The 144,179-nt window shown below is 39.8% G+C and overlaps 7 protein-coding genes across 13 annotated transcripts in view; 6 read left to right on the top strand and 1 right to left on the bottom strand.

Annotated features, from left to right (window-relative positions):
• Nucleotides 1-18,472, top strand: part of tpm2 (tropomyosin 2 (beta)) — a 20,900-nt gene extending 2,428 nt beyond the window's left edge. The window contains exons 2-9 of one of the 2 annotated variants that reach the window (XM_088281511.1): nucleotides 427-552; nucleotides 4,772-4,905; nucleotides 5,247-5,364; nucleotides 5,625-5,695; nucleotides 7,248-7,323; nucleotides 9,034-9,096; nucleotides 9,220-9,289; nucleotides 18,218-18,472. In XM_088281511.1, the coding sequence (XP_088137637.1) occupies nucleotides 427-552; nucleotides 4,772-4,905; nucleotides 5,247-5,364; nucleotides 5,625-5,695; nucleotides 7,248-7,323; nucleotides 9,034-9,096; nucleotides 9,220-9,289; nucleotides 18,218-18,300 (741 nt within the window). In that variant the 3' untranslated portion in view covers nucleotides 18,301-18,472. Of the gene's footprint in view, nucleotides 1-426; nucleotides 553-4,771; nucleotides 4,906-5,246; nucleotides 5,365-5,624; nucleotides 5,696-7,247; nucleotides 7,324-9,033; nucleotides 9,097-9,219; nucleotides 9,290-10,496; nucleotides 10,863-18,217 lie in introns of those variants that run through there. The other variant, XM_088281510.1, reaches the window with a different exon arrangement.
• Nucleotides 18,473-21,432: 2,960 nt separating this feature from the next.
• On the top strand, nucleotides 21,433-44,172 carry il6st (interleukin 6 cytokine family signal transduce). Its single transcript, XM_088281465.1, has 16 exons — nucleotides 21,433-21,642; nucleotides 21,950-22,034; nucleotides 24,660-24,962; nucleotides 26,003-26,150; nucleotides 27,044-27,201; nucleotides 28,012-28,166; nucleotides 28,264-28,426; nucleotides 28,807-28,889; nucleotides 29,221-29,482; nucleotides 31,037-31,207; nucleotides 32,517-32,618; nucleotides 34,452-34,595; nucleotides 37,590-37,733; nucleotides 39,083-39,179; nucleotides 39,725-39,806; nucleotides 40,727-44,172. Exons 2-16 carry the CDS (start codon nucleotides 21,956-21,958, stop codon nucleotides 41,333-41,335), a joined length of 2,700 nt encoding a protein of 899 aa, XP_088137591.1. The 5' UTR covers nucleotides 21,433-21,642; nucleotides 21,950-21,955; the 3' UTR covers nucleotides 41,336-44,172.
• Nucleotides 44,173-45,470: 1,298 nt separating this feature from the next.
• On the top strand, nucleotides 45,471-47,409 carry purg (purine-rich element binding protein G). Its single transcript, XM_088281242.1, has one exon. The coding sequence runs from the start codon at nucleotides 45,795-45,797 to the stop codon at nucleotides 46,821-46,823; it is 1,029 nt and encodes a 342-aa protein (XP_088137368.1). The 5' UTR covers nucleotides 45,471-45,794; the 3' UTR covers nucleotides 46,824-47,409.
• Nucleotides 47,410-56,240: 8,831 nt separating this feature from the next.
• On the top strand, nucleotides 56,241-86,351 carry slc38a9 (solute carrier family 38 member 9). Its single transcript, XM_088281961.1, has 16 exons — nucleotides 56,241-56,552; nucleotides 57,124-57,403; nucleotides 60,022-60,165; nucleotides 68,673-68,802; nucleotides 69,304-69,422; nucleotides 69,502-69,565; nucleotides 69,674-69,767; nucleotides 74,789-74,959; nucleotides 75,214-75,273; nucleotides 79,446-79,655; nucleotides 79,962-80,069; nucleotides 81,934-82,040; nucleotides 82,204-82,317; nucleotides 82,541-82,689; nucleotides 85,258-85,347; nucleotides 85,466-86,351. The coding sequence occupies exons 3-16, from the start codon at nucleotides 60,068-60,070 to the stop codon at nucleotides 85,629-85,631; spliced, it is 1,680 nt and encodes a 559-aa protein (XP_088138087.1). The 5' UTR covers nucleotides 56,241-56,552; nucleotides 57,124-57,403; nucleotides 60,022-60,067; the 3' UTR covers nucleotides 85,632-86,351.
• A 2,012-nt stretch (nucleotides 86,352-88,363) lies between these two features.
• Nucleotides 88,364-122,940, top strand: nrg1 (neuregulin 1). 3 transcript variants are annotated; one of them, XM_088281348.1, is made up of 8 exons: nucleotides 88,364-88,806; nucleotides 88,900-89,850; nucleotides 107,662-107,800; nucleotides 110,485-110,552; nucleotides 112,765-112,864; nucleotides 113,252-113,378; nucleotides 113,471-113,592; nucleotides 121,372-122,940. In XM_088281348.1, exons 2-8 carry the CDS (start codon nucleotides 89,151-89,153, stop codon nucleotides 122,009-122,011), a joined length of 1,896 nt encoding a protein of 631 aa, XP_088137474.1. In that variant the 5' UTR covers nucleotides 88,364-88,806; nucleotides 88,900-89,150; the 3' UTR covers nucleotides 122,012-122,940. The 3 variants fall into 3 exon arrangements, with proteins under 3 accessions (XP_088137474.1, XP_088137473.1, XP_088137475.1); XM_088281347.1 differs by having other exon boundaries at nucleotides 112,762-112,864; XM_088281349.1 differs by lacking the exon at nucleotides 110,485-110,552 and adding an exon at nucleotides 111,306-111,364 and having other exon boundaries at nucleotides 88,365-88,806; nucleotides 112,762-112,864.
• Nucleotides 122,941-124,175: 1,235 nt separating this feature from the next.
• macir (macrophage immunometabolism regulator) lies at nucleotides 124,176-130,832 on the top strand. 3 transcript variants are annotated; one of them, XM_088281350.1, is made up of 2 exons: nucleotides 124,176-124,310; nucleotides 127,710-130,832. In XM_088281350.1, the coding sequence occupies exon 2, from the start codon at nucleotides 127,725-127,727 to the stop codon at nucleotides 128,364-128,366; it is 642 nt and encodes a 213-aa protein (XP_088137476.1). In that variant the 5' UTR covers nucleotides 124,176-124,310; nucleotides 127,710-127,724; the 3' UTR covers nucleotides 128,367-130,832. The 3 variants fall into 3 exon arrangements, with proteins under 3 accessions (XP_088137476.1, XP_088137478.1, XP_088137477.1); XM_088281352.1 differs by having other exon boundaries at nucleotides 124,222-124,310; nucleotides 127,715-130,832; XM_088281351.1 differs by lacking the exon at nucleotides 124,176-124,310 and adding an exon at nucleotides 127,020-127,391.
• A 1,109-nt stretch (nucleotides 130,833-131,941) lies between these two features.
• pdzph1 (PDZ and pleckstrin homology domains 1) overlaps nucleotides 131,942-144,179 on the bottom strand; it is a 56,634-nt gene continuing 44,396 nt past the window's right edge. Inside the window, exons 4-14 of one of the 2 annotated variants that reach the window (XM_088281341.1) lie at nucleotides 140,374-142,305; nucleotides 140,120-140,281; nucleotides 138,281-138,442; nucleotides 137,762-137,863; nucleotides 136,035-136,166; nucleotides 135,755-135,933; nucleotides 135,522-135,679; nucleotides 135,408-135,450; nucleotides 134,418-134,604; nucleotides 133,266-133,401; nucleotides 131,942-132,563 (exon numbers count right to left, since the gene is read on the bottom strand). In XM_088281341.1, the coding sequence (XP_088137467.1) occupies nucleotides 132,464-132,563; nucleotides 133,266-133,401; nucleotides 134,418-134,604; nucleotides 135,408-135,450; nucleotides 135,522-135,679; nucleotides 135,755-135,933; nucleotides 136,035-136,166; nucleotides 137,762-137,863; nucleotides 138,281-138,442; nucleotides 140,120-140,281; nucleotides 140,374-142,305 (3,293 nt within the window). In that variant the 3' untranslated portion in view covers nucleotides 131,942-132,463. The remainder of the gene's footprint in view (nucleotides 132,564-133,265; nucleotides 133,402-134,417; nucleotides 134,605-135,407; nucleotides 135,451-135,521; nucleotides 135,680-135,754; nucleotides 135,934-136,034; nucleotides 136,167-137,761; nucleotides 137,864-138,280; nucleotides 138,443-140,119; nucleotides 140,282-140,373; nucleotides 142,306-144,179) is intronic. The other variant, XM_088281342.1, reaches the window with a different exon arrangement.

Genomic DNA, 144,179 nt, shown 5'->3' with positions numbered 1-144,179 from the left:
CCTCAAGAGCAATGGGTAAAACTAAATTAATGTACAATATTGTACAAATCCGGCAATGTTAAAAAAAAAAGATTTACCTTTCATGTCACAATGGACATTAATCATGCCCAAAATTCTAAAAAGGAACTTCCAGCTGTCGCTTTCTGTAGGATTAAAAAGCAGGATTAAAGAGGACATTAAATAATCTTCATCAAAGACTACGCTGAGCTCAAGGTACTTCCTGTTTTTGTTCTTCTCTTAAAATTCACACTGCCCCCCCTTGGTGACCGATATAAAAATCATGATTTAGTCATGTCATACCTCAAGTCATGCTTAGACTGCTGTAGCATTGAAACGGTTGAAAATGTCTTAACATACTATTACTATGTTGTCTCTCTCATTCTTCACACATTTACTTTACTCTGACATGTGCGTTGTGCTCTGTAGCTGGAGGAGGAGCTGCTGGGTCTGCAGAAGAAGCTGAAAGGGGTGGAAGATGAACTCGACAAATACTCAGAATCACTGAAGGATGCCCAGGAGAAATTGGAACAGGCCGAGAAAAAGGCAACAGATGTAAGTGGTGACGGAGAGGAAAACGCACTTAATGCACCTGACTTTAAATATACACTACCCAAATTTAATACCAGACCTCATGCATTCGTGAAAATGATAGACGGTCTATTTGACCTTCAAGCGTACCCTATTAAAAAGCCTGTGCCAAATCAACCATCATCAGTTCCAGTGTAAAGTTGCTAACCCATAGCAGCTAACAGCTGCAGCTTAACTGTTATTAAAACTGTCAGTATCAGGTTCTAGTAACAACCGGTCACCGTTTCAGACAACACAAAGTGTAAAACCGAGCAATATTGCAAAACTTGCCTCTCTGCGGTGACATAGACAGCTGAGATGGAAAAAAATCAGCTGCGCTCCAAAAGGGGGCCTGCCAATTTGTCGGAAATCTCATCGCAAAAAAGCCATTAAATCACTACCGTGTCTTTTAAGGGGGAGGATTTTAGTATTGATGTATTTTGTGCATGCATACCTATTATATAAATGTGAACGTTCAGGCCAATCAAGTGTCCCTTTGAACAAAAATACTTCTTTGTTGAGATGGCAGGAAGATGTAAGTCGTCCATGGTGTATTGAAGAATATTGTGGAGACTTCTTTCCCCTGTTGGTTAACTGTAAGCATACAAAAAATACATTATTTAAGTCATAAATTATATATCCTTTTTCGGAATATGAACAATTAAATATTTTTGGGGCTACATTTGGTCTCATTTAACACTGAACATGCAAGTGCTTCCCATATTTAAGTTTGTCATACTACATTTGGGTGTTATTGATATCATTGCATTTAGTTTAAAACATATTTTAATCCAATCTGTGCATGTCCAGATGTTAATTATTCATTCACGAAATGGAATACTTTCTTGAAACTAGATTTATTAATATATTATTTATGCAAAGACCCTGCCCTCACTAGATAGTACATCAATGTCATCGCCATATTGGATACAGAAAAGTGTTTTGCTGCTTCGACATACAGGCGTTAAAAGCAATTTACATTAAAAGCCAGATCTGATGGCATTAGGAATGAACAATGAATTTTGATTTTATGTAGTCCTTTAAACATAATTTTGCTAACACAATTTGCTGATGAGGTAGCTGATTCTACATTAGATGTGCATAGTAATGTTAGGTGAATTCTTGCGGTAAACAAGTCCAAAGAAGTCTCCCGTATTCTAAATTTATGGTAGATTGTTGTTCGTTGACAACTAATTGTTGTTAATTGTTCAAAGTTGACTATAGCAGGACTTTTGGGGACAACAGGTCCACTAACCTTCTCCTAATTGGTACTTTTCTACTCTTTCTTATAGGCTTGTAATTACTCAAAATGTAATTGTGATTTAACTTACTATACGAACTAACGTTGTATTGCATCATAATATGCGTCAAATGTCGCCCAATCGGCATCCATTGCAGCCTGATCATCCTGGAAGGGAAATCCCCCCCTTTGTGGGGCCTTCTCAGGGTTTCTCACTTTTGCCCAGATGGGGCTTTGAGGTTTTTGTTGCCTTCCTGGGAGTTAGTATCATGGGATGTTGACTGGGGGCATGTGAAACGCTTTTGAGACTATCTTATGATTAAGAGCTATACAAATACATTTGACTTGACTTGATTTCAATTTTGGATTCTCGTGATTAAAAAAAACAACAAAAAAAAACAAATAAAAAAAACAATTAATGTGGCGAACATCACGGGGTGGTGAAAGTTCCCGTGTTGTGAAAGCACCCTGAATGCACCGTGAGGCAAGCATGTGTCACCCCAGTGAGAGTTTACTGTTAAACTAAACACACAACAAAAAGAATCACATAGACAATTATAACAAATTATAAAAAAAATCATAGAAAATTAGCGTCAAGTTTCTGGGTGACATTCCTTCAAATAAACACCCAATCATAACTTTATTTTTCTTCAATTGTCATAATCTAAGTGTGTACACTACTCGATATATGCGTGGCACTACACTGCCCTTAGGCGGCCAAGGCATGCACAACAGGAACAGCCGGTATTTATTTGAATTTCTTGATTTTATTGCAATTATTTTTAATATGTTATTGTTTAAATTTGTAACAAATTTATTTTGTGGTTTTTATTTCAATTTATATATAAAATTGAGTTTAAGTAATTGACAAACACAAGTGTTGAATCATGTTTATTAATAATCCACGATTCAATAATATAGATAATATAGCAAAGATAATTGTTATTGTTTTTATTATTTCTCTTTTCGCCCAGCCCTTTTTTGTTTTGGTTTAATTAAAAAACGGTTTGCGTGATATGTATATATATACATATATATATTATATATATACATATATATATTATATATATATATATATATATATATATATATATATATATATATATATATATATATATATATATATTTAAGAAGCGTATTATTTTTTGTTTTTTGAGTGCGTCTTCAACGACAGCCTGTTTACCAGCGCTCCGTAATTTCTTTACACCCTCCACTCTTTTTGCATTCTGCTGGGCCGTGGTATTTTTCTGAGCGGAGCTTCTATGGGCGAATTTCTTCGGGCTCGGGTCAGAGCTGACACAACAAATATGGCAAACAGGCAGACGAAGCGCAGCAACCGGCTAAACCCTTCATAGGCGGGATCTACTCAAGCCTGTATTGTCAACTGACGCTGTTGCCACGGTAACGAACACCAGTAGAACGCTGGGTCGAGTTCAAGCACTATGGCGACTTTCACATCGATAGACGCGGTGAGACGAAAAATACAAACGTTGCAACAAGTCGCCTTTGAAGCGGAGGACCGAGCCGAGCTGCTGCTCCGAGAGGCAGACCTTGAGAGACAGGCGAGAAAGGCGGTAATCACTGAAAACGGATACATGTGGTTTTTACGAATAGTTCTCACATCTAATGAAAGATAAGATATAAAGTAAGTCACGTACGATAAGCCAAAATACAAACACCATGACGCTTGAAGGCTAACGTTAACTGATGGATATATGGATGAATTTTGGCTGAATTTTGCCGGAAGCAAACCATGTTTCTTTTTACCAAAGACATAAATTATACATGGATTCCGTTTTAACTAGTGATATGATACGTGACCACGTTTGCCATATTTGACGTGGCAAATCAGCCAGTAAACTAATGCAGGACGATGAATCTTAAATCACCTTCCTACAAAAAGTACAAAAACGCAATGCCTCGTTTTCATCCACACACAAATGCAAATATATTTTTGAAAAATTACGAGTATACACTTTTTGAACATTTCTATATTCATCACTACAGTCAAATCGTAAAGTCTACTGGTAGTTGGAAACACTCGTGCAAGATTAAAAAACTGCATACGATTGTTCCCAAATACACAGATTCATTAGTATGCTTGGAAAAGACAGTTATCAAAACAAAGTATTCATTTAAATCTGATGAGAATAAATATAGTCCATACTGGAAGCAGTAGCACCAAACCAACATGCATTTTCCTGATGTGTTCACGATTGTTCAATAAAACAATGCACCTAAAATTATTACTGTGATGATGATGATTATGATTATGATGATGGTATTAAAATATCCCACATTTTGATTTCGAGATATGAGGCCTGTGAATATTCTCATTCATCCAAGTCATTTCATTCTCAGAGCATTGAATCAGTCACAACTGGACTCATATTATAAGACATCTTTCATCCAAACAGGATTCGTGAACTTGTACACATAGGCTAGAGAGGACAGCTCCCATTTGGTAGATTTTATTAATTTTTTAATGAAGATCACTTGCAATAACATTTAACAGATTTTGATGCATAATTTTTATATCCAGTTATTTCTATTAAATTTAATAATCTTACCGATGATGATGACTGAAGACTGATGGGCAGAAACCCGCTCTCTACTGACAGCTGTTTCCCAGTGCTTTCTCAGTCCTTTATATTTGGGGAAAACAACATAGTGCAAGGTTTTGTAAGAAAGGTTTTACACTGTGATCAACTGGCAACAATTAGAGTCACAGAGGTTGCTCCTGGGCAATTTAGTTTTATAGGATTTTCATGTATCCATCCTTCCATTCATGTTTGTTTACAAAAACCTCCAGTTTTGTCTCATCTACCCGAAGGACATTTTCCCAGCTTCCAGGTTTTATGTCATTTTATCAAATTAAATAATGACTTAATTAATTTCAAAATATTTTATTTTATTCTTGTAAAATATTGATAAATATAATATTTGTTTGTTGTGTCTCGGCAGGCTGAAGCCGAGGTGGCATCTCTAAACAGGCGTATCCAGCTGGTGGAAGAGGAGTTGGACCGAGCTCAGGAGAGACTTGCTACTGCTCTGCAGAAACTCGAGGAAGCTGAAAAAGCAGCTGATGAGAGTGAAAGGTGAAATACTCACCCATCAACATTTCTTACTCTTCTTATTGCCCCTGGTTCTTATCAAAAGCGTATCTATTACAGCAAACAAAATGTTGCACAAATGCACATGAAGTTTCTTGCTTGGTTATGATTTGTTAATTAATGCTTAGTTGCATTCATGTAATTAATAAATAGCAGTAACACACAATACAATACACAATTAAACCCCCACGAAGGAATCAAGAGATTATTGGTAATTGAAAGTGGAAAGATCAACTTACAATTATTGTAGCAACAAATTGATGCCTGATGATTTGCTTACATTATACAGTTCGACTAAAAAAACGTTTGTCATCATTAACCTTTAGAGGAATGAAGGTCATAGAGAACAGGGCAAGCAAGGACGGGGAGAAAATGGAGATCCAGGAGATGCAGCTAAAAGAGGCCAAACATATTGCTGAAGAAGCTGATCGCAAATATGAAGAGGTGAGACATTTACGACATCCTGCCCGTCGCCATTGTTTGTCATATGCACTCCTCACATTAGGGAATGATACATATTAAGTTTATGAGCTGAAGTTAATATGGAACTTGAGGCAAGACTTTACACTTTTAACTAAACTAGCATCTATGGTTATTCTCACATTTCGACCCAAAACAATGCATCCGAATTCTACATTCTTTCTTTAGTTTTTAGTTAGGAATCATGTTGTGACTCATCTCGTGTGTGCTGGACATGTGTGCAGGTCGCACGTAAACTTGTGATTCTTGAGGGCGATCTGGAGCGTTCAGAGGAGCGTGCTGAGGTGGCTGAGGCGTAAGTCAACTCTTGTGCCATGAAAACTGACATGAGAACCGTCATACATTATTCATATTGTCATAGTACAGATCATGTGATCACTACAATGATTAAATGGGACTAGTGAAAGCTACGGACAACGTTCATCTCCAACTAAATGTTCGTTTGTATTTGTTACGTTAGAACATATGAAAATGCCGTAAACTAAAAGGGCTCTTTTTTTTTGGAACGTGCGGCCCAAATGTTGGCAGATTAGATGTGCAAGTGAGCCACTGTGCGTGTTTGCCAATTTGGCAAAGTGTTCTGCACCCGCAGATTCGCCCGACTGCATTCATCCACAAAATTTGTTACAGTATCAATACTGACGCACAGTTGCGTCACCTGTCGTACCAGATTTATGCCATTCCCAAAAACAGGGCCCGAAGTGAAGTGAAGCAACCCATTTTTTAAAATAGTTACGCATGTGGAGTATTGAATTGCACTTTCATTTGTATCATTTCATGAGCTGATTATTGACGCAATCATTTAATTTGCAGCATCACTGCATGTGCATTCTCTGTGCTGCAGCCTTTTTACAGATATGCAATTTACATGTTGCAAAAAATAACACACACATTAATGACATGGAGACGTAAATATTTCTTTGAGCTTCTTTGTGTATTTCTATGCAATGCATGCATCAATTCACCACCACCACCGTCTGTATTGGATGTTTTGCTTCCCCTCACCCTCTACCAAATCACCTGGCTATGGACTAACCCCTGCAGGCGAGTGAGGGAGATGGAGGAGGAGTTCGGGTTAATGGACCAGAATTTGAAATCCATGATGTGCGGAGAGGAAGAGGTATTTATTGTCCTACCTCTGCCATGGGTTCATCCTGACCTGTTGCCTGCCGCTCCTAAGACCTGCCATCTCAACACTTTTGTTCTCATTTCTCCATCTAACCTGCACGCATGATCACATCTGAAATTTTGGATGGGTGGTTTTTTGATATAAAGATATGTACAACATTTAATGAATTAAATTGATTTTATACAATATATGAGCAAAAGGCAAAATATTTATTCCATTGATGGCTAATTGACATATTCACAAAGTATCAGTTTATAATTGAAGTGAGTGATCAAAACCAAAAAGACAAAAAATAAGAAACGATACACTGATACACTGATTTTATTAGTATGAATTTGTATTATTTCTCCATCAATTTTGTTTTCATCAAACAATAGTATGGTTCTACGCACGTGACATCTGACAGAAACCTCCACGGGAAAATGAGAAATGCGATTATAACAAGGAGACCTTACTATTTAGAATTTCATATCAATTATATATTTAATATTTTCTAGTATCAAACCTGTCATCATTTACTTAAACCAACCACCTGACTACCTAACTGAGTTTTATAGTAATTTACCCTCAAAAAGTAAGGCAGACATAAAATTTGAAGCAGGGTGTTAAGTGATCATTAGATTAGTTTGGATCAATCTTTGTTCTCCTTTCCTGTCCTACTTTTCCAATTACTCTTTTTTTTCTCTGCTCTTCTTTTCCTCTCCTCGTCATTGCTCAGTAAATCAGGTGATCTTGAGGAAGAATTGAAAAATGTCACCAACAACTTGAAGTCACTGGAGGCTCAGGCCGAAAAGGTACAAAAGATTCTTGGGGTGCATTTATGACTTAAATATTCATATTAAGATGGGTGATTTTAAAATCTGAAATGCACCGTAATTGCTATTTTTCCCCCTCATGTATTTTTTTTAGCAAACTATAAACTATATGGGTTTTATCATATAGATAAATGTTTTGCTTTTATAGGTTAGGTTTGCGCTAAAATAAATGCAAATGAACCATGAATTAATGTGAAAGAGTTTATTTAGTTATTTCAATTATTATTGTCAACTTACAAAAAACTTGCGGCCTCTTAAACGTTAAACTTTACAAATATTTTGGCATCAACTTCATATTACAACAATAATAAACATGTTTCATGAAACAATGTAATGCACTAAAATCGTTTATTCTGAAGTGTAGGATGGGCTCAAAATTCATTGGCCTCCCTCAGAAAGATAGTTTTATCGTTTGGGAGATTTTAAAGTTATTAAAACCCATCTTTACTTTCTGTTGTTTTATTATTAGTAAAACTACATTTCTATTATTCATTCAACCGTTGCTATGTCAAATTTGAAGACTATATAAAATTGGCTAAATTCTAAATAGCAATTTTTCAACAATGTGTCTTTGTGAGACAATAGTTGTGATGTTAGTCATGCAGTCCCCCCCACATGTATAGGAATGGGGAGGTGAGGTTTGTTCTTTAAGTTTTTCTGTTCTTTAAGTTTTTCTGTAGTCTGCAAACATTTACATTTGACCTTGAAATATAAGTTGTAAGATCAACGGTTCCACTTTTATGTCCAGGTTTTTGTAACAAAACGGCAACCTTTTAGGTCAGCAAAAGTATTGGAACAGATTTCAAATTGATTGAACTGGATAAGACCAAAGTGTTTTTAGTTTCCATAATTGCATCAAGCCAGTGAGCCAGTAAGTTGGCAAATGTTGGCATTCTTCTTGGGTTGTGACTTTCCAGGCCTTCATAGCACCTTCTTTGAGTTGTTGTTGCAGCCCGTGACTTGACGACACGCTAAGTGGCTCCTTGATTAAATTTCATCCCTGATGAACATTTCGGGGCTAATTTTTTTGTTTGGTTTTTTTTGGGGTGCAGGAAATTATAAACAGTTTCCTCTAATACACTGAACCCCTGCATATCCACGGATTCACTTATTTGCTGATTTCTTAGTTTTTTTTTCTTCAATATTCCTTTATTTTTTTGTTTGTTTTTGTGTTTTTTTGGGGGGGTTTAATGTGAAAAATGTATAGTGGGAGTTTATCAGCAGTTTTTGAATAATTTTTCAGACCGCGTCACTCTTCGCTGTATAGTTTTGAGTTGTAATATCACCTTCGCCACTAGATGGCAGATGTGACTTAACGGCCCTTAGCTGTCCTTATCCTGCCCTACACTGCAACCCTAATATATTTTCTTCTCCGTTGTTTGTTAGATCGATCCATATATAACCTGGAAATAAAGGTTGTATTGACCTCTTATGGTCATCTTTTGATATTTAATACAAAGTTCCAGTCATAACGATAAAATAATTGGCCTTGTGGTTCCAATATTTTCTGGAGTGTAAGTGAAAGTTTGGATTATAATGAGACCAAATGCATGAAGATGAGTGGAGAGAATCAGTGTATAAAGGAGAAAAAGAAATTCTGTCCAATGATTGATAGTTACTTTTGTCACTGTCTCACACATTCTTTTGATTGTAATCTTTAATCACAAAAATTATTTCGGGGGGGTTTAGTATTCACAGAAGGAGGACAAATATGAAGAAGAAATAAAACTTCTCACTGACAAACTTAAAGAGGTAAGATTCTTGATTCATGTTTGATTGTGTGATTCTCTTTCTGCTAACTCCAATTCATTTGAAAAAATGAAGACTGTAATATATGTCAGACATCAGAAACATTAGTATTGGTGTGCGTTTCAGGCTGAGACCCGAGCAGAGTTTGCAGAGCGATCTGTGGCCAAGCTGGAGAAGACCATTGATGATCTGGAAGGTATTCAGTTACCTATTGTCGCTATACTATCATTAATGCAGCCACTAAGTACTCTACATAGCATAACGTTACAGCAACAAAAAACAGAGAGTATCCCCCACAGCCTGATTTTCATGTTAATGAGGTTTTGCTCAACTCTGAGGAATCATTTAGACTGAGCATTTAGATCTTTACATACAATAGTCATTATTATGAATACCACAATTTGATGGGAATTAATTATTCTGTCAACCGTTTTTATAAATGTATTGATATCACAAAACAAATACAGTAAATGTTCTCAAACAGATTTTCTTACCGCCGAGAACATTTTAACATGCTCAAAATGTATTTCTATCAATATCCAATTAAAGTGCGGCTTAGTGCTCGAATGATGCATGTTGCTGTGAGGGAATACTAAAAATGAAAAAGAAAATGCTTGATGTATGATTGGCTATGCCAATCCATTTATGTTGTTAAGAGATGAAAAACACAAAAGATAGACAGAGAAAACACTTACAGGGACGGATGAGGCACTGTATAGCAAAGACAGTAAAAAACGTGTATGCTTCCAGCGGCACACCTGAATACAATTAGGCGCTTCAATTCTACCCAATGTGGCAAAGCCAGTCCCAGAGCGCCCTCTGCTGTAATTGGCTCTAACCCTAAAATGTGTTTAAAAATATCTTGGGGACTTGTTCACCAGCGAGGGGAGGATGGCGCAGGAGATCAACAGAGGGATTGGTGCATATTGTGCCGGACTTTGTATTAGTCTGTTGTGGTGAAGAAGGAGCTGAGCTAAAAGGCAAAGCTTTCAATTTATCGGTCGATTAACTTTGCTGCCCTCACCTGTGGTCACATGTTGTTGGCCGTGGCTGTAAAAACTAGATCCTAGATACCAGCGGCTGAAATAGGAAATATAACAACTCTGCACTGATTGTGACTGTATCAGACGAATAACACATTGAGAAAGATAACACTTTGCAACCACTCCACAGTTTTAGGTTCTTCAGTGTTTGGTTTGTTACATACTGATACTAAATGTTGCAGGCTGTATCTACAATAATAACAGTGCATAATCAGTGCATATGAGTGCATTTAATCTCCAGATAACAGTGGCTTCTTTGGTTATGAATCCATTTTCGCTAAATTTCTCTCTATCCTGTCTGGCATTGTGCGTGTGTTTGTGTATGTGTTTGTGTGTGTGTGTCTGTGTGTCCTCCTGCAGATGAAGTGTATGCTCAGAAGCTGAAGGGCAAGGCTCTCAGTGAGGAGCTGGACCTAGCCCTCAATGATATGACTACACTGTAGAAGCTGTCAATTCTTCTCCTTCCTGTTTCAACTCTTCTCTGCCTGCTTGCTGCTGTTTTACTGCCTTCTACTGTGGTATTATCAGCTGGAAAAATATTCTTGAAATGTAATGTTCAACCATCATTGCGCTGTTGGGTCAGGCCCTACAGAGCATTGGTCTCTTGAAAGTTCACTCAGTCAGTGCAAAGCGTTTTGCTGAGGTCGCACTACTCCCACTCATTTCCTCAGTTGAAATTGCGAAACACTTGCAACCCCGCATTGTAATAAATGTATTTAAACTCTCTTCATTCTCTGTTTGTGTCCCTCCAGTCTGTTTTCTTTTCCTTTCTTCCCCGTCTTTCAAAGCTCCCTGTCTGCATTTTTTCAGCAAATATCTTAACACGACAACATTGAAGTTTCTTAAACTAAACAATACTTTCCTCCGATACAACCTGATTTTTATTTTTGGTGCCCTGCATGACACGCTTCCTTTCCTCCTTTTATAAAAACCCCAATTTCAATGAAGTTGGGACGTTGTGTAAAACCGTGGTCCCCAACCGCTGGGCCACGGTCCGGTACTGGTCCACGGGCCACTTCGGACTTGGCCGCCTGGATGAAAGAAAAATAAAACCTTGCATTTGATTTGAAGTACTGTTAAAACTGTGACACCTAAATGTGACGTAATTGGACAGCCCCTTTTCACTGAGGCGCAACCAGAAATGTTTCAGCGGGGTGGCGAGGGTGATGAACACCCTCAGTAAGAGATGGCCAGGGGTGGCTTTACGTGTGTCATCATGCTACCATCCAGTCAGGTTTCATGAAATAAATTTCACATCCAAAACAATACCCATCACACTTGTATTCAAACAGGAGAAAATACAAGTAAAAAAAGAAAAGCAGCCTTTTGCTCATCTTAATTTACTAGATTATGCCATTCATTCAAATGTTATCTAAACAGCACAATGACACAAAAATATCTTAATTCTTCACAATTCTTAATGTTACTTTTACTTATGTTTGTTCCTTATTTTATTATGAGTATGCGTGCAAGATTGGTATATGTGTGCATTTTAATTCATGAAACTGACTGTGGATTGTATGATAAACAATCACTTCTTGATCATGTTATTTGCTTGCTGTGGTAAGAAAAAGCCCTTAGTATAGTATCAAGGGATCGAAGAATACTGCATGGCAAAAAAGTCACAGATATCAAAATTTTCCCTAAGGCATGGTGGTGGTCAGCATGTCGCGGTTCTATGAACCGTGTGGGAAGGAAGGAGGACCCGAAAGCGACAGGTGAGTGGGAAACAGGGTTTATTGAAGGCTGGAGTGGGGATGCGAGCTGGAGAGAGTCCACCGCAAGGCAGGCGTCGTCCAGGACAGCGTCGAAGGAAGCCGACGGGCCAGTGCCGGGTGGCGCGGACGAGGGTGCGGTCGAGCGAGACGTGTTGGGAGGCGAAGTCGGGCTGGCGTGGTAGCGCGAAGCACGGCGGAGCGGAGAGCGCTGGCGGGATGTTTGCCGGGCGGGATCTCGGAGGCGCTGGCGTGCGGAGCGGGACCAGACGGGTTCAGGTCGGCTAGAGGGGGGAGACGGCAGAGCAGGGGTCAAGCAAGCACGAGAGCAAGGCGAGTCAGGCGAACGGGAAACAAGACGAGACATGAGCCAGTACCACGTGAGGTGACAAGATAATCCGGCGTCGGACTCCTGGCGTGGCTGGTTCTTAAGCCGGCGCTGATTGCCGGCAACGAGCTGCAGGTGCGCCGGAGCCGACGCCCACTTTCTCCGGAGGAGAGCCTGGCTGGGTGGATCGTGAACCTGTAACAAACAGAACTGCCACGCCCTCCTCCCCGACCCGAACCGTCACAGTACCCCCCCCCTAACGGACGCCTCCTGGCGTCCTACCCGGCTTGTCCGGGTGAAGTGCGTAAAACTCCCTGATGGGGGCGTCGGTCAGAAACAGTTTTCGGGAGATCCAGGAGCGCTCCTCCGGACCGTAACCCTCCCAGTCCACCAGGTACTGGTAGCCCCGGCCCCGGCGCCGAACGTCCAGGACTTTTGCCACCGTGTAAGCCGGGTGGTCGTCTATTATCATGGGGGGTGGGGGGGGTGCCGCCGGAGGGCTCAGAGGGCTGGAGGATACCGGTTTGAGGAGGGAGACATGGAATGTGGGGTGAATCTTCAGGGAGTCGGGAAGTTTGAGTCGAACAGAGCATGGGTTGATGATTCTTTCGACGGGAAAGGGACCGATAAAGCGAGGAGCCAGCTTACGAGACTCGACTTGTAGGGGAAGATCGCGTGAGGAGAGCCACACCATTTGGCCAGGCACGTAGTCCGGGGCTGGGGACCGACGGCGATCAGCCAGTCGCTTGGTCCTCTGGGCTGTTCGGATGAGGGCGGCCCTCGCTTCGGCCCACACCCCCCGGATCCGGCGGAGGTGCTCCTCCACGGAAGGAATGGCCACGGTATGCTCCTGGTCCTTGAAGAGAGGTGGTTGGTAACCGAAACAGACCATGAAGGGAGACATACCTGTGGCCGTGGTGGAGAGGGAGTTATGGGCGTACTCGACCCAGGGTAGTGCGTCGCTCCAGGAGTCCGGGTTGCGGGCCACCACGCATCGGAGGGCGGCTTCCAGGTCCTGGTTGGCCCGCTCCGTCTGGCCGTTGGATTGGGGGTGGTAGCCCGAGGAGAGACTGGCGGTGGCCCCGACTGCCTTGCAGAATTCCTGCCAAACTTGTGAAGCGAACTGGGGGCCCCGGTCGGACACGATGTCCTCCGGGATGCCGTGGGGTCGGAAAACGTGTTGGGTGACGAGTTTGGCGGTCTCAAGCGCGGTGGGCAGCTTGGGCAGGGGGACGTAGTGGACGCTTTTGGAAAACCTGTCGACCAGGGTGAGGATGACTGTGTGTCCGTTGGACGGAGGGAGACCGGTAACAAAGTCCAGGGCGATGTGCGACCATGGACGGCTTGGAATCGGCAGGGGCTGGAGGAGGCCGGCGGGGACCGCGTGGGAGGCCTTTCCGCGGGCGCAGACGGAGCAGGCTCGCACGAATTCCCGGGTATCCTTAGCCATCCGGGGCCACCAGAAACGCTGCTGGAGGAAGCGGAGAGTGCGTGCCACCCCCGGGTGGCAGGTGAGTGTGGATGAGTGCCCCCATTGCAGTACCTGTGACCGCACGGTGTCGGGAACGAACAAGCGGTCGGAAGGGACTGGGCGCGGGTCTGGTTGCTGCTCCTGAGCGTTGCGGACGACCTGCTCGATGTCCCAGGTGGCCGCCCCCAGTAGACAGGCCGAGGGAAGAATGGGCTCCGGAGCGTCAGGGCTGGCAGGGGGCGAGAACTGACGTGAGAGGGCGTCCGCCTTCCCATTGTTCGAGCCGGGGCGGAAGGAGAGGGTAAAATTGAAACGGCTCAAGAACAAGTTCCAGCGTGCCTGGCGGGGGTTGAGTCTCTTGGCGGACTGCAGGTATGCCAGGTTTTTGTGGTCGGTCCAGACCAAAAAAGGGGTCGAGGTGCCCTCGAGCCAGTGCCGCCACTCCTGGAGAGCCCATACCACCGCGAGGAGTTCTCGATTGCCCACGTCGTAGTTTCGCTCGGCGGGGGATAGGCGCCTGGAAAAGAAGGCACACGGATGGACTACCTGGGTGCCGGAATCCCGCTGGGAGAGGACGGCCCCCGCCCCGGTGTCGGAGGCGTCCACCTCCACGATGAACTGGAGGGCGGGGTCTGGGTGCCGGAGTACGGGGGCGCTGGTGAAGGCCTTCTTCAGGTGGGTGAAGGCCTGGGCGGCCGCCGGGGTCCACTGGAATGTGGTGGCTGTGGACGTAAGCGCGGTGAGTGGACTGGCGACCTTACTGTAGTCCCGGATGAAACGGCGGTAGAAATTTGCGAATCCGAGAAAACGTTGCAGCTCCTTCCGGGTGGTGGGCTGGGGCCACTCCGCCACGGCCTGGATCTTGGCCGGGTCGGGGCGAAGTTGCCCCCTGGCGATGATATAGCCAAGGAAGGGCACCGAAGGGACGTGGAACTCGCATTTCTCGGGCTTCACGTAGAGGCGGTTCTCCAGGAGGCGCTGGAGGACCAGTCGAACATGCCGGCGGTGATCTGCGAGAGAGCGGGAGAATATGAGGATGTCGTCGAGGTATATGAATACGAACCGGTTGAGCATGTCGCGGAAAACGTCCGTCATGAGGGTCTGGAAGACGGCGGGGGCGTTGGTAAGTCCGAAAGGCATCACCAGATACTCGAAGTGCCCCAATGGTGTGTTGAATGCCGTCTTCCACTCGTCCCAGTGTGGACCCAGCAGCCGGGCGGAGATGGACATCCGGGAAGAAGAGCCAGAAGCGGAGACCAGCAGGCTCGGCGTTGGGCTCTCCCTCAACGACGAGCCTGCTCTTTTGGGTTACTGGGACAGTGGATCAAGACGTGGCCGGGGAGGCCGCAATACAGGCAGAGCTGATGGGACCGACGGCGCTGGCGCTCCAGAGGGTCCAGAGTAGTTCTTCCTACCTGCATCGGTTCCTCCGCGCCGGTGGATAGCTGAACCGGCGATGGCGAGCGAACCTCGGGTCGGGGAATGGCTGCCCGGGCGGCGACTCTGGCGGGGCGTCGGAAACGATCAGCCTGCCGGTCCCGCAACCGATGGTCCACCTTGATGGCCAGGGCGATTAGTTCTTCGAGCGTCGTGGTTTCGTCTCGGATCGCCAGCTCGTCCTTGAGGGCGTCGGTCAACCCGTTGAGAAACGCCTCGCGGAGAGCCGGCTCGTTCCAACGGCTCTCGTGGGCCAGGATGCGGAATTCCACCGAGAAATCGGCCGCGGAGCGGGAACCCTGTCGGAGGGAGAGGAGCCGGCGGGACGCCTCGCGCCCCTGCACCGGGTGGTCGAAGACACGGCGTAACTCCTGGCTGAAATCCGCGTAAGTAGACATCGCAGGAGACGCCGCCTCCCACAATGCGGTTGCCCACTTGGCGGCGCGGCCGCGAAGCAAGTTGATGGTATAAGCGATCCTGGCCCGTTCGGTAGCGTAACTGTGGGGCTGGAGGTCGAAAACCAGGGAAGTGCTGAGTAAGAATTGGCTACACGAGCCCAAGTCCCCGGAGTAGGGTTCGGGAGTAGGAACGTGGGGCTCTCGACCGCCCGCATAATGCAATGCGGCGGCCGGGGGGGCCAGGGTCGCGTCCCTGGGGAGGTTGGAGGGGGGAGCGAGTGAACCCACCTGGTTAGAGAGGTGCGAGAGCTGGTGTTGGATGGCCTGGAGGGAGCCCGGAACTTCCTGCAGCATTCGATCATGGCGCTCGAGCACGCTGCCCTGGTGGGCAAGCGCTTCGCCCAGGGGGTCCGTGGTCGCGGGGTCCATTAACTTGGCCGGATTATTCTGTCGCGGTTCTATGAACCGTGTGGGAAGGAAGGAGGACCCGAAAGCGACAGGTGAGTGGGAAACAGGGTTTATTGAAGGCTGGAGTGGGGATGCGAGCTGGAGAGAGTCCACCGCAAGGCAGGCGTCGTCCAGGACAGCGTCGAAGGAAGCCGACGGGCCAGTGCCGGGTGGCGCGGACGAGGGTGCGGTCGAGCGAGACGTGTTGGGAGGCGAAGTCGGGCTGGCGTGGTAGCGCGAAGCACGGCGGAGCGGAGAGCGCTGGCGGGATGTTTGCCGGGCGGGATCTCGGAGGCGCTGGCGTGCGGAGCGGGACCAGACGGGTTCAGGTCGGCTAGAGGGGGGAGACGGCAGAGCAGGGGTCAAGCAAGCACGAGAGCAAGGCGAGTCAGGCGAACGGGAAACAAGACGAGACATGAGCCAGTACCACGTGAGGTGACAAGATAATCCGGCGTCGGACTCCTGGCGTGGCTGGTTCTTAAGCCGGCGCTGATTGCCGGCAACGAGCTGCAGGTGCGCCGGAGCCGACGCCCACTTTCTCCGGAGGAGAGCCTGGCTGGGTGGATCGTGAACCTGTAACAAACAGAACTGCCACGCCCTCCTCCCCGACCCGAACCGTCACACAGCACCCTGTAAATGGGGTGTCTCTTGTATAATGCTTTTGTACCTATCATCTATCTTGCATTGTGCTCAAAGCACTTCACACTTTTACCTCATCTACCCACTGATGACATACCATCAGGAACAACTGGGGGTTCAGAATCTTGCTCAAGGATACTTAGACATGGTCACAATGGCCATGGCTCGAACCCACAACCTCTAAGTTGGGAAACAACCACTCTGCCACTGAGCCACGCTGCCCCTGCCTTCCATTAGTGTTTTGGACTCAGCGATTTTTTTGAAGTACTTTTCCGAGAACAAGAACATTTTTAGACACTGCCACTCTCCCCCAAATTGACAATTGTGTTTTAGCCAAGCAATTTAAACCTTTGTGTTTGCAACTCAAAAAGATTTGCCCAAGCTTATACAACAGATAGTTATTTGTTGACGATTAAAAAAAGCCTGTGAAATGAAATAACCCTTAAGCACCGAACCTTCTGTATTTCCAGAATACCTGTTGTGCGACATGCGAAATTTCGGTCCTTTAATGCACTTTATATTATTTCCAAGTACACAATTATGCTATCAGAAACATTAGGAATGAAAAATGATTCCTTTTATCAAGACTGGTAACAACTTTCAGGGTCAATTTGAGCCCAGGAAAAAAAATAAGCTCCGTCAGAATATAGTTGTGCTTTCTGAGTACAACTAAAACCGCCTGTGGTCAAATTGACTCCAAAGAACACTTGTGCATTAAATTTATGTTTACCAAAATGTCCCCATTCAATTAAGAGTAAAAACAAGCTGAAGCTGGTTACCATTTTGCAGTTGGGTATTGAAAATATTAGTGGCAGGTGGACGACTCAGTGGGTAACACACCAAGCACACTTGGGACATGGGGATCAAATCATGGTCAGTATGAATTGGGAGCCATCCCTGGCATCGAGCGTTCAAACTCTGTCGAGACAAACAATGCAAACGCCTGACGGGAAAGTAACTGTTTCCCCACTGGTCACTTTGTACATATTCTCGAACTTTTGTTGCTCATGATCAGGCAACCAAATAATTATTTTAACAGAATACAGTTCATGTTTGTAACATTTGCCGTCTTGTAAATAGTAATCTTTCTTAGAATAATTAAAAAGGATTTAAATATAAAACGTGCATAAAGTACAGTATTTTCCGGACTATAAGCCACTACTTTTTTCCTAGATTTTGAACCGTGCGGCTAATACCACAGTGCAGCTTTTATGTGGATTTTTCTTTCACTGGTAGGGGCGCTCTATTGTTCAGAAAACACGCTGAATAAATCTAGATTTTTTTCCTCTTGGGTTTGTTCTGTTTTAATTAGCAAAGTTGTTGCCGTGTTAAAAGGCACTGTTTTAACAATCTGTTTATGTACCTTTATGTGCATTCACAGTACAAAATCGTTCTGTACATACGGTAAACAACACATGTTTTTCAACATAGAAAACTGCAGCTTATCGCCTGGCTTGTATATTGTGTTTTTTTTTTTTTTTTTTTCAAAAGAGCTGTTGCGGTTTATATGCGGGTGCACTTTATAGTCTGGAAATTACGGTAACTTGATTGCCGTATGTGACTGCATACAATGGATTTTGTATGGTATGTACTGTGGTATGTAACCCGATTTAGTTCTACAATTAATGTGTCTTTGTTACTTGCAGAAAAACTGGCCCACGCCAAAGAAGAAAACCTGGACATGCATCAGGTGTTGGACCAAACCCTTCTGGAGCTTAACAATCTATAATATTTTCCCAGCCACAACACCCAGTGTACACTCTGTACAATGGAATGTCACTTAAATCAACATACTTGCAAGTATTGTCAAGAAGGAAGATGCAAATCAATTTGAGGAGATCATGAAGTGCTGATTCCTAAAAAACATAAAATAATTGTGCTCAATAAAATGTAACATTCCGTCACTGTTAAAGGTTGATTTTAAGAAATGTTTATTTCTATCAATGGCACTACCAGAGTTGGGCAGTCCATCGGGGGCAGAACGGTCCGGCCCTCTGGCCCGGCCTGACACCAATTTTGGGGGTGGGGGGGTGACAAATTTTAAAAAAGGGAGTGACTAAGCAAGGCCAGAGGTAGATTTCAGTCTGGCCTACTAATTGGCCTGCCTGCATGTGATGTGGTTGCGAGGTGGCCAAAAGTTCATCTCAACCTACTCGGCCAATTAAGCAGACGATAAAAATTGCCTTCAAACGTGTCGAAAGCACAAAAGTGGGGATGAGAATGAGACAAAGAAGAAGGAGACGAAGTAGAAAAAGAATCCGTTAACCCACTTTGGTTTAATGAAACACCACCATTATAAGCCCATAATAAGGTAAGCGAATTAGAATCGTAAATTAGCCAGGGAATTTTTATTTTTTTTATTTTTAATTTTTTTTACTATTTTCATTAACTAGCAAATTCAAAGATACACACCATTGTACAACAACCTTTTTCAATTTAATCCCAACAAAGGAGAAAAGTCCAACTACAGCTCCATGAAACAAACCGACCCTACAACGGAAAGATCTCTCTATTGCTCAAATACCCCAATAAATAAATAAATTAAATAAATAAAAATGAAATTAAATTTAAAAAAAAAAGACTAAACATTACACTAAACATGAACCCCAGTAAATTAAACAATATATTCAGAGATATACATACGGGCACATTCAAACTAAACCCCCCAGGAGTAAAATAAAATGGAACAATAACAATATTCATAATGAAATGGGGAAATCAATAAATTAAAATTAAAACATAAATGAATAAGTAAAACAAATATTATGCTAGAGCCTATCCCAGCGGTCTTCGGGCAGTAGGGGGTACACCCTGAACTGGTTGCAAGCCAATCGCAGGGCACACACAGAAGAACAACCATTTGCGCTCACACTCATACCTAGGGGCAATTTAGAGTGGCCAATCAACCGGGCCAAACCGGCAAGAATCGAACCCACGACCTCTGCACTGTGAGGCCATCGTGCTAACCAGTTGTCCACCGTGCCACCCCCATATATATATATATATATATATATATATATCTGTAGATATATATATATATATATATGTGTGTGTGCGGGCGGGGTCAGTTTAGTAGGGGCTAGGGGGGACGTCATTAAGGGGGGACGGGCCACGTTAGGGAAGATGGCTAGGGCAGTTAGACTATAAATGTGGAGTGTGGGGCGTGAGTTGTGGCCATCAGTAGCTCCCATGTAAATGTGTATTTTGTTTTGTTTTTTTTTGCTGTCGCTTTGTTTATTACTGTAGTGTATTTTCACAAGGTCTAACATGTGCAACCCATTTTATGGCCATGACGAGATTGTTGCTGTTAGGAATACCAACTCTTGGGTTGAACCTCCCTAACACTTAAGATACAGCCTTGAGTTAGGAAGGGTCAGGGATTTGAACAGGGGTCATCGACGCCCCAAGGAAGGTGTTTACAGAAGAGGGGTCTGGCGCCAAGAAGTCGCATCTGCAAAGGGGATCTGTGCCTCGCACCCATAGGAGGTTTTGAAAAGTTCAGTTAAGGGGCAGCCGGATAAAAATGCATATGCAATAAGGGACAATTAGATATTCATGTCTTTTGTTTGCCTTCCCTATAAGAAGGGAAGGCTCGAGAGGGGAAGGGCCCTTTTTTTCTTTTAGGAACTTCTGACATCAGCTGAGATCAATAAACTCTTTTTCCAACCACCGGTGTGTGTCAGAAGTTTTTTCCATCACCAAACCAACCTTGCCCGGCGACCTGTCCGGAGGGGAGCTGAGCCAGACCCGCACATCAACAACGAAATTTACCACAATTACAAACAAACATTTGCATTAGCGACTGTGTGCATACTTGATCATAAGATGGGCATTACAATATTATCCAAAGAATGAACACAAAATATCTATTAAAAACTATTGTGGACTCACAACAACAAAGTAACAGCTGAAAAGGCAGAGAAATACATGTGACTTCAAAAAATTAACGATATGTAAGATTGTGTTCCAATTTCCCGCAAATTTATATTACTCCATATGGAAAGTGCTTTGTTACAGCTCCAGCTCCAGTGAAATATACTATATAAATAAAGTTGTATGTATGTTGTATGGTATTGTATTGTATTGTATTGTAAAGTGATTAGGCTGGACAGCACGGCAGGATGAAGACGCAACAACGGGGCAAACCACATTGTTGACATCCAAGATCTCCCGGCACATAACAAGAAGAGAAGCAGGTTAAAATAGTCAACCATCGAATTGAGCAAACTTGGCTCAGGTGTGAGTGTGTGAGTCTCCTCCTCGCATTTGTCCCCGCCTCCTGCCACGCTCCCAGAACTGCAGGAAGGGAGAGGAGAGCAGAGCAGGACTGGGAGAAGCAGGGGTAGGCGGAGCAAACAAGAAACGGGACCATGACATGATGAACGTTACTCAACCTTTTTCATTAAATAATATTGTATCAATTACTTTGATAGAATTTCACAAAACAATGAATATAATTTTATTCACGAAATGAACGATTTATTTTTGCGCACATTTTAAACTTTATTTAGAGATAAAAATCACGAAATTATACCCACTCGGTGTATCAGATAAAACATTGTAAACTATGTATGAATGGAAAGTCACTAATAGCAGGAGGGAAATTCATTGCGAGGGAATGTAATGTCATGGATGATAAATCACACTCATACTCTGGATTGATTGTTTTGCTGCCATTTCCTTTTCTGTGGGAACACGAGGCGGAGACTTACTGGAAAACATACGATGGAAAGGAAGGCAAGTAAAATCTTGAATATGTGATTGGTCAAATATACTTGACAGACAGTGTTATTGACGAATCAGCAAGTACGGCTGTCGTCATTCGAACCGATCCACACAGTACCGGAGACAGGGCGATCAAATGCAGTTTGTCCATCCGTGTTTTCTGAAATCTGCATGGCTATTTCGACACAAGCGTTCTTACGGGAAATGGGTGGTCCTAACACCGACATTCTTAAAAGACTTGGACCCCAAGATGGAACGTACAGGACTTGTTTTGACAAATATTTCGACTCAAATGACGTTAATGGTATATTAAGATTGTACATGGACTAATTCTGACACAATTTAGGTAAGTAAACAACATTTTCCTGTCAGACAGTGGAAACAATATGGCGTAATCGGGGCGTTAGGATTAGTTGATTACACGAATTTAACACTTCTTTGTCCATTTGCTCGCATTGATCGTTAAGAAACATATTTGTTAGTAATACCTAAGAACCCATAACATTACGAGATTGTGAAAATGTCACGACAGAAGTGTTCGCATTACGACTCGATGCACATCAGTGTACGTAGTCAGAATAATAATTTCGGTCAGGCTGGAAGACGTCGTAAACATTTTGTGAATTGTTCTGACAATTATTATTTTTTGACAGCCCATTATGACCATGACCATGTTGTCGACGAGAAGGCTCCAGCTATTTGCCCTGGCATTTTTGGCTTCTGCTTCGTTCTCAGCAGGTCTGTACGGTTCAATATTTTAATGTGCTGTTTACGTCACACTTGCTGTTTTAACTGTGTGGTCCACCTTATTGCCTTAAAATACAATTCTCTTTTTTTTTACCCTTCAAAAATCCCTTTTCCGATTTATATTATTTTCACAGTTCAATAAAAAAAAACAGCATAAATGGCAAAGACATGATTCAAAACTTGGAGAAAGTGACCTTTTAACCCTAACGCTAAATTGCATCAAAATTTAAAGTGTGTGACAATTGCAAAAAAAATAAAGAACTATTTAAGTCAAATATTCCCTTTGAGATTAATATGCAACAAGCAATCATATAAAATGACTAAACGGTTGCTTCCAAACAAAATGTACCTTTTTAGATTAGAATTAGAAATCCCTTTATTGTCATTGTACTCAAGTGTGCAACAAGATTAGAGAGATTACGTATACAAACAAAATCTTACATGCATTGCATAGCACATAAAGCCCAAGTGTGAGGTAAGTTTTACCCATCATATTTTGAGTAACAAATCTATTTTAAGAATACTCACTTTATTTTAACGCAAATGTCCGAGATTCATTGTTAGACCCATAGCAACGCCCTAGCACCGAAAATGCTTTAGTTCGGCAATCTCCGGTATTCTTCAGGAATCATACGACGAGTCGCCTGTTGCGTTGTTGATTATCCGGTGAGCTGATTAACAGACATTGTTGTTGCATTATTCTGCTAAATGCCTTGGCACTGTGCAGCGATGCATTGTTCGCATGATGGGAAGCATCTGTTTGAGTGGCCAAAACATAAAAAATAGGACATGTAGATGGACTAATTTCGTTCTTGCAAAAAGAGGGAATTTCAAGCTTGTATCAGACGAGTGCCACAAGCACTTGGAAGATCTCTGCTTTCTCAACCGTTTTGCTAATGATAAAGGGTTCAACGAACATAATTCCAACAAGCTCCTCTTCCTTTTCTTCTTCTTCTTTTCCTTTCGGCTTTTCCCTTCAGGGGTCGCAACAGTGAATCGGTTGCCTCCATCTAACCCTGTCCTCTGCATCCTCTGCTCTCACCCCAACTACTTTCATGTCCTCTTTAACTCCATCCATAAACCTCCTCTTTAGTCTTCCTCTAAGACCTCTTTCCTGGCACTTGGAAACTCAGCATCCTTCTGCCAATATACTCACTATCTCTTCAATGGACATGTCCAAACCATCTCAGTCTGGCCTCTCTGACTTTATCTCCAAAGCCCCTAACGTGCTGTCCCTCTGATGTACTCATTCCTGATCCTATCCATTTTGGTCACTCCCAAAGAGAACCTCAGGCGTCTTCATCCCTGCCACGTCCATGTTCCTCTTCCTCCAACCCTTCAAGTACCTGGATCCCATCAAATATGTTTGATATTTCACTTTCTGAGTCAATTTCTGACTGTCTTGATACTCTTTCTACTTTGTGCTAGCCATAGTTGCCTTGAAATGACGTCACACTTTCGGCTTTGTCGCACGGGGAAAACCTGCTAACTTCACACAGGCAGGCCAGAGCCCAGATATGAACCCATGACCTCTGAACTGTGAGGTTGAACTAGTTGGCTACCATGGCTTCCGCAATCTTTCAACAAACTTTGCAAACTGCTTGTTGCTTTTTGTTTGAAGCTGCAAACACGAATGAATTCCTAAGAGTGTCGAAACGGTGATACGTTCTGTAAAATTGTATTGTTACTTACGGAAACTATCTCAAGCATGCAGTCGCGGGCTACGGCACCTATCAATTCGAATTTCTTCCACAGATTGCTTCCCTCATCTGGATCCCCAGTACCTTGCCATGTCTCCACACTGTTACTTATTATTATATTATATAGTTATTATTTTGAAGAACAAATATCTACACAGGATAGGAAGTTAATATTATGGTCTCCAATATAATACAAAATATTGCAGGAATTTTTAAAGTTTTTTTGTTTTTTTTACTGCCTCTATCCGTCTTTCCCACTCCCCACAGCTCATTGCCACATTAAATAAGGGGTAAATAATGATAAAACAACCATAACCCAGTTAATTACAACACACTGTATTTGTTACATTGCTTAAAAAATTAAAACAAACAACAGCAAAAACGCTCCTTCTAATTTTAAGTTTCGTTTTTGTCAGTTTCAGGGTTCATACCACATTTTGATTTTGTTGATCAATGTAATGCTTTTAAATTATACATACTAGTGAAGCAAAACAAAACTTTTTGAATAAATAAAGGTTACTTTGTTGTTGAATCCAACACTGGTGTGTAGGAAGAAGAGTGTAGCGGCTCATGTCTCTGACTTTCATAAGGACTAATTATTATATGGAAATTTGAAAGCTACTTTTTGTTGTTTTTTTTTTTACAAAAAATTTGATTATCGGTTTGTGTGCATTGAGGAAGAAGGTACCTCGTAGTTACAAAAGTCACTGGGTGCTAAATTAAGTATTTGTACTGCGTTCATTTACAAGACTGTTCACAGTAATCCAACCGTCTCCTAATCATTGTTACAGTGCCACAACCACCGGTTCAGTGGTGAATTACTTTTTCACATAGGGGCAGATAGGTCAGTTGTTGGTAGTTTTCTGCTGAGTGACAAAATTAATGGCTCAAAATCACCATCTAATTTTTATTTCAGCAACTGCAAGCCATTTGGTGATAACACCACAGTCTCCAGTGCTCCAGATTGGGACTAACTTCACAGCTACGTGTGTGATCATTGACACAACTGAAGCCACAGCAGATGACCTGTACTGGAATCTTTCCCAGATCCTTATCCCAAGCAATCAGTACACTAAAATCAACGAATCAGCACTTAGTGTCACGATTCCTGTCGACAATGAAGTGTCAGAGTGGTTATTTTGCCACCGCAGGAAAGAGCCAAACCATGTTTTCCTCAACGAGGGCAAATTTATTCATGGAATCCGCCTAACAAAAGCCTGTAAGTTACCTGTCATTTTTTTTTAACTCTTATGATATTCACCGACCGTATACGATATAGTGGTGCCATAAAATTCTACCTGCACGGTTGTAATACTAGTTTTGCTTGCTGACGATTAACTTGTTGAAGAGGCGTAATGATTGCTCCTCCTGGCCACAAAATTATCCCGGTTTTCTTTAGAACTAGGAATTGGCCTTTGATTAAAATTCCCCAAACAACTAAAGATGGGCACTTTATCCTATTTTGATGGTCCGTCCTGCGTCCTTTGTATGCAACCTGGGTCGCCATCCGTTCCCGTCAGCCTTCATCCTTTTAAAGCGCTTTTCGTACCGTTCAGCAATCGCCCCCTACCGAACGTTCTTTTCAGTGAGGGTGTGATTGGCTGTTGCAGATAAGACACGCCATCAATCAAAAAAATTACCGTGTTTTTTTATATTGTTAATGTCTATAGATCTTCTGTGTCAATTATATTTCTTCTTTTTTCAACAACTATGGTTCGTGATGAGTTGTTTTTTTATCAAAAAACACAGTATTGAATTTGAGAATCTCTCTGAATGGAATGAGATAATGCCAGATGGCTGGAACAAAATAATGCTGCTAGAAGTTTCCGTACAATTCATATAACGCAACTTCCTATAGCTCCAGTATATGTTCTTGCTTGCAACACAAACAAGTTGAGATTTCTTGAACAGCGCTTTTGCTGGTTTGGCAAGGACGTTTTGTCGCATTTTCTTCAACATTGGCGTTATCAACCAACATACAATCAACAGAATTCTTATTGATAAATTCACTCATCTTGCCTTTCCCTACTGCTCAGAAACACATCATGCCTTACTCTTTTGTATATTGTGACCTCACAATAGATTTTTCTCGTATTAACTTGAAGTGACTTTCTGGGTCCTCATGTTTGACAAAGATGAAATGTTTCATTTGACTTCCAATTTCAGCTCTTTTCAAAGTATTGCAGGTCGTTGTTCAATTTTTCACTTTGAAATATGGCCCCTTATCTTTGACTTGTTTTTTGTCTATGCTACTTTTAGATGCTCCAGAGAAACCTGAGAATCTGACCTGTATCGCAATTCAGGAGGTACACTATATGTCAAAAGACTTCAAGTGCTCATGGGAACCAACAAAACACAACACCAAGGAAATGCCAACAATATATACGTTACATGTTGAAGTCGTTCAGTGAGTATAAAACATCCCATATTCCGAGTCCCTGTCAAGTTACTTTTTCTGAAATGTCTTCTAAATTTGACCCACCACATAAGAGTGTTGATAACCCACTCTTCCAAATTTGAATGAAGAAAATAATCACATAAATGCATAAAGGCATCAAATGTGAATGCAATTGAATTTGAATGCGCTGAAAACATACCACGCTCAACTGTCAATCAATATATATCAGTTCGCTGATATAGAAACCCACCATTTACCCGTGTAAAAGAAAGTTCTTTCACCGGTTTTGTCAAATGCCAAAGTTGGTTGCGCATCTTCTCACCTGTATCTCACACGGACAAACCAGACACTAGAGCTGAGCAATTACACAGCACCTTCCGAAATGATTGGCATTCCTGGTTAAGATGTTTTTTTTTTTTTGTTTGTTTTTTTTTGTTTTGTTTTTTTTAGCTTCTAATAATTTTTTTTCTAAATAATACAGGACCATAATGTGTGTTAGCTATGCCTGTATTGTCTGCAGTGCATTAGCAATAAGAAAGTGACAGTTGTGCAGGGCGCTGAGTACTTATATAGTGCGGGAGGAGCGATTCATGCTTTTCTTTTGTTGCATCAATTCGCCTCCGTTTAAGCCCCACTCCAAAATTAGGACTGCGAGAGTGAAAAATTGTTTGACACTGTATTTCACCAATTCTGTTGTACAGTATTAGAGTTCACATGTAAGTCTCAATTAAACACTGGCAGCAATACAATACAATATAATTTTATACACATTTCACAACAGATGGAGCTGTAACAAAGCACTTTCCATATGGTGTAATATAAATTAGCAGAGGTAATGAGTTTGAAGTTTTAAGCTTGTGATGTTTTAAGACTGGAACCTGCGTGTGTGTGTGTATTTTCAGGAACAATCTGGCCTACAATGTGTCAACACAAGATAATACTGCTACAGTGACAATGGAATCGTTCCCATTTCACTTGGACCTGGAGATTTGGGTAGTGGCTCACAATCAACTGGGAACTGTGCAGTCTGAACGTCTGAAACAAGAAGCGAACTGGTTTGGTAAGGCCTTGAATACAGTAATTATGGCTCTGCTTGAGCATTAGAGTTGACAAATGTTTTGAATTTGTATTTGAGACACATTATTCAACGTGCTTCATTTTTTTCAAATCTAGTTTTATTCATTTAGCACTTTTCATACATAAAATGCAGCTAAAAGTGCTGTACAATAAGAACAACCCAATTACAATAAGAAAAAAAGAAAAGCCACCCCCCCTTCCACCCAACATTCACCTCCACACGCACGCCTGAAATCCCATACACGCAAAATGATACGCATTCTCACAACCTGATGAACGGTTTTAACAGACAATTATACATGGCATTCCCCATTTTGTGTTACATTCTTATTCTAAATTGGATTACTTTTTTAAAACTAAAAACTCATTATTCCAAGATGAAAAGTGTTTTTTTTTTTGTTTTTTTTTAAATCCAACTTTATTGAAAATAACCACCCCAAAAAATAATTTTGACAAAATTATTCACAACTCCAAATGTATGTGTATCCTCTTTACGCTGATTCTCTTTTTGAAAATTTCTATAGCTTAATTGGGGGTCCACATGTGGTAAATTCAGTTGATTGAACAAGATTTAGATTTTCACACACCCACACTCATGCTCACACGTTTGCACAGAATAAGGCCTCACAGTTGAAGCATGAAGTCAAAGGTCAAGTCAAATCAGTTAAGATGTGAAGAAAAAAACGTTTGTAGTCAAATAATAGTGCATCTGATGATCATTTACATCTCACGCTTTGAAGACAATGTTGTTGAGGATGACTAGATTGCATAATAACTGTTTCTTTTCTTGCAGCTCAAACAAACCCTCCATCAGGTGTTGAAGTCTTTTCAGAGAAGGCATTTCCCACATCCCTTCTCATAAGCTGGAGACATCCAATTCCTAAACAAAAGATAGCATTAAAATACCAAATCAGGTATTGCCCAAGTGGATCACACAGTTGGATTAGTGTAAGTATGTGTTTCATTTCTAGACAATCCAAAAATCATTGTTAGGGATAAATATAATGAAATGAAAGTTATTTCTTATCTTTGCTTTGTCATGTAGGTACCTGTTGTTGATATTGCCAAAGACACAGAGTCATTTAGACTCCAAAACCTACAACCAGACACAGTTTATACAACTCAAGTGCGCTGTAAACATGTCAACAAGGGATATGGCTATTGGAGCAATTGGAGTGCCAACGTTACCAAGCAAACACACGAATTCAGTGAGTATCATGGGTTCATTGTTTACAACAGGGGTGTCATTGGATAGGTGGCAACGGGATTGTTGGTAACTCTCATGGCATTAACTCCATCCCTGCCAGCCCTCCCAGTTTTATGCTATTGGTATAATTTGCAGTAGCTGCTTGTTAACGGTTGTGAATGAGATAATAAAAGAGAATAGAAGAGTATGTTTTACTCATTTGTTGCCAAAAAAAATTACTGTACAGACAGAAGTGCTTTATTTAATTACGAAGGAATTGATTACCTTGATTAAATAAAGCAAAGCCGATTGTTATTTGATTGCAAGCGAATTTTTCAGTTAATCTAGAATTTAATGAGATCCTGCTGCAACAGTTTTGTTTTCTCTTCTCCTTTGGTATAGGACCAACAAGTAAACCAGATTTATGGAAGATAATTACACAAGGTGAACACATTCAAGAGCGTCACGTGAAGTTTATTTCTAAGGTAAGTTCCGTAATGTCATGCAACTACAACCTTGCCATTAAGGTCCTATAACATCTTATTTAAAAGGCAAATATTGTTCGAAGAATGTAAGTGATGAAGGAATGGAAACATTTTGGATACTGTTTATTGCTAGATGTTCTGGCATTATTTTTTTTTAAATAGATGAATGCAGAATGCATGGTTGTAGAAATTATTAAACCAAAATTGTGTTGAAATTCCCCCAAATGATGCTTTGACATAGACTACTTAACTGTGAAATGAGTCCCTCTTCTCTGCAGCAGTTATTGGGATTCACCTGAAATTGTTCTTGTGTGTTACTTTGCCATGACAGAATCCTGTGTTTTCAAACGGAAAGATAACGAGCTTCAAGATAAAGATTCAAACCCGAAAAGAAGACATGATGAATAGAAATATTGCGTGGGAAAGTATTCCTGTCAACGGATCAGAGGGCAACGGCTTCCCTCACCAGAACTTTACCGTCTTAAAACAGATTACATTGCCGGACAACATGACTACTCGAGTGTTTGTCACTGCCTTTAATTCTGTGGGGGAGTCTCCTCAGGCATCACTTGGTATCCCAGAGAGAGCGCTTGGTAAGTGGCTCTGTTAAATTGAAGTGGAATGAAGGCATCAGCAATAGATAGTTGTAATATTGTTCTATATTGTAGTCTGTCAACTAAATAGTACTCAGTATGGTTGTTTGTACTGCTACCTGCTATGAGAATTGTACTTTATTTCAAATCAGTTTGCATTCATCTTGTGTCTGTTGGCAATAGGAAGACTTATTCTATAGCAGGCATCACCAAATGGCGGACCGCGGTCCGCATCCGGACCGACGGATGGTTCGGACCGGACCTATGACAGATTCCCCAAAACAAACGAGGCGCCTTGTCATGCAACACACCTATTCTATAGAGCAGGCATCACCAAATGGCGGACCGCGCGATGATTCGGACCGGACCCATGACCGATCTATGATGAATTTTTTTCAGGGCGCATTCGCAAACGTTGGCGCTGCAATTCTAGTTAATACGGAAAAGGCGTCACTGATTTGAGCCAATCAGATCTTTTGTTTACGATCCACTGCCAATTGCGTAGCAGACCGGAAGAGAGTGCTGCTGACAGTATGCCTTGCTAAAAAGTTAGCAAGGTCGATGCGTGTTGTTTTAAATGAATGGATGGAGAAATTTAGTTTTGTTCTGGCTGCAGCCGATTTAAAACCAGTGTGCATCATATGCTCCAAAACTGTCGCAACATTGTGAAGCGCCACTACGAAACAAAGCACCGCCCTTTTTTGCAAAGTTATCCGCTGAAATTTGAGGTGAGCGCACGCAAAAACATCGAACTTCGAGTGCAGTATAACAGATTTTTACATTTTCGTTTACAGCCCAGCGGCATGCAAACAAATGTTCACTAAAAGTATCATGGAATTTGGGGAAACAAAAAACATTCAGTGATGGGGTAGTTGTGAAGGAGTGCTTAAATGCGGTTGCACAAACATTATTTAAAGGAAAACACAAAACCCAGATGTGTGAAATAATCTACCAAATCCCAATGGCCCTGACTCCTTAAATCACTGTCAGGGCAGTCACAAACTCATTTTTCTCATTTAAGAGAAGTTAAAAAAATATTTTTAAAAAAAGGTGGTGTCAAAGCTCATTTTGAATTAGTTTTTCATGAGGACAGCCATTTTATTTTAGTACTGGACATGTTTTACTTGGATAATTAGGCATTCCGTTTTTTTTAGGCTGATAACCCTTTGATTTTAGAAAAAACAGGTAAAAGATGTTAACTCAATGCTAAGCACTTGACATCTTTATCTTTATATTTCTGCAGGAGATATTTTACTGTTTTTTTCTGGAAGTGGCAAACTTAAGTTCCTGGAGCCACATTTTCTTGAATGTGAAATAAACGCCTTATATTTGTTTGACTGGCAAACGTGTTTAATAGGAACATTGCTAAATATTTAGTATATAAGTGTTCTTTGTTGAAAATGACTAAATATTGAAACTATATCAAAATGTGAACACAGGCTAGACATTAAGGGAAGTTGCACTTTGGTTCAGGCCTTTTAATTGGAAGAAATTTTAGTCGTGGACCTCTGTGACTTTTAATTGAATACCTCTGTTCTATGGTATCCATTTCAGATCTCTACCCTGTGGAGGGGCTTCAAGTGCACTCACAAGGGGACCAATTTTTAGTAAATTGGAATCCCCCCAATCATTCCGCTGTTACACAATACGTTGTGGAGTGGGTTAGTGCTAATGACATGGACTGGCAGAGGGAAAACAAAAGCACCCAACAAACTACTATAAAAGGTAACTTCCTTCTTTTTTTCCATTAAAGGTCATTCACGGCCAGCCCAGGGAAGATGAATATACTTTTTGGCTTGTATACCTGTCAGTGGCAGTGAATGAGTTAAATCAGTGATTCTCAAATAGTGGGGCGCGCCCCCCAGGTGCGATGCTGAGGGGGGCGCGTGGGACCCTTGGGGAACATGTTTTTTTGCATCGTTTTGGGACCAAAAAAGGCAATCTCAGGCAACGCGAGTTTGAGCTCATCAAAGCTCTTTGTGCCCCTAGTTTACGCATCACTGGTTTAAAAAGTGTCGCCCTGTCACGCAGTACTGATTAAAAAAAAGCGTCGCCCCGTCCCTCGTTGACCCGGAAGTGATTTCTTTCGCCGCTATTTAAATGCACCGCGCCAAGATATCTTGCGCAGTAGCAGAACGGACTTCATTTGAACTATATGTAAGTCCGCGCACAGCAGAAGCAACAAGCTACGTGATGGCAAATAAACGACTTCTTAAACAAGTAGCGTTCTAAACGAGGTGAGCAAGGCGGCGCTAAGCGCGCTAATCGCTAAAATGAATTGCTTCGATGTATGCTCGACTTTTAACAGAAGTCTGACTCGAACCGCGTTTGGGCGCAGAGCCAGCAGCTATGAACAGAAATGTTGTATTGCAACAATAACATATCTAAACGAAATAAGACGACGGCTACGTTAGCAATTGAGCAGACGCTCTCAAGCTGGAACACGGAAATGGATGACGTCATCACGACGAAGAGGTAGACGTCAAACGTATTGTAAACAAAAAAATACCTATAGTAAACATTAAAACTGTTGCTTTCTGTTATTTATATAGATTTTGTTTAAAATCCCCTGACTCTTTTTGTCTTTTCTATATTATGTACATATTAATAACTGTTTGGTTTGTTCACGTTAATAAAGTTAAAAAAAACAATACAAAAACGTCTAGTAAATATTCATCATCTCATCAATATTTGCACGGCAGTAGTTTCGAGATCCTCACAATAGTCGTTATCAAAATGATATTTTTTTTATCAATTTAGCTTTGTTAAGGGATATTTTATTGATAATCTAACATTAATATACAAAGAACATGTACATTAGTACGAAATGTTAAGAAAAAAAAATTGGTGGTGCTAGGGCGCGAATTGTTTTCTTCTTGGTAGGGGGGGCGTGACAGGAAATAATTGAGAACCACTGAGTTAAATAATGACTACTCTCTCTGCATTGGTTTGAAAGAATATTGCACAAATTTCTTCTCACTGTCACCACGTTCCAATATTTAAACATGCTTCACTCTACCTCTCTTACACTTAGGCAACATAGAGAAGTTTATATGCTACAAAATATCTGTGTATCCCATATACTCTGGATGGACAGGAAAACCAGCAACAGTTGAAGCTTTTCTTGAGGAACGAGGTAAGGCTGCATGATCATTATTTCGTAAATGTTAATTGCCAATTCCATCAGGCGATGCATTTCAGTATAGTTCTGATCGCGTTTGGGACTTGAGATGTAAATGTGTCAGTTACCATCGTTATAATGTTAGTGTATATTGTTGATTGGGCGCTCTAAATTGTCCTTAGGTGTGATTGTGGGCACGAGTGTTTTTTTTTTTTAGTCTTTGTGTGCCCTGCGATTGGCAGGCAACCAGTTCAGGGTGTCCCCCACCTACTGCCCGAAGACGGCTGGGATAGGCTCCAGCACACCCGTGACCCTCGTGAGGATAAACGTTATGCATGTATGCATGTATGGATGGATGGATAGTAACTATGAGACAGTGTGCAAGTTTCCACTTAACACACAAGTGGAGTGTGACTCAGTGCAGTGCTCTGTTGACAGGACTTCTAGACTGGAAAAAACACTGCGTCCTGTTAAAATCCACAGTTTGATTCTAATTCTGGGTTACTTGGTCTTGTTGGCAGTCTAGAAGCAGTGGCAGGTGACAGATTTTGAATAGAGAGCAGTGATAAAATTAACGTTCAAATCATCAGTGAACATTCCATTCAAGTGAATTCACATCTCACTTTGATGAAAAGAACATTAGATACATGTCCAAGCTGAAAAGGTTAGATATTTTAGTTTCCTATTTTTTGCAACTATCGCAAAACGGCAGATAGGGACAATGATCAGGAAAAGGCCCAGATAGCTACATTTAACTGATCGTTTCCCTTGTTGTTAAATGTTTTGGCAGGATTACCCCGGTAGCCTCATGTGTCAGGAGCGAGCAGCAGCCGAGTCGGCAAAACTCTGTCCAATTAATCCAAGCTGGGTGCTGAAACGGGCAGGGCTCACAAACTTGCTCGCAGCCTCGATCTATCCTCTTTAAATGGTTAATATTGTCTTGCTCTACTCTACGTAAGGATACAGAACATAGAACTGCAACGGTGCAACTGTCACCTAAATGAGGGCCACTGAAAAGTGTGATAGTTCATATTCAATATTTTCGTGCCGTCACAAAGAAAACCAAAGAAAATGCATCGTGTTCAGGAGTAGAATACACACACCTTCATTAACCACTATTCAGGGACAGCCTGGAGCTCTGCCTTATGAAAACTTATTTAGCTTCATGCTAACAAACTACAGCAAATGCCATGGTTGGGCCAGTAAATAGAATTGTTGGTGTGTTAAAGCGATGATCATTTGAAGGCCAACGGTGGCGCAACTTAAGAAGAGTGATAAAGCAATACTCACAGGCATATATTCTTAATGCTCTTCTAAGAATGAGAAATATTCCTGTGGCTTACTGAGGAGTTGTGACCGTCTCCATGTAAAAACAGCGTAGTTGAACCTTGAATGAGATGCTCTTGATGCTCACAATTATTTTGCAGCTCTACTGAAAGCAAAAATTTGCAGAGCAGGAATGCCAAATGTACTGTAGAAATTCCATGTTTTCCTCCATTTCCTGGTCTGTGCTTTGCATGTTGCCCTCGTCATTTCTGTCCAATGGTAGAAACATGCGTCAATGTGCTGACAGAATGTAGTTTGCTTGCAAAAAAAGTATGGTATGAATACAAACCACACTCAATGAAAAAAAAGAATGACCAAACAAGCAGATCAAAACACCATTCTGAAAAAATTATCGAACAGTAGCAAAGTTGATGAAAGTAAATTCTACCTGCGTCGCCACTGAGAAACTATTAGTTTTATGTTGCTGATTTTTTTTTCCTTACTTTTTTGCATAAAACATGTAAACAATTTTTGTTATATTTTCTTGATGGTCTATTCTTTTTTTTTTCTTTTTTCTTTCAGCTCCTTTGGTAGGCCCCTCTGTTCGACTGAATGGCAAACCCGGACGAAATGAAGCAGAGCTTGTGTGGAATGAAATTCCCCAACACAAACGACAAGGCTTCATCACAAACTACACAATTTTCTATTCAAGTGGGACTGAACTCTGTATGTATATGTGGTGGCTTCCTGAAGTAGACTTCCGTTTTGCACATTTATTTGCAATATTCCCCTCTGAAAGCATTGGAACATACTTTTTTTTGTGTCAGAAACCTTTTTGGTTGTAAATCTAAAGAATAATATGAGACACAAACAACGGAGTTCTTGAGTCAGAATTCTCGCCTTGCGCCTCAATCAAACACACTTAAAAATGCAAATCTGTGAACGGGCGTTTATGTGGCTTGTGTAGTAGGTGTCACTTGCAAGATTGTAGGTAAATAATACCTCCCGGGAGAAATGCCTGCATTACTCCCACTTGCCTTTAGGGGCACTACATCTCTTAGTTGAGCATTCCTAGAGGGAAAATAACAAAAAACGTTTTTAAATCAATCGTTGAATATGACAGGGATTTAATTGATTGATCTTTTTCCAAAATTGAGGTTAATATTATATTAATATTATATTATGTTAGTATTATAACATGATTGCTAAGGACTGCTATTGAAATGTACTAGACCAGCGGTCGGCAACCTTTGACACCGAAAGAGCCATTTGAACCCAATTTCCACGGAAAAGAAAACACTGGGAGCCGCACATCTAAAATGAAAAAAAAAAAAAAACTTCTACTACTTTACCGCAGCATGTTTCTTATGAAATCCACGTGCTACAGAGAAAATTACATTTTATTCATTTAATGAACACATTTTGAACATTTTGAATTCTTGAAAAATAATAACAATGAATGTCTCTTTCAAATAAATTAAAAAGCTGAATTTAAATTGTCCATGTAGCAAACGAAAGCAGAAAAATGCCATGAGGCGTCATCCTTATATCCATTTATCTTATCTAAAATGAAGATAACACTGTATATATTGCTTTTTCTTACCTTTACACTTTGTATAAACAACTATAGTGTGGTTATTTCTTATGAAGTGCTCCGGAGAAAATTATGTGACGTCTATTTTGAGCGACGAAAAAATTGTCAGGACCGCTTCCCAGCCTGAAGCGGTGTAAGGTGGACCCTTAAGCGCAGACTCAGGAGGTAGGATTGACAGGGCGTTTATTGAAGGCCGACAAGCAACACACAATAATCACTATAGGATCAATATTTATAAATTTACTAACCGCAAGGGTTCTATGATTACCACCGCCGGGAGGGCGAAACGGAAAACGCTGGGTGACCGGGTCACTCCAGGAAATAAATAAGGAAAGAACAGAAATCGCTTGCAACGCAAGGAACCAAAAAACAATGCTTACCACAAAAAGGGTGAAGACAAGACCAATTGGAACGAGAAAACTTAAAGCGAGCCGTAAAGTAGCTGTGAGCAAATCACGAGGAGAACAAACTATGAACAAGACCATGAGCAAGCGCATGAGCAACGCTTAAATAGTCCGTAATCAGAGTCCCAATGAGGCGCAGCTGTGGCGATCGGGAGCGCGTCCGGCTCGTGGCCGCTTCCGGGAGCGGAGCCGCCGGGCCACGCCCACTCGCTGGGAGCGCAACAGACGGATCGTGACAAAAATAATATCAAATAATTTAATTAATATTTTAATATTTCAAGATCACAATAATCTTCAAATTTAGAACTAAAAGAATATAAAAACTAACACAAATAAAACACACTTCAATTAAATAAAAAAAAAAAAAAATTGTCATTTATTTTCCCAAGCCAATCAGAGCCGCATTATGAGGATGAAAGAGCCGCATGAGGCTCCGGAGCCGCGGGTTGCCGACTGCTGTACTAGACAATGCAAGTCAATTGAATGAAGAGAAAAAAAAAAAACTAATATCGGAAATGAATGGGATGTAAAGGAAAAAGGGACATCTAATAGACTAGTGCAAGAAGTTTAAGTAATGATAGTGGACCTATTGAAATGCATTTTTATAGTGGTCACCAAATTTTTGTATGTATCAAATTGAGAACTGGTGGACTGCAAGGGTAGCGTTTACTTCTGATCAGCAAAGTCTCACGTGATGAACAGGTGGGAGCGACCTTTGACTTGTTTGCACTCGAAAAAGCTTGGTTGGGATTTCGTGGCTTGGACTCAGAGTGATTTCAGACTTCCGTCTCAACCACAATGGTTGTTTTTTGTAGCCTTCAGATGAGGAGCAGGATCATTTTATGCTTCAGGTTTTGCTCCAAGCAGCCGGGTTGTCGTGTTGAACCTGGCATGTGCGTGGTGGTTTCATGAACCTAGATCCCCAAACCAAGTGCATTGGAAGTCTCACCGCCAGTTGTTGAAGCAGGACTCTTCAGTCTTTGGAGACTTGGTGCTCGCAAAATTTGGAAAGCAAAAATAAAGATTAAGAAGAAGAGAGAGGTCGCCAGGTGGAACGTTTTTCTTTCAATCTCTCAAGAGAGAGACGGCCAACACAGCTTTTTTCTTTAAGATAGTTTCAGGGGAGTGAGTTTTCAGAGAGAAACTTTCAGGAGAGAAGTTCAAGAGAGCTTTGAGTCAGAGAAGATGAATGGGGACTCCTTATCTATTCAGACAGCTAGATATGTTAGTAGCCACCTCTCAGCTCAAGTTTCAGGTGAGACTCGATTTTTTTTGTTCACTTAAAGTTAAATTTGACTATTTTCCATGGTTTTATTTATTTTTTTAAACCTTTGTGCATTTCACATTTATAGAACTTGCATCACGTTCAGGCATAGGCTGGAAATATCTCATTCGAAATGATCAGAGTTGGCCCCAAACTAATAATTCACCTTCTCCCTAAAGGCAGTTTGTAACCTCTAGAAAAGAAAAAAAAAAGTCAGTAAAATATGCAAATTTGTAGATGGCGTGAATATGTGGAGTTTCACTATATGTACTGTAAGGTATGCATCACATTCAGTTGTAAATACGTGGAAAAAAAGCAAAACGTTGACCTCATCTCATATTCTTCTTTTGATGACAAACCCACGTTTTCCGTCTTCCAATTCTTTCGTAGGGGGGATGTACGCTACATGTCCTTATCTTATATTAAAAATTGCCCTCTAATCTGTTTTCCCTCATTAGCTGCAATCACCGTACCAGCTACCGTCACCTCATATGTCCTGACTTCACTGTCAGCCAACACCAAGTATGATGCCTGGATCAGGGCATCCACCATTGGAGGCTCAACTGATGGCACAAATCATTCATTTACCACCCTGAAATATGGTGAGTGGAATCACCTGTTGCACAAACATTCGAGAGGCACTTCAGTTTATTAATTTGCTTGTGAAGTGGGCATGGTGTTAAAATTCCAGTCGAATAGATTAAATGATTCAATTTCATTTATGTGATTTGAATTAAAAAAAAAAAAATATTATTTTTTTATAAGACGGTGAGCTCCAACCAAGCAATTTGATTGGTCTAGTCATTCAGTGTGTGTGCACAAAGAGAAGCAGACACTCAGCAAACATGCTAACACGGATATTAAGTGCATATTTTTGCCGCATCAATTGGCTTTATTTTGCGTTTCCAAATGACTTTGTCTAACTTGGGCTGCCGAGTGCCCATTACGCAACGTAATAGCCTGATGCAACTTGACGTAACATAGATTAATTGTCTAACTCTATTAAAAGTGAAAAAGTATAACAAGTTTCTAAGGGCTGTAACAACTCGAAATTATCAGGGGGGAAAAAAAATGTTTAATAGTGTTGGCAACGAATTTATGCATCGATTTGTTGTGTTGCACGATTATGACGTCAGTCATCCGCTATGCAACCACGGATGTGTATGTATGGGACCCACATACATAACATATTTGCGTCTCTAAACCAGTAAATATGCGGAATTTTGATGCCATAAGCACTGCTGATTAATCATTGTAACATGATAAAATCATCACTATCAAGTCCCGAAGCTTTCCTCTTTTTATAGAGACACATACACAAAGGCTGAACTGTGTTCAAAACAAGTGCTATTTTTTTTTTTTACATGAAAATACATATTTATGCTCATGCTAGCAAAACAACCTTGCTCGCTATATAATTTCAAGTATTACAAACAATTTCGGCAGCTACTCTATAGAATACATTTGAATTTTTTAATAGGTTTTTGTGTCAATCCATTACCTATTGTAATTTGAGCTCGACTTTTACCTTTAAAAAAAGGTCATAATTTTTTACTGCTATTTTCATGCAGCAATCTTAGTGCTCCTTTCTGCACTGCCAATTTGAAATGATGTCCTTTTTTTAAATTAAGGGATGGAAATTGGCGAAAAAGGTAATTCATTAATCTAAAAAATAACTGACAGATTCATCCATTATAAAAAATAACCGTTAGTTGCAGCTCTACTAGTTTCATTTGTTTCAGTTTTTTTTTTTTGTTTTTTGGTCAGTGTTGATGCTGACACTTTTGTCTAGTTAGCGCTGTTGCGCTAAAGGCTAACCCTGTGACTCATGTCAGGTTAAACATACCTACTGTATTTCTTTTTCTAACATAGTCGCTGACAACGGCAGTGGCTCATTGAGGTTCTTGAATCTGTGGTAAAAAGGTCCTGACATGTTGTTTTTTCCCCACAGCACTAGGGGAGCTCGAGATGATTGTGGTTGGCGTTAGTCTTGGCTTTCTCTTTGTGGTTCTCTTAACCATGTTGCTGTGCATCTACAAAAAAGACGTGTAAGTAGAAAAAGCATGTCTTTGAGGAAGGAGTTCTGTCTCTTTGTAATGACATCTTAAAAAGGAGACAATTTCTTTCCAGTCTAACCCGCTCTTTGACACTTCTGCTGGAGAACAAAACTGTCTGATAACCAGAAAGCTTCAAACCATTTTGCTAATGTGCATCGTAAACAACAGTGATGCCAATTCCATTATTTTTGCTTTCCGCAGAAAGTCTGATATACAACTTGCAAGATAGAGACATCATTTTATTTGAGGAAAATAATTTTAACAGATAGGTTTGAGGTCGATGAATTTGACATTTTTGTTGATTATTTCATGTTAGCTTTGGTGTAATGTAGATCTCATATTTTGCTGTCTAACACTGTTTTCAGTCTACAACAAAATTAAAAGTGGGGCGGGGGCGGTGTATGCACCATGAGTCAGTGGGTTCATGGTGGTGGGCTGTCAATAAAAAATGTTAGGTATGACTCACAACTGTGTTCAGCATTGTGTCCCCTTTATGAATGCAGCTAATTTATAGTCATCGGTTTCCTCCCGCACAGGATAAGGAAGAATTTATGGCCTTGGATCCCAAACCCCAGAAAGAGCACCATTGGAAACTGGTCCCCTGATTATCCTTTAAAGGTAAGAACTGTAATTAAAATAAGCGGTATAATCCAGTGTCCGTTTCCATTATAAAAACTTAAACTGTTTTTCGTAACATTGTTTACTAAATTGTTTATTGCATGATGTTTGTTACATTTTGTCATGCCCGTCATGTAAGTATACAAATATATCTTATGTACGCAGCTCTAACATTATTCCTTTCAAACAATAAACCACACTAAACATTCTAATTTCATTTAAGGACAAGGTGGGCGTGCTGCAGATGCGCCAAAGCATTAAATTATTTTTAATTAACTGTCATAAGTAAGTATGAACTTTAACATTAACATTCAAGGTACCATGGCAGCTTATTACTAAATTGGAATAGGGCTCATTTTGGACATGTGCATTGTACAGACGTCCTTAGAACAAAGTGTAATTCATGACAGTCGTGATAGATAGATGATGTGAACAGCTGCCAGTTCTCTTTGAATCGCTTTATTAAACAAATGGTCACAAAATGAAAAAAATTAAAAGCACATTCTTGGCACACTTTCTGGTAGTCTTAATTGATACCATCACTTTACACTATAGCGACTAACGCCATAGTGAGGAAATAGCCGGCCAATACTATTGCTTTCTTATACATATCCACGTCTGCAACAGACAAGACCAGCTTATTTATTAAAGACACACGCATTCACAGTCATTTGTTTCTGTAGCGTGGAATGTGTGGGTGGCGACTCCAAGTGGCCAAAAATCTTACTTGCACCTCAGATGACTAGAAGAGGATGAAGTGTATGCATGTGACTTAAAAATAAAAACAAAACTACCACGAATACTTGGTCACTGCGTGGTGAATTTCGTCTTTTGCATTTGAAACGTAACATGCACTATACATTTCACAGTATCTTGCGCTCGTGCTGTTTTTAAGATCGTCTCTCCATGTTCCTCCACAGCCGGAGACACCAAAGGAGAACTGTCTGTCTGGCATCAGTGTGCTTGATGTGGACGCAAGTGACGGAAAATCTGTGTCTGAGGAAGACAAAGCAAGCCTGGCTCTCAAGAAGGACAAGTATCTGTCTGAGGAGCACAGCAGTGGCATCGGAGGCTCCTCTTGCATGTCCTCACCTCGTCAGAGTGTGTCTGACAGCGACGAGGGCGCTGACATTGCTGACACCACCGCCAGCACTGTTCAGTACTCCTCAGTGGTGGCCTCTAATGGTTACAAAGGCCAGACCCCAAGCGCCCAACCGCAGCAGCTCATTTTCTCCCGTTCCGAGTCTACCCAGCCGCTTCTGGATTCTGAGGAGAACCCAGACCTTTTAGTGCCGGAGGGCAGCAGAGCTTCCCAACCGTTCTCATGTCCTCCTTGCTTCACACATTCTGCATGGAACCAAAACAATGGCAGCTTTCCTGAGTTGAACCAGCTGAAGGTGGAGCCACTGGAGGTGCTGTTGCCACTGGACATGTGTCCCTCGGGAGAAGACAATGAGCAGAAAGCACTTTCAGGTGGCCATTCTCTCTCCAGCTACAGGCCTAAACTTAGTGGCTATAGGCCACAGTAAGAACACTTGCAGGACCAGCTTGTGGTTGATAGATTACGTGACAAACAATGTGCTCGTGTTAAATGTTGCATGTTCATTTCAAGTCTTTCGTGATCCCAAAAGACACTTCTCGTTCTGTTCTCTAGTTCCTCTTAACCAGGCAGAGCATAACGTTTCATAAAAATAATGGGAACATGTATAATCCAGTTGAAAATCCTTTGATGTTGAACAACATTATCTCGGAATGATCACTGGAACCCAAGTCTTAACACCACTAAGGACTGGATTCAGAATCATACACAAATCACTTAATATTTAAAGGGACTCTTCACTGACGTTAACATTGGCACTTGTATAATAGGTTTGCATGTAAAAACGACATAAATACTAAAATGCCCCCCACTTTTTTATGTGATGAGATTTACGATGAATTGGCACACCCCTTTTGGAGCTCTACTTATTTATTTTCCAGTTTCAGCGTCTACGTCACAGTAGAGAGGCAAGCGAGGTAATATTGCCCAAATTGTCAGTTCGGTTTTCTAAAACGGTGAACGATTGCTACCAAAATGCAAATACACATTACTACTCTTGTCCACTTCAATCTGTGAAAGTATAAAAGTGTTCTATCAAACGGGAACTCATGTGATTACCTCCACAAAATCAAAAATACCGTGCCGATCGATTCTCCACTAACACAAGCTGAAGCGGAGAAGAGCAAAAATGTGCACACAAACACCGACCTGTTATATTTTGGACATTTAGCTACGCTAATCTTTTCCCTTTAGTGACTCTTGCAGTACCATCGGGAGAGTCAAGGGGTGCGTGGCCATATTCCTCATTAAAAGTAGGTGTTTTTCAAGCCGGCACTTATTTCCTAATTTCCCCAAAATAAATAGATCAAACGAAAATGTTAACTCATTTCAGTTTCTGATTAACAAAATATATGTAAACTGAGCTTGTTAATGGAAAATGGGCCAGCTTGGATCTTCTGTTGTTTGGTAGTAAATATGTATGCATTGTTGCTGTCTTGCTACATGCACTTTATACTGTGGAACCTCAATTCAATGGATTAATTGGGGGAAGGGATCGTCCCTGAGAGGCAATTGTTCATTACATCTATGTACTTTTTTTGGTGGCATGAAAACCACCCAATTCAGTGCAAAATGATTGTTTTGTACTTTTTTGTAGCTTCATCAGTGCAAATAACTATTGGAACTCAATGTAAAAAAAAAAAAAAAAAAAAAAGCTTGAAACTGTTTGAAAAGTTATGAATTTTATCCAAATTTTACTTGTTGGTGCTTTGGGGAGTAAACTGGCAAACTACTGTTTTTTTCCACCTCTGTTACGATTAGATGCCATAGTTGAGGTCTTTACAGAAAAACAACAGTACTCAACCCCCCCAAAAAATGCATGTTTGAGAAATGTATACAGGGCTAGCACCTGAGTGAAAAGCAGTTATTTCTATTAATCCTTATTTGCTGGATGTTGATCCTAAGATAATGTCCATGCTTTCCATTACCTGTGATGGGGCACCAGATTGGTGCACTTTTTAGCCTGCTCCAGTATACTGTAACTATGTTCATGACGAGAGCAGCCCAAGCTGTAAACGTGTGACTAGTTTGTCTGTTGATGCTCCGAAGTGCCGTTTCCTGACGCTGAGGTGGTTCTTTGTGTTCAAGTTCCGTGGGCCATTCAATGGCATTGTCTTCATCATCCAGAAGCTCCTGACACACTCCAGTCACATAAGGGCAGGAATTGTCATGCACTTAAAGGAACCCCCTGCACCAGCATGTGATTTGACAGAGCCTGAGAATCTCTCTGGCTACCAAAAGGAGGTTGCATGCCACCCAAGTCAGTTTTTGCCTGTTATAGCAGAATTATCCACCAGGATGTCAAATTGTAGGAATCTCGCAACGCTTGCTTTGTTCCTCCGACAACCCCAATACCCCAACTGGTATACTGTCCTGTTTCCTAATATCTCCTTCATGCACATACTGAGACACAAGACATCAAGCCATGGCGCGTTTGGTTGCGCCGTTGTGGAGCAACTTCTTTGTGCTGCAGATACCGTGCTACCTATGACGCTGGCAATGTAAAAATAAAAAAAATCCATGAATCTGCGAGTAAAGATGTGACGAGGGAAGTGGTCTGCAGCTACCACCTGCAAAACCCTTAATAGAAGTTTTGCAAATGGCTTCTACTTTCCGTCTGGTGTCGCCCCCCATTTACACAAGCGGGTGAAATTGATGCACCGCTGTTATTGCTTCCAAATAGAGTGACTGATGTGATGATGTCTGTACTATATGTTCCCTTTAATTTTTTTTATGTAGTGTAAAATAATCTTTCTAATTGCAGTATTAGAATTTTTTATTGAATTGCTTTCAATGTCAATTTACATTTCCATGATTTTGTATTCGTCACAGAGTGCTTTACTTGCTTGACTTCAAGTGCTTGCAGTGGTTTCAGTTCCGACTAACGCTGTGAAAGTGAGTATCAATGGTTGTCTGACTTTGTATGTTCCCTGCAATGGACTGGAGACCAATGCAGGGTATAGGTTCGATACACTTTGTCAGAAATACACTTTTAGAGTTAATTCCACATATTGCATTTCAAAATATCTCTTGAGCATGGCAGAGGTGTGTGCCATTTTTCAGGGTGGCAGATATTTAAACAAAGCATCTTTGAGATAGTCTGTTTTGTGTTCTGTTGTTTTTGTAACTTTGGTCAGTCTTCATCTTAATTGTGAAGTATATGCATATCAAGTCACTAGCTCACACTAACATATTCCCATCGTCTATTGTTCATTTAAATGTGTATTTGAGTGCCTTTCACAATGAAAATAAAGATATATAACACTATTTTTCAGCAGCGGTGGCATTTTGAAGATGGAGAAAGAATTGTCTGCACACAAAATAGTTTTCCCTCATTTCTTTGTGAGTATTTGTTGCACTTGGTGAGGTGATGTGTGGTCACACATACTAACAACCCAAATAAAGTAAAACGGCATATTTCAGAGTGGCCAGTAATGGACACGGTCAGGCACACCTGTGCAGTAATCATACTGTCTAATTAGCATCTTGATATACCACACCATTATTTCAGCAAATAAATGTTCCGCAACAGAGATTTGTATGCGATATTTTACTGAAATGCCCTTCTGTGTACAAAGAAAAAGTAGATGTTCAGCTTGTGAAAAATGGGAGATAAAATGAGTGATATTTTTGTTCAGTATAAGTCCCCAAGATATCAGCTAGTCTTTACACGGCTCTGGTGCGGATTTGCAGCAATTTCACATTTTTATGTTGCCAACCCACATTTCTGTATATCAAAAGCTCAAGTGTTTTTGGTAGAATTTTTAGGGTTGAGATGGCTTTTAGAACAGTCTTTGATTTAAAAACCAATTAATATTTGGTGATTTTACATTAATTACAAGTTATTATTCAAGTAAATACCTGTGAACCCATATAGATTTATGCTCACCTGACGTTATCACATACACACAACAAATTGAGGGAAAGACATTTTTGAAATCAGATGCCAGTAAGTAATTGTTTGTTCAACAATTCTATTTATTTTAAAAGGGCGGGGTTGGTAACAAATAAATGGTAATATATCATATATTAATATTGTTAAAAGTGAAGAAAATGTGCTAGAAAGAGGAAGTTGACGCACATGATTTGCCCTTCGCGGGCGACATAAAATGAGGTCGCGGGCCAGATCTGGCCCCCATGCCTTGAGTTTGTCACCTGTGACATAAATTTTATTTTTTTCTTTGCAGTTGCTCTCTGCGTGCCATAAAGATGTATTCTATTGTAGCTATATGATACTGCTGCTAACTACAGTATTATTAACATTTTCCTTGGAAAATACATATTGGATATTTGTAGGCGGGTTTTTTTCAAGAATTTAAGAATTTTTTAAGAAAGAATCCCAATGCATTTCAATATATTTCAGTTCCTTAAAATCCACAGCGTTATTGGGGAACTCGAAAAAAAAAAAACACATGAGCCGCCATCATAAATCTAGATTTTTTTTTCATTTTCAACACCGGACGTGTATATGATGTCAGACGCGAGAGCTCCATCTTTCCCACAGTGACTGTGTAAATCTTTAACAGAGGTATCCTCAGGACGGGAGGGGGTGGATGGGTTCATCGGGTTCATATAGTAGATTGCACGCCTCCTCCCATTTGAGGTCGGCTGCTTCGCTAGCTTCCTCTCTCTATGAGCTTGCTGCAAGTCAGATACTGTAGGTGATGCATAAAGCTATAGTGGGTTGCAGTGGCTAAATAATCGAGCTTGACCTTTATTCGGGACACGGCAACACGATCAGCTGATGCCTCCAAACTAGCTGCCATCTTTAGGTCATTCGAGGCATCTGGCAAACTTGTCTCCACGCTGTACGCCAGATGTTGCGATGAAGGCGCACAGTGATGGGGGAATCGTGTTGTCCTGAGCTGTCTAGAAGCGGAATCTAAATCATGCTGGCCGATGGATGTTGCAGAGGAATGGAGAGAGTCAGGGGTAAGATTGCGTCAGACTCTTTGCCGAGAGCCGCCTATCCTCAGCAATACGTGCAGACCGGACCCCAGCAGCAGGGCAGCGACATCCAGGAGCTCGCCTCCAAACGCGTCGATATCCAGAAGAAACGCTTCTACCTGGATGTGAAGCAGAGCGTGCGCGGACGCTTCCTCAAAATCGCCGAGGTGTGGATCGGCAGAGGCCGCCACGATAACATCCGGAAAAGCAAACTTACTCTTTCCATGTCGATGGCGCCCGCGCTCCGCTACTGCCTGGGGGACTTCATCGACTATTACGCCCGGATTGGACTACGGGGGGGCCTCGCGCAGCCGCCGCCGCAGCTTGACGAGCACGGCAGCAACGACCAGGGCCGCGCGCACGAACCCCACAGGAGAGCGCAGGAACCCACCTTGTCTCCCACCGGCTCCGCGGCGTCAGACGACCACGCGCACCGTGTCCTCAAGAGCGAATTAATCGAGAGGGACAACAGAAAGTACTTTCTGGACCTCAAAGAGAACCAGAGAGGGAGGTTCCTCCGCATACGGCAGACTGTCAGCAAAGGGCACGGCACGATGGGTTACTACGGCCAAGGGATCGAACAGACCATCGTGCTACCCGCACAGGGTCTCATCGAGTTCAGGGACGCGCTCTCGCAGCTGATCGAGGACTACGGCGACGACGAGTGCGACGAGCGCGGCCGAGCCGCGACCAGGAACCACGACGACAGCCCCGAGCTTCCAGAGGCCGCGTCCTTTCGCGTGGACAACAAGAGGTTTTATTTCGACGTCGGTTCCAACCGCTATGGCGTCTTTTTAAAGATCAGCGAAGTGCGCCAGCCGTACAGAAACACCATCACTGTCCCTTTAAAAGCCTGGGCGAGATTCGGGGAGAATTTCATCAGGTACGAGGAGGAGATGCGGCGAATTTTTAATTGTCACAAAGAGAAGAGCACAGACGCTCGGCAGGACAGCGAGGAACAGGAGGACTGAGCGACCTTGGCAGTCGGACGGAAGCTCCTAATCGTCCGAATTGTGTAATGTACTGTACTGTACTGTACTGTGTGTGTGTGCCCTCGAAATACTGTTAGATGGGAAATTAGCGCTTATAAATAAGAACTGTGAAAATACCAAGTCAAAAACAACAAATCTCGCCAAACTCTCTTAGATACCCCCGCGCTCTCTCTCTCTGTCTCTCACTCTCTCTCTCTCTCTCTCTCTCCCTCTCTCTCTCTCTCTATATATATATATATATATATATATATATATATTCCTATAGTTTAGTGGTGATCAAAACAGAGTTTTCAAAATGACATTGGTAAAAGGAAATGATAAATGATGGCATCTGCAGCATCAAGCATCATCATATTGTCCTTACAGCTCATGTCTTGCAAATGTGATATATTTGCAAAATTCTAGGACAGTGGGGCTACGCTGTGCATCGTGGGCACTTTGCTCCTGATGCCGGTTTTTAAAGTGAATTTTAGTCACACATAGTGTGACATATGGTTGTTGTCACATGCAGAATGTTATCATTCCTGACATGAATAGCATGTGGCCATCATGTACACACGCACACACACACATATATATATATATATATATATATATATGTATATATATACACACACACACACACACACACACACGCACACAACCGGGTACTCCAATTTCCTCCCACATTCCAAAAACATGCATGGTTGGGTTATTGAAAACTCTAAATTGTCCCGAGGTGTGCGCGTGAGAGCGCTCAGTTGTTCGTCTAAGTGTGCCCTGCGATTGGTTGGCAACCAGTTCAGTGTGTACCCCGCCTACTTCCCAAAGACAGCTGGGATACGCTCCAGCATGAGGAGAATCAGAACAGATAATGGATGGATGGATGTCTATATCTTGCAGTGTATAAAATGTAGCAACTTTCACACTAACTGCTTACCTCACCACCTTGGGGCTGGTAATCGACCTTCGGTTTTTACTGATGTTATTAATGTATAGTGGAGCACCAACAGAGCCCCTCACGTTCTTTTGCCTCTTAGCTTTTGGCAGCATTAAGGCAAGGGAAAGCTAATAGGCTTACTTACTGGTGCAGTATATCAACATTTATCCTGCAATCCAACACAAGCACTTTGAGAGTTATCTCGCCCAAATATTTTTAATTGAATGAATTAAAAACCATTTTACGACAAAACAATGGATCTAACCTGTATTTTACGCCAAGTGTAGCTAATAGCGTAATACTTTATATAATTTAAAAGTATTTTCCCAAACAAATGAATCATCAAAGACAACGTATCCCATCTCATTAGAATAATATTTATATTAATATTTGATTGTTCAACTTTTGACTTTTTTCCACAACCTAGTAAAGTCAGTGAACTCTCCTTCCTTACAATTAACGTAGGTGACTGTTCGGGCTTCGGATGTTCAATTACTGGACATAATCGAAGTTGCGGCCTATTTTGTGTCAGACAAATAATTTCACAAAGTTACTGGCTACTACTACAATGGCTGAAATTTTGTTTCTGTTGTCTGGGCTGTTTTTTCTCTATAATGGATCTGAAACCACTTTTTGATCTTAGTCTATTTAACAGCTTGCTCTCAACTTCAATCATGATGGAGTAGAGAATGTCTAAAGGGACCATCATCCCTTGTTGCATTCCATAGTACTTGGCCATCTGTGGTTGATTCCTCGAACTTAGCACAAAACTTTCATCTGTCTTTTGTCACACACAAGTATTTTTTTCATATTCTGTGTGATTTGCCCACCATCAAAACAACAAGAGAATATAATTCAAAACTGTTCCCGCTTGCAGCAGAGGTAACCATTGTTGCTATTGTTTAAAATGAATGTCACACATGGGCTAAGCGTCAAGCTTACATTCTTGATTCTTCCATTACAGACAATCATTGACTAACTGGCTCTGCAGTGGTAGTGAACATAAAACACTTCCAAATAATTTCTTTAAACTGTTTATACCAGTCTTCAGATACAGATTTTACCATGCAGGCAGGCTGACCATAGATATCTTGAGACGGCTTTTTGTTTTCCCACGGCACTAACAGCTGTCACAGAAAGATCGCAATGAACAAAAATGACTTGTTAGTGTGTAGGCTTCACTTTTTCTGATTTTCTAACATGCTGCTCTTGTGAAGTATTTTGGTCTAATCCCCAACCCAGAAGCCCCAAGAACAAAAATACATGAGAAATCATACTAATCTAAATTTTTTAATAATGGACTAAATAATAAGGTTTGCATGATCATTTTATATTTTGCTTTTATTTATTTATTTTTTTTGGTTGTCCAGTTGTGGTGCCTCGTAGCTGGCTCATCAACTCCTTTTAAAGTCAATAATGCCTTGAAAAGTATTTTGGACACTAAAAAGAGAATACAATAGGATGATTATATGTTATATCCCACATGCCCCTTCTACCCAGACCCCCCCCCCTAAAGAAAATACTTTGACACTTCACAACATTTACAGGAACAAAACAACAGAAGGGTAATTTATTTCCTCATTTCCTATTTTCAACCAGCTGAATGTTTAGAACAATGGAATCCAATTTAAAATACTTTACATATGAACAAACATGGTGCTATAGATTTTTCACCCTCTTATGGTTTCTGTATTAAGTTGCCCCATGGAGGATAACTCAGGTCAATTGTGTGACCATGAGAAAATAGAAGTGAAGGTAAAATCAGACTCATTGGGCACGTCAGTGCACACTGGTTAGATAAACAAAAGTAAGAGCATAGAAAGGGCTCAATATCCTGCTACGATGGGGCATTCTACCTTCCCATATGTCTTGCCTTGTCCAAAGTTCTATTTAATTGATTGATATTGTCCACGGAAGTAGAGGTTATAACTTGTATATATAAATATCTTGGTGTTTTGTTTTTGTTCCTAAAAAAATCTCAAGTGCTGTTTTTCATTAGAACTTGAAAAGCAAATAGCTGTACATTAAGCACTTGGTAGGCTGCACGTATATGAGCAGCATGGAAAAGGGGTGATGACGAAAGACAGAGGGCCGAATTGCGATTTATTACTGTATTCAATCTCCATGATCGCTGTAAAGCGTTATCAGCAGTATTCAATGCACCGGTAATTCTTTATTTCTTAAAAGAGGTTGTAATAGTGCAAAGCATATATTGATACAAAATGATGCACGTATTAAATTATACTTCTAATTAAAATATAGTAAGTCAGAGCAGTCTTTTAGACCATTTTTGTCCTGAACATGTATGTGCCATTCTGTGGATTAATATACACGCTAAAAATAATTGGGTTGTTTTTCTATCGAACTGGCTGTGCAGCGGCGGTTTTTAAGCAGAGTGGGTAACTTTTAACCAAGCTTGGATTCATTATCTTGATTGGATTGAAGACTGGATGTAGGCTGGCTAAAGAGCTGAAGCTGGTGGCAAATTTATGTGTTCAGAATTTGAAGCAAATTTAATGTAACATTCTTCGAAAATATTGATGGCTGCTGGATGGCTTGGTGGGTACAACCTGTTGACTTTAGACACAGTAACTTGGGTTCAAATAGAAAATGTTGGCTCCAAAAATTATTATTGTTTGAACCACCGCGATCCTGATAACCTAGTGAGCCATTTTTGGATGGCTTTAACTCACCAGCATGGGAATTTTTGAACCATTGTTATATCAAAAAATTAATCCAACGCACTGGATCAAATCCACAACCCAATCCGCTGGGTATGAATAACCACACAGTTTCTCAGTCCCCTTTGGACCCAACGCTCGGTTAGCTATTTGGGCTACTTTGGACTCCGCAGTTTTAAGAGTGTAAGCACCATTGCTACTGCAATCACACTCACTCGGACCCCAGCCAAGGTTGAAATGTTAACAAAAAATATGAATAAATAGTCAAGTGCAGGATACTTGTTTATACAAATTATGCAAATTTAAACACAAATGTTATAACTAATACAATATTCCAGTATCATTTGATTTCCCCTTACACCCGAGAAGAAACTAGTCAGACATTCGTAGTTTATACTAGGCCTTCAAAAGACAATAATAATTATAATGATACTGCATGTAGGTGTGTCAGACCCTCTGTCCTGTCAACTTGTGTTTTCTTGATGCTCGTACCTTGCAGTTTACTGAAGAGATGAAATCATATGTTCATGGTGGAAGAAGAAAAATAACGAGTCAACTGTTCATGATGGCTGGCATTTAAAAGATGGACTATCGGTTAGTCAGCCCTGTAAGCACAGTTTAATGGGTTCATTGTGTTTGCGCTGCTGTCTTTTAGAGTGAAGAAAGATTATATGGTAAATTGCTTTATTTTCATACAAAGTACACGCGGAAATATAGAACATAAAATTCTGAGCACAATTTATTCGAAACGTACTGATTGCAATTGACTTATTACATTAATTAATTAGGAGAAATATGTTCACAAACTGATGAATTTGGCTCAGGAGGCAAGTTTTATATCTTGCTTTAGCCAATGATTAACATAAAATATTCTGTTTATTCTCTCGAGAGTAGAACAAGAATTTCTTGAGAATTTCCTCTGTCGCTTGAATTCCAAATATGCTCTTAAAAAAAGCACTTTAAATAAAAGCTGCACTTTTTTTGTTCTCCTGCTTCAAAATCAGCACATGTAGTGGGACAATTCCAATTCATGTCTTGATGACCGTGGATTCAGAACTTTAAGAATCTGACAAAGCTGCTGTTTAACAAATTTCCTTTGATTTGACTCTTGAATTTCACAATTTTGTGTTAATCAATTCAAATAATAATCAAGTTAAATAAGAGTAAAAGTCATTTTAGAAGAAATGTGTAAAAAGCAGATGGTAATGTGACAGTCACATCCCCTATTACTAATTATTCTTCAAAAACGTTTGTGATCTGCATAATTAATGTGACTTTGCATGTTATCATTAAATAAATGTAGAGAGTCTGTTTTGTTAGTTGGCAAAATACTGTTGCCTTTTGAATATATTTTTTTCTCTTTTGAGGGAGATAACAGGGTTACATCTTTGTTTTACGGGGTTCATGCTCGTACCAGACACATCTTTGGTGTTTGAAGGGCACCACAGATGTGCATCAGTGTGGTCTACCTCATGACTTCAAAAGACAACATTACATTTTTTACGGATGAGCATGTTGAATGGTGTCAAAACCATTAGCATATTCATCTTTGGAGATTGCACTGCATGCGTTGCTGCATGCAGTCTGATTACTTTTAGTTTACCTTTGACTATATGGCTCAAGATGAACCAAATCACATAGAGCTAAAACTGTATAACAATCAAGTGTGTTTGTTAAAATTGTGAATTTGTGTTCAGTTACCATCATAGTATTTACAACTTTGATGGCTGGGCACAAATATAACTAATACAAAAAACAAGAGCAGCATACTAATAAATGTATATATATATATATATATATATATATATATATTTATATATATTTGTGTGTGTGTGTGTGTTTCTAAATATGTCTTGATATGATGTTGTTAGACATGACACATCACAAATGACAGCTGCTTTGGTTTTCTGACCTACTGTGCTTGTTGGGTACTTTGACAAGATTGTTTAATCGCGTTTACACTAAAAGCCTGGTTAAATTAACAATCACTATTCACTTATCTGTGTCAAACGTTCATAAATTGAGACATTTGTTTCAACATCATGTAACTTTGGTGCAATTAATAAGTCGGATATGTGACAGTGGCAGCACAACACAAAAAGAAGGCTGAGTGACGGACAGAACACAAATGTTTTGTGTTGTTTGTTTAAGGCCTGAGGAGGGAAATAATTCTAATTTAAGATGGGATGAAGGATCCAGTCAGTACGGTTATAGGATTTTTCAACATTGACGAACAACTTCATGAAGGGAAATCCGGACTTCTAACAACAATGTTTCCTACCCCAAAGCCTTAAATTACCTTTACAATGCGACTGTATACTTTGTCTATTTTCAATGTGTGTTGTGTTTAGTTGGGAACAATGATGTCCTCTGAGGAAAATAGTTCTCATGCTATTTATTTCTATGAATTTGTATATGACGGTCAAATACGAGATAAAAATGGTCATCTAAAAAAAAAAAAGGTACAGGGGTGGGACTCGTGGTGACAAAGTGAAAATGTATTTGTGGTTGTCATGTGAATGTTTGGATACAGAAGAAGTGATGGTTTGCTTTTTAGTTTTGTCCTCTCAACAGCTCTGGAGCATGGAATTTAGAGATAAGTGGGGTTTTAGTTTGAAAGTGAACTAAACTGAAAAATGTGGTAAGATGTGTACATTTTAGGTAAATGTTCCGTATATTGGTGTGTCCTGTAGTCCTTTAGAGTATGGCTTTAAAAAAAATCCAAACAGGTTTTGTACTGTACTAGTTCATCCACTCTATGTAAAGTACTTTATCAGTAATCATTAATTGCCTTGTAATGTTTGAAATAAAGCTATGTTTAGAAATGGTAACCGAGACAGCAACATTTTAGAGTGTCTGCATGCCATTGGTTGGGTTCCAGTATAAAATGAAAATTATATGGGGAAAATGGTGCTACGTTAGATTATATAAAGGTGCTTCTTTGGACCCAAGCTAAATGCATGCCTATCAGATTAGGAAAACAAAATAATTTGATGTTTTACTGCTGTTCTCAAATAATCCCACATCCCAAACATTTGTGATATTTGAAAAGATCAGTTGGAAGAAAGTGTTGGTCATAAGGTGAACTGTTGAAAACAATTACGTGTCTACTTCTAGTTGTACAGCATTTGTGCCTGCAGCCTAAAAGACAGACAATGTGGTAACTTTTTTTAATATTCACTATTATTTAGATGGTAATGTGTGAAAATATGGTTTAATGTAGCAAAATATATGGAACACGAAGCATCAAGTTTGTCTTATTGTTATTTGAGTTTAGAAAATAATGAGATGAATAATGAAGGAAAAATTATGGAGAAAAAGAAAGATTTTATTGGTTGAATGTTTTTTTCTTTCATGAAAATTGGTTATTAAACATTTTCCAACATTCTCATGTGTTTAAATTGTTTTCTTTCTATAAATTGCTGTATGCAAATTCACACAAAAGGTAAAGGTAAAGCGCGGCGATAGCAGGTCCATCTCACTCAAATCAGAACAATGTGTCTAGATCAGACATGTCCAAAGTCCGGCCCGGGGGCCAAATGCGGCCCGGGGTCAAACTTCATCTGGCCCGCAGATCTGTAATAAAATTAATACATTCCGTCTCGCACATATAGAGTACTTAGTACGCGCTCTTCCTAATTGCTGTTCCTAATTTACCCACTAGACTCTAGATTCGCACTCTATAAGCTTCAAGCTTTTTATCATGAACGAAAACAAACAAAGTAACCAAAACTAAAATAAAAAAAAACATTTTCATTTACGACAACAATTTCAGATTTACGACAGTTGTACAGCAGTACAGCCCCTCAACGTCGCAAGTGACGTAACGCGTAGACAATGAGGTCTTATGGGTATAGAACAAAAATAAAACAACAGCAGAGCCTCATTTGTGATTATTATAAGATTTCTCTAATATGGGAAATGTGTTATGGGCTGATGATCTAAGGCTCAACCTTTTTGCCATATTTTGTGAAGATATGTAGGGCACAAACACAACACTGCTCCTCACTAAAGAACACCATATACCAGACGCATGGTGGCAGGGGTGCAACAATCTACTTTCTGGGGGGGTATGCACATAACAGGCGCCCCCCCCACCCCAAAGAAAAAAATAAATAATTATAGCAATAAAGATGCCATTTTTTATATGTAGCCAATAAATACATTTTGGGGGGGGGTCACATTTTTATTTAAAACTTTTATTGAATGTTTCATTGAGCCATATGTGGCTCTTACTACGCTGACACATCACAACGTACCAACCTTCTTTTAACAACTTTGAAGTTGGTTTTCATGACTGCATAATCTTTATTCCACTTTCTTTTTCAGTTTTGTGCCCCTGAGTAGTGGCGCAAAAAGTATGTATGCGGCATATGCGGCGCATAGGAGCGCCGCGCTAACGGGACACCAAAGCGATGGGCGCAAAATAATCTTGGTGTGGGCATTTTTTGTATAAAACACCTGTTTGTTCACGGGTCTTGTTTGATCTAATCACTAATACTAATAGAGGCACGTCACTGATAGGCCCCCTCTGCTCCGTGACTATTTTCTCACAAGTTTTTATTACACCATATCGAAAGTGCTTTGTTACAGCTCCAGCTGTTGTCAAATGCGCTATATAAATGAAGTTGTATTGTATTGTATTTTATGTTGCTTTTCCCGGTATTTGGGCTCAGGGTGATAATCTTTTGCATATGGTCAGCAATTCCTCAGTACACTGTGGTACTTTATGTATTGCATTGTCCACATACTACAACAAGAGAGAAACTCATTGATGGAAGAATTGCAATGGCGATGCCCCTTACAATGGGGAAGTTTTTGTTTTTTTTTGTTTGTTTTTTTTAAGAAATTGCATCTAGTTCATAATCTGCAGAATCCTTCAATTGTATCATCCTTACATTTTTTGTGTATTAAAATGATTTTGACTATGTCTGAAGTGTTTTTTTGATGATTCAAAGAAAATGTTTTTTTACGTTTATTCTTGTTGATATAGGAAATGGAAAAATACATGTACATAGCATATTGATTATTAAATAACTGATTTAATTACAAAAAAAAATACAAGAATTGATTTAACTATATACAAGAATCCAATTTTCTCCATGATGTAAATTTTCTGTTTTGTAATTGATTAACATTATTTTGTTGTTGGGTAAATACCATATGCAGGTTGCCGAATGAAAAAAACGTAAACCTGCTATTCCTTACTGTGATTTATGATTGACTTTAATTGTTTTATGCCTAAAAGAAAATAGAAACAAGCAACTTGGCAAGGAAAATATGTACAGACATGGATTTGTATCTATATTTTGAATTGTATTAATTAATTATGCTCCCTTGTGTTTTTTCCACCCACAACACTGTGGTAATATACACTGGATGGCCGATGCAGTGAAGCTGATTCTTTGAGAGGCTGTCATTACTGCATATATAGGGATCCTAACCTGAATTGCGCACTTAGAATAGTGTTTGCCACAAAATAATAACAGAAGTTGGCAGTAACAGTGACAACCTAAGGCTCTTTCGCTTCCACTGCGAGGGGGGTATTGTCCGTTTCCCCAATTTAAGGCCTGAGTCTCAGAAAACTTTTTTTTTTATCATTGTAGAAAATTCTACAAAGTCCTAGTACGGGGGTCTTCAATCCTGTTCCTCGAGGGCCAGTGTCCTACCCGTTTTCCACCTCTCCCTGGTGCAACACACCTGAGCCGTCATGATCTAGCTTCTACAGACCTTGCTGATTATCTGATCATTTGAATCAGCTGTGTTGCAGCAGGGAGAGATGGAAAACCTGCAGGACACCGGCTCTCGAGGAACAGTTTTGAGGACCCCTGTCCTAGTACGTTAACCTTGACCATGGTTACTAATTTGCATACTTTGTATAACATTCTTTTTTGAAAAGTGAGTTCACGTGATTTGGGCATGAGTAGCGGATCCCGGCCAGGTCTCCGCTGGCAGATGTATAGATACTTCTTTGTCGTGGACTACGCTCTAAAAGAGAAATAATGCAGATAATTCAGCGACACGGGACAACTGTGGCTCTTTCTCCGTCATCTTGGATCATGAGCATCACTTCCGCTGTACGCCGCCAGGTCCCCGTGACACTTGCAGGTCAGTGCTGCCTCCTGGTGTCTATTTTGTTAAACGACATACTGATATAATTTCTGAATATAAATTAGACTGAATACAATAATTACAATCGCCCCAGAAGCGATTCTTTGATTGAACTGAACAACAAACATATTTCATCAAACCACAAATTTTGTGAGCATCACACATTCACGGTGTCACGTGTGGCTGGAGGACTTAAATTGACATCTGACGTCAATAACATCGACACTAACATTGAAATCTAACATCGTCACGTACATTAAAATCTAACATTGACACTAACATTGACATCTAATCACGACACTTATCGTCGCGTCTAACAACTGCATTGCAACGACTTTTGAAATGACACATTCTAATTACGTTGCCAAACTCCACGTCATTACAACACGCCATTACAAGCACGACACTTGCAAACAACACGTTCTCACAAAATACATCCTCACGAAACTTTGTCAAATGACACGCCATGACGACTTTTACACAGTCCGACCAGAACCCCTTGTGCATGTTTTTGTCACAAATGGAACCCCATTTGGAAATGTAGTGACGATATAACATGAACCGACAGGTGGCGGCAATGCAACGCAATGCGATTCCCGCCTTTAAAGGTCGAACAAGAAGAAGACGAAGAAACAGAAGAAGAAGAAGAAAGAGAAAAATCAAATGTAACAGATGTACGGAAGACGAATGCGGACAGAATCATAACACTTTTTTGTTACTAGTCAGGATTAATTTTCCTTGAACGTTCTGTGACCGTATATTTGCCCGGTAACTAATTATACTTTCTACCGAAGCAAAACTGAGACGAACCAAACACACCGAGAAGGATTTCATCATTTTAAACATTGGTAAGTGTTTTGTTTTTGTAACGTTGTGGTTAAAAAAAAATCACTATTTTAATTTCAAATAGCGTTTGTTCACTTACCATTTTAGTTCATCAACGCTTGCTCCCTCTGAGCCGCAATGTTCTTTAGTGTACTTTAATGATATGATAGATTGAAATAAAAAAGTCTTTGTAAGCGTTCCTTAACGACGACAATTTGATTTTACTACGTCCTGACACAGCGATTGTCACTATAAACTCTAGACACCAGGAAAGATTTATTCACTGTAAGCGAGTCGGAATATAGATGGATGGAACATTGGTGCGTCTTTTTCAAAGTATATTGTATTTCAGCACACTGGTAAGAAAAACCTTATAATCTGGACACTTCTTAACTACTTTTCTAGTTTTTTTTGTTTTGTTTTAATGATCAACTCGTCCTAGACGAAAAACAAATGTTCTTGATTTTTCTCTCAAATCTAATTGATGGGCAGTGATCGTTTATTTGGAGCATGAGTTTAACGCAGTGCTTATTCTGGAGTGAACATGCAGCTCTGATTGGTCGCCATACCGATGAATTCTTGGCTTCCCATGAATATTATTTAATTGTTTATTTATTTTCTTATCGCGATTACGGTAGGATGGCTGTGAATAGGTTATTCTAGCGTGATGTGTCGGCTGCCATGTTACGCTTCACCTGGCTTCCACATGAACTGACTCCCGATTCCAACTGTAGCCGTTAAGGCAATGTCAGTCCAGTAATTTTGTGTTTCCTAATCTTAACCTTGCTATAACTTTTATTTTTAAAGATGTTAAACTTTTGAACTTTTCCTGATTTAACCCAAGCGCATGTTACCACCGTTTATCATTAACCCCTTAATTATCCATACCCGAACCATAACCTTGAATTTTGGTATGGTTCTAATTGTGGTGTGATAATCATTAATCACTAATCATTTTGGCTTTTTTTTAAATTTCCCAAGCTACATCAAAAATTTTAAACTATGAACTACTGTGGAATTCTTCATAAACACGTTAAATTAAATGGTTTGTGTACAACTCCCGACTGGCTGCAAGAAATTGTAACAACAGTAAAATAAATTAAATGTATATAAAAAAAATTAATTAAAATAAAAAAAAAATGTACAGATTGGTATTTGAGCCTGTGACGTGATGAAATAAAGCATCACCTTCAGGGCGACCACTACACAGTTTCACTGATGCAGAAGTTGTCATGGCCAAATAACGCTAAGTTGCCGGTCACTGCAATGACTACGGCGTTACTACAGTAGTTGTGTTAACTGTAAGGCAGTATATCAACAAAAAATATATTTTTATATTGTTGATTACTCAACTAGAAGTATAGATATTGGAATTTCAGTAGAATGGAAGTATCAATTCCATCTTTTTACTTACCGGGGGAAAAAAAGTAGTAATTTTTAAAGTATAAAATTAAAAGTAATGCAAGGAAACAAAATGCATTAAAGCACAAGTCAAGGCAAACATTTTCAATATGTTCTATGTGTGTTCTATGGTTTTCTGATTAAGTTTGTGTTTAAGAAATAAATAATCAGGTCCATCCCACCCCAAATTCTTTGACTTGACTTGATAGACAAAAAAAACCTTGGGCCGCGTCACAGGGGTATATTTTGCACTACCCCACCTCTCCCCAAAACCATTTTTATAAAGGCCATAATGATTATCCATCCATCTATTATCTGTTCCGCTTCTCCTTACAACGGTCGTGGGGGTGCTGGAGCCTATTCCGGTTGTCTTCGGTCAGTAGGCGGGGTACACCCTGAAATGATTGCCATCCAATCGCAGGGCACACAGTGACCAACAACCATCCACTCTCACACGCACACCTAGGGACAATTTAGAGTGTTCAATCAACCTACCATGATTTTCTAATACTAAAATGTTACATTAAAGGCAACTTGTTTCAGCTACATATTAGCCGGTTAAAATTATTACATTTAGTAGGCCTACAAGGTAAATGCATTTAAAGTGCCAAGTTTACTACTGAGCATTTTTGTGTTTCATGGAAAGGAAGATGTGATGGCTACCTGTAGTTCAGTATTGTAATGGTGCAAAACTTCAATGGAGTGCCATCTTTTTCTCTAACCTTTATTGGTAGGTAAGTGTGCTTCTCGAACTGAGGCTTACTGTATCAAATCAATAGTTCCTCTCTAAAATCGAGCTATACTTGTTGCCATCACACCCCATGTATAGCGGCACTTTTCAAATCACCTTTTATTGGAGAGATATACACCGCCAGTTAGGATAGTAAAGCTCATGTAGCTGGTTGATCTGAGAGCAGTTCTATTGTAAAACATTATTTCAGAAAAGGTATACAGAGCTTTACAGAACAAAGAGAGGACTTGCTATTTTCTCCTGCTGTCTGAGTGATAATCACTTATTTTTACTAATGTGTATTCTGCTTTAGTGTGTTTCGCACTCCTTAATTTCTCCTCTGTGACTTGGATTCAGCAACTGAAACCCTATCTCTGTGAAAAGTATTAGACAAATTAAATGGAAGAAAGAAATGCTGCAGAAAACAACTGCACAAATGTGGTTTTATTCTCCCTCTGTGACATTTAATGACATAAGTCAGTTGTTAACTTTATAACTCATTCATCCCAGTCAGGTGATGGAAGGTGTCTGGAGCTAATTGACTGCCTCAGGTATCATGGAGAACGACAGCAGGCCTCTGCTGAGCTCAGAGCAGGCTGGAGAGAGCTTCTCACACAGAGGCTCCACAGACTCACTGGACTCCAGAGCTAAAAGGTATGTTTCATTAAGCCACAACCCATCTCTATCCTCTCATTACCACCACTGCACTTTCTCCTCTTTGACAGACTAATAATAGCTTTGGGCTGGATAGGTGCACACACATTCTCCACCCTCGATAGACATACCATAAATGACTTGCATGCATTTGGAGGTTGCATACCATCTCCACACCGATAGGGTGTTTGAAAACAAAACACTATCACATGTTGTCATATGACTGAAGGTCTTTATCTTGTCCAACACTGCAGTTGAGACTCTAAGCTAACCTTGGGTTGTTTACCTGCATGTGTAAACTGATTGCATTTATACAACCGTAACTATCGTACCGGTAAAATAATAAAATACTTTGCAAAGTCTGAACAAAATAGAGAGCTTTTTAAAACTTGGACTTGTTTTTATACTACATAACTACGGAATGTTAAGTGGCCGACATGCAGACAATCCTCTGCTTTGTCACAATTTTCCAGGGCAACATTATTCTGATTAATGTATGCATTAAAGAAAATATAAATTTTTCGTAATTTAACTGAATGTGCTTTCCTAAACACCCGTATACAACAGAAATAAATAGTATACACCCCCCCAGTTTAAATGTCATATTGGAATTAAAAAGACACCAAGATAAATCTTTCCAATCATTCATCATTCAATATGACTTATAATTTGTATGACTCAACGGAAAAAATGATTAGACAGGGAAAGTAAGAGATAGAACATGTATCAAGAATTCAGTCTCAGTGAACAGTAGTATTTGTAAACATAAACATTTGTCTCAATCATAAGACGAACATTACTATTCACACTATGGTAGTGCCAAATACGTTCTAACATATTTGCAAATATGTTCAAATGTAAAAATGTTTACTCATCATTGGCAGTTGCACGCTTCCGCACCATAAAGAAAACAGCTGTTAACAAAAAATATTGCGAAATACATGCACACGAGGGATATAATTTCAAGTGACAGAAAAAAGAAAGCAAGCTAGCAAATTGTGATTAATATTTATTCAGAAAACAGAACATCCAAACACAATTACCTTGAGGGTGACAAAATGAGTGGCAAAAAGACAGACTGTCGTTTTACGAAAATAGAACACATTCGTGGAGTTTTTAATGGTCCTATTACATTGTTTGATTTCATTTTGAAAATGCATTGTGAGAGTTTATTGATTATGTGGTTCAGAAATAATGTTCCAAACATCTTTCCATATTTTGCTAGAGATTGGCTAATCAGGCCTTGTGCGTCTGATGTGGTCAGAAGGCGGCCAAAAGGTCATCTAAACCTATGAAATGGGCAAATGACAAAAATTGCCTCAGAACCAGTCAAACGCACCACTACCAACTGTGCGCGCTTTACTTGCATTGGGCATGTTCATGGAGAAGAAGAAAAAAGAAGAATGAGATGAAGAACAAGGCGGCCGCCAATTTTTATGAATAAAGCTGGAGGGTCGAGGCCGGAAGGCTACCCAGTTCGCGGCAAAAAAGGATCAATTGCCCAGCTATGGCCACTATGATGTGACTTTCAGTTGACAGAAAGTGGCAGTAAAAGGCAAAAGGGCCACCCCCGAGATGGATAAAAATGGGTGGATTATTAACCTTAATTCATATTCCATAAATGCAATATTAAGCAGAATACCATGTTTATCCTTTTTTTTTTCCAATTGAGTTACACAAGTTATAGTCCACATTAATGGGCGGGGGGCATTTTGATGATTATTTTTACACCACAAAAACCGGGCATGATATCACGGGTGTGTCGACTTTTTAAGGGGAAAAAAAAACAGCTTTTGTAATTGTCATGTCATGCATGAGAGGGATTAAATATTCACTTATATATTAACTGCATTGCTGAACTGAAGAAGGTATCCTGTTTTTTCCACCTAATGATTATTCAGTTATGTGAAATGAATCAATCGTATATTTTTTGGATCACTATTTCAATATTCATTAGATTAATATGCCATGGATGGGTTGTAGCTTTAAAATGAGAAATTAAGTGGATCTGAGTAGCTTTATTTTTAGGCTTGCGCGCTGTGCTTTGACTTACTGAATTTTTCCCTGTGGTGTTTCAAATGGAATATTTTTAATTTGCCATGTCAGATTGCACAAAGTATTTCCTCATCGTCCACAAACCTTAAGAAGTGCATGTCCTCTCATTCATTTGAAGGGGCCCAGCAGTTTTGGAAATCAGCGTTTTTCTAGAATTTATTGCACAACTTTGAGGAAGTAGTACTTGTGCAAAACAATAGCACACAATCTGTGCTGTCGTCAGCGGGGCGCTGCATGTGTCACTGAGCTGTTCAACAGTATGCCTTCAAATGGTGTCCAAGAACACAGTCAAAGATAAAACATAATTATGACATATAAGATGAGCAGTGTTTCTGGACAGTGCTCCATACACTTAATTTTGAGCAACATTCCTTTGTTAATGGCCATCTTAAAGGGGTCGGTGTTTAAATGTGTCTTTTTTATTGGTTCTTTACAAATAGTTGGGACCCTAGTGTGCATATCCTTCAAGTTAGAAGGAATTATAATTGAGAGCTGTTCATCACAATTTGCCCAATTTACATAGTAGCCAGCAGGCAGCGGACACCAACACAGCATGAGACTTTCTTTCACACTATGTCAAAGTCGAAAGTCAAGCAGAGCTACATTGACTTTTTTGGGGGCCGCATAGATTTGCTTTGCCTTCTGATACGAAGCACATTGATTGGTTGGTAATGCTGTCGATGCGGTGGGCTAGGCCGGTATTTGTGTTTGAGGATGTGATGGCTGTATGCGCACATTAATCGACAAATGTAATGTAGCACCCTGTGAAGAAATCCAGGCTCCATGAGGTAAAATGCAATCCATACTACCAACTCATGTGCACTACCACTCACTTTTTTTAAGGCTCAGGGTCCCATTCGACCTGCGGCCCCCAGCTCTCTCCCTAGTTGTCAAGATAATGAAGTCTCACCATTGGCCCAACAGTACAATATATGGCCTTTTCTACACGTAGCCAGACTTTTTAAAAGCGGACTATTTGACTCACTCTGTCGGAAAAAGTTTCCATCGACACTGCCGTGTTTGTTTAAAAAAAATACACCCACAGCAAACCACAGAAGTGCATTTACTAGCACATTATCTCGTTATGTGTTGCTCCCACAGATTGCTTCCCTCATCGGAATCCTCAGTGCCTTGTCACTGTCACTTATTATTGCTTACTGAGAGACCGCCCCTAGTTCCCCGGACTGGGATTGACTTCCCCGGTGTGAGTGTAAATGTATGTTCCTTCCAATTCCTTGCGAACCAATTTAGGGTGTAATCCGCCTTGATGTGTTAATAATAATGATTGTTTAAAACAGGTCTATTCAGGGGTGCTGGAGAGGAGAGACTATCAGGAAGTTACATCTCAGATTGAGTAGGAGCAGTGTGGTTTTCTTCCTGGCCATGGAACAGTGGACCAGCTCTACACTCTCGGTTGTGTCCTCGAGGGTGCATGGGAGTTTGTTCGTCCAGTCTACATGTGTTTGTGGAGTTAGAAAAGGCCTTCAACCGTGTACCCCGGGGGGTATTTTGAAGGGTCCTACGGGAATATGGTATATCGGACGCCCGAGTACGAGCAGTTCGATACCTGTACGGCCGGTGTCAGAGTTTGGTCCGCAGTAAGTCGGATTCCTTTCCAGTGAGGCTTGGACTCCGCCACGGCTGCCCTTTGTCACCAATTCTGTTCATTACGCTGTGGAATTTATTGGTATAGCCAAGTTGTTGAGGGTGTCCGGTTTGGTGCTCTCAGTATTGCATCTCTGCTTTTTGCAGATGATGTACTGTTGGCTTCTTCAAGGTGTGATCTTCAACTCTCTCTGGAGCGATTCACAACCGAATGAGAAGCGGTTAGGATGAAAATCAGCACCTCCAAATCTGAGACCGTGGTCCTCAGTTGGAAAAGGGTGGATTCCCTTCTACAGGTCGGGGGTGAGATCCTGCCCCAAGTGGAGGAGTTCAAGTATCTTGGGGTCTTGTTCACGAGTGAGAGCAGGCTGGACCGTGAGATGGACAGGTGGATCGGTGCAGCGTCTGCAGTCATATGGACTCCGTTTCGGTCCATCGTGGTGAAGAGGGTGCTGAGTCGGAATTCACAGGTTGATCTACGTTCCTACCCTACCCTTTGGTCACGAGTTGTGGGCTGTGACCGAAAGAATAAGATCCCGGATATAAGCGGCTCCAACACTCTTAGAGATCAGTGAAGAAGAAGCTTGGTCATCTGGGACGGGCTCAGAGTCAAGCCGCTGCTCCTCCCCATTGAGAGGAGCCAGATGAGGTTGTCAGGATGCCACCTGGTTGTCTCCCAGGTGAGGTGTTCTGGGCATGTACCATTGGGAGGAGGCCCTAGAATGACCCAGCACACGCAGGAGAGACTGTCTCCCAGATGGTTTGGAAATGTCTCAGGATCCCCCAGGAAGTGCTGGCAGAAGTGGCTGGGGAGACAGAGGTCTCGGCTTCCCTGCTTAAGCTGCTGCCCTCGTGCCCGGACCTCGGCTATGCGGACGAGAAGCACAAGCCACCTGAATTTAAAGGATTGCGAGAGTTACTTTAAAAAACAAATATTGCCAGATGGAAAGCAACGAACGTTCATGATGTGATTACAGAGTAGGAGGAAAATGTTACAAAGTGGCCCGTAGTTACTCTTTATTTTGTGGAGAAACCAAGCGCTTTTACCAAAGAGAGAGCATGAAGAGCAAATTGAACTATATCCTCACAGCTGGGTAGTCTGCTAGTTAGTTTTGTTTGTTGTATTAATAAAAAGGAACTGACAATTGGGTCTAATTGTTGTGATGGCGATCTCGATGGGCTACTCTCTATGGCGACATGCAATTTACTGAGTTGTTCTTGGATGCCCAGGGAAAATCGGTGAAGGTAAACATCACAAACAATAATGCTAATGAATTAAAATCTTAAATTACATGGACCTAGTTACTACCAAACTCCTTGCCATTATTGCACAATTCCTGACCACGTACCCAGCATTTCAAGACAGAAGTTAAGTTTAACCAAATGCCCACGATTACTCATGAGCAGTGAAATGAGCATCACAAACGCAATTATATTCTTTTACATCCTCCAGCCTGTTTTCTCTTGGAATTGAGAAAAAATGTAACCCTTGTCCACCCCGATTAAAAAAAAAAAAAAAAACCTAAAACCATAAAACAGCTAGGCATGTTGATATTGTTTGAAACTATTAGGAAATTATAACAACGGTGCACTAAAAAAAAAAAAAAAAAAATCATCCGAGCCACACGACGTATGGCTGCCATTTTTTTTGCTGTAGTGATGCATGCACAACTTTTGGTGAGATAGGACGAAAGGGGGTCTATTGAGAGGCCTTGAGCTATAAGACACATTTCTCACTTTTTCTCAAGCGCTTATCAAATGTGCTTTAGCTATGCCATGCCAATTAAAATATGAACAACTATTTAAACAGAGTAAAAGTAAATATTACATGCTCAAACAGAGCAAAACATTGATGCCATTTTTCCATTTTCCCAAGGGGGGAGTTGCAGATATCCCCGGATCCACGTTTAGATGTGGACAGTCACCGGAGATTTTTGCATTTTAGGCCCATCAGCCAGTCTGTCATCGTCAGTCTGTCACTCATCAGCTACGGCACCGACCGTACTTACATCTTTGCCGCACACACTGTCTCCATGCTATTCTCTCTTCTTTTTGTTCAGTCTTCCCAACAACCATATTCTTGGCGCAGCATGAGTGTATGACATATGTGCTCCCAGCCTCGCACTCATTATTCTTCTAACACAAAAGTAGCCTTTAGATTTCTGTATGATAATTAGTCAAAATTAGAAAAATGAGCCACTGCACCCTTCTTCTTGCACACCAGCATCAGTTTCAATATGTCGCATGTGTTCTGTGTGCACAAATGAGAGAGAGAAATTAAAAATAGAAAAACGCCAGCAATATTATATTGTTTGAATACATATTTGCGTTCTGCCAGGTTTAAATATTTGCTATAGTTAATAGAGCTCGGGCATTCACGCAGAAAAATCTGAATAAAGCAGCAGCTGAACGCTGTCCTGTTGTTTTGGATAATTTTCTCAGAAAAATACATCACAACTGAACATATCACTGCGAAAATTCCACTGGAAATTTTTAGAAAAAAAAAAAATTGAAATTAAGAAAAATAATAATTAAAATAAGCAATTATCTGCCAACAGTACAAGAAAATTTAGCTTGACCAAGATATTCAAAAATAAGAAAATAGAAAATTGGCCTGTTACAACCTTAGCGGCCTTGAAATGAGTATTTTGATATAAGTAATATTGTCATTTTCCAAGTTGTAATCTTTTGAACGATTTTCTCAAAATAAACTCGGTATGTTGGAGCCCGGAATTCAATTTTACACGCCCAATCTGTAAAGCAAGCATGCTAACCAGTCGGCCACCAAGCCACTAGAAGTAAAATGTTCTTAGTAATATACTAAAACTGGAACAGCACAAGAATATGCTTTAACTCATTAGACAAATTCTTCTAAAATAAGATTAAAACAAAATTGAATTAGACATATCGTTCAACTTTTTTATTGCGCAGGCACAATCTTCTTTAAGAGTCCAGGTATGCAAGAACCAAATTGTGACTGAGTATCAAAATGTGTTTCAAAATGATGATCTCCATCATTGCAGTACAACTAAAACTGAGTGTACACAAATTGTAATGTGAAATAAATTATTTGTTCAATCCGTAATAAATCTAAATTAAGAGCTGAACTGCATTTTTGTCTTATTGTTTTCGTACTAGTATTTTTAATTTATCTTATGAATAGATTTCTGATTTATGAAAGCCCACATTAGGTCCTTTGATTGTTGGTCTGTCATCTTCGAATGTTGAAAGTTTTTGTTTTAAGCCTCGCAAAACCTAAAGCTAGCTGCTAACACTCATTTCCAAGACTGTAAGTTAAAATAAGAAAATTTAATAATAAGTGTCTTTAAACAAGCAGAATTGTCTTGTCTGACAATTTTATTTTAAGCAAAAATAACTTGATGCAAAAGGAGCAAACCTAGCTCAGATTTCTTTGCCATGTAATTGTAATCGCTCTTTTTGATGTGCCTGTAAATGCGCTGAAAAACACATTTGTTTTGGTGTGGTTGCTTCTTTTTTTCTTTTTTTTTTTAATCAAACCAGGTTGTGTGAACATATTTTTTTTCCTGCACGTATCAAGGGAAATATTCGGGTTTTAAAAAAGCCTGGCAACATGTAGACAAGACCTAAGACTTCTGGGAACTATTACTAACTAAACTGTACCCAAAAAATCATGACAAATGACAATTAGGGTTGTATAACAGGGATGCGCTGGGATCAGAATTCAGCAGGCATCATATGCTGAAAAATATATATATATTTTTTGTATAAACACCCCCCCACATTTAGAAAATAGTTGAGGCGCTGTTGTCGTACTCCCGTCCTCCCTTGAAATTCAAGGGCAATAATCACTTATGATTGTTTAGTGTGTTATTTCTTCATAATGAAGTATATATTTGCAGGCCGACTGTATTCGCCAAATAAAAATGAGACAAGATGAAATGGCTACATATTCTTATTCTAGTATTGCTCTCACAGACCAACGTAATGATATAGAATTCTTTTGTCTTATATAGTCGATATCATCACTGAAAGACATTGATTGATTCAGACATGGATCCAGACAAGATTATGGGATGTGTTTACTCGGGCTTATCTTTGTGAGGAAAAAAAAACAATAATCAAGTCAATAAAGAAGCTCAGACAAAAATGGACCCCGGACAACTCAAGTGACTGTTCATGACCATGCATGTGTGGCATTTTTTTTATAGTGTTTGCTAAATAATAAATTGGCTATTTTCTTCAAATTGGTCTTTCAGGAATTGACTTGACATGCAATTGCTAATGTACTTGCGCTACCTCATCACCACAACTGCATTCAAAGTCTCTCTGCCGTTTTTATCCTGTTGGGAATTTCACATTGGCTGACTAACTTTCAGAACATGTTCTCTAAGTCACATGGAGGTTCCATTGCGATGTTGGCCATTTGAAACAAATAGACCATTTATTTTGATGTTCAGTATATTCCAAAGCACTTTTTTTAATGGTCTGCAATCACCCAAAACCCTTAAAATGTAAATATTTTATCAAGTAGATTATTTATGCATAATAATAAATTGGTTGCTTTTTTTAATTAAGACAATATGTCTCCCAGCTGAGGCTTAACAATCCTATTTTGGTTTGGTATAGTACATCTTTAATTGTACTCCCCTGCTAATTTTGTCACGAAGATCAATATGTCATTAACTGAGAAAATGCCAAACAGATCACTTTACGTCAACATTTGTGGATCTGCACAAAAATCAAATGAGTGTTACATTTTTTCATGCCCTACCCTCCCACAGAATTGTAATTGGTGAAGTATGTTTTGTCTAATCATGCTCACAAACGAACTCTAATTAATTCCAGTGTTTGTGCATTACTTCCAGACCTTTCTACGTGGAGCCGAGGAACATCGTAGATGATGAACCTCAAGAGCGAGTGTCAGCCGAGGCTGCCATCCTCAACAGCAGAGTGCATTACTATAGCAAACTAACTGGTTCTTCGGACAGGCTGCTGGTAGGTCTTCATCCCCATGCAGTTTCATCAAGTTGCCGTTCAAAACTTGCAAGCTTCAGTGCTTGCGTCGGCTTTCGTGAACGGAGAAGAGCTCCTTTTACAGCATGTTTCTACAAAATTGCAGCCAAGGTTTGAAAGTAGAGTCAGCATTTTTTTGATGTGCCTTTTAGTGAGAACTCACTAAAGCAGAACATTGTCCTACCAGTGAAGGTGCACACAGATGGTCTATATGCGTTAAGACTGACTAATCGGTCGGTCCCTAAATTTCATGACCGTATGGTTTTTTCTGTACGTCACAAAGTTCACTCGAGAGAAATGGGATTGATGGTGGCATGTTTTTAAATTGCAATCATATATTCCACAAAAATACTACGTCATTATCTTCAAACATCCTTTTATACAAATATGAGTATTTGTAACTAAGATTTGGGGTATTATTAAGTCCATTGATTTACAGCATCTTGATTAATTTATTTATCTCTCCATCTTCCTGTCCTTTAGAGTCCGCCAAACCATGTGATCCCCAGGACAGAGGAGATCTACATCTACAGCCCATTGGGGACAGCATTTAAGGTGTCGGGCAAGGATCCCATGACTAAAAACCCCAGTATCATTACCATGTAAGCCCTGTGAAGGACTTTCAATTAAATCAATAATTTTCTTTCCAAGCTTAAGTCATTACTTTCGGTCATTTTGCAGTTTTGCAATATGGAACACAATGATGGGCACATCTATACTCAGTATACCTTGGGGTATAAAGCAGGTAAAACAAGTTAATTTAACAAAAATATTTCAAGTATCACCCATGATACTGTATCACTGACATGTTAAAATTGTCCCATTAATAGATTTTTTTTGTTTTCTCCTTTAGGCTGGTTTCACTCTTGGGATCCTCATCCTTATCTTCGTAGGCTTACTTATGCTCTACTGTTGTTATATTGTTCTCAAATCACCAAAGGCAATATGTGAGTATCATCTATGCAGCTCTTCCTATGTTATTTATTCTTCTTCCGTACATCTCTTGTGTATGTATTCCTTTTGCATAGTGCGACTCGTGTTCAGACTGAGACGTCACAGTCTGGTAAACCAGGGCCTTCAGAATAACCTGTTAAAATCGGGTTTCCAAAAACTTAACCTCTCAAGAAACTGATTTATTCCCATTTTTACCGATTAAATTCTAGCCTATTTGAATGTAACTTGTCCCACCTTGTTATTGTATTCATTTCAGTTCTTTGCACTTCATAGCATGCCTTGACTGGTTGTACTGCCAGATATTTTGAATGGTATTTATTTGTCCACTGGATATTTGTGTTTTATTTTATTTATTCGGAGATCAGTGTTTTACTTTATAAATTGGGGTTAACAAGAAAAAAAAAAGGCTTTTATTTTCATATAATTTCCTACCCCAGCTATCTATGGGCAAAGAGGCAGGGTATACACTGAAGTGGTCACCAGCCAATCACAGGACATAAATAATCCAACAACCATAAAAATATTAAATTGTAATAAATGGCAAGACATAAAATTACATACATTGGATTTATAAAATTGCATTCAGCACTGTTGTATGCATTATAGAAGTCCAATTTGTACGATCTCTGTGGTGTTCAACTTGACATTTCACTTTACTGCATATTCTGTCTATGAGCTGTGTCCTCTCTTTAGTCAGCATTCATTTTTGTGTGTAAGAACTAAGTTCATTTTTTTTTAAATAAAAAAAATACGTCACATAATGGGCTTGACAATAAAGATAAGGTTCTGTGGATTAACATTAAAATTATGTCATCAGTTAGCTTGCGGTTTGGTGTACTGACACCTCTGACCTCTCCAGCAGGTTTGATTGTGGTAATTGTGCCAGTTTTATGATTTGATCTCCCGGCCAATCGACCTTTGTATTGGCCAAGATTCATCAGGCAGTCCTTTGAGAAATGACTATCAGACAAACAGCTTCTAAATCGTCTGTCGCCAGGGAGGCTGGCGCCTAGGTCGAGGTGAACGCTCAAAGCATTGTCTCACAGACTTCTACGATACGCTTTTTATTCTATTTCCTTACTTGCTTATGCACGATTGGTTCATCAGTTTATGTGTATTATATGCAGTAAGATTTATTTATTTGGGCTTTTGATTCAGTGCATGTTGATTCGATCAATTAGAAAACAAGCATTCATTCTAAAAAAAACTCACGGGTAACAAGCAAATAATAATAATGTAAAAAAAGTATGACTACTGAAATAATGATCTCGTCTTCTCTCACTTCAGGCACTATTGCACTTAAGTTCACGTCAAAAGGATGTACTGCAATATGTTTTGCTCTAACATCACTTTATCAGTGGAAAAAACAACAACAACAACAACGATACTATCGTTTACTGTGATAGTTTCTGGGAAAATGTATCGTCCAGAAAAATCAGTTATCATGGCAGGCCCAGTCACAGCTTACATTTACAAAGTCATCCTCCATAAAATGTGAACAAAACACAAATTTGGTTCGAAAATGCTTGATGGCTTCTCCCAAAATCAGTTTATCATTCATCCCTCAACTCCTTAGAGGTGCACAAGTGATTCAAAGTTTTAGCTTTGCTTAAGATGTAGGTGCACAGCTGTTGAGACATTTTTCCCAACTTGAGTGGGAGTGTAGCAACCATGAAGAGGCAAGGTAGTTTTATGAATAAGAAAACTATAACACATAATTTCCAAATTCTAATCTGCTCGTTAAGCATTCCGTAGGCCTTTTGTATGCAATAGCTCATAATCGACAAACCACATAGATGCCAAACTTAACCCAAGTCACTGACTCATTTTGAACTATGTTATACATAAACAGGTGGGAGCTGATTTCGATGCCGTGGGACATTGGGTGAAAATTTATGTTTATTAGCCTACGGTAGAGGTTGGCCACAATCATGATTGGTCGATTTCAGTGGAAAATATGACAATATCAATCAGTGCCTTTAAATGCTGAACACAAAAAGCAACGACCTCCAGCTTGTGCTTTGCAGCCTGCACCCCAAGTTAAAATGCTTTAAAACAACAAATTTAACATAAAATTTGAAAAACAAATACTTTGCGGAACTTAGTCGTTTTTTGCTGGAAAATGGAGCAGCAACAGTCAAATAGCAACGAACATAGTGCACACTGGGCAACACGCGCCAGTATAAGCATGACAGTGAGCAGGCTAAACAAATAGCCAGATAATATATAAGAGTTTAACTGAATTCATTTGACTAAATGACCAGCCTTTCTCAGTAGTGGAAGAGGAATTCCACTGTCTGCTCTCACTTAGAGTCCCGTTCCTTGCTACCTGGTTGCAAACGTAGCCTTGACAGAGGTCCACCACACAGTTGTCCTCTCACATTGAAAGGCTCTTTTAAGAAGGCATCTTAGGCTCTGTAAGTCTGCACCTTTTTGTAGTATAGTATCTTACATACCTCTCAACAGTAAATATTCTGGTTTCTGTAGTTCTCTGTGAAAGTATACTGATAATCTTTGTGTTTAATTACGGCTGGGCGATAAACCGAAAATTGACCGTTACCGAAATTTATTACAATGACCGAAATCATTTCGCCCATGTCGGTAAATTCGGTGTTTAAAAAAAAAAAAAAGAAAAGCCTTTTCTGTCTGCGGCAATGTTCATGCCCCTTTAAGATGGCTACAGCGCCTCTAGTCACGTGACTCCACCCGTCTGATCGAGAAAGAAAACAGACGTCGCGGTCGTAGCTGGCGATTCAAATCCAGAAGCTTTTTCACCACCCACAACACAACCATGCTGTGCTAAAAGTTCAAAGTGAGAAGCAAGGTTCGACAAGTGACAACAGCCAATTAATGGAGGCGACACCATACGAGAGAACGTCTCAGAGGTGGACGCGATAGCCTAGCACATAACTAAAGATTTAGCTCCTCTAGTTACAGTGGCGCGCACAGGATTTAAACGCTTCATGAAAGCCGTATTTCCCGATATGGATTTCATCGGGCTCCGGCTTAGACATGTCAAGCATTTTGCATCTACATCTGACTTGTGGTCGGGTCGCAACATGGATCCCTGATTGAGCCTGACTGTGCAGTACATAGACGACAAGTGGCGACTGCGCACCAGAGTACTCGAGACGGCACAATTTCCCCGATGATGCACACTTGTTTATTTGGCTTGCATTGTCATTTTTTTTCATTTTATTTAGCATGAAAGTAATGTGTTCCAGTTGGTCAATAAAAAAAACAGTCAATATGCATTTCCTGCATTTATTTTGATTTTAGTCCAGGGGGGGAATTTATCGTGCATTTATCGTTATCAAGGTAAAATTGCTCAATTTCTCGCGATATTGATTTGAGGCCATATCGCCCAGCCCTATGTTTAATCCTAATAAGAATTGCAAACATCTGATTTTACTTACATGCCAAATTGGCCACTGAATACTTATATATGTAAACGGCCCACTTTTCAGTTTTTTTATTTCTTCCAAAAAAATGTTTAAGCTATCGTATAAATTTTGTTCCACTTCACAACTGTGCAGATTCTTCTTCTTCAATTTTTTTTTTTGCCTGAAATGTGGCAAAAGGTCAAAAAGTTCATGGGGGGCTAATACTGTCGCAAGCCTCTTACAGAAACCTTTGCCACATGCTAACATCTCTGCTTTTACATAAGTAAAATATTAAACAAAAGTAAATGTGACAAAAAAGGAAGCCACTACTTTTTAAAAAAAAAAAAATCTTTATGAGAGGTTTCAAGTTTGGAATAAGGAGCACCTGGATGTTGCACAACGCTACTGCAAAACTGACTGAATCCAAAGTCAAGCTGTTTGGTAGAACCAAGTATGACCTCATTCCAACTGTTTAGTGTTGTGGAGGGACCATTGTGGGGATGCTCTCTGCCTCAGAGCCTGGACACATTTAATAGGAATCCCCAATCTTCTCAAGACAGTATGCAGAGGAACTTAAAACTATTTGTCTGCCACTCAAAGTAGACAGGTGATCTGACCGAAAGGGCACAAGTAAATCAACTCAATTGCTTCAATATAAGAAAATACATCTACTTGAGTGACGTAGTGCGCCCTCAACCTGATTACCTTTAAGGGCGCTACAGGAAACCTTTGACTGAAGTCATTGTTGCCAAAGGAGGCTAAACCTCTTTTTGAAAATTCACAGAGTCACACATTTCCGCACCGCACTGTGAATGTTTACATGTTGTGTTCAATAAACATGGCAATGTATCATTATTGTTGTGACTTAGAGGGTCAGTTCACAGTTTATGACCAATTTATGCAGAAATACAGGTTATTCCAAAGTGAGGAAAAAAGTCTCTGTTCAGATGTTCTGCATTTGGTGTATTGGTATATTTGACTCACATAGCAGGCAACGCACTGACAGAATGGTTAAAATCCAGACTCACCTTCCTCCAACATTCGAAAAACATTTTTTTAGGTTAATTGAAGAATCTAAGTTTTCTGCAGATGTGAACTAGGAACAAAATGGCCACTAACCTGAAATTTTAGGGGCGCAAGTAAAAGAGTTAGTGCCACACACTGTCAATTGACTTGCAAAGTAAATAATCTACCCACTCATTTTCGCTATCTTACTGATAAATGGGCTCAAGTGTGAAGCAGTAGTTTGTCACTATAAAGTAAGTTTGTAACTCTAAATAAGAAAAGAAAAAATCCGTCGATTTCCTGGTTGCACTGGTGCTCGTAGCTGAAAATTGTAGTTGCACTGTCTCAAATTCAAGGGCAAAATGCAAACATTTAGCGGGAGTCTGGCGCCCCTCTAAATGGCCTTCAATTGGCTGCCATCCAGTTCAGTTCAGTGAGAATAAACGTTTCAGAGAATGGATGAATGGGCTTGCAGAGCAGGGAAAAAATAATACTTCTATGAAAGTCCATTTCAATTTGTCAAAGCAGTTGTTTGGTAAAGGAAATGTGTAGCTGTAGCCAACTAACAACTAAGTTTTAACACCATGAAATCTTTTGTCACCCCTCTTTCCTTTTATATTGTGCAGCCTATGTAGACACATCCGACTGGGAATTTCCTGATGTTTGTCGGTATTACTTTGGCAAGTTTGGCCAGTGGTCCAGCTTAGTCTTCTCAATGGTGTCTCTAATTGGAGCCATGGTGGTTTATTGGGTCCTCATGTCCAACTTCCTCTACAACACCGGGCAGTTTATTTACAGTAAGACAACAATACTCTTTTTAAACCAGAAACATATTTTAGACCTTTGTAACTTTTAAATCTTTGCCAGTATTTATTTGCTGGCTACGTTCTCAATTTTATTTCCTCTTCATAAAAATGAGTAGCCTGAATAGTAATACATAGTGATGTGAGAATTTGGACGTGACTGTATGACTTTTTAGGTCTATGTAGATTTTACATTAATTGTATTTATGAATTTGCTTTGACCAAGGTATTCCCTCTCCTGTTTACAGACTATGCTCATAATGTTAACGTGTCTGATTCAGAGTTTGGAACCAATGGCACAGATAGAGGTAAGTCAGAAATAAATGTATTTATAGTTTATTTTTATATTAGATTTACAAATTCACATTAGAGTCACATCCATTAGTACATATGAAATTCTAGATATGGTTCAGCGGCATCAAACGCTATTATGTTTATGGTGAATACTTTTTATGACTTGTGCATAGCCACCAGGTGGCTCATCTACATCCCGAAAATGGGCGTATGTGACGGAATTTTTTGCTGCATTGCTGTCGGCCAATCAGATGACAGTAACGACACGGCCCTGGCTGCAGAGCGCAGTTTAAGTCGTGGCTGAATGTGTGGTCGACCTCAACGTTTGACTCAGCCCGCATGGATTCTCGACCTCTAAGGCCCTATCCCGATACCCCACTACATCCTTCGGTCCTCATTGAAGTGTGCATGTGGTGGTTGTGCATGTAGTCTTCAAGAGTGCAGGTTACAAGTGAACGAAAATTACCGAATTGGGACCGTGTGTGTGAGATCATCGGTTTACGCCTCTGTGTTGGATTGCATCATCAAACATTGCAACACCGGTACTGTTTTGGCAGTTTTGCTGCTTAGAATAATATTGAAACGGCAGTGAAGTATTGTTAAAGTAAAAACTCAGGCTCGGGCTTCCAGTCGATGACAGCTACCGCTCCATTATTTTCACTATTTGCGGCCACTGCAGGATATGCGCAATAAGTTGCTAAGTTGCTAAGTACAGCAACTACAGTAGGACAAAATTGCGGGGGTGCTCGAACCTATCCCAGCTGTCTTCAGGCAGAAGGCTGGGTACACCTTGGACTAGTTGCCACCCAATCGTAGGACAAAATACAAAAGTGACTTTAAAATATCAATTGAAATTTCACATAAACAAGTTATAAGGTGTGTAATTCAATATTGAACACTTAAAAAGACTTTTCGACACAGGAATTCTTCCGAACGCCCACAGTTTCCCGCTATTTTGGTCAAATCCGCAATGAATTGTGGTTAATCTGCTGACGGGTCATGGATGTGGGCTCAGCCAAGAACAAGAGTGCAAAAGGGGCAGGGTGACAGAGCACTATAAAAAAACACGCTCACAGCCTCTATGCTAGAGGTATTCTATTAAAGGTCACAGAGGTCCACGACTAAAATTTCTTCCAATTAAAAGGTCCGAACCAAAGTCCAACTTCCCTTAATGTCCAGCCTATGTTCACATTTTTATATAGTTTCAATATTTACTAATTTTCAACAGAGTGCACTTATATACTAAATATTTAGCAATGTTCACATTAAACACCTTTGCCAGTCAAACAAATATAAGGCGTTTATTTCACATTTAAGAAAATGTGGCTCCAGGAACTTTTTGCCACTTACAGAAAAAAAACAGTAAAATATCTCCTGCAGAAATATATCAAGTGCTAAGCATTGAGTTAACATCTTTGACCTTTTTTTTCTTAAATCAAAGAGTTATCACCCTAAAAAAAACGGAAAGCCTAATTATCCAAGTAAAACAGGTCAACATGTTCAGTACACAATCAATAAAAATGGCTGTCCTCATGAAAAACTAATTCAGAATGAGCTTTGACACCACCTTTTCTTTTGAATATTTTTTTCTTTTATAATTTTTGTGACTGCCCTGCCATTGACTTACCGTATTTTTACGGCCATACGACGCGCTGCAGCAAAGGGCGCAACACCAGTTGAGGGTGCTATTTCCGTCTTTAATGCATATACTAGGCGCGCGCACTACAAAGCGCTAGCTCGGCTGCTCACGCAGCGCTCGTGCTAGCTGCTCGTGCTAGCTGCTCGTGCTTGCTGCTCGCCCTAGCTGCTCGCGCTAGCTCGGCTGCATATACTAGGCGCGCACTACAAGGTGCTAGCTCGGCTAGCTCGCGCGCGCTAGCTCGGCTGCTCGCGCGCGCTATTTCGGGCTGCTCGCGCGCGCTATTTCGGGCTGCTCGCGCGGGCTAGCTCGAGCTGATGCCAGCTCACCAGGACTCAATCCCCTAAGGGATCGTTGCCAGAGGTATCACCCAATTTCAATGACAGATGTCATGAAACTATTAGGAATCACTTCAAATAACAATGACTCTAACCAATAAAAGGTGTCATGCCAACGTCAGGGGAGGGACTTCACTGGTCACCACACTCCTTAGAGTCACGGTTTCAAATCAAAACCAAAAAAAAACTCAGCATACAAGCAAACAATGAAACAAAGAAATAAGATTAACACAAAACATGTATCTCTCATGCCATCTATATACCCAAAAGAAGTAAAAATAACACAAAAAGATTATAGCAATGGCTTCTTGGGAGCCACTCAGACTCAGCCAATCACATGGCTGTTTAGAGAGATGTGCATGGCTGTTTAGAGAGATGTGCTGTTGTGCTTTGGGCTTTTTGCAGTCTGTTGTCTAAACCTGGGACGTTTCTTGCTTGCAATAACATAAATGATACTACAACATTGTGGACAGCTGCCCTTTTGTCCAGCTTTCTCCTACACCATCACCCAAACACCATAGTCACATAATGTATAAGTCACGGTCAATTAGAAGCATAGATGACTCAGACTTTGTCCAGCAGGGTGTGCTTACATGCACTCCGAACAGCCCAATGAGAAAAAGGGTTGATGGTCGCGAGTGATGCTTAGTCCATATAATGGGCGTGTCGCTTTACAAGGCGCTTTGTTTGTTTTGGGGAAGATTAGGGACTTTAGAGAGCGCCCTATGGCCCGGAAAATATGGTAATTCTGGGTTGGAACGGAGTCAGGGCCATTGGGATTTAGTAGATTATTTCACACATCTGGCCTTTGTGTTTTCCTTTAAATAATGTTTGTGCAACCGCATTTAAGCACAGGCGACACTGATTTGAGCCAATCAAATCAGTGTCGCCTTTTCCGTATTAACTACAATTGCAGCGCCAACGTTTGCGAATGCGCCCTGAAAAAAATTCATCATAGATTGGTCATGGGTCTGGTCCGAACCATCGCGGTCCGCCATTTGGTGATGCCTGCTCTATGCGAATGCAGTTGAGGGGCATAAGGGTGCAAGTGTGGCTCTTGGGATTGTGCCTGTGTGCCTTCTGATTCCTTTTTGTAGCTATTTCCTTGGCGGTTTAAATGATATGCAGAGTTATGGCGACACTTTTTTTCAACACATAATTTCACATTGAATATTAGAAGCTATCAACTGACTGAAGCCCAAATACTAACTGAAACCATACTGGGAGTGCGCCCTTTGCTGGGGATATGTAATACTGTACATCCCACTCATTTCTAAGTGGAGGATGTCTTTTGACCACAACTTTTGGACCTAATGACCTAGACACTCAGAACCAACATCAACTCCCCCATTTTCGCTGTCCCTGAACACGCTTGACAGGTTTTTGTGGAGTGAACCCCTCTGTTCTCCCAGAATGGACATCAAATGCCGGTTTTAACTACTTCTGTCACACAGTTCATGGCTCCGCCCTGACTGACTGACTATTAAGAGTTTGTGATTTTTGATGTTCAATTAAGTGTTAAATAGTCAGCATGACATCATAAGGCGCATAATTAAAACCACCATGGAAATAGTTCAACAAAAAGAAAAGGTTCTTGTGGGTGGAGTCCAACATTTAGGTCCACCCCACGTTGAGCCGTGCTTTAAACTGCGCTCTCGACCCCAGACAGCCGGCGTTTTAGAGAAGTGGTGTGGCACTGAAAAAGTCTGAGGCCGTCTGTGTGGAGCAGGGCGAAAAGTACCAGGTGGAGAGAATTATGAACAATTCCAAATACTAGTCAAAGTTTGCACATAACCTTCATTCCTCTGACAAAAAACAAAGAAATGTGTGTAGACTTTTAATCTTCACTTTATATTGTTTTCTTTCCACTTCTCAATTATGCTCCATGTTGAATTGGTCACATGAAATCCCACTAAAATACATTTTTGTACCTAATGACATTGTCTATAAATCTTCAATGGATTCTGATGGTTGGGACATTGATTCCTAAAGTGCGGTTATGATCAAATCAGGGGCCTTATAAAAGTAAAGTACAAAAAAGTTGGCATAAGTAAAAACGCTAATCATTGTTGATTGATTGTTGGTCGGTTCTCCAGAAAGCAGTGCTGTCTTGCTGTGAATGTTGCACCTACAAAGTCATTTATGAATATTAATTTGACTTTATAAACCTGGAGTTAGGATTGTAATCCTTTTCTTATTTCTCCAATAGTTATTTGTCCATACCCAAACACTCACTCTGGAGGCAACCACACTTTCAGCTCACATTACATCAGCACCAGTGGAAATGGCACATCTGATGTCAACTCTTTTGAACGCTGGTGGAGCAAAACCAATACTGTACCATTCTTCCTCATTATTCTACTGCTGCCACTACTCTGCTTCCGATCAGCGTCCTTCTTTGCAAGATTCACCTTCCTGGGTAGGTCTGAAGCGGAATATTTTTCCCAACTGACTGATGTTGTCTTTAGCTATCCAATATTTAAAAATAATCCTAACAAAAAAAATTATGTAAATACAGGTTTTTTTTCATTCAAACAGCCTTTTTTTTTTGTCAGTGGCCTTAAAGCTGTTTGAACAAAAACATTATTCTGAATTATATAAGTATTGATGTTTTAATTTGAATTTGTTACTGCAACTAATACAAAGTAAAAGAATGGTTAATTTTTGTATTATGCTGCGACATACAAACAGTACATTCACTGACGCTCTGTTGTTTATTGTCCAGGCACCATATCAGTGATCTACCTGATTGTTCTGGTCACAATTAAGGCCGCCCGTCTTGGCTTTCACCTTGAGTTCCACTGGTTTGACAGTACTAACTTCTTTGTTGCAGGTAATTGGAATACCTTCTTTATTATGTATTTTCCCCCTTTTCTGAATCTTTACTTGATAACATTTATTAAAAAAAACAAACAAACAAAAAAAACATTACTTCAGTCTTCCTTTCATCCAATCTTGAATCTTTCTGTAAGTGTTCCATTTAGACTATTTGACCGTAAATAGTGATATGTATGAGTTGTCAGAAAAACGCGTTATTAATGGGATTAATCCAACCCCCTTTTAACGCCGTCAATTTTTTTAACGAGCGATTAAGACTCATCTTGCCCTAATAAACAATGTACTCCTATGACGTAGCGCTGACGCTTGCGAGACCGGAAAAAAACATTAAGGACGCGAAATTTAGGACACGCCTGCATGGGCTTGCTGTGCTGAGTTTTCGCCGGTTTATAGAACTAAAAGCATCATGGCGAGTGGAAAAAATTATGCAAATTCAATTCTGAAAGGCAAGTTTTTTTTCTTCTTTTTTAAAGGTACCTAATGGTGTCATTGAAAAGAGCAGTCATTTGTGTGTATTGCCATCGTGAATTGAACTACCATCGCGGCACGTCAAGTTTAAAACACCATTTGATGGCCGAGCACACCACTGATGCCAATTCTCCAGCCTCTTGTCAAACCCAGGCATCCATGGATAATTTGTGACAGAAACCGGTGGATGGATCAACTAAAGAGAGATTATCCAAAGCCATAGCTAAGTGGGTGGCCACTGCGTGTTAGCATCATGGAGGACAAAGGTCTGGTTGAAACACTTTGCATTGCGTCCAACAACTGCACTTACGATTTGTCCCGAGACACACCATTGCAACCCGTATTCAAAACTTGCAAGAACCTCGGTGTGTAGCCCATTATTTTGACCCATTTCATTTGCACTTTGTCGGCATTTTATAGTTCTTATATTACTCCTATTTGATCCCTTAGAAAGGCTCTTGAGATGCTCTTTTGTGTCACTCGGTTTGTGTGAGTCGATTACAATGCTTTGTTTTTTCAATTAAAAAAAGTATTTGCATAAGAACAAAAAAATCAATTGTCATATATTAAAGGTATTAATTCAATAAAATATTGGGACAAAAAATGGGAGGGATTTTTTTTAACACTGAATAAAGGGATTTTTTTACAATGAATAAAATGTGCAATTAACTACGAGTTAACTTTGAAAAAATTAAATGAATTATGATTCAATATTTTAATTGCTTGACAGCACGAATATATATATATATATATATATATATATATATATATATATATATATATATATATATATATTCATTCAACACACCATTGCTACAGAAGGAGGATGACATTAGTGAGGTGCTTGAGTTATCATAATAAAAAGAAAAGTGAGTTTTGTAAAATCCTCCACACTGCCTGGAGTTTTCCAAAATACATGTGTGATGGATATTCTGTACTGAATATGACCCAGTAAAATTCGGTAAATCTATCTTCATTTATGTAGCCCTATTATTGTTCAAAGTTACAGAGAAGCTGGAGCATTTCGCAGCTGACTTTGGGCAAGAGGCATGGTGCAGCCTGGACTGGTCTTTTGTTGGGTTTAGAACTGCATAAAAAAAATGAATAAAACATTTCTGAGAGTCATTTTGTAGTTCTTGTTGTGAATCTTGGGATATAGGTGTATTGAATGAGGTGCCTGAATTTAAAATATTTTAATGATGTCTTTTTATGTTTTTGGTGTTTTGGGTAATTTTAGAATTCCTACTGTCTTGCCTTGTACAGACAACCCAACTTTCATGCTTCATGTCTATTATAAACCATTTCTACTTTGAATTGGTGCAAAGCAGTTAGCTGCATGTTGGGGAGATGCATCTTTATCTTGAGGGCATGATTTCTTTTTGTTCTTGCAGAATTACGGCTTCTCTTCCCTCAGCTGACGGGTGTCCTCACGCTGGCTTTCTTCATTCACAACTGTATCATCACTCTGATGAAGAACAATAAGCATCAAGAGAATAATGTGAGCCTTTGTCACTCTTGTTTTCACTCAGCTTCACAATGTAAATGTACATTGAACTCTGTAAGCTGATTCTAGTTGTGAGTGAATCGTTGCCCGTCAGGGTTCTAAATTCTTAATCTATTTAGCTCAGAAGCACAATGTGACTGAGTTATGGTACTTTCAGGTACGTGACCTGTCTGTGGCTTATCTCCTTGTTGGGCTCACGTATCTCTATGTGGGGGTGTTGATCTTTGCCGCATTTCCGTCACCTCCTCTCAGCAAAGACTGCATTGAACCAGTAAGACCGAAACATTTTCTGTACATGCGTGAACACACCGTGGTTGTGATTTTATTAAACAAATCCATCATAATTCATACCATAATTCTTTGTCACCTGTGTCCTATAATTCAAAGCAATATTTGAAGATACACTGAGCATGGATTTTTTTTTTTTTTTTTTTTTTTTTTTTTCAGAGAAAGTTTTTAGTAAAAAATGCTATTTGTGTCCTTCTGCCCATCAGAACTTCTTAGATAATTTCTCCAGTGGTGATGTGATGGTGTTTGTGGCTCGATCCTTCCTCTTGTTCCAAATGATCACGGTCTATCCTTTGCTGGGATACTTGGTGCGGGTCCAGATGATGGGTCAGATCTTTGGCAATCATTACCCCAGGTAATGCGTGATTCATTATGGTTTCAAATTAAAATTTGATACACTGTACTCTCACTTGCAATGCAATATGATTCGGGCTAGACAAGTTGATACTTTTTTTTTTTTTTTGCACTAATGACTAATCTAACATGTTCCTTTTCTCAGTCACAATTCTTTACTGTATCGCAATTAACAATGACAATTAGCGCGCAAAAAACTAACAGCAACTTACTATTCACTATCAAAACCAAAGCATGCTAGGAAGTGCTATTCATGCATGTGTGGGTGACGTCATGATGGTTGTGTATGTGCACCGCTCAGTTCTAGTGTGCCATGAAAATGAACAATTCTGCTAATCCTGCACAATCACAACTAAATATGGGACCATTTGATTTCACGTGAATGACGGGGCCCTGCCTCCTTTGCCTGCCCCCATAGATGTTGGGGAGCATGAGACACAAGGGAAGTACAGGACCTGGCGAAGGTGAACTCAAAGAAATGGGATGAGGTGAAAAAGTAGACAGTGAACGATGTGACAAAAAAGGCCGGGGTGAAGTGGCTTCGTGACAGGTAGAGAAAGACTTGGAAAAGGCGTGATTATGGGAGAACCCAGAACCTTTACTTGGGCATCTACTTTGTCCACTATGCGGAGATCCCAGATAAATGGCCAAGGGTCTGAAGGGAAGGGTCCTGGTGTGGACCATGGTTATTATCATCAACGAAAAACGAACGAAATAACGGAAATTAAAATAAAAAAAAAAAACGTTTCCGTTAACGAAATAAAATAAAAATGAGAATGTTTTGGGAAAAACGATAACTCACTAAAACGACATTGTCTGCTCACAAAACTAATTATATCCAATACAATACAACTTTATATAGCACATTTCTCAACAGCTGGAGCTCTAACAAAACGCTTTCTATATGGTGTAATATACATTAGCGGGAAATTAGCACACAAATTAAAACACATGAACAAAAGTTACCAGAAGAACAGCAGAACAGCGACAGTCTCATGTTGAGTCGAAAGCTAAAGAATAAAAATGTGTTCAAATGAGATTTAAAAGCGGACAGAGAGGAGGCTTGCCTCACATTTAGTGGAAGATCATTCCATATGGAAGGACCGGCAACAGAAAAGGCGCGATCCCCCTGAGGCTGTGCTTAGTCCTCAGCAACTCAAGCAGAATTTGGTCCGCAGACCTGAGGCAGTGAGCAGGTGCGTAGGGGTGGAGGAGCTTGGAGAGGTACGCTGGGGCGAGGCCATTTAAAGCTTTGAAGACGAACAGAAAAATCTTAAAGCAAACTCTGAAGTACACTGGTAGCCAGTAAAGAGAGGCTAAGATTGATGTTATGTGATCTGTTTTCCGAAATCCTGTTAAAAGACGAGCAGCAGCATTTTGCAGCAGTTGGAGGCGCTTGAGGGAGGACTGGCTGACTCCAAAGTAAAGTGCATCACAGTAATCTAGCCTAGATGTAACAAAGGCATAGATTACTGTTTCTAAGTGCTGCTGGGAAAGAAAGGGCCTCACTTAATTGTGGAGAAATTCTCCTTTGTTCTAGTCTTTGTAAGCTTTTTGTGATAATTTAGAATGAAAAACATGGCGCTGCCGCCGTCACGACAGTTGTACAGCCGTACGGCACTCTGATGTCCTAACTGCTGTTTTTGTGTTTTTGAGCTTGTTTGACAGTTTTGGTACATCTTAGCAAAACGGTCCCTTAAATGTCAGGTCAGGATCGGAGGCTTAGGTGATTGCACTTTTTTGGGTCAGGTGCCTAAGACCACGTGACCGCACTTTTTTTGAAAAGCAAATACCACTTATTCTCTGATTCGTACCACAACGTCTTCATCCAGTGTAGAGCCAACTAGTAAAGCGCTTTTCTATTTCTCTTAATGTTGTGGGTGAAAAGAAAAAGGTGACAAAATCTGACAAGGTCTTCAAAAACAACTGGGGAAGGGTCCAGAAAAAGCAACATCTATGTCAAAATCTGAATCAGAACGTAGGTTAACCAGATTGGGGCACAATCTTCACAATCAGAAAAATCAAGAGTCTTTAAAAAATGTGTGGAGGTAAATTAGAAGGGGAATGTGAAAAACTGCGATGGCGCAGTTGAGAGAGACTTGGAGGATAAAAGAGAGCTAACACGGCTTGCATGGGAGTGGTTGGCAGGCTGAAATCGGTAGCAGGTAGACTGGGGCTTGTGAAGCCAATCAGCTTAAATCTCCAATATCTTGCTGTATTTTCAGTATTTTATTTTTCATATTTCGTGTTGTCGACGTTCCCATTTTAAGTAGCCGTGGACAATGTTCCACCACTTGTTTTCAGTTTGTAAAAACCTAACGTAATAGTCGCAAGGTACTAACACATTAATTATGCTGTGCATTAAAAAAAAAGATTTCTATATTAGGCATTTAGTCAACTTGCACAATTTGCTGCTTCCCCAGGCTAGTGTAGGGATTCGGAGTTCTTTTGACGACTGAATCACTCGGTTCAGCTCATTAAAAAGATTCATTCACTGAATCATTCTGTGCTTTGTTATTGGATTCATAATAAATGATTAATGATTTCATGTATTTCTTTATCATTTTAGTTTCTTCCATGTCCTCACCCTGAACATTTTGATTGTTGGAGCCGGTGTCCTGATGGCAAAGTTTTATCCCAACATTGGATCTATTATTCGGTATATTTTTTTTGCCTAAGTTGTTATGTCTCATGTCATCCTTTAAGTGGTTGTCTAAAAAAAATTGCAGCAGAGTTCTGAGTGACTTCTTGTTTACTTGTGTACTGTGTCCCGTCAGGTTTTCTGGAGCAACATGCGGCTTGGCTTTGGTGTTTGTATTCCCCTCTTTGATCCACATGATCTCCTTGAGACGACAGGGCGCCCTCCGCTGGCCGTCAGCGGTCTTTCACAGTTTTCTCATCTTGTTGGGTCTGACCAACCTGGTGGCTCAGTTCTTCATGTAAAGTCACACCTTCCAGTGTCAAAACACATGACAGACTTTTAAAATGTCTAAATGTAATGAAGGAGAATCAAGCGTGTTAATGTTCATGGCCGCAGGTGTGCCATCGTCCAACTTTTATCATTTGTGCTCATCAAAAAAAGACATCCACCTGGAATTCAATGACATAAATGTTATCTTCTGCTATGTTCTGTCTTCCAGCCGGTAGGATTGTGAGATGATAAAAGGTTATTTGGAGGTAACTTTAGATGTTTGATTATTCCTGCTCAGACTAGTCAAAGGGATTTATCACGTACTGTGTTTAAATTGTCTCTCACTTGTGACAATATGAGAAGTCAATGTGTGTCAAAGGGACTATAGGCTATAAGGGATGCATATGCACATATTTAATGTCACTTTCCATGGAATCAATATGTGTGGCTGTGCCGTTGTATTTTATCAAGAGAAGTAATTGTTATTGATGATCCAACCCTTTTACCTTGGTAATTATTCAAACAATGCTTTATACCTCTGGCATTTCGTAATCCGCCTTCAAATAATTTTGGTCCTCTGTAATATGGGTTCAGTATTTCATTTATTAACTATACTATACCATTGATTTAAATGCATGAAGAGATAAAGGAAATGTGAGTGAAAATAAACCTCAGGATAAGTGTACTGTTATCTTTCATTAAAATGTAAATCAAATGAGATTAAATAAAGTTCATCAAATATGTACAAAGGCCATGTATTGTGTGTGTGGGTGTGTGTGTATGTATATATATATATATATATATATATATATATATATATATATATATATATATATATATATATGCAGTCCAAGTTAAAGCGTTAACTCTGAGATTAATATAAAAGAAAAAAATTAATGCAGTGAAATATTTTAACTCGGTTATCTAAGTTTTATTTGATTCAGAAATAATTTGCATATCTTGCGAAGCCAAATTCAAACACTACCATATTAAGTGTACATCTTTAGCAAATCACCTCCGAACAAAATGCCCTGCTCTATTGACTGCTGGGCCTTGCTTAGCAGCACTGCTGGAGTGTGGTGCTTGTGGGCTGAATTAAATGTACTGTACAAGTTTGGAGAATTGTTGTGCCTGTAAGGATGACTCCGTTTGGATCGTATTTGGTCATTTTACATACATTCCAACATATTCAAGTAAATATCTGTGGCAAGCTTTACAAAAAATTGTTGAAAAATGATTATTGGCTTATAATTACACACAAATTACGTTAACTCAAAATTATTATTTTTAAAAATGCATGCGATTAAATATTTTAACTCGGTTAACTCAGTTTTGTTTACTTCAAAAATAATTTGCATATCTTGCAAAGCCAAATTCAAACACTGTACCATATTAGATTTACATCTTTAGCATCTCAGAACAAAACACTGTGCATAAGTTACCTCTGGGCCTTGCAAACCAACACTGCTGGAATGTGGTGCTTTCAAATTAATGTACTGTAGTTAGTTTTGAGAATTGTTTCAAAGACAATTCCTGTAAAGATGACTCCATTTAGATCGTATTCAAGGATCTAATAAAGCTATTGTTATTTTGCTATAGCTTGTTTTTTTTCTCCATATTTCCTTCTCTTTTCTCTCTCTCTCTGTACCCTCTTAATCCTTGTTTTGCCTGATTGCATTTCAAATAAATATGAATAACCATACAAGCAACCACACGGAGAGTATATGAAACTATCCTCTTGCACAGAATAACTGTGCTAGCTAGTGTGAGCAAGACGCTGAACAATACAGTTTAAACGTGTTGGTTGGATAAAACCAACATGAAAAATATTTTATTCAAAAGGAATGTTTATTTGAAAAATATTGTGTACCATACACAATGTGATCATGGTAGTGGCAGCATCATATTTTGGGCTTGCTTGTTTTTTTTGTTTTTTTTAAATATGTTCTGGGGCGTTAATCAAACGTGGGACTTTTGGAGAGGGGTTGTGTTCACTGTTGATTACTGGATCAAAATAATTAGCAAATCTGAAACAATTTAAAAAGATGAATTATGATAATAATTGAAAATCCTCCCAGGCATTTTTGATTTGCCTTAGTGACAAGTAGCTTTGTCTAAAAAGCAAAGGGATGAAAATGCTGAGCGTATAATCAATATGCGGGTCCCTAATTCAAGGGCCTGACAGGAAGTCCTCTCCCACAGATACCATTACTGATATTAATTCCGGCTGAGGATTGGAAAGGGTCACAGCAGGGTCAGCGTTCCATGTGGAGGTGACCTGACCTTTCTTCATCTTGTCTAATCCCCCAGAAGTCCTTGGATCGTTCTGGCAGACTTTTTACCTGATGTGGTTGGGACAGGTATTTAATAATGTTAATGGTGACCACCATGATGCTTGGTGGCTCTGTGTATGTGTCCATCAAGTTGTTAATGAATTACTTCTTAAAACTGTATTCATGATATTATTGCACTGTTGTGGATCAAAGCACCTTCATCTTATTCATTATCATTATTGTCTGTGTTATTACTCAGTTACTTGAGAGGACTAGAACACACTGGCTCTATCCTCCTGGGATGGATCATGTGTCTGCTTGCTTGGCTCCTTCCCCTAGACACAAAACACACCCTTTGGTTTCGGCGTAATCAATGGGGAGTGCTGTTGGAGGAGGTGGCTGTAGCAGTTGGCCTGCCTGTGATTCGCTGACATGGACTCTTAATTGGATTAAGGAATTTGCTTAGCTTGATGCTTTGTGCTGGGATTGGGAGCAGGCTGCACAAGAGCGCACGGACGCAGTGGCAAGACAGGAAGAGAAGGAGAGAGGGAGGAGGCCTGCCCCGCTCACCACTTTAGTGAGAGAGGAGGGGTGAAAGAAGAAAAGGGGAGTGACCCATCTTCTTTGCCCTTGTGTGCTGCTACTGCTGCTGCAGCCAGCCTCCCTCCAGCACTCCCTCGCTCCCTCCCACCTCCTCTCTATCATTCTCTCTTCTTTCCCTTACTCATCTTTTTCTGTGGTTGCTCTGGAGAGGAAGGACACCTGCCGCTCCCTCATGATTCAGCCATTCTGCTGCCTGGAGCTTTACAGACAGACAAGGCAGCATGTCCCGCCTGCCACTGCAGTGCCTGGCCGTCCTGTTCTATGCACTCCAACTACTGCAGCTGCAGACGTCCCATCACGACAACGCCATCTCTTCCGTCCAAGTGCTCAGGTGAGTGAGCCTCGACTATTCTGCCATCCTTCCTCCCAGTCTATGCGCGACATCCGAGGAATCTATGAACTCTTTTCTGTTTTTATCCTGCAGCATATCTGAATATTCCACTTGTAGACACATGAGTGCATTTCTTTGAGAGTATGGAACTCCTTTCCGTTGTGCATGGAAGGCCGTCCACACACACCCCAGACTGTTAACAAGGTCAGAATCAAGAACGTTTCCCCACTTTCCTTCGCTATCCTGGCTCTCATCATGATGGACAACATACTTCAAGTGACTGGCGGCTTATGCCATCTTAGTTAATAGTGTTCCGAGATTCTGCATCCAGCAGTTAAAAAAAGATGACTGAGGGAGTGGAGGATTTCTCTGCAGGACCAGTTCCCCCTCCTGGATTAGCCTCCCCCTCTGGCTCCACTGTTGATACTGGACAAGTCCCAGAGGAGAAACCAGAGGAGACAGAGGCAGCTGGAGAGAACGGGGAGGAGGTTGCAGAGGTAACTGCAGAGGGAGGAGATGATGATGGCGGGGAGCATCCGGGAGCTTTAGGAGTTATGGCTTTGCCGGGCACCTGCTGTGTCTGCATAGAGATGGAACAGATTAACAATTGCCTGCACTCTGAGAAAATCTGCATTCTGCCCATCCTGGCCTGCCTGCTTAGTTTAGCTCTATGCACAGCTGGACTCAAATGGGTCTTTGCCGATAAGATCTTTGAGTATGAACCCCCCACTCATTTAGATCCGAAACGCATAGGGCAGGACCCTATTATCATATCAGTGGACCCCACTCTGGGACTAACAATGTCAATTCCTCATTCTTCTCCGTCAACTGTCTCCCTAACCACCACTGCCGCCATATCCTCAGCGCATCCTGAGGTATTAATGGAGGACAAGTCTACACGAGGTTCGTACGTGCCTCCGCGAGGGACCCAATCTGAATCATCTGCCACAGTTAAATCCACTGCTGAAGTTCCCACCGTCCCAAAGCAGACCCCCATCCCTCTGACAACACAAGAAGTGAACGACATCTTCATCCCAACTATCTGTAAGTACTCACTTTCAAAAAGAACACAGGACTGGGCTATCTTTTCATTCCTTTATTCCAGAACTGCCCCCTCACATCATGACACAGGAATTTAGGATAGGAGAGGTGTACTAATTCTTCATCTACATCTTAAGATATCATTTCTATCAATATAAACAAAAATGGTGTTTTGTTCCAAAGGAATTATCTGTTCTATCGACTGGTGCAGGAAGTATAGGCTATCAGGCGCTTGCCTTAGAGCAGACACGTTGTGACTTGCAGGCAGCATCATGGAGGTGCATGACTAAGCCTCTGAAATATTGCTCCCCTCGAGGTGTGTGCAAGTCAAACTGACTTCAACATAAGTGACTGAATGTAACGATCACTGTTTTTAAGTTTTACACGTTGACTTTGGCACACAAGAATGGGTAGAGCTGATGCTACTTGGCACATCTACACTTGGAGGCTGCATACAGTATTACCGTCATATGAAAAAGTGAAAATCAATAATGCATGACACAAACTGAAACACCAGGCTGTGGGCACGGGGAGACTTCCTGTTCACTGTCAGTGCTTCTTTTCAAGGTCAGAGCTGGATGGAGGCTAATTGATGTCCCCGGCATCCCTTTACCGCAGGGGGAAAAACACAACATGCTAATGCTGTCTACAACATAATAATTCAGTGGTAGTCACATATATGCAGGATTTATGGAATTGTTCTTTAGGTGGCTAATATAAAGATGGTGGTGAGGGATGGCAGCCAATTTGGACTCCATGACTTGGTTACATGCTGATAACTTTATCAGATATAAAATTATAACTCAAATTGTACAACACCAAAGTTTCACAAATCGCTGGATCAAAAGTAGCTGAAATTGGATGAAACCAAGTTCTTAAGAAATTGTTTTCCCTTGTCAAATGTTGCCACAGAAAGTCACATTTTGGCACAGTTTTTACGATGATGGCTCTTCCGTTTTTATTAAAAATATAATTAATATTATAATTATTTTTGACATTTGTATTTTTTTCTCTCACATCTCAGATTTTTTAAAGCTTTGTCACAAGTATTTATGGCACGTTATTAAGCCAAAAAGTGGATTAGTAGTTACCAGAGTGGGTGTTTAAAATGGACCTCACAAACAGGAATCATTTGTCACAGCCAACCAGCTAGAAAGAATAATTATATTGAAGTGTGATGGAATATTATGAAACATTATTTTATTACAATAAAATATCAAAACTATAGTTGCAATTATAAGAATGCATATTTTTTGAAAACGCATTTGAAAACGAATTATTATTTTTTTTAATATTCTCCTCATAATTATTGAAGTGTGTAATTCTAGATTTTAGATATTAGAAGGTAGGCGCTGTAATGGAAGACTTCTATTGAGCACTGCTCCCTCCCAGAAAACAATGATCATTGGTTTAATTGGATCTTGGATCCATCTTCAGTCCACTCACCTTTGGGTTAATGTGGATGTCTACCCATGCCTACACGAGTTCCCTCTGGTTTGCTCTATAATTAAAAATATGTCAAGTTAATTTCCGGTGAGCTTCACTGAACAGGATCTAAATTTTGTTGCCAGTAGCAATTTGGTTAATGCCCACCACCACAACTCCTTGGGGAATGGTTAAATACAGAACACAATTTCTGGTGTATGTTGTACTGCATGAGTAAAATACTTTTACAGACATATGCCCAATGCTCTATGCATGCGCTCTAATAAGAGCAAGATAGAAGAAAAAATATATATAATTAAAATATTCATTTAAATAAACGGAACTCCTTCGCAGAAATACAAAATACATATTAAAAAAATCAAAATATCTGCACTTTCAACCTTGAATGCTTAACGTTTAAAAGAAGACTGGTCAACAATTGTGTTTGTTGTGTGAGTGGAAAAGGAATGCATATTCATTGACTTCTGCGATCTCAGCCAAAATGAGTCAGACATGATAGAAGAATGATGGACTGTACAAACATATCAATATACGTTCATTTATGTTCTTTCTATGGCAGAATTACTCAGTCAGATATGACAGACATAACCTATGGGAGAATGACACTCTAAGTGGACGACCATTTGCTGTCCAACATTTAGTGAGGTAAAATGACAAGATGATGCGGGACGACTGACAAGTGTTTTTTTTTTTTTTTTCAAACTCCTGGTCTGGACGACATGGTGTTAGTAGGTTGTAATGGTTTTGAAAACACAAGACAGTTTGAAGATGGCCAGGTGAGCTTTCTTTTGGATGTTAATGTAATGAATGAATGTCTAGCAGGCTAAAACTGAACAATTGTCAACACTGTGCGAAAGAAATAGCCTCTGTTTAATTCTAACGCCGCTATAACAAAGCTGTGGACATCAACTACTGGTGAATATTTAACAATAACAGAAATAGATCGGTGTTGTTGTTTAAATTAGAATAAAAACGTTTTCCAATCATTTTTCGGGTTTAGAAAAAAAAGCATTTTTTTAATCGTATTTACTGTAGAATGGCCGTCAATCATATGCATTTTTTGCTATTCGTGGGCTGATCTGGTCCCCTTATCCTCTGCAAGTAGAATAATGATTGATTTGATACGACTGCTGAAAGTGTGCACCCAAAAATTGAAGATTCTGTCTTTTTTGGTTAATCCGGACGTTAAATGATTTAAACATTAACACTAATCATTAATTGAACCGGGGACATTGATAATTATCAGAGTATGCCATTTACATAGCTATGATAGCCAACATTGGCTTTCTGGAGCGTTTGACCCAAAGGTAACATATACAGACTGAACAACAGGGGTCCAAGAACTGATCCTTGAGGCATCCCACATGTAATGGCTATTCAATCAGATTTGAAACTTGAATCCTCACAAAATAACTCCTTTCCTGCAAGTAGAACCTGCACCATTTTAGGACTGTTCCATTTGACCCTACCCAAGTTTCCAGCCTCTTCAGAACTACATTATGATCAACAGCATCAAACCGCACTGAAATCCAATGAAACTAACACAGACACCTTCCCTTCATCATTTTATGTAATTTAATACTTCAATAAGTGCTGTTTCTTTACAGTGATGAGGTCGGAAACCTGTTTGAAATGTATCAAAGAGTCCATTTGAGTTTGAAATGTTGAATAAAAAGACATTTTCTTGACAATCTTGTTCAAGAAGGGAAGGTTTGAGAGTTATTCACAATTTGCTAATAACAAAGGATTGCTTTTAGAAGTGGCTATGACGGCAGCTACTTTTAGGGAATTAGGGCGCTTGCCTGACTGAAGTGAACTGTTGATTATCAACTGTAACTCAGCATAGATTTCACAACAGTTTTGAAAAAGTGATGGTATTGAGTCAAGGCAGATAGTTGATGGTTTTACCTGATGAACCAAATCCATTATAATATATTGACCAACTTTTTAAAATTCTGACATGGTAATTTAGTTGTTCCTGGGTGATTTTAAGTGTTGCATCATTTTGGGATTTTGCTGGTTTGTACTGATGTAAGCAGCAGGCTAATTTATTGCAATTATGTGTTGAGAGACGGTGTTTTGCTATTTTATTTGGAGGATTAGTGAGTTTATCAACCAGCATGCTGCAAAAACAAGTCCATAAAATGTTGCCGCTTATTATAGAACTTGGTCAGACTACCCTTTCTTGAATATCAGATTTTTTTTCCATTGTCAAAAAGTATATTACATCATTGATCCATTGAATATGTAAAGGAGTATTCATAGATTTCCAGTTTCCAGAGAAGATGACGTTTCGCGATGACCGAAGTGAACACGACAACTTCCAATTCCATAACTGAATTTCGAGAATAATCTTCCGGGAGACCAAAAATTTCAACGTGTGCTAACAAGGTTACAGGCCTGGAAAGAACCTTAGATACTGTATCAAAATTTTTTTTTTTTTTTTAATCTATTTAGCTTTGCTCACACAATAGTTTGCTGCTAAATACAATATGAATATAAGAAATTAAAACTGTTGATTATATATATTATTAGATTATAAATTGCTCATTTGTTACATTGTCACATTTTTATTGTTTAATAAAACTCTTACTTCAGGTCACTAGAAAAAATCATGCTCCACAAAATTAGAACGTAAAATGCAATAAAAGAAAAGAAAAAAAAGATTTGAGCCCCGCTCATCAAACATTTCAGCTATATCACCCGACCCTACCTGTGTCAATTACTGTCTTGTTACTGCATTGAAGAAGCACTTGAGCAACGATTTTAAAGTAAGTTACCTGTCTTGTACGCTGAATTGTATGCAAAATAAAAAAACGTTGTTGACCAGATTATTAATCACTTACCAGTCAATATAGTGTAAAATATATTTTTCCCTTTAATAATATTGAAACTGCGATGTTGAATGTGATGCGGTTGAAAATTGTGGCGCACCTAACTTTATGATGATGCAACGTAGAAAAAAAATCTGATGCACCAATGCAAAAGGTTAACTAGAGCCTTTTTTGGGGTTAAGTGTTTCTCCACTTGTTTCGTTTTTTCTGCATTTTGAATTAAACTCATTATACTTGAAGTCTTCCTCCAAGATGTTTTAGGTTGGCATGACGTCTTAATTTTAATAGGAGCTACAGCATCCAGGACATTTGAAATTTTCCAGGTGAACTCATCCAGAAATTCATCAACAGTCTCTGCATTCACAGTTGGTTACATAGCCATGATTTCCATTAACTTAGTGGTTGTCTTTTTGTTTTTTTAGATTATTTTTAATTCAAAGAACACAAAATCCACCAAATGAAATATCAACATCTTCAGAGACAAGGTCAAAAATGTGACCTTGAGTGTGTGTCTGATTTTTTACATTTTGTGAGATACCAAATGCATCAAGTATAGGATAAAATTGTTTGATATTTTTTTTATCCAAATTGTTGTCAACAACGTTAATGTCAAAGTCTTCGGTAATGGCCAGATAGTCGCAGTCAGTACAGATTACCGGAGGTTGATAAATTATTGCAGTAATCTTTGAATCAGCTTTTACCAAACTGACATATTCAAATTAATTTCAGTCACCCAATGCAATTTCTTTACACTGAAATTGTGATTTAAAAATGGAGGCTACGCCGCCCCATTTTTGCCCCTGCAGCATTTGTTCATGAAATTAAAATTTGATGGTTCATCATATTGGTGCAGGACCCCTATGTTAGCCATAGTTTGCTGAGGAGAAATTCTTTAGTCTCAAAGGCCCCTGGCTTATTCTGAGGATCAGCAATGTTGATAGGATTTGGATTGTCTGACCCTGAGCATGTCAGACAGAATGTAGTAAAAAAGCAGTGACCAAGATTGGCCTGTGTACTGCGCATGTTAGTAAGACATTTGGCTTCATTTGGTAATACGAGGGGAAGGTGGAGTAGAGTGAGGCTACTTTGAAATCTTGCTAGCAGTTAGAATTCTGGCAACTCCTACTTTAAACATCGGTATTTCAGAAAATTACCTCAATGCAAGCAATAGTAAAATGAAATCTGTCGGAAATCTTATTACATATACAATTGTTTAAGGGTATGGAAAGACTAATTTCAACGTTGCAATTTTGGGAACATACAATTGACTGGCAACCAGTTCAGGGTGTACCCCGCCTACTGGCCGAAGAGAGCTGGGATAGGCTCCCACACCCACATGCGACCCTCGTGAGGAGAAGCAGCTTGGATAATGAATGGATGGATAATGACAATAAAACAAAACCAAAACAGGGTAAGCCATACTCGTAAAATGAAGGGATGGAAACTAGGTTATCCATTCATTAGTCCATTTTTTGTACTGCTTAAAATAATTAAATTAAAAATTCATATTATTAGCAGAAACACACACACGCACACCCCCCCCGCGCACACGCCCACACACACACACACACAAATACACACAAATAGATGAGTACAGATGGCACAAGGGGTTCGACTCATCCCCCTCAGATTTATGATGACCAGGATCTGTTTCTTCCTCTTTCTCCACGCAAAGTGACTAACACCTCCAATAAACCAGAGAACATTGAGGCTGCATCGCCTATGTTGCATGTTAACTACTGAAGACAAATTTTACACCGCCCGACATACATACAAATATAAAATAAAAGCATTTTTGGATGCACTTTCCATTACATACATGCCTAATTTTTTTTAATATAACTGACCAAACTTTTTTTTATTTTGTCATACCAAGGCTACACAATGGCAGCTTATGAAAATTTACTGTTTAATAAAAATCTGTGCTGTCAAGCAATTCCATTTTTATAACAAATTGCGTAATTAATTGCATTTAATCAAATTTTTTCTAATACTATTTTTTTATGATGCTTTTAACAGGCATTTACTTGAATATCTTGTAATTAATGCAAAATCAGCAAATATAAAGTGTATTTTAAATCAAAGACTGTTCTAATAGCTTTCTTTGATCCTTCAATACGATCTAACTGGAATCATCTTTCCAGGAATCTTTCTTAGAAACAATTCTCCAAACTTATACAGTCCATTTAGTTGAAAGCAGCACACTCCAGCAGTGTTGGTTTGCAAGGTCCAGTGGTAACTAAGCAGGCTATTTTGTTCTGAGATGATGTGCTGAAGATTTACATCTAAAATAGTACAGAGTTTGAACTGGGCTTTGCAAGATATGCAAATTATTTTTGAAGTATATAAAATTGACTGAAATATTTAATCACGTGAATTTAAAAAAAAAAAAATCTTGAGTTAAGTCACTGGTGATGTAGTGATACATTCACCTGACTTGTGTGCGGGCGGCGTGGGTTCAGTTCCCACTCAGTGACTATGGTGTCTATGTCTGCCCTGTGACCAGTTCAGGGTGTAGTGCGCCTTTCGCCTGTAGTCAGCTGGAATATGCTCCAAAACCCTCCCGTGACCATGTACAGGATAAGCGGTGTGGATAATGACAAAGACATGACAATCTTGAGTTAATGCTTTCATTTTAACAGCCCTAATAAAAATACAAGAAAATATAATCTTCTAAGCCACTTCTCCTCACAAGGGTCACAGGGGGTGCTGGAGCCTATCCCTGTCTTCGGGTAGTAGGCGGGGTACACCCCGAACTGGTTGCCAGCCAATCACAGGGCACACATTGACAAACAACCGTCTGCGCTCACACTCATACTGAGGGGCAATTTAGAGTGTTCGATCAACCTATCATGCATGTCTTTGGGATGTGAGAGGAAACCGGAGTACCCGGAGAAAACCCACGCAGGCATGGGGAGAACATGCAAACTCCACACAGGAAGGCCAAAGCCGGAATCAAACCCTGCACCTCTCTGCCATCGTGCTAACCAGTTGACCACCGTGCGAACCTTAGCATGTTGATGAAAAGACTTAATGAGCGACTTCTCATTTATTTTAAACTACAGCAAGAAGGGATGATAATGTAAGAAATACAATAATTTTAACATCCATGCATTTCTACTGCTGATCCATCGTCGGGTCACTGGGGCAGCAGCTTTAGAAGTGAAGCCTAGTCATTTCTTGCAACTCTTCTGCGGGGAGCCCAAGAGGTTTCCATGGCAGCAAGAAGAAAATAGTCTCTCCAGCATGTCCTGGGTGGTGCCCGTCCAGGTGGCATCCTAACCAAATGCCCGAGCCACCTCATCTGGCTCCTCTCAAAGTGGAGGAGCAGTGGCCTGAGTCTGAGTCCCTCACGGATGACCGAGCTTCTCACCCTATCTCTAAGGGTGTACCCAGACACCCTGCGGAGGAAACTCATATCGGCTTCTTGTACTTGGGGATATCATTCTTTTAGTCACGGCCCACATCTCGTGACCATATGTGAGAATAGGAATGAAGATCGACTGGTAAATCGAGAGCTTTGCGTTTCGGCTCAGCTCCTTCTTCACTACGACAAACCCATATAGAGTCCACAACACAGCAGACGTTTCACAGATAGGCCTCAGTTGATCTCCCGCTCTATTTTGGCCTTACTCGTGAACGAGATCCCAAGATAAGTGTACTTGAATTCCTCCACATGGGGCAGGAGCTCAGGCTCAATCCGTAGAGGGCACTCTCTTTTTCGACTGGTCTCAGATTGATGTGCTGATTTTCATCCCAACCACTTCACATTTGCTACAAAGTTGGAGATCACGGTCTGAAGAAGCCAACAGTTTCATATGATATATAAAAAACCAGAGCTCTAATATTGAAGATAGCAAATAAGTGTTAGGATCGGAAGGTGGAGGTAGAGGAGGACCCAAATGCAGGGAAGCCAGGCAAGGATAACTTAAAGGGAATTTAATTAATGAAATAATTGGGCAAACAAGGTACTAGGAGAAACAAACGAAGGGCAATGCACCGACGCCGAGTAGTCAGCGCGGGGCGTTTAAGTAGTGAATTAATCAAGGAGTCAACGAGTAGCTGGTGCGTGGCTGTTGGGCACGTCTCTCGGGCCAACACGACACGACAGGACACGCGCTGGAAGGAAACGCCCCCACGCCCGTTGAGCCAGCGTAAACAAAACATGACATGACGGAAACGGACCATGACAATAAGACCTTCTCAACGCCTTAGCTGCACCTAAAAATTCTCTCGATAATGGTTATGAACAGACTTTGTGACAAAGGGCAGCCTTGGCAGAGTCCAATACTCATTGGCAACAAGTCCAGGTACTTTGGGAGTACTCTGTACACCAAAGCCACCCCCCCCGAAAGAATTCCTAGAGGGACATGATAAAACTCTTTCTCCAAGTCCACAAAACACATCGACTGGTTGGGCAAGCTTCCATGCACCCTCGAAGACTCTGCTGAGGGTGTAGAGCTTGTCCATCCCTTTAAGGTCAGGACGAAAAACCACATTGATCCTCTTGAATCTGAGATTCGATGTCCCGATGCACCCTCCCCTCCAGCACCCTTAATTAGACATAACCAGGGAGCCTGAGGAGTGTGTGAATACACCTCAGGTCCCCCTTTTTAACACAAGAGACCGCCACTATCTGGTCTGCCAATCCAGAGGCACTGTCCCCAATGTCTATGTGATTTTGTCTAGGTGTGCCAACCATGACAGAACTACAACATCCAGAGTCTTTCGAAATTCCGGGCAGATCTCATTCACCAATGAGGCTTTACCACAGAGGTGTTTTTAACAACCTTTGTGCCCAACTTAGAGTGCCCAGACTAAGCTTCCTCAAAGGAAGACGTGTGGGTCGAATTGAGGAGGTCTATTCTCCCCACTGACTCAGTCCTCCATCTCTACTATACACACTGTTAATGGTGCACTGCTTCCCCTTCCTGAGATGCCGGATGGTGGAACAGAAATTCCTTGAAACTGCCTGGAAGTCAGAAGTCATAGTCCAGTTGCAGAACATTGCTCTGGTTCTGATCTGGGTGAGTGCATTCCCCCCCAAACACGCCTTTCCTGGTCTGGTTGTCATTACCCACATGAGCAATGATGTCCCCCTTGCAGAACAAGGGAATCCCCTGGAGGTGCAATCTCAAGCACAGCCTCCAAGGACTCTATAAAGGGTGGATCCTCTGAGTCGCTGATTGCATAGGCACAAACAACAGTCAGAAACCGTCACCAGTCCAGTGAGTGAGTGAGTGAGTAATTTGTATGTGTCATGATAATGATTGTAAAGCCCCCAGGCTAATTACGCTAACATGGAAACACATAGAAGCAGAAATCTGATTGGCCTGAAAAAAAGAGCAAATGGTTGACTGCTGAGAACTTTCATCCATCCATTATCCAAACCGCTTTTCCTCAATTTTACTTTAGTAGAAAATTAAATTAAATAAACCCCAAGAACGCAGCTGACATGAAGTCATTCTGACTAATAACACACACACAAAATGGTGTGCTTTATTATTAAAGTATTTTACGTTGATCATCAACGACTCATTAAGAAGTCACCCAAGACTCATGGAAAAAAAAGACAGCTTCATGCTCAGAACTCCGGCAACATTGTAAAATCTCTCTTTTTACACCACAATAATGAATGTGTAGAATCTCATCTTTTCTCGGTTTTTACAAACATATGGCTTTTACCATTCAGAAATTACAAACCTTTTATGTAGAACACATCCATTTTCAGCATCTCAAAAGTATTTGAATAATTAACATTTTCATACTAAATCTTTTATACTTAGCGTCTCTTACTGCTTCAGCAAATGGAGACAAATTCATGCTCGGTTGGATTCAGATTAGGGCACTTGACGTGGCAAATATATTCTGGATTTAAGAAGTACAAAAACTTTGGCAAAAAAAACAACAAACCCAAGTACAGATACTAAAAAAAACAACTATGTATAAGTAGAAGTGCTTATTCAACTCCTTCACAAAGTCAAAGTAAAAAACAAAAGTACAGACTGTGAAATATGCTGTACTATTTCTGTGAGAATTAAAAAATGTAAATTACAACATCAAACTTGAATTTTAATTAACCTTGTAAATGGGGAAGACTTGTTTCTGGATTCATTTTGTCATCCATTCCCACTCTCTAGTTCACACATGCTGTGTCTCTGCTTTTTTCTGCATTTTTCCCAGCCTTATTAATCACCAAGATCTCAATCAATCAGTCAGTCAAGATCTCAACCATGGTTAATTTTACATTGATTTACTTTCAAATTTTCTTACCTAGAGTCATCATTAAGTGCCAAGCCTATTTTGACGGAAAAAGAGGTTAGAATGCGCTAACATCATTTTTTTAAATGTATGAAATAGTAGTAAAAAGTTATCTGTCAAAATATTACACAAGTAGTACTCTATGTACAGTACATGAAATATCCACTTATGTAGAGTAACAATGTAATTTTATATCATTTACATCCAGGGGACTGACTTTGCCATTGAGGAATATTCCATCTGCTTCAAAAAGTCATTGATGGCTTTCATGGAATACAGTGAAGCACTATACTATCCGTTTTGGATAAATGAATGAAAACAGCGAGCCCCATAATCGTGTTACTTTGTCAGCAGTTACAAACAACACATCATCAATAAACATGTGAAACTGTTCCGTTTGGCACGTTCCATACTCCCAACACGATTTCCATGATTTTGGGAACTTGACATTAAATGCTTTGGATCATGAGCTAGTCCTTTCCTTTTCCATTGTCTGGGACATTCTGGCAAATAAATTAAATGTTTTCAATGGCTGGGCAGTAAATTGATGTGATCCACGAAGTTCATCATTTTCAGTTCCAGAAGACAAAACTGACAGCAGCAGGAGCTACAAACAAGCAACAAATCTTTGCGTTGAATCTGGCAAAGCACCTTCTGTAAGCAACTTTGGAATATGGTCATTTTCACTGACTCATCATATCAGGTTGTGATAGAAAAAAACTAATTATGGAAGGAAATACAGTAAATAAAAATATAAAAATGTTACGGCTAATGATTGAGTGTGTTGGTTTGCTGTTCACTGGTTTTGTGCTGTCCTGGTAATTTTTATGCTCGAGAGCCCTTTGCCCTGAGAGAAAATAAATTGACGTGGTTATTTTTTGTTTGTTCAAACCTTTTGTTGTTGAATGCTGGATCTTTCATACATGCACTTATGGAGACTTAAAAATATCAAGACAGTGATGTCATTTGTTCAATAAATATACATGGACGGTATTTTGTCCAATAAAATCGATTTTGTGTCAAATATCTAGTTTGGACGTGCGTGATCTTCCGTGGACTCCAAGTAGCGCTATGGCCACCTCCATCCTTGTGCTGGAACATGCGTTCATTTAGTTTGGAGCATGTTTTGGTTTTAAGTTTTGCTTCAAAATTGAGCTGATTATTAGGTAGTCTAAATATTTGTGTTTGGGTCACATCCCCATTTTTAGCAACTATTCTTCTGTTTCAAAATTCCACACGATTGTTGTGTAAGGCCCAAATCAAACCCTAATAGGAGGTTAAAATGGTGTGTAATACTGTCCTAAAGTCAATCCAAGTACTGTAATAATTACTACTGTTTCACTGGGATTTGACATGCTTGTCATTTTAGTCGCTGGCAAGTATGGTAGGAGTTCACAACATGTGTCACCTCTTTGGAATTTGCTCTCTTCCCCTCTCATTGTGTACCACAACCACCTTTGCAAGAATGAACTTGTCTTGGACATTTCTTGGGAAACAAGCGCTCTGAACGTTATTGTCTGTAATACTAACGTAAATAGTAACTTGAATTCACTTGTCGAGCGTAAATAAATACCCGCATGGCGAAACTAAGAGTCATGCAGGTGATTGTGGAGTGTTGAAAGATTACTCTTAATGTTATGGTGACAAAACGTGACAGCCTTTAACTGTCACGTTTTGGGTTCAACATAAATGGAAGTTTCTTTCATTGTTCCTCTTCATTTGATTCTTTTTGGGACTAAAGTACACTTTAATATATGGACTGTTCCTGCAGATGTAGGTGGAATACTGTATACAATGCTTTCCAAATATATTTCACCTCCTGTTATAATGACCATACATGGTCATTTAGGAAGTGCTTAGCTTAATTGAGGACTTCTTGGTGAGCTCAGCTCTTGCTATTTTCTTTGTCACTAGGATTCACAGTTACTAGTTGTTAAAAACGTAGTTAGTAACGTGATCAAAGGTCCATAATATTGAAGTCATGTAACTTGAATACTTATGATTACATTTGAATGACTCCAATACCAAATATGTTGAGATAAATTCTGACAAACAAAAAATTAATAATGTCTTATGGCTGTTTAATATACATTTATTTGAAATGCAGCCTCAGTACGCACAATTCAAATCCAAAGCAAAAGAAATGTGAGGGAAATATGCTTACCGATAGATAGATAGATCATCTAAGCAAAGTAAATTTGCAAGATTGATAAAATTGTTGAAACCTTTCCACGTTACCAGTGTTTGTTGTAACATGTGAAAGGTAGAAAAGAGAAGTTCTCTTCACCGGTTATCAACTGTGAAAGAATACATATTTTCCGTGACAAATTTTTCAGATGACATGGGAAATATGACGTTTAATTTGTAAAGTTGTGGCTGATTTGGTTTATGACAATTACTGAAGTATTTAATTCCGATTTGGAGCCGTAGGGCATGCAAGCTCTTTGCGCTCATCGTGGTAACAAAGCAGTCCGGATCATTTTGTAGCTAACACTTCTTTGTAAATGTCATTAAAAATTAGCAAGTCCTGTAACGAATATGATCCAAAACAGTTTTTCTTCCACTTTCTGCACTTTATTTTTTTCTCAACGTGGTAGCAAGTTTGTTTTGCTAATTGGTACTCTCCCCCTGAATCTTGTCCGTACATGTGCAGTAAAATGATGTACTTGTCCATTGCGTGAGAAAGAAGACAGAAGCACTTGGCGAGATTATGATACTGTGGACTTGAATGTGTTTGTACGCATGGGAATTCCAAATAAAAAAAAATAAAATAGTTGATTTAAATGGGAAAAAATCTTTATGAATCTGTTTTTATTAGACATTCAAGGGCCCCGGGATATGTAAGGGTCTCGGGCAATTGCTTGTGTTTGTCTAATGGGAAGTCCATCGCTGTTGACATATCGGAGTCTTCTAAGGCAGAAAAAAACAGCTCACCAGCTAACTGTGTGTATTCAATGTAGCATCATTCTTAGACAAAGTCTTTTTGAGTGATTACTCACAGCTTACTAAGTATTTAATTATATCATGAGTCATTAATGATACTTGGTTACAGAGTAAATACAACAAAATCTGACATCAGCTACCTGATTTTGGTTTGTAATTTTGCGATGTGCCTGTACGCGTGTGTGTGTGTTGGTCGCTGAGTCATTGATAATAAATTAAATGCTAATCCTGATTCAGATTATTCTGTTGTGTGTTTTCAGCTCATAGTTGCTTTTTGTTCCAGTAGAAGTCATAGAAGAGTATATTTGGATCACTGCCTGGTGGTTGTATGTTGATTCATAGGCGAACAAGTGGTAAACTGAGCTGCTCGATGTATAGTAAGTCATTTAGAATAGAATGTGTAGGCTACATATTGAAATAGAAAGCCTGATATTGTATTCCAGGAAAGTTTTGATTCAATTCAGTTGTTCATCAAAATAGTGTCTTAGAGTTGTCCGTATTCTCTGTCCAAGGTCTCCCCAAATGTGATTCAGACCGAGCCACACCCCGATACTGCAACAGAAGACGTTGCTCTTGCATTACCTCAGTCTGCCACAATCTTTTTCATATTCTCAACAGAGCTGCGTTACAATGACACTACATTTTCTTTTGGTGCTTACTGCAGCATCTGATGCGCAAAATCCCCTTTGGGATGAATAAAGTTGACCCCTCAAATTGATTAACACATCATCATATACGATATACGTACTTAGCTAATGAAAGGTCAGTTTTTGTTTTTTTTCCCCCTCAAAGACACTTTTACAAGGCCTCATATAATAGATGTGAGTGATTGATGAAGTTGCCCAGGCAGATTGACCAGAATGTGCTCGGAATTATAGAAATTGAAGCCCACATATGAAAGGAAATTACTAGCGACAAAGAGAAACATTTTTAAAGGTCAAAGCACGATTTGGAGTAGAGGAAGAGCACAGAGTAAAATGGAGTAGGATGATGCGGCAGAGAAATATAAATGCACCCACCCCCTTCAAAAGCTTGTTGCTGATTGTGCAGGATACATGAACGCATGGTTCCACATATACCCCGGAGAGGAAACATTTGCATCAAAGCTCTGAGAAAAAAATGTGGTTGAATGAAGTCTAAGGGCGCAGAGGGTCACAGTGAGAGAAGGAGGCACGGATTGTCAGATAAAGAACGCATACTGATGAGAGCTATGATGACAGTGGTAAAGCAGGTTTGAGTGTACAGGAGTGACAAAGATCTGAGGAAGGAGAAAATATTCTTTTGGAAATTGTGGTTTGCATACTTTTGATATTTTATGAAGGCAAGGCTTTAGGGATTACTGAATTGAGGAAATCTATTCCAGCGTCACACATACACAAATGTATTCAGTAAAGTTTTGACATTTCGCACACACACAAGTATGAAAACAAAGTTACCTGATTCATTCATTCTCAAAAGCAACTAAAAAAAAAAAGATCTTTTATCGCGTGTCATCAAATCACATGAAAAAAACAACACCTTTTGTGTTTGCTCACAACATTGTTAAACGTGTACATTTGAATTTTACAAATGTAAAATGTAATTGTTCAATTGAAGACAAGTTTAGGTTGTGATTTGGTATATGACGCTTCACAAAAAAAAAAAAAAAAACAATCTGTCATTGTCAGTTGATCAATATCAATAAATTACACTCATAAATCCAAGCTAGTTGAAAATTGGTTCATAAAAACTAAATAAGATAAGATAAGATAAGATAAGATAAGATGTCCTTTATTAGTCCCACAATGGGGAAATTTGAGGTGTTACAGCAGCAAAGATATAGATCACACAGAATCGGCGGCGTAATGTAGCCGTTAATGTATAACATTAGCAGCAGACATTCAGAAAAAGCATGCAAATATACACAGTATAAACGTATCTAAGTGTAAGGAAACACTCCTAATGTTTGTCCATTATACGGAGGGGGAAACGCTGTAATGATAAAAACTACTGAATGATTGAAAATACTGCAATCATAAAAATATTGCAATGATAAAAGTACTGTAATGGTAAGAGTACTGAAATGATAGAAAAGTACTGCATGTATAATGAAATTATTACATGAGATTCAATTTAAAAAAGGCATTTCCATTTGTTTTGAGAAGCCACAGGTAAACAAAATTAATCCAGCTGCTCAAACTGACGCCACAAAAATCGTCTCCCTTCACTGATAAATCCTTGGGAACTGCTTACTTTGCAATAATCGTAGTACTTATTACCCAACCAATGCCTTTCACATTTGTCCACAATAGCCTGTAATTTGATGAGAAACCTATTATTAGGTGCATACATCAACCATACATGTTATTTTCCATGCAGACTCAAATATAATCGCAAAGAGAGCGAGCTATTTTCAATACTTTAGATTAGACAATAATAATAACAAAAAAATCCAACATCCACACGTGCGGACAGACCAATAGTACAGATTTGGAAAAAAATATGAAATCTACCAATATGTGGAATAGGAGGGTTCAGCCCAATGCAAGCAATATGTAACGATGTCTTAAATTGTACTGCGAGTAAGTGCGTGTGATGGCAGCCATAAAAACAACAGTGGACAGCTGCTGTTTTAGTGTGATGTGTATTATTTATTAACAAAGTATTCTGGGAGCTGTCAAGTCGAGGTCAGCTTTCAAGATATAGTTCCGTATACAGGGAGTTAAGAATTTGAAGTATATGGGCTCATTTTTCACCCAGAAAAAAGTCACTGAACCAAAACAAGCTTCATCATTCAGGGTTCAAAATTGGCGACAGCATGTCAGGTATTAAATTAGATGGGTTGGGTTTTTGGCGTTCTGTGCTTCCTACATGCAATCAAACATGCCAAGTCATAACCTCACTGCTGTGATGGTTTGCCACAATTCATCTAATGAGAAAAGCAGAATGGCTTGAATGACTCATCATTTTTCTCAAGGTTATGCGAGAAAGTTACCCACATGCCACAGCCAGCTAATAGCAAAACGGAGAGATATCGCCCTCTTGTGGCTATTGTTGACAATTTGGATGAGGGCGTGTCCCTTAAATTTTTTTTTACATCCGACATATTTTTAGCATGTTCTAACGATGTTACCAATCTTATTTGTAATTTGAGTCACAATTTTATTTTAAATGTTGTAGTTGATTTGATAATTAACCAGGAAAGGAGAAGCGGTACAGATAACTGGTGGGGGTATTTCTTCCACACATTTGAACATTCAATACACTACAAGACAATACAAAACAGTACAAAACATCTATCGTAATTTTTTTTTAATTTTACTTTTGTTTTTGTTGTCAGGATGATACAGATGAGCATGTAAGAAAACCTTTTTATATATGGGTCATTCCCGAATTGCATGCCTGCGTGGGTTTCCTCCGGGTTCTCCGGTTTCCTCCCACGTTCCAAAGACATGCATGACAGGTTGATTGGACACTCTAAATTGCCCCTCGGTATGAGTGTGAGCGGATTGGTTGTTTGTCTATGTGTGCCTTGCGATTGGCTGGCAACCTGTTCAGGGTGTCCCCCGCCTACATATATAAAATACTTATACGAAACAAGGTTCCATGAGGTAGAGGGAGACATTCAATCAAGGCAAACTATGTTCTAAGCATAATAAAATAGAAGTGAGGACATGCACCTATGCTCTCCCTTTTTATTTGTTTTTTCAATTGAGAACTACAGCATACTTAGTGTGTGGCATGATGGAGGTGAAATATTCTTCGACTTCTGGTGCAGTGCATCATGTTTTGTCCTTAACATGACTTAACAGCGGCACTAGCCACTGCAGCAGACAGCACATCCCTCATTCTGCTGCGTGCCAAGACTTGGACCATCAGAAAGATTAAGCCAGCACGCTATTGGCAAAGTTCCAACACTGCTTTAATGTTTTGGACCCAACATAAAAAAATAATAATTTTATCTTTGCTGCTGTAACACCTCAAATTTCCCCATTGTGGGACTAATAAAGGACATCTTATCTTATCTTATCTTAAATAACATTTGGCAGTAATATTTGCATTTCTTTTCGGATGTTAAGAACAGACACAACTGAAAGATGTGCAGCACATCAAAAAGCATTAACACTCCTGATTTTCTGGATTAGAGGTCATTAGCAGTCTTTCATTTGAGTGTAAGTTGATATTTTAATGCATGATTAAAAATTCATGAAGACGATCATTTTTTTGTGATGAGCCTCCACCAAAGTCCACTCATATCTTTTACCGAAGGTCCAGTGTCATTTTTCACAAGACATGAATGGACTGCAGTACATGTCCTGATTCATTCTGTTTTTCTGTGTGTCTTTTGCAGCTTCCACCAGCACCGCCACCACAGCCAAGACCTCCAGTCATGTGACACGCTGTAGTGATAGCCAGAAGAACTATTGTGTCAATGGAGGGGAGTGCTTTACCCTTGAAATCATGCCTGGCAGCACTAAGTTTTTGTGCAGGTAAGGACTTGGAATTTATAGTTCTTTCTTCGAGTCAAGCTTTTGTGTGTGTGATGAGTTTTCTGGTACTGTTTTTGTGTTTTACGGAATTCTCTGTCACAAGCAACTCTGGAAACGATTCCTTTTCCTCTTAATACTGACCCTTACAGAAAAAGAAGGAAACTATATGGTGCATTTACACTGACCAGCCACTTAATTAATACTACAGTACTCTCACAATTTAAACCTTGGGTACCCAGTAAAAGATTTATATCGCCGTGGCAAAAGTACCAATTCAAAAATGTAGCCAAATTAGAGAGTTCAAATGTACTTAAAGGGGGTCGACAATTTTTATGAATAACGCCAGAGAGTCGAGGCCAGAACCGTACCGTGCCGGAGGGCGGGGGCCTGACCGGCAAAAAAGGGTCAAGTGCCCAGCTCTGATCGTAAGGTAGGAGAAAATCCATGCATCCATCCATCCATCCATCCATCATGTTGTATTAAAAGCAGCATTTTCGATGTGTGTGTAGCTGGCAAATGAGTACGTCTGCTCTACTTCATGGTCCATTCATGCTCCAATGTGTATTTTTTTTATTATTACTTAGTGTAGAATGGAAATGACATGCCTTAATTCATTCACGATTAACTCATTCACTACCAGCCGAGTAAAAAAATGGATCTTTGACGTATTTAGCCGTCAATGGCACTCAATGAGTTAATGCTATCCATTCCAGGCTGCGGACTACCTGTGTAGAGTTTACATGTTCTTCCCGTGCCTGCTTTTGTTTTCTCCGGTTTCTACGGTTACCTCCCACTAGGGATGGGTATCAGTGCTTGCACTCTTAACAATAATGTTCATCAATCTGGTCCCTAGAAGGTATTCTTATCGACTGTTTTTTTCTTTTCTTTTTTTCTTTTAATAAAACTACAACTACAACTACTACATTAATAAATAATTAAATAGAAATTAAATCAAACAAATTACTGTTTTATTGTTAAACATTACACAGTCGAAACTATGATTTAGTGTAAAAGAAATGTTGTATAGAGTAACAAGGCTGGAACATGCAGTTGGTCTGCAAAAAGCATTTCTGTGATTTGAAATGTCCATTTTCTGTTTCTTAGGAATGCTTGCGTTCCCCCTTGGCATTTTAATGATTAATTGCATTTATGACAACATTCATTGAGCAGCAACGTCATCCCTCTGTCCCTCTCCAGGCATAACCACCCAGACCAGGAATAAATAAACTTTTACATTAGTATAACGATTGCATCGAGTGTAAATTGATTACTCATGCCCAGAGTGAAACGCTCAGCTGCGACATTCGTAGCAACAAAGGCAACGCAATGTTAATGACGCTAACTGATTTGGTAAACCTCCATTATGCAACAAAATATTGACCCAAAACAGACAACCAACTCTGTCACACTCACACTTACTCAGAAAAGCAGGATAGTGACAGCAACCTCTAAATTGAAGTTGCTCCTCTGTTTGGAGATGGTGCATGGATGGATCAGTTGCTGTGGATTGTCCAGTGAAGGGCTGTCATAAACAAATCTTTTAGAATTGATTATCCTATCGATTATTCATCGATTACTTGGCACTTAACAATGAGACACAGGCGGGAAATCATGCTGAGCAAAGTTAGCTGCAGAGACTTTAGCACACTGAGCGGGCACGGCAATTCACTGGAATATGCTTGGCACCCGTAAAGTCGCGATAAGGCATACTGTAATGAGGGTTAATTGCGTTCAGTGTTAATTCACTGAAAAACACAATTTGAAAGCTGTGTTGGTGTTACCTCAGGTAGCAGGTGTCCACCGAGAAAGACGGCGGCTCGTTGTCACACTTTTTTATCCACCATGCTAGACACAGGAAGTACAGGCGGCTCTGTTCTTTGTTGCACAGGGCAATGTTGGCAGTCCAGTCCGGCCTTTCATCCACCTGCAATTTCTGGTGCTACAAAGTTCGAGTATTAGTACATTTGTGCAAACCCTACATTGTCACCGCTTATACAAACTAACTCAGGGTGATGTCGTAGTGGTTACTCCCGTGTTGCTCGCCGCATCTCTGTCAGTTTGTCTTTCTTTAGCTGAGCCTGGATTATGTCAAAAGCACTTGAGAAGTTGGAAAAATATCTTAACGGCATTGTTGTACTCCACAACAAAGTGGTGAATTTTATTCTTTTATAATCAGTCAATTCTGAGGGGATTGAGTGGTAGATTTAGTAGTTTAGGTATGGTTATGTGTTTGGAAGAATATAAGCATCTAATTCTAGGTCTTTCGCTTTAAAATACAACAATGAAAAGTGGAATGTTCTTCTTGCTGTGCTGCATGAGTAATCCCGTGCATTCTTGTCCGGTGCTGCTTTCTTGGTAAATTGGAATGTGTGAGTTGGAATTGCAACACAGGTCATGAGTCATCATGGAACACAGCTGGTGGAGTTGTCTAGTTTGCACTATAAGGTCATTTGCCTGATATTACTTCAATCATTTGACCATCATTTGTCCAATTCCACATGTGGATCACGAAGTAAGAAATTGACTTAAAAAGAAAAAAAATCCATCACTCCAAACTAAAAAATGGGAGTCCATTATTTAGTTTGCGCTTGGGTTTATTTGATTTTATTTTTGGGTCCATCTTGTTTGTCCTGTGTGTAACATGTCAGTACTGTATTCTCTTGTCCTTTCTACCCATGGACCAGGTGCTTGACCGGATTCACTGGGCACCGATGTGAACAAGCTGTGCTTAAGAAAGTCTCAAACCCAAAACGTATGTGACCACTGTATTCAGTCCCACATGTCATTACTGGTGTTTCACCCTCATTTTTTTTTTGTTAAAGTGGAGAAGTTCATCTTTTTTTTTTTTTTTTGAACAATGATGGTTCAATTTGGTCATATGAAAGCCATAATTCAAGTTCTGTGATCTGGGTTTGAGGAAGGACCAATGCCCTCTCTACGAGCAACTATGAACTGAAACTTGCATGTACCTTCCACTTCATCACATCCCATTCTGAAGTCCGTCAGTGAAAAACAATCTTTTATTTTGAATACTCAACCACTACTAATTTTTCATTCAGCACGCCCCTGACACCAGCGTGTAGGCTAACACTTGCACGTACAATGCTAGCTTGTGATTTGCAATAAGGTTTTGAATCAAATGTCTCACAACACTGGGACTCAAGTGATCACAGGTGGCTGAGGCTCCTCCTGAGGTCTTTTTGAGTCTCGTGTATCTGGGCCTATGCAATTCTTGGGTTGGGCTTCACAAAAACCTTTATTTGGGAACTACAGAAAGGCTCAGCCCAGGCGGCTGCCTATTCACATGCACATTTCAGTCATCTGTTGTAAAAACTTTTGAAATCCAAGAAATTTTTCATTGAACTCAAACTTGATGAATTCCAACTAGACATTTGTCTAGTGAGCACTTCCTGCCAACACCAGTGATGACCATTGTGGGTTCTTCTTCACTTTTATAAACTAATTGCCTGTCTCTTCTTGTCTTTTTCTCTTTTCTCCTAATCAGGTGCCCAAATGAATTTACTGGTGATCGCTGCCAAAACTATGTAATGGCCAGCTTTTACAGTATGTCTATTTCCACTTGTCTCTGTCTTTTGTATGATGCACGATTCTTTAGCTGTGTTGTGATTCCTTCTAAGTTCTGTTTCCCCACAAATCTGTAGATACTGCAGATATCATTTTGCGCATGCTCATGTTTCCTTCAGTATGTTAAATCTGCATGCAATATTGAATAATTACACCCCCCCCACACACACACGCACGCCAACACACAAATAATAAAACCTATTCAAAGGTAACTGCCATGAAAGGCGAAACACAATCTAGTGGTGTACAGAAAAAGAACATAAGAAAGAAAGAGAAATACATTTACACAATTATTAATTATGATTATGATACTCTAAAAATGTAGTGCACAAATGAAAACTTATATACACACTCTGCGTAACCGTCACGTATGCTGATTCAATTATTTTTACCATCAACACGCCAGGACATACAGAAAATTTGAAAGCTGTCAGGTGGTTGCATTTCAGACCTGAGCATTGAGTGGGGATTTAAGTTATCCAACTTTTAAAGGGGAAGGCAAGTAAAAAATGTTCTTTTCAATAATATGTTGTATGCCCCCACGAGTCTAAACATAGTTTTAGATTAAATTGCTTTTATGAAAGGAAAATTAAATAGAAATCGCCACCGTTTAAAAAATCAAAAAACAAAAAAATGAAATATATATATATATGCTTATATATATATATATATATATTGAACAGAACATTTTTTAACTGAACTTCCCCTTTAATACCAACACTATCATGTCACAATTTTACAAAATAAAATACAAAAATGCAATGTGAAAAAGTAAGTCAGACAGATATTGATTTCTCTGAATCCTCTAAAAAAATGAAGGTAAGCTCTGATACTGCATGTTCACATCCCTTCAACTATTTCTTCCTACATATTCTCTTATAGTTTTTATTTTGGTGTGGTACAATCAAGACACTCCACTCTCGTAATACTCCCCCCCCCTCTTTTTTTAAACTCATTTCTATTTCCATGCTCCTTATGTCAACCACCACCACCCCACCCCACCCGCAACCCTAGTGAGTGTATGAGTGTGTGTGCGTGTGCGTGTTAGATATATTATTGGAAATACATGCTGCGATATGTGATATGGATGTTGGCTACTTAAATTATTACTTCATTGATTACAAGCACTATTAAAGGTCCCAGTAATGAATAGCAGTGGTGACCTTCATACTGTATGTTCCACTCAAATTGAGTTTGGATGAGAGGTTTGTTTTACATGCAAAACAATATACTTGGGAATATTAATTACAACTAAAATTAAAACTAGGAACAAAACTAGATGGCAACATACACTAAATAAATAAAAAATGTTAGTTGTGTGAGTGTGTTTGTTTCTCAGAGGTGAATTTTAAAGAATGTACTGTCCTCTTTTTCAGAAGCTGAGGAGCTGTATCAGAAACGTATTTTAACAATAACAGGAATCTGCATTGCACTCCTAGTCGTTGGAATCATGTGTGTGGTTGCCTACTGCAAAACAAAGTACAGTATGCCTCGTTTTTATGTATGATTTCGTATAAATAAAAAGTACATTCCATGATTAAATTATAGTGTCCGTTACTGTCTGAAACTCTCTGGAAAATATTCTGGTCCAGAATTTAAACATCATCAATTGGATGACCAAACCATTGATAGCATTTGTTCTGCAGTTAGCCCAATATTCTATTGAAGAAGACATTAATTTCCTTGACTTGTAGATGCTGTAACGACAGTATATTGTGATGTGTATTTCCAACCACATGCTGTATAATTATGCAGCCGCTGCCACAGTCAGACATAATAAGTCTATTGAATTTAAGGTTAACTTAGTAGATTCTGGTACTTGTGCTCTTAGTAGCCCCAGAATGTAGAATGTTTCTTCTGAAACAGGAAGCAGAGGAAGAAGCTCCATGACCGTCTCAGGCAGAACCTGAGAACTAAGAGGAACAAGCTGGCAAAATCAGCGAGCCGACGTCACATTTCCAATTTGCCTCTACAGGATTTGCAGCAGACCAATGTATGCTTGAACTCACTGACATGTAATATGATGCTTCAAATTAATTATGGTTGATTCTAATTATTTACTCTCCATCTTTATTTTTTTAATAGCAGTGTAATGGGAGAGCAATTCAACATGCAGCTGAGAAAGAGGCAGAGACAACGTTCTCCGCAAGCAAATATGCCTTATCAACACAACAGCCTACCACACTCACCAACATCTCCAGCCAAAGGTAAACTTCAAATCAAACTTTTGCACTGGCATTTCATGCGAAGGTTGCGAGTTGCGTTCATTTCATGACAACACCATTTCAGTGTTGGAGTCGCCTTGACAACTCATATTTTTCTTCAAAGATACAGTAAGAACACGTGGTGTTGCAGAATGTTCACTTCTTTTCTGAGCTGACAAAAGAAATTAATAACACGTTTTATTCCCCAGGTAAAATTGCTGTATTCATTTTTGTTTGTACACCAACCAAAAAAAACATTTTCTAGACTTGCAACCAAGGGTGTGATGTTAAGGTGATGGTGCAGCTCAAATCTTTTGGCCTTGGGGTACTTTAGGGTTGAAAATACAATTAAGATTTCACTAAGCTGATGGTGAAAATGCAGATTTTTATATGTTCCAAATGATGTGACCTTCCTCCTTGACCATGTAAAATGACTCTGGATGTTCCAGCATGCCCGTGGTGGCTTTGTCAGTCACGGGATATACAAAGTAAAGCCCTTGTTACTGTCAGTCTTGACTCTTAGGCACAGACCCCTGTTGTCATAAGCCTGCAAATATATCACATATTTCTACACCCAGGAACTGAGAAACTATATTGTGAGCTTCAAGATGTTATGGCAAGTGGTGCATATGTACCACTATCACATGTGGACATTATTTTGGCTTAGTCGTGGACTGGTGGACGAGTAACTGGCTAACTAACCATCAAATAGCACATTGATGAAGCACCGGGGTTGCAGCCAAAGCTCTTGTGGCTGTTTCTTCATTAATAATGGCTTCAGTTAACCTTTTAATGCAGACTTTCAGCATGTCAAGATTATTTTGTGCAAAAACATATACAGAATAGGGTTAACGCATTTCATGGCCATAAGGCGCCCTTAAAAGTCTCATGTTTTCTCCGCTGAGTTCCAAAATCTGTAAATGCTGTGTGACGTTTTTTGAGCACTCCGCTTACTGGGAGCATTTCCTGGCGAAATGCTGCATATATAGAGGACAGGTGGACGTGACTGAGGACAGCATGCGGAGGTTAAAGGGGGAAGGGTGCACGTGAAAGAGGATGCTAAAGGCACGCGCCCACCCAGTGAGGCACTGGTGTACTGTAAAGTGCAGCAAATGAACTTGGAGCTTGCCATCATACCAACCGTTGGTGATCGGTGTAAACAGGACATTCATAGTGAAGTTGCGAGCGGAGTCCAAACGATGAATGACAGTGAACATAGCTTTATTAGGACTGGCAGGCAGCGCTGGGTGAGTTATGCCACAATTTGTGAATCTATTGCGGCTGCTTGGGCTAACGTGTCTGCATGGACTGTTGTTCGGCATCATTGCTGAGGGGCCGCTTGTTAAACTCTTCAATACTTCAATAAAGTACAACCGAACTCCGTTTTGCTCTTGCTGCCTTTTTAAAAACATACACTGGCATGTATGCTAGCATTCGTTTTAGCGTGCATGTTTTATGTTTAAGTTTTAAACTAGTGTGTGTTTTACCATGCCTGCGCCAGATAATGTGTTCAACACAGAAAGAGCACCCGTAACTGAGACAGCGTCTTTTAATACGTTGCGCCTTATAATCGTGAGAATAAATCCATCCATCCATTATCCTTATCCGCTTCTCCCCACTAGGGTCGCAGGGGGTGCTGGAGCCTATTCCTAATTTAATTATTTTAAGCAGTACAAAAAATTTACTAATGAATGGATTGTTGATATCAGGAGCATGGAAATAGAAATTTGTTTAAAAAAAAGGGGGTGGGGGGTATTATAGTCCAATCAACCTGCCATGCAAGTTTTTTTCAAATGTGGGAGGAAACCAGAGTACCCAGAGGAAACCCACGCAGGTACGGGGGGAACATACAAACTCCACACAGCAAGGCCGGAGCCGGAACCGAACCAACGACCTCTGCACTGTGAGGCCATTGTGCTAACCAGTTGCCGTCTGTGAAAATACACTACTTGAAAAAAATCTGCTAACAGGAGCTGCTCAAACCAATGGATGATTCTTCTGAAAACCAAATGACGCTTCAACAAATTTCAGTTTTAGTGTGCCCTAAAAGACATTCTTGTCGCGACCCTGAACAGCATATGTGGTTACTGTATGCACGGATGCAAACACATTTAAAAGTGTTTGTAAAAAAAGAAAAATAGTCACGAAAATAAATACTGTAATTGAACATTTCCTTCTTTTTAAGGCCCAACATAATAGTATATATAATTTTTTTGTAATTGAAGTGCACAAACAATTTGGTTTGGTAAAACGGATGGATGGTCAAGGTCTACAATACCAGCAATATTATCCCTGGAAATGTTCAGAAGAAATGAAAACAGAACACTGAGCCTTTATTATGTTGCTCTGTGTAACGTCTTCCCAACAATGACCAAAACTACCATTAAATAAATTTAATCAATTTTTCTTGTACCCACCTTTTCGCACCGAAACGAGATTTTAATGCAGACGAATAATTGAAAGTTCACATGATGAACTGGTGCATTAGTAAACCTGACAAAGGAAAAAATAATGATGTCATTTTAAAGGAGCCTGTCTGAGAACTGTCTACATATAAACGTCCACCTCCCTGTCTCCACAGCTGGAGTAATGACTGGAGCAACAGTGTTGTGTCTGACACTGATTCTGTCTCCATGATGTCATTGATGGAGAATAGCCAGCATGCTACACAAGCACGTAGGGGTCGACTGAATGCCACTGGTGGCATCAAAGACCTAAGTGCTCACTCAAAGAAGAGCAGAGACATATCCAACTCCAACAGGGATGTTCCTTAAAGTATGAGGTAACTGATTAATTTCAACTTTGCGTCACAAAGAACCAGTCAGACCAACAATAATTCCAAGACTTTATAGAAGAAGCATACAAGAAAATTCAAATGAAAAACATTATAAAATAAAGAAAAAATACATTCAGCAGCACAGTGGATGACTGGTTCGCACGTTTGCATCACAGTGCAGCGGTTGTGGGTTTGAATCAGGGGCCTGACCTTTTTGTGCGGAGGCTCCGAATTTTTCTTTGGTGTGAATGTGAGTGGAAATGGTTGTTTGTCTTGTGCCCTGCGATTGGCTAGCATCCAGTCAGGATGTATCCTGCATTTTAAAATAAGTTAGCAATGGTAAGCTCCAGCACACACTTAATCCTAATAAGAATAACCGGTATGGGAGATTCATGTTACAGGATCTTAAAGCTAATAGTAAATAGGGAGAAAATATTGTGTATTGATATAAACATCAAGCTATAAAAATCATGTATGTGTTTGTGGAGAACGCTCTCGTACTTTTCTATATTGACCAGTAGTGGGCCGTCAAGGCCTTCTCTGCTGGCCTAATCAAGAAATCAAGATCATATTCTTCCCATTAATGTCTTATTATGTCCTCGTGCTGTATTTTTAGTGAAGGTTTGTATCCAATCAGAATTCAGCTAGCTTGTGTTGCCAGGCATATTTCACAACACCAGGAGCACGCACTATTCGCCCGAGGCCTTCAAATACAATTGTGCGGGCATCTTTCTGTCAAAGTCAACCAGCTTTCAAGTTGATAGAGACACCTGCGATAGCCAATCAGATCACAAATGGCTTACAGTGAGCCTTCTTGCTGGCCATGCGTTGAAGGTGATGAATGCGTTTTGTGATTGGATACTCACTCGTGAGGTGGCAGAGCTATGTGGAATCAATACACCTGGAAGTCGTAACTGGCGACCATTCGAAAATGTAAAATATATTCTTGCTTTTTTAAACCACAATGGCCGAAGGAGGGAATAGTTTGGATTTAATGGCAGATTAACTTGCGAGACCATTTTCAAGATGGACCTTTCAAGAGAAGCTCGGTTGTCCAACACTCTGTAGTGTGTAAGTGTCTTTCTGTATATTATTTCTCCAGCTGTCGTGTCATAAATGATGGCAATATTAGGGGGATTTAGTCAAGTCGGACTATGTACGATTTCACTGAAGGCCTATGTGTGAAATGCACGTCCCGCCACTGATATTAACTGTATACTGTATCAGAAAAGTTCCTGGACTGATGTCACAAAAGATATATTTCATTTCCAAACAGCATAATACAAAGAACAAAGCAACCAATTACAAGTTTTCCTCTTCAAGTAATTCCCCTGGGAGTCTAATGCACTTTCCCAGCCGTCTCTGCTGCTCTCATGCATTCCTGCAAGGATTCTTCCAAGATGCTCCTTGAACATGGGAAAAGAGGAAAAGAAAATCAAAGGAGCAAAGACGGGAGCTAAGAAAGGTGCTCCAGCAATTCAATATTCTTCCCAGCCAGATATTGTTGAATGCTCAGTGCTTGTAATCGGATGCGTTGTCATGGTAAAGCAGCCACAGTTATCCTGCCCCAAATCTCACCTCATTTTGTGCTCTGAGAGAACCATTTGGATCACTTTTGCAAAGCTAAACAAGAAGGTCGCGAAACCCAACGCAGTTGGAATAAAGACAAGCTGCTGGTCTCATGAAATCCTAAAATACAGCTGGCGTTGCTACCAGAACACAGTTAATTAGGCCGAAAGGGAACATTTGTCAAACCTTTTTCAGGGTAACCGTCATGATCCACGCATACTAATGAAAAGTATTGATTATGTGCTTAAACCCCCTCAACCTATTTGCAGACTCGTCTTCTGAATTGTGCAATAGACTAATGCAGTTTTACATTGATGAGGTTGCGACAGCAGGGGCTTTTGTTTAAACCATCACGTTTGACCCCTTTGTCCATTACCTTTTCTGCTGTGTTAAATTTCTTTGAAGCTGTTTCCTTGAGTATTTTAGAATATGTGGTTTGCCAGATTAAGCAATCCGGCTGCCCTCACTTCTTTCAGGAGCTTCTCCCAAGTATTGGTGAATCGGTTTTGGCCTTTTTCAACAGCAGTCTGTCTTCTGGTGTAGTCCCCTCAACATTTTAAACATTCTGTGGTGCAACCTCTACTCAGCAAACCTGGCCTTGATCAAGTTGTGCTGTCTAATTTTATACCCATGTCCAAGATGCCCCTTGTTTCGTAAATTCTAAAAAAAGGTGGACCCCGCACGCAGGGCTCTCAGACGTTGGTTATCATGGGTAGCTTTTCAGCATGTTTTATCGAACTTTTCCATCCATGAAATAAAGAAAATAAATGGTTACTGTAATAAAACATTTTTTACCATTAAATTGCAACCCATTTCACTTTTTTACTGTGTGTCTCTCAGTCATAATGATTTGAGATGATTTTTTTACTTTTGTTTACTGTTGCTTGCCATTTTTAGATTGGTGTTTGGGGATACAAGTCACGTTCAATTTAGGTGCCAATCCAGATAAAAGCACACACTCACGCACACGCACACACACTTGCTCTCCTTTTGTAAAATGAGATTCAATGAACCAGAACCCCACCCTGCATGCAAATGGTACATTTCGAACATTTTCTCTCATTCTCCATAAACTGACAGACATCAGTGGGATATACAGTACACCCAAGAGGATTATTTAAGCATGAACGACCCCACATTACAAGTTTGTTGAGTTCTTGGTGATTTTTTTACAAGGTGTGGTGTCCTTGTACAATGCATAAGATGATAAGCACGTCATACCCACAATAAAGCCTCAAGTGAATGAAATGAAAAAATAAAGAAATAAAATCTGTATTGAGCATTTTGTGTGGGGTTTTGTTCCCATCGGCTTCCATGTAAGGCAAACCCTGCTCAAATTTAGGAATTTACTCGCCTGGCTTTCACGTAGGAATTGTGGGTTGAGTTCTCACTAACTGATGCTGTGAATGGGCATGTCCTGTGGTTGTGATTGTCTTTTTGCCCAAAGTAAGCTGTGATGGCCTCGAGCTAACAACAAAGCTGAACATGGAGAACCAGTCTAGAAAATGGATGGATAGATGAATTTCAAACTTCATTTTACATTTTACATGATAATGAATTGAGAAGGTGTGAATCACTTGTGGTGTTCAAAAGAAGGTTTAAAAATATAGTGCTACAAAATTATATAAATCTGCTATAAATATGAACTACATCCATACACACATTTAGTTATCATATGAACCTGGTACAGAAGTATATTTTTACTATGGCGTAATTGGTACATTATCCACCAGTGTAATTATATGATTATTTAATAATTAAGCTACGGGATAGGACTAGATAAGTGTTGTACTTCTTCCCACTCCCTTTGAACATGTAAACCAAGTTGAACTATGACATCTACTGATGATTTTCTTTCTCTTTCTTTTTCTTACTTTCAATTTTTGATTTTATCTTGTGATAAGTTTATATGCGTTTTTGAACAAGGTTTGAACAATGAGTACACCATCCAGAAAGTATTCACAGCGCTTCACTTTTTTCACTATCTATATATATATATATATATATATAATGTATTATAATATAATACAGATTAATTCCAAAGTGGAATAAATCCCTTTTCCTCAAAATTTGACACATAATATCATAATGAAATTGTCCGAATTCTTTTTATTCTTGGTTGGTTCTTTTTTAAATATTTGCTCATTTATTAAAGATAAAAACCTAAGCAATCACATATTAGTATTCTCTGCCTTTGCCATGAAACTCAAAATTGACCTCAGATGTATTGTGTTTCTGCTGATTATCCTTGAGCAATTCTTACAGCTTAATTTGAGTCCACCTGTGGTGAATTCAGTTGAATGAACATGTTTTGGAAAGGCACGCACCGTTCACAAACAAGCATAAAGTCAAAGGTATTGTCTGGAGACCTCAGAGACAGGATTTTCTCGAGGTACAATTCTGGGAAAGGGTACTGAAAAATTGGCAGCATATTCCAAAATAATTGAGGTACATCCGCAAAATATTTATCAGAGGCTGTGAATACTTAAGTACATGTGATGTCTTGGTCTCTTTTTTTTAATACATTTTTGTAATAATAATTAACATCATTATGGGGCGTTGTGTGAAAAATTTTGATGGGGAAATGAATAAAATCAATTTTGTGGTGAGCTGTCACTTAGCAGAATATGGAAAAAGTGAAACACTCTGAATACTTTATAATCACGTTTAGAGTCATGTCTACTATTTGCAGAAATTAACAATTTGCAGTTGGGCTCAGTCTCTTATTGACCTCTCTTGTTAATATGAGCAACTTAACAACTTCTCATTTAGTGCAAGTGTTTATTTCAGTTACATTTTTACATGTGTACATATGTGTTATAGGGATGCCACAAACCATTATTTTGCTAGTCGACTAATCACCAACAGTTGTCGACTAATCGAATCATATGTAAGTCGCAGCATATCACACCACCAAGCAGGTGCTTTTATATGACCATCATTAGGTAGCAGCTTGAATTCTCTAAAGTATGTACAAATTAATACTGAAGACAAAAAAGATGTTAGCACATTCAACTCGGGCTAAACTTTGCTGCTTGTACCAACACTCTTGACATGTTTGTAAATGATGGTGCAACTTAAATTGAAGCCAATACTGTGTCCAGAAAATTTTTTAGATGTAAATTTGAACGTATGCTATGAAACTATCTATAAAAAAAAAAATCAACATATTTCACACTTCTTGGACACCAAGCCTTTCTTCTTTTTATCTAGAAAGTAGTCAAATCAGACAAGTAACTATAAAAATGCACTGTGCTAGAGAATACTCAAACAGTAGGCAGGAAAAGCGGAAAAACAAAGTGACAAATAAAAATAAACGACTCATCGACTATTAAATTGGGGACAATTTTGATCGTCGACATCGTCGTGACTAGTCGACTAATCTTTTCAGTCCTAATCTGTTCTTGTGTTGTTTTTTTTTTTTTTTTGCGTTACAGGCATCTATCAGCTGAGAAAACCCTGCCTCATCTGTCTACAGTCTCCTGCAGCCCTCCTGCAACTCCAAGCTCTCCTCCCTCAGAGATGTCAGCCACTCCTTCCAGCCAAGCCACGTCTGTCCCCTCTGTGGCTTTAAGCCCCTCTGCTGAGGAGAAGCGCCCACTGCTGCTGTCAAAGGCACGTCAGCCACCTAAGTCCTTAAGCCGAGATGAACTAAAGAGGACCTCTGCCCATTACAACCATGGCCAAGAAGCACATAGCTTACCACCTAGCCCGCTCTGTGCCATGGAGAATGATAACTACCAAGTCACCGTCACTACTACAGCTAGCCCTATGATCTCAGCATCCACAGAGAAGCTAGTTAATGCATACAACATTATCAATAACCACAGCATCAAAGAAGCAGCAGTTATTAACGGTCAAGTGCTGCATAATAAAGAGTTCAGTATCGACAGCATGTTGGCCAGTGAAGCGGAGGATCCAAAGGGGGATCACACACCATTCATTTCCATAGAGAACGCTAAAGCCCTGCTCTTAAGGGCAAAGGATAGCAGTAGGACTACTGCAGCATCACGAAATGGTGACCTGCAACTCGTGTCATCCAGTGCCACCACCAAACAAGACCCAAGAACTGTGTAAAGAAGGGCGGAAAGTTGCTTGTTTAAAAATTACACTCACTACTTAACCTTTATTTTCTACTAAATTATTTGCGGCAAAAACACTTTTAATGAAAAATGAAAAGCAAGACTTATTTTAATGATGTAGTGAATATAGAGTTTTATAAATTAAAAAAAAAATGTTGATGTCTTGTAGATGAAGTGCCATACACAAGTATGTAGCAGTGTGCAAAAATATCAATGTATATAGTAGCGTGTAAAAATATCAATGGTGCCTTTCTGTTGTATGCTTTAGGGAACTGCAAATGCAAACAGGGCCATATATTCACCATCCTAATTTTCTAATCAAGAATGACAAGCTAGCTGATTTCAGTGTCTCATAGTTTGAAGTGAAGAAACTCAAATATATTAGTTTGATAACGAAGTTGAAAATGCATGCTACATCCTGTCCTGTAACTACAAGGTGATTTTGTGTCATAAAGCCTTTGGATCTGCCCAGTCAATCATCAGTTTCATAGCTCATTATGTTCTAAATGTAATATAAAACTGCAACATAGACTGGACTGATTTGGATGATCTAATGTTTGTTGTAACATGATATTTGTTATCAGAAGATGTAGAGAAGTTCATACCTTACAGATAACACATGCAAGCAAAATACAGATGTAATCAGCGAGTTCTGGCTGCTAAGAAATACTGTCCATGGTCCCGTGTGGCAAGTTTGCTTCAACCTGAATGTCAATTAATAAATCAACAATGCACGAATGTCAAATTGTGAAGGATGACATCAGATTTCTGAATTGAAATGTCTGGTTTTGCTGATTACATCTTTGAAGGCAGATATCTAAAGTTTGTTTGAAACATGAATAAATAGAAGGCTCTGGATTTCCTTTGTAAAGACATCAATGTGACTTGAGCAATGCTTTTTGAGAATTAAAAAAATGCACCATATGTCAACGTTTTGACTCATCTATTTGTTCGATAAGTGGCATGGTGGCCGACTGGTTAGCATGTTGGCCTCACAGTACGTCGTCATGCTTTATAATATATTTCTTTGCCTCCATGTTTGTCATCCCTCTTTGTTGTGTTTGTATTTTCTGAGTTACGAAATAATAATAACAATAATGATAAAAAAAAAATACATTTACTGTTACTTTAGCGAGGATCACTGAAGGATGATCATCATCATCCTTGAAGGATTCAAAAAGGCGAGGTGTCCTGCGTGCCTATCGAAGACAACACATCAATGTTCAGTTGCTTTGGGAATTAGGCTGTGGATACAGGTCAGAGGGGAAACATTGAAATGTTTTATTAAGAAATATTTCACACAATTACTATATACTACAGACATTATATCTTGTTGCATTGTTGCAAGTTCTGCACGAGAAACGTAAATGTTACACTGCTGTTGCAGAAGTGACGTAGGACCTGCTGAGCCAATGTGACAGTACTGCCGTTTTTTTAATTTTATTTACATTATTTTTCAGTTACATTGTGATCATTGGAAGTTTTGAATTCGAACGAATGGCCATGACATGTGAGGTACTTCAAAGGTCAGTCCGTGGACCCTTTCTCCTCAGTAGGTACCTTTGGGTCAAAGGCTTCAGAACGCCAATGTTGGTGATCACATTTATACCCATCAATGTTCCCCAATGATAGGAGTGCAATCAAACGCATTGTATTACTGTCTAGAGCAATTTAACAACTTGATGAACCAAAATTAAAAAATGCTAAATCACATAGGGGAAACACACGAGTGAGTGCAACACAAGACCTGATAGATGTGTATGTACATAGGAGTTTCTAAGACAAAAATACACTACACTCCATTATCTTTTAATCACCAAGGGAAAATAATTTATTACTCAAAACAACAACAATTAGTGTTACACAAATACGCCATTAATACTTGAACCCCTACTTAAAACTGTTTCAGCTATCTTACCCCTTCTCTGTCTGCTGCCAGCTGCACCCATCTCTTCATATACTGTAGCTTTCAATTTCATGTTGGGCGGCTGTTGAGAGGTTTTCTTTTTTCTGATGGCATCTGATAGGGACAACCATGTAAAAAAGAAACATTTTGGTTGTACAAGACAAATACAAGGTGGCAAAATTATGGGGAAAAAGGCCAAAATAGGACGGAAGAGACAGATATTTTTACAAATGCCGCTTGTGTACGCTCGCCTCCAAAGATTCACTTGCTCATGTTTGGTGCTTTGTTTTGATGAATCCAAACCGGAAGTGCTTCTTCTGTTGCGAGTGACTGCGGGAGCGAAGGCCAGAGAGGGAGAGGCTGCATCCTACTTGCTTCTGCCAAACAGGTTTGTGCTTCATTTCGTTGAATTTTCTTTCAGTTTCTCACATCCTTTAACCACTTATTATTCTCTGAATTAGGACGGCGGTTAAATAATAAAAATGACAGAAGGTCTGGAATGTATTACTAGAGTGTGAACGGCGCTCAGCCCTGACTCCGTTCTCATTTCACACTGCACTTGTCCTATTACATAATTGCATTTACAACCGTCAATGCGTAGCACTTATTGATGAAGTGCCACATTTGTTGTGTTTTTAATATGTTCTGTCTTTACTGGTTCGTTCACCAGTTATCGGTACATACTGGGCCTTATATTTGTCCGACTGCACGCTTTACAATAGACGTGTTATGTCGCTTTACATTCATTTGTAATGGTACTGTTTTGCTGTATAATTTACGCTAAGATTATTTTCGAAATGTAGCCACTTGTGGTCTTCTGTTCTCACTGGTTTGCCCCCGTCCAATTGCTGACGACACCGCGCCATAGCGTGCCTCTGCAGTTTGCAGCCCTCCTCCTCCTCGCTGTCTCTCTCTCCGGTTTAGGCTGGTTTTCAACAATGTAACCGTGGCAATGCAGCCATGCCAACACCCCGACGGATGCCTACTGATTTTAGAGATCACCATGTCTGTTTATTGTGAATCTCTCAAGCCTAAACCAGATCTGCTTACCAGTTAGTTACTACATCACAGCATATCATAGCAATCCACTCAACAATGCAGGCTCGTCTACACGCAATTTGGGGACCGTGTACAATACAAAATAATACAACATTACTTGTATAGCGCATTTCACAACAGCTGGAGCTGTTACAAAAGCGCTTTCCATATGTTGTAACGTCCCATGTTGTGTTTTCCAACAAGACCCATATTTTATATTGGAAAAAAAATCTCACACCAAAACACTGAATATAAATGTCAGTGGATGCTACGGCTGCTACAAATGATTACTTTGCTAGTCGACTAATTACCAACAGTAGTTGTGGTTAATCGACAAATCAGATTGGATGTAAATCGCAACAGCAAACAGCTGTTCTTATATAACCATCATTATCTTACAGCTTGAATTATTTATGGTATTTACAAGTTAATAATAAAGACCATTAATGTAGGTGGCACTGTGGACAACTAGTTAGCACAATGGCCTCAGCGCAGAGGTCCTGTGTTCAATTCCTTACTGTGTGGAGTTTGCATGTTCTTCCCGTGCCCGTGTGGGTTTTCTCTGGGTACTCGGGTTTCCTCCCATGTTCCAAAAACATGCATGGTAGGTTGATTGAACACTCAAAATTATCCATAGGTGTGCGTGTCAGAGTGGATGGTTGTTCGTCTTTGTGTGCCCTGCGATTGTTTGGCGACCAGTTCAGGGTGTATCCTGCCTCATGCCCAAAGATAGCTGGGATAGGCTCCAACACCCCTACAAGCCTCATGAGGAGAAGCGGCTCAGCAAATGGATGGATGGATGGTTGGACAATTAATGTAGTTGTACATTTTACTTTGATTAAATTGCATTCCTGGCATCTTTATAAATTATGGTGCAACTTGCTATACTGTGGCCTTATTTTATTTATTTATTTTTTCCTGTAAATGTTTTGTGAATTTTATAATTGAACCAATATATCTTTGCTGCTGTAACACCTCAAATTTCCCCATAGTGGGACTAATAAAGGACATCTTATCTTATCTTATCTTAAATACTATACACTATGCAGATTTGCAATAATACTATGAAACTATAAATATAAAATTAAATACTTGAAATGCACTGTGCGAGAGAAAACTAAAATAAAAAATGTGATTGGTTTTCAATTCTGTTTTTAATTAAACTTCATCCCAAACTTTTTGTTTTCCTTCACTTGTATGCATAATCTGAAGGTAGAAAATTGATCTACACAATCAAAATGTGAAATGCACCTCAAACTGGAGAAAAAAACCCTTTAATTGTTATCCAGTCATCCGTCCATTAACTGTTCCGCTTATTCTCACGACGGTCGCGAGGGTGCCGGAGTCTATACCAGCTGTCTTCGGGCAGTAGGCGTACAAAAACTGTGTTTTCTTTGTTAATAAACATGTTCACTAATGCCTCTGTTGTGCAAAATGTACTTTTCCAACAAAGTGTTCTACACCTAGGGTTGGGCGTTGTTTGAAATTGATTCTGCATTCCGATTTTTTTTTTTTAGGGGGCAGGATGCGTGGTTTAAATCAGGGGTTTACTGAAATAGACTAAAATTAACATTTGACATTGTCATGACCCGTGTCGGTCATGTCAGGTTTTTGTTATTATTTGTCACCGTCCATGCCATGTCCTTGTTGTTGTTTTGTTTTGGTCAGCTGAGTGGGGCGTTTCCTTCAGCGCTCGTTCCCCACCAGCCACACACCGGTTCCCCATTAGCCTTCACACCTGACTCCCATTTGTTCCCCTAATCAACCCTCTATTTAAACACCCCGTGCCGACAACTCAGCGTCGGAACATTGCTCCATACCAGGACTGTTACGGCCGCCCCCTGATCTCGTTCTCGTTCTCGCTCCCGCTGCTCCGTTTCGGACTGTCACGGCCGCTCCCTGATCTCGTTCTTGTTCTCGCTCTCGTCCCCCAGTATTTGTCACTGTCTTTGTTCCTCGTCATTTGATCCAGTTTAGTCACGTTTAGTTTGCCTTTGTTATTTTTGCACCCTGCCCCGTTATTTGTCCTTGTTTGATCCATTTAATAAATTCCCTGTAAGTTACCCTTTTCCCCGCTTCCTCGCATCTTGGGTCCTTCCTCCAACTCGCCTTCCGGCGAACCCTGACAGAATGTTCCGACCAAACCCGGACCCAGCGAGAAGCTCTCGGCGGCGTCGCCGCTCGGACTACCCCCCAAGTCCATGTTGCTGCGGTGCACGTCTTGCGCCCGCCCCAAGTCCATGTTGCGGTGGAGCACGTCCTGCGTCCGCCCCAAGTCCATGTTGCGGCGGAGCACATCCATCGTCCGCTCCAAGTTCCTGCCTCCTCGCATCTTGGGTCCTTCCGGCGAACCCTGACAGACCTATGTTGTTTGCCTGCATTGTACTTACGACTTACTTTCTACAGTGGGTGGCAAGACGGAAGAAGAGGAGTTTGTATTCATTTGTCACTTCCTTACTTTATGCCAATCACAGCACAACCTTAGCTTTTTACAGAATGCTCCTGTTTTGGTTCTAAATGTGGTGATATTCTGCTACTGGTCAGTGCAGGGGTGGATCTATTTGAGTGGGATACCAGGAGGAATCCTGAAAAAAAAGATTTATTACCTAGTTGTAAAAACAGTATGTGTATGTATGAAAGCAGATAGCTTTACATAAACCGATGAATTTGTTGTATGATAAAGTGTTTTATTTCTCTATCGTAGTATTTTGAATACGTCAAGTTTATTTGTCTCCATTTCATCCACCAGTATAGGTCTCTAACGATGGAAGTGGATCTCAGTGGAGTGTCGCGGGCTCACGTTTCCATTCTACCTGCAGCTGAGATCAAAGCTACGTTGAAAGCGGAGGCAGAAAGACCACGTTGCGCCAGCACGCCATGCTCCCCTATCCGAGGGACTGTAGCAGGATACCAGATCCTCCACATGGACTCCAACTATCTGGTGGGTTTCACAACTGGTGAGGAGCTGCTCAAACTGGCCCACCAATGGTCGGAAAACTCTCCAGAGAAGAGTTTGCTGTCAGAGGCTGTGCCCGGCCCCATCCAGACGGGTGTCTCTAAATCTTTAGATATGGGTATCCACCGGTCGTCAAGAATCTTTAAAGCCAAAAATCGCTACTACCAGCCTTACGACATTCCTGCTGCTAACGGTCGGAGAAGGCGGCGTATGCCCAGCTCGAGTGACACCTTCCTCAGGTCCATGACGACAGGGGAACACGGGAGGGTTGTGCACGCCCCGCTACCCCTATGTCGTCTTAAAGGGAAGCGGACCCAGTCCAAGTCTTTGGACTACCTTAACCTTGACAAAATCACTATCAAAGAGTCATCAGACACTGAGGTGTTACAATACCAACTGCAGCACCTCACCCTCCGGGGAGAGCGCATGTTCACTAGAAACAAAACTTAAATGCACAGAAGATGATGACATCTTTTAGGCGTCTTTCACACTGGTAGGGGTGCTAGCAGCTCGGTTTCTATGCGCTGAGATTAGAAGCAGTTCTTTAACGAGACCGCCTGATCATCGTGCTCTCTTATTAACTGGGATTAAACCCTGCACTGAACACATAACATTGAAGAGAACCCTTTTAGTACTCACACTGTATTGAGATGGTGGCGGTCAAAATGTGAATGATATCTTAGCAATAACTGGTTTACCTAACTGTATTTATTACAGCTGATACATGCACATATCACAATGTGTCAGCTTTAAATTACAATCATGCCAGTTTTACTGCCTAATGTCTAATCTCTAAAAGTTGTTTTAATGTGTGATTTTTCTTTGAAAATGACCCTGGGGACTACTGTCAAATTAACATGAGCTACCACTTGTATTCTCTTTGTTTTAGATACATTGTTTATTTAATCGTGCTATTTAATATTTGTGTTCTTAAATTACTTCCCTGAATATGTACAAGATTTCGTGGTACACTATAAACAATCTGTTTACTACTACTAATTTAAATATCTAATTTATTCACCTTGTCGCTGTTTGAATATTGTGTATTAAAAAGCCTGTTCATCCTCTAACAGATAATCAACATGAATGAATAATTAGACATAAAAACTGCTAATCAGTGATCTTGTTGACATATTGGAGCATTAAATTCTTCAAATTCATTTTCCGGCCTCAATATTCTGATCACCTACACAATCGAATGCGATTACTCGAGCTGCATTCAAAAATCGTCCTTCAAAAAGATAAGAATGCCTATTTTCTTTGTTTCTGATCTTGTGGACTGTACTTCACACTCACATTCAAACCAATGGTTAATTTAAAATCAACAACAAAATGCAATGGCAGACAGAAAGACTAAACAAAGCAAACATCTCTACATTTGATGTACAAACAAAATAGAGTGTCTGCAGATTTGTTAAGGAATATGTACATAATCTCGACACATAGGCAGGCCAGCAAATGAAACCACGGTCAAAGTAAGCCAAACTTTGCGGCGTGTGTTTCCAACAGTCTTCAGAGAAACAGGAGTCTGTCAATGATGGGCTGAGAAAATCCGCTGGTACAGACCCAGTCAAGTTATGATTCTGGAAAACATACTTCTGTTGGTGCACTTTTTTTTTTTTTTTTTTTAAGTTTCCTGTCATTTTGAACATGCAAACAGAGTTGATAAATGACATCTACTGATGATTTTCTCTTTTGTTTTTAATATTGTAATGTGTTCAATCAATCAATTTGTCATTTGACAGCAAAGCAGGTGTCTTTCAGTGACTGGTTGAAGGACCTTTTGTCAGTACTGATGGAATGCCCTCCTCTGTGCTAAACTAAACATTTTATTCACTAGTCATGATGAAGGCCACAAACTAATGGAGTTGGAATGAACAGTGCTGCATGTTGGACTGCAATTCAAATTACACCCACAGTCTAAATTTATTTACTGTGCAAAGGCTGAATTTTTCATACCTTTGAATTGGGTCTGAGCTTGTGCAAGTCGCAACGTTGTGGATGTTCTTGGTTCTGCTTGCAACTGGTAATTTTTTTTTTCATGTTTTACCTTAGTCTAGCAGAAAGGTAGTGATGAATAGTAATGATCACCTCAATACCTTTAGAATGAATTGTTGTACCAAGCAAATATGAGACCATGCCGTCATTCCGTACTGCTAAGACAGAAATGACAGTGACAATCCATTGTACTAATGGAACAGGCCACTTTTACATACCGGTACTTGAGATGATCAAAATCAGACCGATTGAAAACCACTTCAAACTCTATATCTATTTAGTGCTTAGCGCTTTACTTGCAAATACAGTATGTTGGGGGAGATGCATTGTTTTTATGTGCATTATTTGTCACTGGCCCAACACAGTATAAATTGTGTTTGCTTTTATGAGTGTGTTTGTTTGTTTAAAACTTGAAGAAAACATGTTTTCTGTCCCCAATGGCACTGCAGTCGAGAACAGTGGTGAATGTTTTTGTGTCAGCACCAAATCTTACACTTTGCTGCTTTATTTTACTCTAGCAAGCCATGGGGACACCTGCAGTCCTGGAGAAATATTTGTACACCTTTTGAGGTTTTGTTTTGGTTTTCTGCACATTTGATTGTTTTACTTTGAAATGACGGTCAATTATTTTGCCTCATAACAGATCATCTCCGTTGTGGGATGTGATATGCAATATAAGTCATAAAATATTTCTTTATTTAATTAAAATAAGTCATGGACATTATTATGAATTAACTAATTACACACATTCAAAGGGTGTACAAACCAAACTGTACTGTGTACTGTATATAAACTCACCTTTTCTCTCACACACCTGTTGTTTCCACTCACCAATCACAAATGTACTGTCCTCTTGATGTTAACCAATGACTGTTACAGTACTGATTAAAGCTTATTGCAATCCAAGATGACAGGGAAGATTGTAGTTGTGTTTTACTTGATAGTAATTACTGATTTAGGAGATTTGAAAGCTTCAGCAAGGATTCTGTTCAGAGCCAACTGCTAATCAGTAGTCAAAAGTTGTTGACTAAGACGGTTCGATGGTGCCTTTTGTTAAGAAAAAAAATTAATACAGCAGTGCTCTGTATTCATACGCTTCTTTTGGCGGTGAATCATGTCTGCTACACCCACAAAGGCGCAAAACGCCCGTTTTAAACAACGCCAAACTGCGTGTGTATGCGGAATTACAAAACAAAGTCTAGCCTGCCTTTGCGTAGAATTAGGCTGCGCCTCGTGAATTAACTTCAAACTCTTTTAAACAGGCAACAAACTCAATCGAAACAGTTTAAAAAAAAATCACTGTATAGTATTTTGTATTTAGTTATAAAGGGAAATGAACAAGGTAAAGCACATGTTCAACAATTTGGAACAACGTGAAAAGACATGTTGTATGCACGGAAGTCAGATGTCAGTAAGTTCACACACAATAATATCTTATTGTACAATTTATTGCCTTACAACACACAGTGATTAAAAAAAACCCAACTAAACTAAAAACGTGTAAATTTACATTCTTAGCGTATCAGCACAAAAGCTCAGCAATGTTGCAGATAGGCAACAATTCTGATTTACACTTGATAAAAAAAAACCAAAACAAAACAATAGCCAACTCATGGAATCAATAATGGGATGCAGTACAGAAAGTGAACAGGTTCTTTCTCAACCTCAGAATGTGAAAAACATGTAGAAAAAAATAGAACTTTATTCTCATTGTTACAGGAAGAATGAAAATGAGTTTGATATCTCCTCATAATTAGCAGTCATAAAGATAAAAACAAAATTACTAGATCAAAATCACAAGCTCATTCACAGAAATGACAATATGTCTGTATTATATTGTCGGAGTTATCTGTGTGGTTATTCACTTGTTGATATTATTGCACGTCTGTGTTAAAAAGTCATGGAATAAATGCATCCCATAATTGGTGGTAAGTTGTTTTTGAACCATGTGGTTCTAGACCTAAATGATCTTTAAACACACTGTAAAGTAAAAACGAAGTCTTGTAAATTTGAGACACCCGAAGAAATGATGGCATCGCATGTTCATTCATTTTGTTGTTTAATTTTGTAGACAAAAAGCAGATAACAGACTAACTTGCATGATGTAGTGGTAGAAATGGGTCAAGTTATATATTATAACAGTTGCCAAAGATAGCCAGGGAGAAAATGTCAGTGGTCACTACTTATATAGAGGGCGAGATTCATGCCAGGAGCCCCAATTGTGTCCCTGGGCCCCGTTCTAGCCATGCCCAAAACAGCTACAAAAAGCGTATCACGCTTTAATCAGCAATTCAGTACTTGCACATTTTATCACTATTTGTACAAAATCAAAGTATATTGAATGTTTCTATTTTTTATTTTGTATATATTTAAAAACAAATCATGAAAATGACTTTACAGGGGCTTTAAAGGTGTGGATCGAAAAACCTGATAAAAAGCTTTTTTATATATATATTTATATACATATATATATATACATATATATATATATATATATATATAGTATTTTAATTCATTTCAATATTACCTGTTTGATTGATTTAATTGTTTTACATTCTAGTTGCCTCTGGTGGTCGATTCATGTAGTCCTGGAGGGCTTGATGTAAAGGCAACCACTTGTTAATTGATGCTTTAAAAGCAATAATCCATCTGAAAGTAAAAGAAAATAATCAAAATCTAAAATAATTTATACCATTACACATATTTATTCCAATTTATTTTACTATCATGCCCTGCGATTAGCTGGCAACCAATTCAGGGTGTACCCCGCCCAATGCCCGAAGATAGCTGGGATACGCAGTACAGACAATGGATGGATGATATATTACAATCAAAGGGGGACTGAAAGTGCCAAAATTAAATAAATAAATAAATACACCATGAAATGTTTAATTAAAATTGTCATTTATAAATTAAATGGTTCATTTATTAATTAAATAAATAAATGTGTCATTAATTAATTAAATTATCAATGATTATACATAAAAAAAGTCAATATAATTATAATTAAGTGGATGGCACTTTAACACATGAACGACCCAGAAATTGATGCAAGTAGTGGCTCGATCCATTTTGACCCAAAATTTTGTTATTTTTGTAGTAACTTTCGGGTTGCCTTGATTGTCAGTCGTGTAAACAAAACGTTTCCTGTTGTCACTCTGTGCCCCTTTTTCCCTAACCAAATGCGGACGAATCACTTACTTAACTACGACTAAATAGCATCAGATACTTAATGTTCTCATCGCACACAGAAAATCTGAAAATTATGCATTATAGTAACTCTTGGAGATATTTATTTTGTTAATCTTTTATCACGTTTAGTAAAATAAAATAAGAATATAAATCCCCTACCGTTTATTCTCATTTGGATTGTCTGCACAGAAGTAGAAAGTCTTAAATTCATCAGATGGGGGTTTCAGTTCAATGGTGGATTTCTTGCCTCCAAAATTCTGTTCTCGCACCATATACCCCTGAAGATAGATCCCTCCTACAAACAAAAAGAATGGGGCAGGGTGAATTTGTACCATAGATTTAGCCTTAATACTTTTTTGGGGGTGGGTAGAGGTAGTGGTAGGGGGAGCGGGTGGCAGTAAAAATTTGTGGTGTCAAGCGGTTACATTTTTTTAACTAATTATTCGCAAAAAATCACATAATTAATTGAGATTAAAGATTTTTCTGTGAAGCTTTTAACTGGTATTTACTTGAATGATATATTGGAATTAATGTAAAATCATCAACTATGAAGTGTATTTTAAAGCAAAGAGTTGTACTAATGGCTTTTTTTGATACTTGAATCCGATCTAAATTGAGTCATCTTTCCCGGAATTTTTCTTAGAAATAATTATCAAATGTTATATAGTGCAGTTGAGTTGAAGCAGCACGCTCCAACAGTGTTGGTTTGCAAGGCCCAGTGGTAATTTAAGCAGGGTGTTCTCTTCTGAGGTGCTAAAGATGTACCGCTAATATGGTACAGTGTTTGAATTTGGTTTTGCAAGATATGCAAATTAATTTTTGAAGTAAATAAAAATGAGTTAACCAAGGTAAAATATTTATTTGCGAGAATTATTCTTCTAAATCAATCTCGAGCTAACGCTTTCATTTTGACAGCCCTAGTAAATATATAAAACAAGCAATAAATAAATAGAAACTGTGAAAACAATCAGCCGATTATGTTGCATTCATTTAAAAGCTACTATCGTCTGATTAAACTGGTCAGGCCCCAATAATAGCATTATTAAAAGCAAAATGTTGGCAGCCCCTGAGATATATATTTGCATTTATCGTAATGTGGGGAGTTCATGTGGTTGAGTTGTACAGGGTATGCAGCTTATGGAACCTTTTTTGTAGACCGGCCAATAACATTTTTTTTCAGTTAGAATGGGTGGTGATGAATCCATTTTCAATACTTTTAGAACTTTCTTTTTTTAGATTTTTAGTTTTAGATGCGCAGCCGCGCATTGCCAAATCACATCCATAAACATTTAAAATATTATATTGCCATACCATGTGCGTGTGTTGCACGGATACCGCTGTACAAGTAGAGGCAGCCATCCTTCAAAATGGAGTAATGCTGCACCCAGATGTCCTTGCATTTGTCCATTTTATGAAGCAACCCAAGGCACTCTGGGTTTTTCAAAGCCAGTGGAGGGAGATTGGAGTTGTGTCTGGTGACATCCACCCACACGTGGTGCTGGAACACGACAGTTGAAGAGATTAGTATCAGCCTGAGTGCCAAATATAACAGATGATTAGTGTGAGCAGACGGCCTTCCTTTGGGATGTACATAACATTCAACAGGCAGTTTTAAATGGCCTAAAATGAGCCAATGTTGAGACACTTTGGCCCAAAGAAGGCCGTGTTTTACTTTTTGTGCACCTTTGTACATTATACTAGATTGAAATTAGTGTAAACTTTGAAGATAATTTTGTTGGAGCGAGTTCACCACTAAATATTATCCAGAACCAAGCCCTTTTGGTATGAAATAATAACAGGTGAAAAAAGGAAGCCCGTTCAAGTCATCAAACAGCTCCACAACATTAGCCTTATCTTGTTAGTATCTCTACTGCTTTCCCTCCTGTAATGATTAATTTCACAGCCAATCATTCATAGTCCAACGATGAACGACATGGACTGGTCCAATGATTGATGAATGGGATGGTCAGATATTGTCAGAGGCAGCAAAGTTGAATAAGACCACATCATCCCAAAAAAAGTGGATGTGTTCAGAGAAAAGAGAACAACTGATCACTGCCAGGTTAAAATGCATTTCACGTAACACACAAATGTGGGATTTTAATGGGTATAATCGTCAAAAATGGTCTTAGTTGTACCTTACATTTGACAGGTAAAAAAAAGGACATTAGTTTGCAGCATGAAGACATTTAGATATTAAATAACTTTTTCATTGACTGTTAGTTTTAATCACAAGTGTCATCCAAACTGTTTGTGGTTAACTTTGGGCTTGCATGAACCTTTTTGCTTTCTGACTCCTACCTGTATAACAGGATGAATAGCTCTCTCCATAGCCTCCAACCACCTAAATCCACAACAAAAGTCGATTATCTACACAGTAGTCTACATCTTCATGCATTAAACAGTTTGCGCTACCTTTTCATCTCCTGGTTGGAAGTTGCACAGAGGTAGTATAACCGATTCGCAGATAATGGATGGCACTTTAACACAAACGGTTTTCCAAGGGAAATATCCAGCCCCACCTCGGCCCCTTCCATCTTTAAAGCTGCTAAAGCCTGACTTTTTCCTTCATCCTGTAAAAAACATCAAGTCATGTCAGTAAACTCATGTGGACTTGTTTATTAAAAAGGAAGTGATCGACAGCTCACCCGTTTGTGTCTGTAGTAATAAAGCCAGCAGTCATGTGTGAGTACAAACCACCTCTTCCTCCAGCCTCGAATCAGGCCAGACTGGGTACGCTTGTGAAGATATCCACGACATGCAGGTCTGGGAGTATTAGGTACACGACCAATGTCTGAACCAATAGTCAATATTAGCTCCTCTGGACCTACAACACAAATATAGCAAGAAAGCTAAAATTCCAATTGTAGTATTTTTTTTTTCATTACTCTCCAGATTAGTGTACTATTAGATGAAGTGAGTTGTTACCTAATCCTGCAACCAGCATACCTTGTCGAGCCAAATTAGCCGCCTCAGAGTGAGAAATACTGGTGACGTCCGTTCCATTGACAGCCAGGACATAGTCACCGACCATCAAACCTGCTTCCTCTGCAGCCCCATCTGAAAGCACACACACACACACACACACCCACGCACACGTACACCCACTAAAAAGTTAAGCACCCGACTAAATGCATGGGACCCTATTTTCAAAGTGTAGCGGTGGAGTTTACTTTCATTACTTTCTTTATTTTGTTCAATTTTATAAAGGTAACTTTGGGTGTAACGGGGCGTTTGCACCTTTGTGCGCCGTTGTGGGATGCGACGCAATCTTTTTCTTGGGCAATCATTGCAGGAACTCTCATTTGCGTCAAAATCAGCACGGACAGAGGAGCAGTACGTCCAAGTATGTCATGCTTGACATTGTGTAAACAGAAATTAGGCTCGCTGGGGTCCATGTATGCAAAAAGATTATGTAGTTGACTGTGTATGTCATGGGCGACTGGAGGCCGCCTTGTTCCCCTGATTGTTCGTCTGAGTGTGACGCCACCCTAATGTAGCAGGGGTGCTATTAAAATGCAGGAAGTCCTCAGGTTATGACGTACTTGAGGTGCGACGTTGCAACTTTGACAGCTGTGCCTTGTCCTACATTTTAGGTTGACACTGCAGGAAAATGAAGATCGGATTGATCGGTCTGAATGGTTTAATTACAATTTTTTTTTTGTAATCCGACTTGGGCCACTTTCATGTGTGGTCCTAGATTGGATATGTAAGAGATTTTTTCGGAACATAACCACAGCCGAACGGCCAGGTCGCATGTACCCTTCATTGGTGTCATCTGGAGCCCAAAATGCATGTGCGGAGGGAGGGTTGTGGCAGCTCAGATCAAATCTGCAAAGTTATTTTGAGTAGCACTATTGACTTTATATTTAACTTTAATTGAATCCCACTTGAAACTTGAAGCATAAAGTGGACGTTTATGGTGAGAGTAATAATTGAGACATTCATTTTTTACACACGGCAATGACAGGACATCTCCATGATATAAATAAAGGGTTCATTCTGAGTTACGCGGAAATTTTTTATTCAAATAATTGATTTCTACAAGGATTCGGAGGACTTATCCCATACTGGTGATATATCAATGAAATTAATACCATGACGTCCACCATACACGTCCTCGGAGCGTTGAATTTGTTTTTTTGCCAAGCGCAGACTACTTTTTCTTAGGAAACTGACGGATGAGTTGAGGGCGTGGCAGCACTATGCGCCGGAAATCCCAGAGAGGCGCAAAATGACCTCGAGCAAGGTAGAATAGACGGCTTGCGCTGCTGCAAAAATTGTTAGTCCGTTTTCCCACCGAAATACCAAAATAGGGCCCATGGGCCTCAAATAACAAAACAAAGCAAGGTTATGGAATATGGCACTATTTGAAATTGTAGGCTTGAAATGATTCTGAGACCACTTTCAGCTTGTATTGTTATCATGAAGCGATGCAATCCTGTAAACTGAAGATCACAGTTTAGGAATTACTTCCTCCCACATTCCAAACATATGTACACATCACACAAAATTGGTTGAAATTTTATAAAAAAAACCTAAAATTGCACTTTAACTCTTTTTCAAGTGCTGTCAGAGCTATGTGACCAACTTGGACTCGCTATTATAAAGTGTAGATGGTGGTCAATGTTTTTGAATGTTTGTGATTTTCTTACTTGTGTCGACCTCTGTGACCACAATGGGTTTCGAGAACTGTATTCGAAAGCCCCAAGGGTAGTCTCCTGTCCCTTTGTTGATCTTGACAGTCCTCTCACGAACTGAAAAAAAAAATAATTGATTGCATGAAGACAGTAGGTGGTACAAAAGGTGAACAATAGTGACATCCAAAACCGTAGTTTTATAGAAAAGACTGGAATAATCCTTTTTTTAACATTGTCAAATGGATTTATGTTACACATTGATAGACTCCCACATCTACTGGGTCCACATTAAACCTGAATGTTGTATTTAAAATGATAGCAGTGTCTTTAAAAAATGTGAGTATAACTTAAAATTTGCATTGGAAACACTGCACATAACCAAATGGTTATTTGTCTTTACAGTATGTGCTCTATGAACAATTGGCGACCAGTTCAATGCGCCCAGTCAGTTGACCAAACAGCAATGCAGAAAATGAATGGATGGATGGAAATGTATTTTAGCGGTAGTCTATATACAGAATGAATACATCTTACTTGAAACAGCTCGAGTTCGAGGGTTAAGACCAGAAGAAATCGAACCGGGGACCTCTTTCTCTCCTTGATACAGCCATGCAGCCGAATGGAAAGTCTCTGCATAGAATCCTTTGTTGTCATTGTCACCAATTGTCAGGTCCATTGAGTGAATGTCCTCTGACACTAAAAAAAAGAAGGTATCAAAAGCATTAAAAAAACAAAACTCAACATTCTTCACCAGGGCTCCTTTGTGAAAGTGTGAGCTGCTTCCTGATAAATTTGAAGGGCTACCAGTTTGATACACAATTCTGAAAATAGTTTTTTCTCAAAGGTCCTTTCTCTGTTATTAAAAATGAATGACATTGATTGATATGAAGACACTGATCATGATCTGTAACAATGAACAGCTCTCTGCCAGTGTTTACATTTTGAAATGATCACTTGGAAAATATTCCTAGAAAATCACAATGGACCATTTCTGGTGGATTATTTACAGAACAAGCCCAAGATCATTTGAATCAGGTGTGTTACAAAAACACAGAGGTGGAAAACATACAGGATAGGTGCTTTCGAGCCCTGGAGTGGGTGCCCCCTAAATATAGAGCACGCTTATTTTACAAATGTCACTTTGGACTTGTTGTAATTAAAAAGCAGAAAGAAAAGCGTGTGCCTCAATCATTGTGACATCGGCAGGAACTGCAACATGTTAAACATGTCAATACAATCTATTCCAGACAATTTTAAGGGAAGTTATCTTTGGATTGTGTGCAGCAGGGCTGTGCAAAATTCTGAAATTCAGAAATCAATTAAATTCAAAGGATGGATTTTAATTTGAATTGACTCCACCCCACAGGATGCTGAATTGAATTTGAATTACAGGAAGTGGAATTGAATTCAACGCTTTTTACGAGAAACAGACACTGTATTTCACGAGTGTGCTCCAAAGTGCCCAAAATGTTTGGGAAGCAATTGTTAAGACTTATATAAAGCAGGTTTTTCTGGGAAATGCTGTTGTTATATATATATATATATATATATATATATATATAATTTTAACAATTTTTTTAAATTTATATGAGCAGGCTTTTTTATGTTCATTAAATAAGCAATTAATGCACATCACTATTTACGATAATAATTGTGTAAATCAGAGGTCACCAACCTTTTTTAGGGTAAATATCATTATGCAACACTGTTTCTTTTATCTCTGTCAGTGTTTATATTGGTGAGCCCACCAGTGATCGGACATGGTGATTTTTTTTTTTTTTTTTTAAACAGGCTCTCGGTCTACCGATGTGGTCCTTGGAAAATACCTGCAGGCACCGCATTGGTGCCCCTGGTGTAAATTAAGCCCTCACAATAATATATGTATGGAATTCATGTTGTAAATAGGAGGCTTATATACCGTAACGCTTCTTTGCTAAATACACAGCACAAATTTCTTTGAATTGCATGGAATTTCAATTCTACTTCCTACAATTCAAATTTCAAATGCAATTTTGCTTCCTTTTCACCCAAAAAAATCAGGGTTGAATTTAAATCCAATCAAACCAGCTCTTTCATTTGCTGTGTGGGTCAACTTTGTTAGCAACTAATGTACTGATTTTGTAGCAAAATAAAACTGATGCATTATTCAAGAACTTTTCCGTACACTTTTACCACTATTTTTTCAAAAAGCAACCATTGCCAAAAAACACTTTAGGATTTTTCTGAAGAGAACAGAGAAGAATATTCACCCGATGTTACCGGGAAGTAAAACTCACATTTGGAACAGAAACGATTGTGGAGGTGTGCAAGTACTTTAGCCCAGTGTAACTGTTTCAGTCCTTTTATAGCCAGAGATGCTTTCTTAAAAACAACCTGATTCCTCTGTGATGTCACTGGTAAACGAGCTTCCTCCAGCAGAGCTCCACTGTTTGCTGTCCTTGAACAGTTTTCTCCTCCTGGCCCAGGAGTCAGGTGTTGCGCTGTCTGCATCTTTGAGGCTCAGAAGTCTCAGATGCTCTTTGGCCTCCAGGGAACCTGGAATTGCATTGAAGCGATCACAACAGACATTTATTCAAATGCCCCCACGCCCCTTGAATGAGTTATTTTATTGTACTGCAACTACTTACTGGTTTTGGACTTTTTATCTGTTTGTAGTCTCTCACTATTCTTGGAAAGTTCTTCAACATTTGTTCCTGTGCTTAAAAATCCATCGGCAATGAATGATGCAGAAGGTTTATCACCATCTTCTGAACAGCAGCTTCCTTTGTTCAATTGAGAATCTCTTGACTTCTCAACTCTCAGTGACAGGGACAGGTTGGCATTTTCTGTAAAGGCTTTAGGTTTAAAGGTGCTTAATAAAGGCTCATCAATGCGCTGTAAAGTGGACATACAAGTGCCTTGACGCAGTTGTGAATCCATCAGGAAGTTTTGCTTGAGTAAACCAGTTGTTGCCTTGACGATAGAATTTTCATTTTCACCATCACTGTTCTGTCCTGATGATGTTGGGGGGCTTTGCACAAAATGTTCCTCGGAACCACTGCAGGATGGAGGAATCACTTGAATGGCTAGTGCTTTTCGGCTAAACTGGCCTACACTTAGCTCTGGACTGTGACACTCTAGTTCTCCCATTTCCTGGTCGAATCCACTGTCTGTCACCTCACTCTGATCTGCGTTCTCAACAAAATCACGGTATTTGCCTTGTTCTTGAAGTCGTTTGCTGACTGTAAATGCATTCTCAGGATCATCTTCAGTGCGTAGCATGCAGAAAGGCATGAGGAGGGAATGCTTTTGATGTAAGTTTGTGATTCCCAAATTCTTCATTTGGGCCATAGGGGTGATGGTTCCTGAGGAGAAAGACTTACTGTAGGACACAAGAAGATCTTCTTGATTCAAACTTGGAAACGTCTGCCGTCTTCTCAGTGGAAATACGCATTCTCTGGGTTCTACAGTGGCAACACTGTTGTGTCTGACGCAGGATTTTGTTTTTTGGCATTTGACGAGATTTTTGGTCAGGCTAGACCAGTTGGTCAAGGACAAAGGTTTCATGGGTCTGGAGTTGTAGTTTTCTGATTCTGACGACTCATCAAATGAAGGGGCTAGAGCTACCTTTTCCTTTACATCATCACAAAATGTCTGTCTAGATTCTTCCTCACAGTTCATGGGTGCTTGGTCAAATGCTTTTTGGTGCGTATCAGCGGAGCTGCAGGAACTAATCTTACAGGAATCCAGATCACATAGCAGACCTTCTAAAGTGTTATATTTCACGTCAGCAAACTCTTGAGGAGGCGGAATGGCCCCAAACTGATCCTTGCTGAAGCTTTTGCAAAAAAGCCACTTTTTTCTTTGTGGCTTGATGTTCTCCAGTGATGGTGGGTATTTTGATATTTGCTGATCATGATCGGTGCATTGACTGTTGCTTGGACTGCTTGTACATTTGAAATTTGTTTTTATTGCGTCCTCACTCATGCTGGGTGTATAATTTGGCGGATTTTGACTTATGCCAATGGCCATATGTTGTAATTGTTGCTTATTCTTTGGAGTCCACCCCTGTTCATCTTTGGTCTTACCAAAGCTCGTAGTATCTTCTTCCTTTTCATCTATGAGAATAACAGTGGTATTGTGCTCAGTGATTTCTTTAATTTCTAGCTTCACATATGCTCCGTTGCAGTTAATATTTATGATGTTTGTAACTGGTGTTGCTAACTGACAAGGATTTCCACTTAAAGGCTCTCGTGACTGCTGGAACGTGATCTTTGGGGGCGTCTCTTTCATATTATCAACAGAAACAGATGTCACGATCTTCACTGCCCTCTCTGCCTGCTCTGTTGTAGTGGTATAAGTACTTTGGTTGTGGAACCAACTTATATGATGATCTTGTTTAAGTATTTTCTCCTTTGGCAGTGCGTTGGTATATTTTTCATCATCTTCAGATCCTGGCAAAACCTTTTCCTTCCCAAGACATTCTTTGTCCCTCTTTTCAAGGATGTCATGTTTATAGCACACACTGTTGTTTTTGTCCTGCTTGTATGAAATGGTACATGGTATACTGGTAACGCTCTCTGAAAAAAAATATTCACGCATTTAAATCATTAATGGATTTGCAGTTAATTTACTGAACATATACATTAAATAGAATACAATACAATTTATATATTTATATAGCACATTTCACAACAGTTGGAACTGTAACAAAGCACTTTATGGATAGTGTAATATAAATTAGCAGTAAATTAGAACACAAATTCCAAAACATATACAGAAGATATCAGATGAACAGCAGAACTGTGGCAGTGGCATGTTGAGTTGAAAGCCAAAGATAAAAAATGTGTTTTACAAGTGGACAAAGAGGGGGCTTGCCTGACATTTAATGGAAGGTCATTCCATAGAGAATGACCGGCAACAGAAAAGGCGCAATCCCCCCTAGGCTGTGCCGCACCGCCAGCAGCATTTGTTCCGCAGACCTGAGGCAGTGGGAAGGTGTGTAGGGGTGGAGGAGCTCAGAGAGGTAAGATGGGGTGAGGCCATTTAAAGATTGGGGTTATGTGCTCCCTCCTCCAAGCTCCACTTAAAAGGCGAGCAGCAACATTTTGGACCAGTTGGAGGTGCTTGAGGGAAGACTGGCTGACTCCAAAATAAAGTGGATTACAGGGAATCTTGCATCGATGTAGCGAAGGCATGAATTACCCGTTCTAAGTGCTGCTGAGAGAGAAAGGGCTTTACTTTAGCCAACTGCTTAAGATGAAAAAAGCTGCATCGAACAATAGCACTGATTTGCTGATCTAATTCACTGTCCAATTTTAAACCAGAGTCAAAACCTGTTGGCTTTAGATAAGATGCAATGGGGGCAAAGTCAACAGGGTTTAAAGTAGAAGGGCCACTGGGACCGAACTCCATTACTTTTGTCCTTTTTTTCATTGAAATTCAAGAAATTAAGAGACATCCAGGCTTTGATTTTCTCAAGACAGGACAAAAGTGGTCTCAAGAAGAGAGCGTCTTTTTTGCTCAGTGGGATAAAAATCTGACTGTCATCCGCATGGCAATTGGAAGGAATGGAAATTCGGGGCAGCAAGTACAACGAAAACAGAACTGTGGGCCCGAAAACAGAACTGTGGAACACCATATAACAAAGCGGGACTCAGAGCTACCTAGGCCAACACGAAAGGTCCTGCCAGCCAAATAGGATCCAAACCACTCTAGAGCGCTACCACTTAAGGCCATCTGATGCTGCAAACCAGGCGTGGGCAAACAACAGCCCGGGGGCCACATGCCACAATAAAGGTTTTAATCCGGCCGGCCAAACTTGTAAAAAATTAACTGAATAAACCTTGTAAATGTTTTATTTTCTAAATACGTACTCTTGTTTTTCAAACACAGATATTTTGTTGTAATGCTTTTGTTAATTAAGATCTTAACTGCATGTGCACCACCTTTCCCAGAATTTTAGTAATATAAAGTAATCTGGAAATGAGTCTAAAATTCGCCAGCACATCTTGATCAAGGCAAAGTTTCTTAAGCAGGGGTTGCACCACAGCATGTTTAAAACGTTGGGGCACTCTTCCAGAAGACAGACTTCTATTGACAATAGCCAAAACCGATTTGCCAATCCTTGGGAGAACCTTCTTAAAGAACTGAGGAAGGACGGCATCAATGCCTTATTATGGCAAACCACATCCTCCATAGATGACAAGAAAATTGACCCAAAGGAATCCAACACTGCGGAACAAGGATTGTAAACCCAAGCTGTACAACATTGACCATAAAAAGCTGCAAAAATCTATTGCACATTTCAGGGGACCAGTCTGTGCAAATCGGCTGACAGGGTTTGAGTGCAGAATCAATTGTTTAAAATAGAGTACGCCGATTATGACAATTTGCCTGAATAAGACTGGACAAGTATTCCCTTTTGGACTCTTTCACATTGCTTTGGTAACAG

Source organism: Idiotropiscis lumnitzeri, chromosome 18 (assembly GCF_059441095.1).
Source record: "Idiotropiscis lumnitzeri isolate Australia: NSW breed Sydney's pygmy pipehorse chromosome 18, RoL_Ilum_1.0, whole genome shotgun sequence".
Classification (NCBI taxonomy): domain Eukaryota; kingdom Metazoa; phylum Chordata; class Actinopteri; order Syngnathiformes; family Syngnathidae; genus Idiotropiscis; species Idiotropiscis lumnitzeri.
This window is presented reverse-complemented; position numbering and strand designations above follow the sequence as displayed.

Coding starts and splice junctions, on each gene's coding strand:
- il6st (XM_088281465.1), top strand. CDS start 21,956: ATGACCATGACCATGTTGTCGACGAGAAGGCTCCAGCTATTTGCCCTG. Junction 28,890..29,220: donor ACGTGAAGTTTATTTCTAAG/GTAAGTTCCGTA, acceptor TTGCCATGACAG/AATCCTGTGTTTTCAAACGG. Junction 31,208..32,516: donor CCAACAAACTACTATAAAAG/GTAACTTCCTTC, acceptor TCTTACACTTAG/GCAACATAGAGAAGTTTATA.
- purg (XM_088281242.1), top strand. CDS start 45,795: ATGCTGGCCGATGGATGTTGCAGAGGAATGGAGAGAGTCAGGGGTAAG.
- slc38a9 (XM_088281961.1), top strand. CDS start 60,068: ATGGAGAACGACAGCAGGCCTCTGCTGAGCTCAGAGCAGGCTGGAGAG. Junction 80,070..81,933: donor TACTAACTTCTTTGTTGCAG/GTAATTGGAATA, acceptor TTGTTCTTGCAG/AATTACGGCTTCTCTTCCCT. Junction 82,690..85,257: donor TTTGGCAATCATTACCCCAG/GTAATGCGTGAT, acceptor TTATCATTTTAG/TTTCTTCCATGTCCTCACCC.
- nrg1 (XM_088281347.1), top strand. CDS start 89,151: ATGACTGAGGGAGTGGAGGATTTCTCTGCAGGACCAGTTCCCCCTCCT. Junction 89,851..107,661: donor CATCTTCATCCCAACTATCT/GTAAGTACTCAC, acceptor TGTCTTTTGCAG/CTTCCACCAGCACCGCCACC. Junction 113,593..121,371: donor ACCAACATCTCCAGCCAAAG/GTAAACTTCAAA, acceptor TTTGCGTTACAG/GCATCTATCAGCTGAGAAAA.
- macir (XM_088281350.1), top strand. CDS start 127,725: ATGGAAGTGGATCTCAGTGGAGTGTCGCGGGCTCACGTTTCCATTCTA.